The sequence below is a fragment of the Polyodon spathula genome, chromosome 9, assembly GCF_017654505.1.
Source record: "Polyodon spathula isolate WHYD16114869_AA chromosome 9, ASM1765450v1, whole genome shotgun sequence".
NCBI classification, from domain to species: domain Eukaryota; kingdom Metazoa; phylum Chordata; class Actinopteri; order Acipenseriformes; family Polyodontidae; genus Polyodon; species Polyodon spathula.
The window spans coordinates 48,310,759-48,454,937 of record NC_054542.1 but is presented as its reverse complement, the minus strand read 5'-3'; the positions used below and the strand labels follow the sequence as shown (position 1 = coordinate 48,454,937).

The following is a 144,179-nucleotide window of genomic DNA, read 5'->3' as shown; positions in this document are numbered from 1 at the left end:
GATACCTTTGTATCTAGGCATTGTAGCTAGTTAAACTGTTCTTGGCTGATATTGATCTTTGTAGCTAGGCATTGTAGCTAGTTAAACTGTTCTTGGCTGATAATGGTCTTTGTAGCTAGGTATTGTAGCTAGTTAAACTGTTCTTGGCTGATATTGGTCTTTGTAGCTAGGTATTGTAGCTAGTTAAACTGTTCTTAGCTGATATTGGTCTTTGTATCTAGGCATTGTAGCTATTTAAACTGTTTTTGGCTGATATTGGTCTTTGTAGCTAGGTATTGTAGCTAGTTAAACTGTTCTTGGCTGATATTGGTCCTTGTAGCTAGGCATTGTAGCTAGTTAAACTGTTCTTGGCTGGTTTTGGTCTTTGTAGCTAGGCATTGTAGCTAGTTAAACTGTTCTTGGCTGATATTGGTTTATTTAACCACACTTATAAAGATTTTTCTTTTTTACTTTAATCAGTCAAAATCAGACATTCTTTAAAAAGACCCTACAGTTACAATCTCTACAGTTCAGGGGTCAGTTAATCCACTGTGGTGCCTTTGAGGTCCCACTTTGTATGAAAGATGCTTCACGGTCCTTATTCCCAGCTGAAGTGCCATAAGATATAAGGTCCACCGTATAGCACTGCTATGAATCAGAGTAATATGTTACTGCTGCTCATAAGATACACGGTCCACCGTATAGCACTGCTATGAATCAGAGTAATATGTTACTGCTGCTCATAAGATACAAGGTCCACCGTATAGCACTGCTATGAATCAGAGTAATATGTTACTGCTGCTCATAAGATACACGGTCCACCGTATAGCACTGCTATGAATCAGAGTAATATGTTACTGCTGCTCATAAGATACACGGTCCACCGTATAGCACTGCTATGAATCAGAGTAATATGTTACTGCTGCTCATAAGATACACGGTCCACCGTATAGCACTGCTATGAATCAGAGTAATATGTTACTGCTGCTCATAAGATACACGGTCCACCGTATAGCACTGCTACGAATCAGAGTAATATGTTACTGCTGCTCATAAGGCAGAAGGGAATGCTGTTTAACATCTGAAATGACCTTGGATGATCGAACCAGTAGGCTAGGCCTTGGGGGAAGACTGTCTTCATATATAGGTTAAATAAATGAGAGTAGGGACGGAGTAGATCAGCAATATCCCTTAGCTCCCTGGCAAGGCAGACCAACCGGGATCTATCCCCTAATTTGGTGAACCAGTTTCATATATTCTTTTCTACTTAAACGATAGTATCCATCGATGAAGGCTCTACCGTGTGGTAGTTGACAGCAACGGGTGTTATGCATCCCAAGCTGATGAAGAGGGCACTAATGAAAGTCAAGGTCAACCACCACACGGTAAAGCCTTCAACGGGCACTATCGTTATGAGAAAATCGTTTTTCTAATTATTTTCATTAAAACAACACTTTAAAACCTAGATTTAACTTGAAATTGTAATAATGCATTTTTAGTCCTGAAAATGTTCATAAAGGATCACACACAAAATATTGATTGGTTGATTTTGGTGCATAAATAAATACATTTGGACCAATAGTGTCTTTGTTTCATATTTGCTGTCCAATAGATATGAACTGAAGTCGCAAGTGAAAAAGTTGGCACTTGCATGGGTTGATTTTAAATCACAGTTGACACTTTGATGTTCTAGCAGGCATCTACTGTCTGATAGAAGCCAGCTAGAGCTGGAAGCTCATTGGCTAATGGTACTAAATTGTTTTTTAATTAAGCAATAGAATGCTAATTTGAGTGCATTACTGTCTGGTAGTTTATCTTCTTGGGAAGTTATAGAGCTGTAGGACAAGGGCACTAGCGTTCAGACAAGGTCAGCTACCAATGCAATGCTTGGTAATCAACTTGCAGGTGTATTTACCTTTCCAATGTTTTGCCCTCCAATGCAACTTTCTGAATGGTGAATGAAAGTTCAGAGATTTTAATACTGAAATTGACCTTGCCCTGGTAATGTATGTTAAATCACTAATGCATAATGTGGTACACACTGGTTTATTCCCTCTAGTATTGACAATCCTAGCGTATTCAGATTAACCTCATGCTTATAAACCCAATAGAGCCACAGACAAAGAAAAGCAATGTGTATGATTCTGGAGAATGGTATTATGACAATGGCATTAACAGCAGCTTTTTGATCTCTACAAAAAGATATACTCCATAATGCTTAGCTGTGTGCATATTGTTTGTATTATGCATGATTGCCATTAGATCATCCATTGAAATGAATAGGAAGATAATCCTTGCCACATAATTTGCATTTATTGACAGAGTATTTTTTCAGCTTATGCTGGAAGGGCTGAAGGACACGAATGTTCCTTTTCTTGGAGTCTTTTAATTTGGTCGAATCCTAGCAGGTACACTCTTTGGGTGACAGCAAGCAATAACAAAAACAGCAAGAAACTCATATGGGCTTGATCACTAATCCTCCTGAAGCAGTATGAGTCTTTTTTTAATGAAACCTGCTGGCATTCCAGGTATACATCGTGTGAGATGAAATTGAATTCTGTTTCCAAAAGTTAAGCTTAGCTTGTTCCATTAAAAAACGCTGGTAAAAAAATGTAATGTAAAATATGTATACTGTAATAGTGTTGTCTAGTCTATTTTTTAATAAATAATCTATCACATGAGTTTCATGATTGAACTATTGGTACTGTATGTAACAGTGAATGTTCCACATCCTGAAAGATGGATAATGCAGGAAAGGTTAAAGGACATGGTCATATTGACTTTATTTACACAATTCCTCATGCACTTTTGATGTAACCACAGTTTGGTTGACCCTGGCTGTTTCCAAATCCAAATCTTGCACCTAGATGGCCATCAGCACTTTAGTGATAAAGTTATTCTCAATGCTGAATTAATCTGTATCTGCTATACAAGTTATTTCTCTATTTTATCAAGTTTCTCTCTCCTTCTCCTGTGTTCAATCCCCCCTCTTTCTGCTCATATGTGTCCGTGCTGCCTCCTCAATGCTCAAGGTGAAAGTATACTTTTCATTCACAACCTGTCAGTTCCAGTATATCGGTGTCCCACAGCTCCATATATTCATTGAAATAGCTTTTAAAGATTAGGTCAACCAAGAAATCCCAAGCAATTACTTTCTTCTGTTTTCTTTCATGCATCTCTGAAAAGTAATTATATAAATATAACTGGAATATATCAATATTTAAATCAATATTTAAATCTAATCATCTAATGATGATTGTTTTAGGTCAAAGCATTGATTTATTCTGCAGCTCGTCCACATTTCACCCAACTCTTCAAATCAGAATAACACATGGCCATTTTAAAAAATTCAATTAATAGCCAGTAACTCCAATATATCAGCATTTGTTTGTCAAGCTAGCAATGACTGTACTGAGAAATTGTCTTTTTTTTTCCTTTCAACACCATTTCATGGAACACCTGTAAAGACGGAAGGGGAATGGAGTGCTTGTGGGACTTGGCCAACAGAGTGTCTGTGACAAAGTGGAACAGACAGGACAGGTCCCCTACTGCTTGAAATGCCGCTAGCTGCTTAAGCGGTTGTGGTGAGTAGGGGACGACATGGATAGAGGAACCACCCCCCTCGGTGGAGGACCCATCCAGGCAGCTTGCCTGGTGGTAGGGAGACCCGGCTACCCCGGGGACAGAAAGGTACCTGGATCTGGAAAGGAAAAAGTTCTAGACAGGTCTCGTCTGTAGAACCAGCCTCCATTAGACATGAGCCCCGAAGTGAGGGCTGGGCACCTGCTGGATGCCCCTGGGACCTGGAGGAAAATGAGACAGGGTTAAGAGAAAAGTGTATAGATTACAGCCTCACTGAGGCTAAAGCGCATGAGCTGCGAAAGAATAGGTGTGGCCAGGGGTCCCCTCTGACCTACAAGGAATCTGGGCAGCGGAGCCAGGCCCGGCTAGGGGAGTGAGACTCACTTCCCCCCCAGAGGGAGCCCTGTGTAGACAATGCGGTGAAGGAAGAAAAGAAGAAGAGGAGGAGGAGGGAGGAGGAGGACCAACACAAGACAAAAGACAAGAGCAGGAAATAGTGCACAACTTAAATAGGGAAGAACGAGAGATTGACAGATGGTACAGCCAGAGGGGATCCCAGCGCTGCACAAACCCCACCAGAAACCGGAGAGAGCACAGTGCCAGTTATTGAGAGCAGCTGGGGGGACAGAGCCTGAGTCATCCCCCGCCCGAAAGCGGATATACCGAAAATGCGTCCGCTTCTCTTCCCCATGCCGCATATCATCAGTAAGGACAGGATGGTGTGGCTTCGGGTTAACTGGCTGAGAAAGAGAGAGAGGAAAGCAGGTGAGGGCCTTTTACAGCGTCTCCCGAACTACCCCATAAGGCTACATAAAATGTATGGAAACCACACTGATATTCCATTGGATATTTGTATTCACTTTATTTGGCAAACACCGCTATTTCTCTGATTACAGAACCGGTTTATGAGTTTCTTATTCTTTTCTTCCTGACTCTGTAAGGTCATCTTCATAATATAATATAATGAGCTAGCAGGATTTTGGATTGTCCAAGGAAGGGACACGATGTCTCAAACTGTGGATGCCATTTCTAAGGTGAAGGTAATGATCGCACAACCCACTTTTTGCTTAAAATCCTCACAACATTATAAATGTTCCAGTTCTGGCTAAACTGTGACTTTGAAGTCAATTTCGCTGTAAAACCATCCTGTTGATCGTGACTAGTCTTCCCAAGCTATAACTGTTTTTTGATTTTGTGGTTTCGGGAACTGGAATTAATAGCACAATCTATCCATGGCACACCTCCTTCAATCTTGTGACAGGTGTTATGAGATTGTAACTTGTGTCAAGCTGTCTGAAGTGAAGGACAACACCTCTAGCAGATCAGCCCCCCCCCCCCCCCCCCCCCCCCCCCCACCCCGCCCCATCATACACACCATGTCGAGGTGTTAATAGATTACATCTGTCATCATAATTCACCTGACTGTAACCTTCTGGCTTGGAGTGGGATGAGTGTGCTTCCTAATGAAACACCAACACTAGAAATAGATATTCATAAAACACTGGAATGTGTATACTTGTATAGTACTATACAGCAATGTTTTCTAGGAAATGTACACCATCTACATGCCAGGAGCCACAGAATCGATATATCTGGTTTCTTTTGAAAGGGCTGGCTAAACCATGTGCATTTGTATGGTCTATCATATTCATTGTGTTTAATCTCTTTCTGTGTGTTTTGTATCATTCTCTTGCTGTATCATTCTACTGTCATTCCACCCCTCTGCTCATACATTTAAAATCAGTGGATTTGTAATGGGAGTACATAAATTAGCCACCTGGAGTGAAACAATGCTGGCACTAGGATTTGCTGGCCCTGGTGCAAGATTGTGAAGTAGACAATCTGTAAGCTCTGATTCACGTTCTCATTGACAGTCCACCAATACTACCTTGCTACGGTTTATTTTTCAAATCCCAGTAGAAAAGTTAGCGCCAGGGCTCATAAACAAAAGAGAAAAAAGCAATGGACTCTCAGGGCTGGGGCCCCTTATTGAAAACCAACACTGATACGGAAAAGCACTTTATAACAAGCTGGCTTTATGGAGCTTAAGAGATGGAAGTTCAAGATGTCTGAGGAGCACATTGTCCCACAACACCACACTGATTCCTAATTGGCACTACAATTATCAGTTAGCCTTAGAGATAGCAACCAGACTGGGAATTTGAACAGTAATAAAGTAGGGTTGATACTGCCCGGAATGGGCTGTATTTGACAGAAAGCAAGCCATTAAAGAACTGAGAAAATGTGGTTTGAAAAGTAGCCCCAAGTGTTGCAATATATATGCCATCTTAGACCTGGGTTAAGAAATTGTTATGTGCTACTGTTACTCCAAGACCTCTACAGTAAAATAAAGGGTATGAACACAGCAGACACAAAAATCATTATGATACATATTATCTTTTGTTTCTTCAACAGTGATTTGTTTACTTTGTCCTGTGAGTTAGCACACAGCTGTTGTCTGATTAACACACCAGAACACAGTCATTTATTAATTAAAAATGTGCCAGCACTGCCCCCAGTAGTGTCCTGAAATGTGCCAGCATTAAAAAAAAAACATATAAAAAGAGTAACCTTAGCACAGCACGACTTCTCTCTGTGTCTGACTATTAAACCATCCATTAGTGAACACATTAATCAAGTTTAATTAGAAAATTAAATGTCTAAATCAATATATGCTGTAGACATAGTTGGGTGCTGCATCAGCATGCAAGCTTCAGAAGGAATGAAAATCAGTCATGTTAAAATAAATTGCTTTGTGATGGTGTTCCACTATGAAAGGTGCTATATAAAATAAAGATTGATTGAAAATAATAATAAAAAAGGATGACCATTATAAAGATGTGGTGCCTACCCATCTAAGGGCTGCCAAAAAGGGACAGCCAAATTTAACAAACACAGTCTGGGTTACTTGGCCCCCCACTTTAGGAAACTAATTTACCAGCACTTCTACACTGACTTGGGTCTGAATTGTATGTCTGTTAACATATCACTTGAAGGCGTCACATGAAACATTGCTCGATATGTGTTCTATACTGTATATGTTATACTTAAGTTTCTGTTGAGCTGTGGATTCATTTTCTTCTCTAATCGTACTCTGTGCCCTCAGTATGGACCCTATAGTTAGGCTTCAATGACCCAGTGCTTCAGCAGGCTTCTGCTTTTTGCTTTCTTTATGTTTCAGATAATAATGAGCATAATTATTAAATAAAACCTTGATTCTACTCGGTATTGCAACACAAACGGATAATGACAGTGCTTTGGCTGTCTTAGATAGAAATACCAAGGTCAAGATGACAGGTGAACCCAGGATTCCACTTTTTCATATTTCAAAAAACCACAGAACAAAACTCTACAGAGGCCACCAACACAGTGACAGGTACACTTTCTTAGCAATCATCTCCATTGTTATAGCTGGGATATAAAATACAACATTCTGGTAACCTGGGGGGACCAAGAGAAAATTGCATTGCAACTTTTAAAAACTACTGTGATTCTGTGTGTTAACTCTTGGAGTCCCCAGCCTGGATTAAATCTAAATTCTGCTGACGCCATAGCCATCAAGACTTCAGCTATGATTTGAGTTAACTCAGGCCCTAACTGTTACAAAATAACTAGCAATGTAGCAGAAAAAAAAATCTTCAACCAGAATTCTTTAACAAGGAGAGCCAACTACTCAGGTTTGCTTGAGGACTGTGTCATGTTAAATTACACTGCCTCAATGGGGAATAAACTAGTATTTACTTGGCCAACAGTTATGGAAACTCGTTTGCAAACAAATCTTCACTGACAAGTACAGATTAAATTCTAACAAGTATTTTTTATTCCTAACAACCAGGTTAAAGAATTTGCTGTCAAGCTTATGTCTTCTCTGTGTCTTACCACATTAAAAGTACATGTTGCAAGTTAAACATGTCTTTACAATACCTCTATATTCCTCAGATATCCCCACATGAATTTCCTCACAGTATAATCCTTAATTGGCCCATTACTTTGCATTTGTCATTCTGCTGTTTGTTTTACAATTCTTTCTGAATCCTGGCTGCCTGACAAACAGTCAGTAGCCACACCCCCCGCTGTGAAACACATGGCACACACCTAATGAATATTAATATTCTGCTGTACAAAGGTTCTTCAGGGACTCTGCTGACTGCCGATCATTTCTCCAGATGGTGAAGTTGTGAAAGGTTAGCTCTTGTCTTCCCCTGCAGCACTGGCACAGAGAAAGTAAGTGCAATGCAAAAGTAATGGTTTCATGGATTTATGGCTGGTTTCACAGACCCCAATTAGGAGTAATCTTGGACTACTCAATGTTAATTTAAGAAAGGTAATCCAAGATTAGAGCCAACCAGGGTCTGTGAAACTAGTTGATAGAGTGTCTGTTAATGTCAGTTTTTATTTCATTAACTATAGTGGAACGTCTCAAACCTCTTAAAGAAAAATGATTACAAGGAAGTAGTACAGCTACAGTAGTACAAATTGTCTATTGGTTGTTTTATTTCTCTCACATTGTCCTGTATAAAATATTTACACATTATAATAAACATGAATATTGTGTTGTAATGGTAGGACTATGTATTTGTGGTATAGTTTTTAAAGCTATTATTGTATATAATTTATAAGTCACGCCTTGATGATATTTCACTGATACCCTTGCGGCACAGCTGTTCACGTCTCTTAAACACATGAAGAACCTAAGTAGCCAAGCAAGGATTTCCAAAGAGTCACATGTTTGCAATATCCACGTCATGTGACCTCTGAAAGTGTCAGTCAGATATCTTCAGAAATCCATCAAGAATGTTTGTTCATTGGAAAAAATACCAGTAAAAAATCCAATACATGTTTACCACAATGTCTCTTTATAATAAAAATGTCAGATCTATCAAGTAATTGTTTTATTGTCATTATAAATAAATTAAAGTCTAATCATGGTTCTTCTTCCACACAGGTTGATTCTAATCGAGGCTTTTCTTGTTGGTTTTGTTTTCACTGTTTTTTCCTCCATTCAGCAGCTTCTTTGTCCTTGTTTCCATCCTGGGCTTTGACAGAGTGAAGAAGGCACCAGTGCTGTTTTTGGAAACGCATTCCTGCAATCTGTACTGAGCTCCGTGCCCTGTGTTAGCATTAGTGCAGGCCTTGCAGCCATGCTGCAAGCTCACAGTGAGGGCCTGGGACTGACTCCCTGCAGTGGAGAGCTCTAATTACCCATGGTGAAGATCTCAGGATGGACAGTCTGTCTAAAAAGAGCCCTCTGCTCTCCATTGCAGTCTGTGTTTTTATTTATATATGGGAATAATAAGTGTATTTGGGCACAATCCTGAAAACACAAAGTCTGCTATCTATCAAAGCTTTAAAAAATTTAAAAAAATTAAAAAAGCTTGTAATATTATAAAACTGGTGAGAAATGACTGCAGTAAAGTTAATGTAAGTTCACTTACGTCAGTGTTTCTCAGCCTGGGGTCTGTGAACAGCTCAGGAAAAAAAAAAAAAAAAAAACCTGAGACAGAGTGAACACATTTGGCCTTGAACAGCCCCATTTTTTTTTTTTTTTTTTTTGCTTTTGGTCCCTTTTGTATATATGGACATAATTCCTTTATTTATTATCCAATGTGTTCACATTGTTTTCCATGTTCCCTATGTGTTGAAGTTTCATCGTACACTGTCAGATTTGAGATGTCCTTGCTAAAATATTTTTTACAAACAATAAATAATGTTTTTTCTTTCTAAAATGCATCTCTCTTTTTCTGTGGTTTTGGTTACCTGTATTGAACAGGGTGAGTTTCAAGCTGTTTCACTCTTTCTGTATGTATGAAATGTACCTGTAACCTTTATAGTTAAAGAATTATAACCACAATCAAACAACAGTAAAAGAAAGAGGTGAAAATGACCCGGACCCTACAGGGTTCCATGTGATGCATAACTTGGCCATTGAGTGAATATTTATTTATTTATTTATTTATTTACTGGAAGGTATTTTGGCATCTATCTTGCATTCATTCAAATGCAATATCATAATGAACAGGTGAATTGCATTGTTCTTAATGACACTGCGCTGATTTAATTAACATCCAGACACTCCTTCCTTACACAGCAAGTACTCAATACATATTCCTTATACTTATTACATTATATTCAGTACTTCATACAAGTGTAATAATACAAACAACAACAACAGGTATATAAGTATAGTAGAGAGTCAATTATCCTATCAACCGTACTGTCCAATTAACCGAACGCACCTGTAATCATGTGATGAATTACGTATGGTGTGTTATGCACACACAGCTTCTGCTGCTGAAATGACTACGAGATTTAGCTGCCAAAAAAGGACTAGTAGACTGAGGCGAATGAAAGTTAGAGAATTATTCAGACCACCAAAACCTAAGATGTGCTTTATGTGCTTTAAATTGTTTCAGTTAAGTAAATTAAAACAGTAGCCTCTTTCTTGATTTTTCTTCTATTTCATTAAGGGCTGGAGATCTTGTCTATGTTATTGAGCAGTTAAGAACATTTTACTGAATTCTACTGATTCCTAAAGCTCTCTAATGTGTCAAAGTTGTACTGAATTTCATTCTTTGATGATTTTCAAAGTTTGGTTTATGGTACATTTAATTACAGTATTTCATTACCTATACTGTAGGTGTTAAGGTTTTACTGAGTTGCATTAATTTAATGATTTGTAAAGCATTGTCATTTTGTATGCTTAATGTGATAGAATAGGTTACTAGCTATATATCATCAGAAGTACTGTGTATGTTAACATTATTCTATACATTAAAGGCACAGTAATTGTTATTAATACCTGTTGGATTATCCATACAAATCGATTATGCAAACTAGTATAGGTCCCAATTCGGATAATTGACTCTCTACTGTACTTTACATTTTACAGAAATTAAACAATACAACTGCAGCAAAAAAGGAATCAGCTGCCAATAACTGTAGTGTGTATCAGGACTACTCATTCACTGCAAGTATAATACAAGTATTTTAAGGCTTGATTGCAAACAAAAAACCTATACTGTACAGGTGTTTCTATTAAACTCTGACTAGGGCAGCATTATCATCAACAGAGGGACACTAATATGAACAGCAGGTTGAACACATAATTATATCACACATACCATGACTATTTCATATTTCAAATTTTAATACAGAGCAAAAAACATGTGTTATTCCTATGTTATTGTACTGCAATGAATGTAATTTAAAATTGTAACTTATATTACAAACTAGATCTGCAGAGAGAAACCCAGCCACAGCGAAGAGAACAGCCTTTCAAAAACACAAACCTTTATTTATCTAGCTTTTTTATACTTGCAGTTTCCTGAGGAAAAGCAATTTATTCTCCCTTCTGTTTCCTTTAGGATTAACCTTTACTTTCAAAGAGGAAGAACTCCTGCCAAGAAAGGACTTGTTAAGATCTGTAAGTTAAGCAATCCTTTATAGACAGACACCAAACCTCCCATCAGCTCATCGCAAGGTCCTAGCAAAAGAAGCTGTGATACCAACTCTATTCTGTGTGTTTGCAGATTTAACCCATTTAATCTTTTAACTTTTACAATACACATAGAGTGGATATACAAAACACAAGTCTGCAATTAATATGTAGTTAGGAATTGGCATAGTACTGAGCCTTGAGGAAAAACCATACGCCAAGTCCCACACAGTATAAACACTGCCAACAAATTTTCATTCAGGGCTGTAACTTACATAGTGTTAACAAAATAATAGGAAACAACAGATTAAACACACACACACACGCACACACACACACGCGCACACACACTATAGTAAATATGTAATTGCTTTTTCAAAGGTATTTTTCTAAAATTACTGAAAATAAATTTACTGATCATGCATTATTCTTCAAATGAAGGAACATAGACACACTGAGAGTATGTGAGTCGTTGGTAATGCTGTGCTTGGTTAGAGCCAAGTTTTTACAGATTTTACAGTTTTTATAGATTTTACAAGAATTCAAACTTCTTTTAGCTCTCCTCAGAAAACGATTTCAGTTTTTCCAGGGACTCATTTTTTTCTTTGTTTCTTCCACTGTCATAAGCAATTGTACCATGTTCGGTTTCCTATCTATGTATCTATTTTATAATGCATGTATGTTTAGTTTGTTTTAAGTTATGGCAGGGAACTTCTCGAACTCTGTAGAGTTCACACAAACTGTTTTACAAACCCTAAAAATACCATACAAAATTCTTCACTGCAGGGGAGATACAGAAATGATCATACACAATGAGTACAAAAAAAGGGTTTCCCTTTGTTGGCTGTAGAACTGAATGGTCATGTAAAATATAAATCCAATAAATCTGCTATCAATTAGGAATAAAATGAGCTATTTACTTTGGGCTGACATCTGCATATGAATGTGACACCTTTGTGTTTCCGCATGGATGACCACTATATCTCCTGATTACTGATAGTAAATGCAATTTTTAACTTCCTTTAGAATCCAGAAGTGCCTTTTAAAAACTCCTCTGAAGTGTAATGCCAGACTACAGTGTTTTACATCAACTCATTTTTCAAAATGCAATACAATTCACACAATAAATTGCAGACGTAATGAATATTTCGCACAGGGTTTCACCCTAAAGCTGTTAGAAATCTGTATGAAAGTGAGAAGAGATGAATAATGCATTGCAAGTTTCCGTGGATGAAAAGAAGTGTTTATAAATAGCGGAGCAATGCTGGTAAATAATGCTAATTTGCAAAAAGTGAATTATTCGTTCAAAGTATACATTTTATTTTCAGAACAGTGTATGCATGAAAATGTGTCACCTGTTTGTTTATTGTATAATAACTCCCCATATTGGTCCATCTCTTGTAAAAACTAAAAAGTAAAACAAATATTTAGCACATCCCATCGCTTAAACATGTTTCTTTCCCAAGCAGATTACGCTTGTATCAGATTGTTTGGAGGTAAGGTAACTATTCAGCACACAGTGTCTGGAGACTGGAGTTCAAATCCAGGTACAGTACAACATGCACCTTTTATAAAGAACCTTCACAACAGACTACTGTGCACAACACGCCTGCAAGCTTGTTAGCTAACATAACAAAGAGAGACAACTCTAACTTGAACTTAACTGAAATTATATCATGTATTGCAGAGTTCAGTAGTAAGTACAGGGTTAATTAAAAAATAGTAAATGCACAAGCAAAATGACAGATGTCTTGCTATGGGGATGATGATGTGTTTCAACAGCTTTGATTGTGAAATTGAGAAGAACTGGATAGTGTTAAATCTTTGGACTCTTGAAGCAGACACATTACCGAAGTCATTAATCACCAAGGATCAGGAATTTCCTTCCCAAGCTGTAGTGGATGGAAGTTATAACCCCTGACAGCGCTGCAGAACTGGCTGGAATTCTGAACCCTTCTAAATGTTTGTGACAGGAATCCTGCACACCACGAGGGCAATGATAGGGGCTTGTAGCTGAATGACAAATTTTTAAATTAACAATCAGCATGACACAGGATTCATCTTTCCAAGCTCTGTCTGATTCACCATCTTCCACTGTAAACATTTTACCATACTGCCATATACATGTTTGGCTAGCTTTTAATGAAAATGAATAGGGATGTGGTTCAAAAAAGAATGTGATCTAAATAGAAATCCAAGTAAAGATAGTCTGTAACATTCTCTTTAACAGTAACAACTGGACAACAAAAGCACAAATATACATGTGTGTGAGGGGCAATGTCTTTACAAATTCTAAAGTTCTAGAGCCGTGACTGCAGTGTGCAGTATGACTTTTGCATAGTAGTTAAGGCACTTGCCTGCAGTGTGGGTGTCATCCTGTTACACGTGCAAGCTTCAAATACAAACACATAAAATAAAATAAAGTAGACTTTACCATATGTTTAAAAACAATAAAACATAAATGTACTCAAACTGTCGTCACTCAATAAACAGTTTTTACCAGCTGTTGAAAAATCTAATTTGAGGTGTTTTTTTAAGAGTATAAGTCTAATAAAACAGCTTTATATATAGAATGGGAATAAACTTAACACTGTCTCTTAGAAACATCTGCAATCTCACAAGTGAGATAGGTACCAGCCTGTTGTGGTTATTGCACATTATCATGTTTTAAAGTGAGAACGCCTCGTCTTGTGTTGTAGGTCTGTATGCAGTTTCTTTTTTGAAACTACAGGGGAATCAGTTTCAACAGAAAGGAACTTGGTAATGCATTGAAAACAGAGACCACCAAAATCATTACAGCTTCACAATTTTTTGCATTGTATTCGTGGTGACCCCTTAGAGGCAATATTGATTGCTGTAGCATCCGACCAGACAGTCTAGCAAGATATTCTTTTTTAACTTAACTGGTACATATTAATTTTTTTCTCATCGTTGTCTGAGATTCACAGAACTGTGTCAGAATGCCTGGCACACACATAAAGCCACAATATCAGGCAGTACAAAGGGCCCCATACCATGCTGAGAAGAATAGATCAGAACCTTTGAACTTAACTCTGATGGCAGCAGTCTCTGTAAAGGGTGTATTTAGAATGCAGTGGTAACACGCGGATGGTCAGCTGTGTACACTGTATCATTAATCTTACCAGTTTGAGAACCACAGGGGTGTTTTTAAATGAGAGTGGACCAGAGATTTTACTTTCAACCAAAATAAAGTAGATGTTACCATATGTTTAAAAACAGTGACAGGAGACTTGAAGAGCCAGTATCACGTCTGTTTAAGATTTGACTTGGCTTTTGTTTTCCTGTGTTCCCGGTTCACTAGCAACTGTCCATACTTTTTCAGAGTTATGTGTAGCTGTTGATATCTCAGGAAGCATGGAGCTCATATTTAGATTTTTCCTGCAATACTGTTATTTGTGTTGTTTTTTTTTCAAAAAGTTTAGGATATTGTAATCTCTGGCTACAGTTTATCACAGAGGTGACAAATTGGTTTAAAGCAACTGCTGCTGTTTATATTGTTGCTATTGGTTATATGTGCACAGATAAAGTCATTTAAAATTGCATTTACTTGCTAGTATTTTTGTCTCCCTCTACAAACTCTGATCATTGTAAAATTCCACTTTTAAGAAATGTAGTAAACTGCTGCCTTCCTCTTCTATTGTGTGTTTGTGTGTGTGTGTACTGTCACACGTGTGTTCTAACCACCTGACCCAAGTATTATAATTCAAGAGGACTTTGACCTCTAGGTTAAAAACAGGGTTATGTAGTTGACTACATTTATAAATAATGATTACTCTTGCTAGGCTGTGACCTCCTGTCTTTAGGGAAGCCAGCGTAGTTAAAGCCATCCTTTTAAGGTCATACCTTCAGCTTTTATTTGGTCGAGCAAGGAATTTCTTTCCTTAATAGTCTTCATTGCCAGTAGTTGTAACATGGAGTGTGGGTGCTTCTTTGAATTGCATTTTGTTTAACTGTTTGATTTATTGTTGTTTAAAAAAAACTGTTAAAAAAATATAAGTAAGCAGAAAGCACTCAACTGTAATCTCCAGCCTCCTGCGCCTGCTATTCCCGTTGCTACCAAAGCTACCCTTCCACAGGGTGTGAATCATCATACTCTAAACCCCATCAGCTGCTGTAAAACCCAACATCTGGAGCAATAACTCAGTCATTAAAGCCTGTAAACACGAACATGTCTACACATGCAGGCTATATTGCCCCATCTAGTGTTAGCAGATCATTTTTAACATGGTGCATCCCTGGAAGAACAATTGCATTTATTGATCTACAGAAACGTTTCCAAATGAAAATGAAGCAGTGGTTTATTGTCACAGTTAGAGATGCCCTGGGGACATCCTCAAGAGCATCTACACATAAACTTTACACCAGTGAGGGGGTCGGCCCAATACCTTTACCTTTCAGCTTTACATTCGTTGTTGCTGTAAATCTGTGACCTGTGCAGGGGATAACATCCTGGCTTTCCAGTGCGTATAACTTTTTTTTTTTAAAACAGTAATACGTTTTTATATTTCCTTTTTAATTCTAATTACTCTTGTTTCTTTTTATTTAATCAGTTAAAACAGCAAGACTGAGATTTTAAGTCTAATTTGCTCAACTACATATATTCCCCTTTTTTTCTAATGAAATCCAGAATGATTATTTTATTTGTTTTGATATATTGTCTAATGTATCATTCAAATAAATAGAAACAAGTCTCACAATGTTGTGAAGGTTGTTCACGAGAGCTAGCAAAATGCAACGTACGTAATTATTTGTCAAATTCTAGCTTAATATTCAACTAAACCTTTGCTTATATGCAGCATACAAGGGCAGGGATTTCATAGTTGACAGCTTTTATTAAAATGCATATTCAACTTGGTAGTGGATATCTATCAGAGATTGTTTACACAACGCAGATAGTATTTTTAACTGATTTAGGCATGAATATGGTTTCGCAAGAAGAAAAACACTGTGTTAGAATACTCACAGCAAGCAGTGCTGTAATATATTCTTAGCAGGTTTTCAAGTTGTTTGTGCAATAGTAAAAAAAATTATAATAATAATATGCAAACCACACAGACAGACTTCATTTTGTATTTCATTAATGCAACAAAAAGTAGCAAATACAATTCTTCAGACACACAAGTCAATGATGGACAATGGAGCTGAAAGACAAGATGCACTTCATAATAGACACATTCAGCCCAGGAGATACTGTTTTTAACTGAACTCTCGGAGTGAGAATGCTCAATAATAGATAAGTGAAGCTTGCAAGCCAGAATAAAAGGCAGTGCTAAAAACAATGGAGCCATTCAAGAAATGATTAGGCTTCCCTTGGGTGTCGTAGAGCTGGGCGATGTGTTAAAGAACAATGCTGCCATTTTTAAGTCTGTACCAATCTCATTTGGCCTCATTTGTTAAACACAACAGGCCATAGCTAGACAAGTTTGGAAGGATATATGTCAGCATGTAAACCATGGATGTTTTTCAGCATCAATTTCAATGTGTCATGGCATAAAGTAGTGGTCATTGTTGATAATAACAATAATATAACAATATGAGAATCAGAAATAAAAGTTCAGCACATAAACCACGAGGGAGTCTAACATGTACATCACAGAAACCATGGGGGAGTATAACAGGTACAGCACAGAAACCACGAGGGAGTCTAACAGGTATAGCACAGAAACCATGGGGGAGTCTAAAAGGTTCCCCTAAAGGGCAAGACCCTAATGCACCCTGTTACTAAGGGCATGTTAGGGCACCTTCATCTTCTTTTCTCCACATATACAGTAGAACCTGCTTAGATTAGTGCATTTTTATGTCATTCGTTTAGTACAGTTGGCCCAGTACACAGTGCCACAAGTTCAAATGCCAGGGGGGCCCTCAAAAACTTGTTGGGAATGAAAGTTTCTTGATTCCTGCCAGATCAGTTCCTCAAACGGGGCGTGCGGAAGCTCCTTGGGATGTCTGAGCTGACTTTTTTAGCTAAACTGAGGAGATGGCTTTGCTGGGGATTATGTATGTATTTTTATTTTTTTGTACACAATTTCTCAAAGATTGAGAAAATTAGTCTGTAGGAAAAATTAAAAAAAAAAACATACATAATAAACTCCAACAGAAGACAAGCCAGTGATTGGGTCTGTTTATTTTTTTTTATTTTGTAAAGCATATGCAAATATTCCTACAATACTGAATTACTAATGATCTACATGTGATTAAGAGACTGCCTCCATACATAGATGAACCCTGGAAATGCAATATACCTGACACCATGTCATTAACCAGATGCCTGCTCCCTTGACCCTCATTGCTTAATAATTCAATAAGGTATTGTCACCGCAACTGGACTTTGAAAATGAGCTACTAGTAGCTTTTCTGTTTATGCTTCCTTTATAACAACTTGTTAAGTGAAAAGTTCATTTTTATTACGGGTGCTGATTGAGTCATCCAAAGGTGCAGGCCAGTCAAGTTTACATGTTTTGTGTACCATTGTGTTTTATTGCTTTTCCACCAACCCTTGCTGTTCTGAATCTCAGTTGCTATAATAATGAACCATTCCTACCAAATGTGACGTGTACATCTGTGTGCACTCCTGATCCTCTCTGAAAGATTCAGAAAGCTATCCCAGTCTAGTTTTCTTTCATGCAAATCAGCTTTACATTACCAGAGTGCATGCAAAAACAGAAACAATGGCGAGACTGTCTTCCGTCCTTTCTACACACAACCCAATCGCATGCTGTTTACACTGCTCTGATCATTACATGCCTGTTTCTGACCACAGAATAAAACAAAACAGAGACACACTGAGAGGTCATTATGGCTGTAACCAGATGTAAATGGCCTATATCCCCTTGTCGTTATAAATAGACTGTGGGAGTCAGCCCTGTAAATGTACCCTGACTTGAAACCCCTCACTGATGAAGCAGCAGAACTGAGTGGGCTTCCTCCAGGGAAGTCATTATCTCTGTTTATTGACAGGATCAACACAACAAAAAGAAGATCAGGCTTAGCTGTCTAACCCGGCACGATCACACTCAGTCGTTCCCAATTAAAACAATTTGTGTCAGGGAGGACTGTGTCATTGAGTAATATGTCAATGCCTTAGATGTGTAGCTTCAACAACAACTTCAACACAGTCACTGCGTGATGCCTTGTCCCAGACAGAATCAACCTTGCCTTTGTATATGTCAGTGGTGAAGAAATGTATTTACAGAGTAGTTTCCGGACACAGTGGTTGTGTCTTGATCTACCCTGCTGTGATTAATTAAAAAATAAAAGACAAATACATACAATTTCTACAATTGCTAGAGTCTTGTGCTTTATAGTCCTGTGGAGATGATGTTTTAGTGGAATTTAAACATTTTATAATAAAACCTGTATAGCCATAGACACAAATTGCAATGTTATTATGCATAGTTAATATACTTAATGTGTATATCTTTCAGCACAATATATACACAATATCATAAAAGGATTAGGTTAGGTTTAGAGTTAGGGTTAGGGTGGGGGTAGGGTTATATTATACAAAAACATGTACACATGTTAGGGTTAGGGTATATTATGCATAATAACATTGTGATTATGTGTAAGTACACATGTATTTATTAAGTAACTACCATGTAAATACACAGTAATTAAAGACAATGTAAAGTGTTACCTGTGATTGCTGGTCTGTAATTGTAGCTACAGCATTTGTGGAAGACAGTTCCCATCCAAACGTTCACTGGTTGACATTCATGGGTCAAGACTTTGAGAGAAGGAGGAAGCCTATGTGCCTGCAGCTGAAACTACTTTATGGAATATATACAAAGACGTAGACTGCACAAATGGATACACGATGAACTGGACAAGAGCAGTATAGCTCAGTGTTATAAGAATATACGGAAAAGCAATGCTTGAAAGTACACAGCACATATAGGTTTTTGTTCGTCGTGCCATTAATTGTTGAACAAGTCGATTTTGTTTATTGCTTTGTATTGGTAGCATGCAACATGTTCATTGGTCGATTTTGTTTATTGCTTTGTATTGGTAGCATGCAACATGTTCATTGGTCGATTTTGTTTATTGCTTTGTATTGGTAGCATGCAACATGTTCATTGGTCGATTTTGTTTATTGCTTTGTATTGGTAGCATGCAACATGTTCATTGGTCGATTTTGTTTATTGCTTTGTATTGGTAGCATGCAACATGTTCATTGGTCGATTTTGTTTATTGCTTTGTATTGGTAGCATGCAACATGTTCATTGGTATTGGGATCAAAAAGATGTGCTCTCAGGCTGATGCTGTTTATTTTGTTAAAACATTTACATGACAACAACACTCACTGAGTGGCATTTCCAGGCGCACAAATTGTTTTGAAAATTGGGGCTAAACTGTTTTGAAAGTTTAGCACCAGAGAGCCTACTGGTGCTTAATTATCAACCCAACCATCAGTAATTAGAGACACTTAATGTAAACATGTCTACTGGTTCCAGAATTTGATGTTGCTGGCACTGTATGAGGTACCCTGGGCTTACAATCTAGTGCCATAGCGCCAAATTTGCACTCCTGGTTTCATTATACTGTGCTTCGGCCTTTCAGCTAAACCATTCAATTTATTAACAGAATATTACTTAAAAGGTATTATCAAGGACACGTTTCAGAGCAGCTGTTTTCAGTTCTACAGCAGCAAATAGATACCTCATGTTTTTATTCAGCTGTTTGTATAGCTTCTTATAATCTCATGTGTTTACTGCAAAACAGACATTGAAATAATTTGGGCTTTTGAAGTTTGTGGCCTCCTGTGAATGGTTTTACCATGGAATGTGGATAAGCTAAACAGTCAGATTGTGACCCGTGACTCATTTTCCATCAATATTGAGATGGGACGCTGGTTCTTCCCACTGTCTTGCTTCACGGTTCAGGCAGTTATTGCTCTACAGTCTAAAATATACCATTTTACTTGAAATAGCTTTGAACCAAGAACCTCACACGTGCAAACTCAAAAAATCAACTAAGTACTGTTTTATTTTTCAGTCTGCAATAACCATGCGCCATATGGTTAAGGCACAATTACTGGTCCTATGAAAATACAGCAATCCATTGAGTTGTGGTGCTGCTGCTGCTTTGTACAGTATAGTGTTTAAAAAGGTCAGATAACTGAAGGAAGTAGGGTAAGGCTGTTAAGTTTGTCTAATTTTGCAGGTCTTTGTTCTGCTCCACTAATTAAGAACAAAGACATAAGGTTAACAATAATGGAACAGTGGATGGAGATAGTCGAACCACAATTAGAACTAGGCTCTCTTAATTGTTCCTAAAGTGTTTGTTGGTTTCCAGGAAGCATATTAAAGTTACAATGAATGAACTGCAGGGTCCTACTTTTTAAATAAAGGATTTACACTGATGAGCCCTTTATTATGTGTATTCTATTAGAGATTGCATACTGTTTGAGATTATATTAGTCACTTTCTTCTTGTTTCTTTTCAATTGGTTCACAGGTCCCTGTCTCTGCACCACATTGAGCAAAAAGCTGTACCCCCCCACCTCCCACACCCTTGGGAACCTGACCAATGTGTGGCTTGGAATCAACATCTGATACTCCGAAATTGAACAGAACATGTATTGAGCTTTGTCTTCAGCATTTGGTGTTTTTAAGGACACCAGAATTACACATACTGCCGATGCTGCGACTTGGTTCCATGATTAATACTCTCAGTTTATCTTTGTTCTGGTGCCATGTGTACAGAAGAGACCAATAATGTTTACACTAACCTTTTTTTCCTTTGCTGTACAACTGCACTGTAGCTTTGAATTAATGTCTAATTATAGAGCGGCAGGGCTGATTTTCATTCCTGAGGTACAATACAAGGGTTTCCTTATTGTGTAATCTGTACAGTGCTTACAGCTGTTTATTTATTTCTGTCTCCCTAAATTATATGTAAGCAAATAAAGTGACAGCCTTGGATAATATAATGCCTGACATATCATATTGTGCGATTGCTAGATTAGTACAGCTGCAACCCAAAGTTAAAGCATGTCTGTCTCCTAGCTTCCGCCAAGCTTTTTTCAAAAAATATCTTATAACTAGTTTGTATTACATTAAATGGTTACCAAAACTCATGATTACTAATAGTATATATATATATATATATATTATATATATATATATATATATATATATATATATATATATATTATATAACCTTCCACAACAGAAAATAGACCCTATGAACTAAAAATAATATTCAGGTAAAAAGTGTATATTTTTTTTTTTTTTGTTTCAGTAAATACAATTACATTTTTTTCTACATAACTATAAACTCTTGCTTAGATTTGTTTCAATTCATTTTGTATGTTGTATATCTGTGAAGTGCATGTCTTCCTGTATATTCTAGGTAACATTGTTGCTAAGTAACTCACTCCCATTGGCTCTAGCATATATCAAACAGTGCAAGAGTTTAAAGTGCTTTGTTGGGATGAAGATTATTAATTATTAACTAATAAATTAAAATCAAATTGTATATATTTTTTCAGAAAGCCAGTAATTTAAACATTTAACAGCCTAATGCGTTTGTTTTGTGGTATTCATTTCATTTTCATTTTTTTCTAGCGCGTCAATGTTACATGGTTGTACCTGTAAAGCAAGTGAGTGCGTGATAGTAAAGGAGAAGCAAGACAGTGAAGAAAGGAAAGTCGGATGGTTATGACATCACGGATAGGATTTTCAAACACCAGTGGAATAGTAACGAGAGCTTTAGTAGCAAGTGATTTTCAAACGAAATGTGTTAATTAAATCAATCCGTTAATGCTTTGAAATTGAGTCAGTGAGGTCGTTAATGAATGCATTTCTTGTTAAAAAGATGAATTGTCGTAGGTCACCTACATCACTTCCTGTCTCAACGACTAGATAAGGGAACTTGTTAATCATGTTAACGAGATCAAGAAAAATGAAAGAAAGCATAATTCTCTGTTATGGAAATCTACGAGCGTACAGGGAGGCAGCTGTCCCACCAGCAAGCAGCAGCCAAATGGAAATTAAAAATAATGGGAATATCTAAGTTGTCTATAATTTTTAAACTTCATTTAAAAGTATGCATTTTGCCATGCAGAATGTACATTTATTTAGAACACTTCACATATAAAATGGTGATTATCTGGTGTGTGGGTAAAAATAAAACGGCACTGATTTAAACTAAAATACATAAATAAATAACAGTTAAACCCCACTAGTCATTTACTCTCCTTCAGGGGGAAAAGAAAACATGAAGTATGTTTAGACAAATTCCATGTCAGTGATCTCAATCACATTCCTAGTGGATCTGCATGTTCTTGTACGCCTCTTATTTGTTCTTATGTGGATAAGACACAGGTGTGTAAAGCCAAGGATGCATGCAAATCTAATGAAACTTTATTGTAATATGTAATATGCTGTTTTATACACCACGATTTCAGTTGTATAATTCAAATAAAATCTACAGTAGAGGTCAGCTGTAATATAATGTATGTATGAGAATTTAAATAGGCTACCATTACATTGATAATTTCTTGGTAGTAACATTACACTTTGTGCAAATAAAGGTATATCATTTTAACAATGCAACAAAAGTTCTGTAAGGTTACAAAATGGTTAAAACAAGTGAATAAATCTCATTCATAACCACAAGTATAGAAAAGGCTAAAATATTTTCATAATTACAAATATTGAATTATCTAGGCTGTCTGCAAGGAATTAACTGCACACAGGAATCCTGCACACTCTCTCTCTGCATTGTCATCTGGAGTCACTAAAACCCTCCTTTTCCAAGTTAACTCCTGATAAATTATGATAATTAACATGGATTTGCTTTTGCACTGCTCATTAAGATATTAACATTATTTTGTAAATCATAACTAATAAATTAACATTATTTCGTAAATTTTGAAAATGGCAAAATCCAAATACATACCGATTTCTTGATTAACACTGGATATATCATTTACGAACTTTTGAAAATCCTGCCCAGTGTAGTAATGCTGTAGAAAAATGTAAAAATATCCACAGCTAAAAATGAAGAAAAAATGACAGCTGATACCAACTAAAAGAAGAGAAATAAAACTGAATATCTGACAACTGGATCTGACCAAAGTATGTACTACAAGTTAAATATCAAAACAGCGTCTTGTTTAAAATAGCAAACTGAGTAATAGTGCAAATTAGTACAAAGTGGAAGCTATGAAAAGACACCTTGATGTCTTCAGTATCTTCCATGACAGCAGGTATTTTGACAGGTGTTTTCTTTGCTTTTGCGTGGTGCAGTGATACGTGGTTAAGCACAGGTGCAGTGATTTGACTTTGTTCCCAGGTTTATTGTACAGGTAGATAGGTGCACATGTGCAGGTCTGCTTCCTCAAGCCCCTATCCAGGTTAACAGATTGCATGGTATTTGTGTCTATAGTTGTGAAATCGAATTCCAAATGTAGTACCTGTTTATTTGCAAGTTACAGCTTTGGAAATAATGAGTTTAGAAATAAAATGAGAAATAAGTTTCAATTTTGTTTTGATATCTAACAAGGAAAGAACCCTTTGAGATCTGCAGCTCAGTGACAATGAATCAAGGACATTCTACCTCACAGGGAGAAATGACTATCCAGCCAGTGTTCTCTTTTTAAAGGTGAATGACTCTCTGCAAGCTTTACAATGCTGGCCACCACTGGGTCAGACTGTCACTCATTGCTGCTGAAATAAGATCAACACAAATGGCTGTTTTGTTAACACTTAATTGTAGCTGACGTTCATCGCTGCTAATGAGAAGTGGCATCTTCTGTCACACAGGAAATTCGGATTTGGAAATGCCAGCTACCGCTCAGACTCTGGGTCTCAAGTTCTCCTGCAAATTCACTGAAGTGATTAGTGTGGACTGTCAGCTAACACTCGCTGTCAGTCAACATTATGCCTCTTGTCAAAAGGTACCATCTAATGTTCTAATGTTTCATTGCAAAATGCAAGATGTAAGGTAAGATGCAAGGTCTTCAAGCATTCTTTAATTACCCATTATAAAAAGTCTCTTGTGTCATAAATATTGAACAATAAATTATAAGGCTGATCCACAGATTAAAGTACACATTTTTAAAGGGCAGCCCTGGATTTTACTGGGCTGTAGAATCTATGAACTCTAATGGGTCATATCATTTCAACCTATATAATTAAGCATACGTCAGTTGCCTTAATTTGTTATCGAAGAAGTGCTGATTAAGTTTCCAAGCTAATTAATTGTGTGGAAGCATTCATGAATTTGGAAAAACCCAGTTGACAGTGACTTCCAAATTATTTTCAGTCCCATTACATTAGGTACAACTCCAACAGGTTTCTCACCACCAGAGACAAACCCTACCATAGAGAATATTGAATACTTTCAAGCTCCCCAAGGATGAAGATACGAGCAGTTTCATATTCAACACATTATGTTATGTTGTCTATGTTTCTATTACAATTATGCTACAGGTCCTGTAGCTGACTCTGTCACTGAATGCTACCCTAAAACTACCTCAACAGCTTGCATTTTGATCTTTACATGTGAAGTTTATCATTTGTCACCTCTTAATTACTGACCTAGAAGAACATGCTCAAATGTATACAATTGGCAATAAACATATTAATTTTTCCCCTTGTGGTTTTGCTGTTGAGCTCGAAGCATTGCTGAATACATTAGCAGGATGCTGGCAGGTTTCTTATTATGCAGGTGTGAAGTTCTTGGTGGTGTTGCCTGCCTTGGTATCACTTTTCTTTATATTCTCAGATCCTTATCCTCATTTGTGTGCTGTCAGGAAACAGCACCTGTCGGAAATAACTAATTTTAATATATGCAGAATTTAGAGAACACTTTGCATGCATTGAATATATGCTATATATGTATCTGCACCACTGAGGGCGAGACCTATGACTCAATTGAAGATGAGCCTCAAGTTTGTTATACAAGGTTGTACCCTTTAGAATGGGAGTGAATGTATAGTATACTGCCCTCAAAGAAGTATAGGGGTTGAGGGTGCCCCAATCCTGAGGATCGGGTGTGTGGGGGAGGCACTCATATGGTCCACTCTACATAGCAGTTTGGCTGTAGTTAGTTTCCATCTGGGAGCTGAGCTAACCTGGCTGTTCGGCACTGAGTTCAGCACTGAAACACTTTGCCATGTTGCTAATCACTGGGGGAGGTTCCCCTACTAGACTGAGTCCATTCCTTGTGTTCTGTCATTGGAGTAATGGTAACTCTTAACATGAATTGTCTCTAAGTGTTGTTTACATACATTCTAATTATATAGTAAATACATGTGTACTTATGCATAGTTACAATGTACTTAACATGTAAACATTTTTGCACAATATATGTAAGTACACACTTGTATCAGAATAGGATTAGGTTTAGAGTTAAGGTGAAGGTATCTGGGTTATGTTTTGATTTAGGATTAGGGGGTGAAGGTTAGGTTTAGAGTTAAGGTGAGGGTGTCTGGGTTATGTTTTGATTTAGGATTATGGGGTGAAGGTTAGGTTTAGAGTTAAGGTGAAGGTTTCTGGGTTATGTTTTGATTTAGGATTAGGGGGTGAAGGTTAGGTTTAGAGTTAAGGTGAAGGTTTCTGGGTTATGTTTTGATTTAGGATTAGGGGGTGAAGGTTAGGTTTAGTGTTAAGGTGAAGGTGTCTGGGTTCTGTTTTGATTTAGGATTAGGGGGTGAAGGTTAGGTTTAGAGTTAAGGTGAGGGTGTCTGGGTTCTGTTTTGATTTAGGATTAGGGGGTGAAGGTTAGGTTTAGAGTTAAGGTGAAGGTTTCTGGGTTATGTTTTGATTTAGGATTATGGGGTGAAGGTTAGGTTTAGAGTTAAGGTGAGGGTTTCTGGGTTCTGTTTTGATTTAGGATTAGGGGGTGAAGGTTAGGTTTAGAGTTAAGGTGAGGGTTTCTGGGTTATGTTTTGATTTAGGATTAGAGGGTGAAGGTTAGGTTTAGAGTTAAGGTGAGGGTGTCTGGGTTATGTTTTGATTTAGGATTAGGGGGTGAAGGTTAGGTTTAGAGTTAAGGTGAAGGTGTCTGGGTTATGTTTTGATTTAGGATTAGAGGGTGAAGGTTAGGTTTAGAGTTAAGGTGAGGGTGTCTGGGTTCTGTTTTGATTTAGGATTAGAGGGTGAAGGTGAAGGTTAAGGTGGTTTAGTTTTGTTAAGGTGAAGGTTAGGTTTAGGTTAAGGTGAAGGTTTCTGGGTTCTGTTTTGATTTAGGATTATGGGGTGAAGGTTAGGTTTAGAGTTAAGGTGAAGGTTTCTGGGTTATGTTTTGATTTAGGATTAGGGGGGTGAAGGTTAGGTTTAGAGTTAAGGTGAGGGTTTCTGAAGGTTAGGTTTAGAGTTAAGGTGAGGGTGTCTGGGTTATGTTTTGATTTAGGATTATGGGGTGAAGGTTAGGTTTAGAGTTAAGGTGAGGGTGTCTGGGTTCTGTTTTGATTTAGGATTAGGGGGTGAAGGTTAGGTTTAGAGTTAAGGTGAGGGTGTCTGGGTTCTGTTTTGATTTAGGATTAGGGGGTGAAGGTTAGGTTTAGAGTTAAGGTGAGGGTGTCTGGGTTCTGTTTTGATTTAGGATTATAGGGTGAAGGTTAGGTTTAGAGTTAAGGTGAGGGTGCCTGGGTTCTGTTTTGATTTAGGATTAGAGGGTGAAGGTTAGGTTTAGATTAAGGTGAGGGTGTCTGGGTTCTGTTTTGATTTAGGATTAGGGGTGAAGGTTAGGTTTAGAGTTAAGGTGAGGGTGTCTGGGTTCTGTTTTGATTTAGGATTAGAGGGTGAAGGTTAGGTTTAGAGTTAAGGTGAGGGTGTCTGGGTTATGTTTTGATTTAGGATTAGGGGGTGAAGGTTAGGTTTAGAGTTAAGGTGAGGGTGTCTGGGTTCTGTTTTGATTTAGGATTAGGGGGTGAAGGTTAGGTTTAGAGTTAAGGTGAGGGGTTAAGGTTATGTTTTGATTTAGGATTAGAGGGTGAAGGTTAGGTTTAGTATTAAGGTGAGGGTGTCTGGGTTATGTTTTGATTTAGGATTATGGGGTGAAGGTTAGGTTTAGAGTTAAGGTGAGGATGTCTGGGTTATGTTTTGATTTAGGATTATGGGGTGAAGGTTAGGTTTAGAGTTAAGGTGAAGGTTTCTGGGTTATGTTTTGATTTAGGATTATGGGGTGAAGGTTAGGTTTAGTATTAAGGTGAGGGTCTGGGTTATGTTTTGATTTAGGATTATAGGGTGAAGGTTAGGTTTAGAGTTAAGGTGAGGGTGTCTGGGTTCTGTTTTGATTTAGGATTATAGGGTGAAGGTTAGGTTTAGTGTTAAGGTGAGGGTGTCTGGGTTCTGTTTTGATTTAGGATTTGTGGGTGAAGGTTAGGGTTAGAGTTAAGGTGAGGGTGCCTGGGTTATGTTTTGATTTCGAATTAAGGTTAAGGGGTTAAGGTTAGGTTTAGAGTGTTAGGGTTTGGGGGGGGGGGGGTGGGGTAGTTAGGGTTAGGATTAGGGTTACATCATGCAAAACTATGTACACCTTAATTACATTGTAACTATATATAATGACATTGGAGACACACTATAAAATATTACTGGGGTCTCTTCGTAAGCACTGCCACAGGCAGTAGAACCATTCTGCGAATCTGTATGTCAACAGGCACTAGCTAACCCTATGAATGTGTTTAGGCTTTCTTCCCAAACTGTAAAAGACAGAAAGGCATTGCATTTGTTCTTTATGGTCAATTTCCTTTTCTTATGACAACTGGTTTAAGATTAATTAAAAGCATACTTGTTTCGAGCCAACATGATCTGTGGGTCTCAGTACTGGCGTTCTTTAACTCTAGTTTGGAGCAATAACAATGCTATGTGTCAATGGATGATATAATGAACCTGCTACTTAGCCCCATACACATCCAGGGCAACATGGGTGTAGTCTATGTTACGCCCATGATCTTCAGGGAACAAGCTGATTAAAACAATGTACTGTAGCATAAAAACTCAGCTGTGTAACATTAAAGCTAGTGGAGTGTATGCAAGAGTGAAAATCATTCCAGTGCAAGGAAAACAAACACCACACAATAGTTTCCAGATCGTTTTAGAAATCACGTTAGACCAACAAGAAATATTTACCCACTAAAGTGGCTTTAGTGGGGTCATTTTCATATAGCTCCTAATGTGCCCTATAGGAGAATATTTAATAAAAAGGGTGTAACAGGGTGTTACCTAGAAGAAAATCAGTGTTGAAAAACACACTGTCTGTGTATGGCCGTGTGGGGTCTAGTTCTCTCTCATCAGGAACTTCAACTCTTGTGAGATGATAAAGCCCATCTGGTTTATTGGAGGCAGGTTTAAAACAGAAATTACAACCTTTTTTATGTAAATGTTTAAAAGACACATTTAAAATCATTTTTCTGTAATCTGTTGTACATAGAAGCGATCTATATATACAGTGCCTTGCAAAAGTATTCAGACCCCTGACCAATTTTCTCATATTACTGAATTACAAATAGTACATTGAAATTTCGTTCTGTTCGATATTTTATTTAAAACACTTAAACTCAAATTCAGTTATTGTAAGGTGGCATTGGTTTTATGTTGGGAAATATTTTTAAGAAAAATAAAAAACTGAAATATCATGCTTGCATAAGTATTCAACCCCCACACATTAATATTTGGTAGAGCCACCTTTCGCTGCAATAACAGCTTTAAGTCTTTTGGGGTAAGTATGTACCAGCTTTGCACACAGTGTCGGAGTGATTTTGGCCCATTCTTCTTGGCAGATTTGCCAGGTTGTTCAGGTTGGTTGGACGATGCTTGTGGACCGCAATTTTCAAATAGTGCCACAGATTCTCAATGGGATTGAGATCAGGACTTTGACTGGGCCATTGTAGGACATTCACATTTTTGTTCTTGAGCCACTCCAATGTTGTTTTGGCCTTGTGTTTGGGATCATTGTCCTGCTGAAAGGTGAATTTCCTCCCAAGCTTCAGTTTTTTAGCGGACTGAAGCAGATTCTCTTGCAGTATTTTCCTGTATTGTGCTCCATCCATTCTTTCTTCAATTGTAACAAGATGTCCAGTCCGTGCTGATGAGAAGCATCCCCACAGCATGATGCTGCCACCACCATACTTCACTGTAGGGATGGTGTGTCTTCATGCATGGGCAGTGTTAGGTTTGTGCCACACATAGCGCTTGAGTTTTGGCATAAAAGCTCTATCTTGGTCTCATCTGACCACAAAACCTTTTCCCACATCGCAGCTGGGTCACTCTCATGCTTTCTGGCAAACTCCAGACATGCTTTCAGATGGTACTTTTGAGTAATGGCTTCTTTCTTCCCACCCTCCCATACAGGCCAGTGTTATGCAGAGCTCTTGATATGGTTGACTGGTGCACCATTACTCCACTCCCAGCCACTCAACTCTGTAGCGCCTTCAAAGTGATTGTTGGCCTCTCTGTGGCTTCTCTCATAAGTCTCTTTCTTGTTTGAGCGCTGAGTTTTGAGGGACGGCCTTTTCTTGGCAGTGCCTGGTTGGGTGTGATGCAGCTTCCACTTCTTGATTATTGATCCAGATGTGCTCACTGGGATATCCAAACACTTGGATATTATTTTGTACCCTTTCCCTAATCTATGCATTTGCATTACTTTATCTCTAACTTCTGTAGAATGCTCTTTGGTCTTTATTTTCCTTCAGATTCACAGCCTTACCAATGATCCTTCAACAGTGGTGTTTTTATCCAGAAAATGTGACAGCAACTTCAATGGTTCACAGGTTGAGGCCAATGGTAAGGTAATTGTGTCCTCGTTAGGGCAATTTCTTCCATCGGTGCCAACTGGGAGCTTCCACAGCACAGGGGTTGAATACTTATGCAAGCAAGATATTTCAGTTTTTTATTTTTCTTAAAAATATTTCCCAACATAAAACCAATGTCACCTTACAATAATTGATTTTGAGTTTAAGCATTTTAAAATAAAATATCAAACAGAATGAAATTTCAATGTACCATTTATAATTCAGTAATATGAAAGAATTGGTCAGGGGTATGAATTCTTTTGCAAGGCACTGTATATCTAATATTAGCCTTTTTTATTAGCCTTTGCACCTTCTCCTCCCCTCAAGCATGAGAACAGCGAGCGTCCTTAAATTATTCACACCTTGTTTTACAGTTTTCAGTAAATAGAAATAGAAGCAAGAAACACAAACAGAATTTATCAAAATAAAAAATGAATCATATCTAAATTTTTAAAAGAGGGTGATCTTCGGAGACACTTTCTTCATGGTTCATAAGATCATGTGCTGTAAGACAAGGACTAAAAGCATGGTAGGAACAAAGGACTGGACAATAGGACAAAAGCCCCCTTGAAGATCTGTTTGAACAGGGTCTAAAGTTAAATACCCAATGACACGATCATTGTTTAACGTTAGACATGGCCATATATAACAAGACAAGTTACACTCATACGCATTAGAGTTAAGCATGATTAATGCTCGAGCCACATTACCAAAATAATGCCTGCTACACACGGTTGCCATGTATTTTATTCACAGTTGTGCATTATTTATATGTAGTTTCTGTAAATAGGCTATCAAATCGATTTAAAAAAAAAATATCCCCTGAAACACCCTTTTACCCAGATGTTTCTAAATCTTAAAAATAGCCAAAATGTGACTGTGCTCTGAGAAACCTGACCTAGATTTAAGAAATTTGATTATACTTTGGTTAGCTGCTTCTAATTATAAAGCGTAGGTGCATGCAAAGATAAATGTGCTCTATAAATAGCAGATACAAAATAACCACAGGTTTTAAGCACAGCTAAAATAAATAAATAAATAAATAAATAAATAATAATAATAATAGCTCCATATTTTTTCATGATAACAAGCTGTGTGAATCTCTAATATGGAGCTATTGTCTTGGCTGTACAAAATGAAAAAAGTAGGATGGGATAATACAGCATGTTTTGTTCTATAAATAAACTAGGCTCCCAGGTTATTTGAATGGATAGCATTATAAAGGCATATTTGTATATGTAATGGGCTAGGCTAGAATAATTCACTCCTGCAATGAATCCCTTTAGCAATGAACTCATCTATTGCTGAAATCTTCAGTGTGTTGGTGCAGCTCACTGTCTCATTTAAAACCGCTGTAACTAATGCATAGTCATATTGCAATGCAAAAGATAGATAATAATGTGTAAGTTTTGCGTAAGGCTTTAGTTCTATACCTACAATTATGTCAAACACATAAGTGAAGTTTAAGGGGTTAAAAAAGAAAAAAACAGGGCAATTCTTTGTCATAGAAAATGAAGGCTTAGGGAATATAACAGTGTCCCTTTCAGACACCCCCTGATGTGAAAACTTTTGATGTGAATATACTGACTCTTTTAACTGTGCTTGGCAATCAACCGCGATTTTAAAGGAATCACTACCAGAATAGAAATGTTCAGTAGTTGTAAATGTCAGAGTAAATGAACAGAGGAATACATAGCATTACCTTATGAGCAGAGTGTAACTAAGACATGGTGGAAAAGCATTTCTGACTTGCAGTCTCAGGAGGAGAGAGAGGGGGGCTCTATGTAACTCCATTGTCCAATTAAAAGGGGAGGAATGCAATAACATTTAATCCTGGGAATAGATTTAATTTAAAGTGGATATATTGCATCTAATTGCGCATTCATTGGAGAATACAGACAGCATTTACAAGAAACACAAACCAATATAATTGATTTCTAAACCGTTTAATCATAGCTGACTGAAGTAATATTCACTGCCGTCAGTCTCCACGTGCTTTACTGGTAACACTTTACATGAAGTGTCTCTAATGAATGTGCATTTACATAGTAGTTCATTAGTTACATGTATACTTACACATAATTACTAGGAGTGGGCAACTACATGGAAATTGTGTATCGATAGCCTGCTCGTATTTCAAGTCTTCCAAAACACAGACAAATATAATAACACAATTGCAATCTGAAACATATAGACATATATAGACATTGACAGATATTTACATGTGAAAAGCAATAACTTACTTTAACTTAGTGGTGCTTTGCTTCACAATATCCCTGGAGAAAAACAAGGTCTTGTTATATTATTTTACTATTTCATCATCAGCCACCTTAAAACCAAACTATTTCTATACTTCACTGCACAAAGATTTTACTAGCCAATCTGGAAGTAATTGAATCTTTAGCTGCTGCATGCAGATACTGGCTCACAACACTTCTAAAAGTATTAAGTACAGTGTCATGCTGAATTTTGCATTATGTTGAGATGTGTTTTGATGTTTTAAAAGTACATCTCATTTACAATACCAAAAGTTCACATTTAAAAAAAAAAAAAACATTAATAATGGGGTAAGTAATCACACAGACAAAATGCAATGAACCGCTGATGCACGCTCACGTCTCAAAATAATACCAATAGTACTTAATGCAGCATGCAAGTAACGTTTGGTACCTAAATGCCAATCAGTGGAATACAATGGTTAAGTAATACTAATAGTGTGTGCTGTTTGCCTATGAGACTGACCAGGATTGGTGTGTATAGGGTTTGTTTTATCTTAATATAAAATAAGCTTGATTATACTGTGTTTGTATTGTTAGCAGTATTAACAATAAAAAACATGTCTCTGTAAACATGTGATTTTTTTTTTTTTTTTAAACCCACGATATTGATATATAGAAATTATATATTGCTATCAAACACTATCGCTATCATATCAAAATATCAATATTGGTGCCCACCCCTAATAATTACAAGGTTATTACACATAGTTACAATGTACTTCATGTGTAAATGATTTTGCACCACATATGTAAGTGCACAAAATGTATCAGAAAAGGGTTATATTGTGCAAATAAATTTACACATAAGGTACGTTATAACTAAGCATGATAACATTGTTATTATATGTAAGTACATGTGTATTTACTAAGTAACTGCTATGTAAATACAAGGTAATTAGAGACACTTAATGGACTAGACCAAAGAAAAAAATATGTGTAGGGTTACTTAAGTAGTTTTAATCCAACCTGTTTTACAATAATATCAACAACAATCTTCAGTTTAGATAATGCCTGTTACAACCATAGCCATCTGAAGATCAGGAACACGTTAACTGATGGATGATGCTTAAAAATACACCTGAAACAATGCTTGTTGTATTGTTAACCTTAAAAGCTTAGTTCAACTTGGAGCAAGAAGAAATAATATTATGAGTAATATAAGTATAATGCACTAAAATTATAAGAGCAATGGCAATATATATGAATTGAAAAAACTTTTGAAAAACTTTCCTAAATTAATATTTGCAAGTCCGCAGGATGGTTGCTGGAGGGTTGAGTCCCAGGGTGAAAACTAAGAACAGGACAATATATAGCAATGTCTTTATTGGAATATTATTTGACACTAGTGTTTTCCAAATTCAGTTATAGAATATATATACCAACCTGATCAGATTCTGTTTACCACTGTGTTTGAAATAGTTAAATACAATCCTGGTGACTGCGATCAAGTAGACCGCACGGTGCCTGTGTTTTATAAGTGAGTGATGGCAGATTCACGTATCCCGGAGGAAGGTTGTTTCATTGAAGGGTTTTCTTGAGGGCTTACTGCACAGCGTGTTGCTTCCAGGTGGATCTTAAATCTCTTTGTCTCATCTCCGGTGGAATTCCCAGAGTCTGTGTTCATCTCCGCCCCACTGGCCTCCAGATGTTCCGGACTAAATGTGACTCCACCATCATTTATTTACATGGGCAGTAGTGTAAAGCTCTGTGTCAGTTTCTAAACTAATAAGAAGTGTTTCTTGTAAATGGCTTAGATATTTGTTCTTATAGTACTGTATTGCTATAGGATGGTATTATTAGTATGTAACATGTATATAACAAATGAGAAGATACAATTAGTGTAAATTGGGGGTTTATGAAACCATCCAATAGGGTCCTATATTCAGACATGTTACTCCAGTATGTAATCTACTTATTTATTTTGAGAAAGAGGAAAAAATTGTTACAAAATGCAAAAGAAACAACATGAGAGCACTTGAGATTGTTAAAGGAAACTTCTTTGAAACAGCTTACAGACAGAAAAGTAACCACATAAGAGGCTGCCGTAGGTTTCTTGTACAGCTGTTAGATGTCCTAACTTCAATTTAAATAATCTGTCATAAGGCTAGGGTCAACTAGGTTACTGCAGTTATTGGTTGTGAGTTTGCATTATTAAGCAAAGCTTCTCTTTTGACAAACGGTTTCCATAGCATGGTTTACGCTCCTTATCCCTGAATCTGTCACAGTGGATTTGTTGGTAATGAATGTGATGCTTATTGGATGCTAATGGAGACATGGGACCTGAAGCTCACTTTGAGCTTTGTTGGTGTTGCATAACATCAGGATTCAAATTGTTTTAAACCTCAAGCATGGATCTTGCAAGTGGAACCAGTAATTGCATGGCAGCAGAGGGGTGGAATCACTGGTCCTTGCTGATGACTGGGGTACAGATTCTCTAAACAGGGGCATCACAAATGTAACTCATCGTTTGCTCTCAAATCCAAGCCATCTTGACAAGCTGAAGAGCACATTCATTTGTAATTACTGGTTCAGTGTCTCTTCCTGATGTATTAGGCTTTGGGTTTGTGTGCATTGGTATTTATCCATTCACTGGAACAGCAGAATGTTTATACTAAAATGCTAATGGCTACTTTCACTTGCTATTTAAATGATTATCTTGTACATATTAAAATGACTACACTGGGTTCTTCCACCATCCACATGTTATATAGAAAAATGTAAATCATATAGCTGTAACTTTAAATTCTATATTTGTGAAATTTAAAGGCTGTATTGAGAACCAACAATATATCATATACTATTCTGAAGGTGGAGCAGGAACAAATTGAAACAGAGTGATTCCAGTGATTCTCTTTCCCTTCATTCTTTACCATCTAAACTTCATTTGCTAGAAGGAGACAAAAAAGAACAGCATGTTGAATCTTTCAGCCTCACTTCCAACTTGAAGTGATGCACGTTTTTTCCAAGCCCATCAAAGATTGGCTCCCAGGTCAAAATCCCAGCTCTGTGGAGACTTCAGATGCTCAGTGCAGCTCCACAGTCTACTGACTCCCTTCAATTGCTTGCATTCCTTTTCAGTCCAACAGAGTATTTGTTAAAGAACACAGTGACAATAAGTCATTACAATTGCAAAGAGAAGAATAGAAACGTTTTGCTTTGCCCATTTACTTGACAAAGAACACAAGTGTTCGTCTGTGTGGTCTCTGGAACCAGCCAGATTCTTTTTCACTGATGTGTTGCTGTGAGAATATTCCGAATGAACTATTCTAGATTTGTTTAATTATGCTTGTGAACAGACATTGCTTTCACTGGTGTGTCAGTTTTCAGTAAATTATCGATATCTATCTAGCTATCTATCCATCTATCTATCTATCTATCTATCTATCTACCTTACCATTGTTTTCAGGGAAGCCTTGTTGAAAACACACACTCTGCAGTTATATATTATATTTTACTATTAAAATGCAGTGTAAGTAGTTCATTGTACCCAAAACATATATGTATTTTTATATTCATATTACGTACTATTAAAGTTTCTGGACAGGTTGTCCAATGCCCCTGTTAATATTAAATATGGAGGATAATGGAGCCCCCATCTGATCAGGGATCCTTGCTTGACCCATAACCCGGCTGTGCTGTTTTTTATTGGAAGCAGGAGACTCGTTACGCAGGCAACCCCTTCCCTAGCCAAATAACTTAACAACATATATTACTGTATGGAATATTTCTGTTTTTTTTTTAATTAATATGTGTTATGTGTGTTTTTTTAAGGTATTGCTTGTGTTAGCTTGTAAGATGGGATTTTAAGAATACTAACTAGCGTATCTAAGAATACGCTACACAGAATATCAAGATAATCCTGTATACAATGCAGTGGCTCTACTCATTGTATTATTTGTATGTTCAAATGGTTACTTTCTGTGTAAAACTGTTGTCCCAGCTATTCAATCGGCAGCACTTTAGATTATAGTGCATACACAGCCATTTAATGACCTTGCAATAATGAAATAATTACCCATTGTTCCTGCTCTTACACAGTACATGCTATGTAATTGGAGAACACCATCCTGTTAGCATGGAATTACACTTGCAGTATTTCATATGCAGTTTCCATGTATGATTAGAGACCCTACTAGTAGTGACCCAGTTATTACCATTGTATTACATGGTTATGCATGCCCCAAAATTAGGGCTTCTGTTTTTCGGTTTTCATTAATTTTATTTTCGAGTTTTATGCAAATGGTTGTTTTTTCGCTTTTTATATACTGTGTGAAATTATTGTTTTCGGTTTCTTTCCAAAATGCTCGGGCATTTGTTTTCTGTCACATTATTTACAGTAGCTCGACATTACTTGCACGCTTAGTTGTACCTTCTTTCCTTTCTGTTTTCCACAATGAATATGGTCACGGGCACATTCTTTTGGGGTTTCTGCGTGTCTAGACATTTTTTACATTTCGCCACATCTTGAAATTCTGTTTCACATTCTCCCTATCTAACTTGAATGTAGCTTTAAATCCCGCAAACAAGCCTTCCAATTGTAATCTCATTTTAAATCTCGCAAGCGGAGTCTCCAATAGAAATTTAGCAATTTACTGTCGCTTAGTGGTTGGGGTGGGTTTAAAGTATTCAGAACGAATCAATGATAGATACAAGTCAGGAAGGAGGGACATTGCCTAGCAGCACTGGAAAAAGTATTTTGTTTTTTAATGGGGAGGAGTGAAGTCGACATGAATTGAGTAACCATTTCCAGTGTTTTTTTGGTGTTAAATTTCATTTTTTTTTTTTTTGTATCAGGGGTGCTTTATTGTTTTTTATCAGTTAAAACTGAAAATCAGAAGCCCTAATAATATAAAGTGATAATATGAGTAGTATATATTTATATATATATATAGAATATATATATATATATATATATATATATATATATATATATATATACATACATACATACACACACACACACACACACACTGAGTGCTGAAGAAGTAATACATTATTAATCAATACAAATCAATCAGCTACTTAAAGCATAACACTGCAAAATCTGCAGATTAAATGTGATCCCTTTCTGCACAGACTGGAAGAAGGCCATAATACTGGTGCTTGATCTGCCAACATACCTTCCATTATAGCTATGCAAAGCAGCCTGCAAACACAGCACTGTGCTGATCTGCAGCTGTAACAGCCGGATATTCTAAAGGGGTGTGTGGGAGGGGCTTCCAAGTGTTTGTATAGTATTTCTGGTATTAGGTCCCTATGCAATGGTTCTGTTTCTGGGAATCACAGTTTTATTCCATATATTATGTGTTTTCTAAACTTTGTGTTAATGTTTTACAGCAATGTTGAAAAGTAAGTTCCTGTATCCTATGCTCTGAAGCAGCAGTGTTTAGGTCTGCGGCAGATCTTTCTGTCTAGTGTTGATCCCCTAAAAAGAATACCTTCGACCTCTCTGCTGGTCACACTGCAGCTTATAATATATGCTCCAAAGATAATGTTTAGTTAAGTACATGTGGGTTGGGATTGCTGTGGTGATTGTTGCCACCAGTGACTTCACTCGCTACTATCACTGACATAAACATAAACTGTTGGTTGCATTTAATTTGAAATTCCCTTATGCAGTAGGTTATTTATATACACTCTAGCAGTCTTTAGCATGTCATACTAGTTGTATTACCTGCATTTCAGCTGAATTGCATCATCTTTTTGTAGCTGCGGGTGTTCCTTCTTCAGTCTTGCACATTACTACTCAGTCTAGAGCCCTGCACGTGTGAGTTATGGTTGTCTTTTCAGTTCCATACTCAAATTAGCACACATGCCATCATTTCTTGAGCACCCACGTCATATGGATTCAGCCATTATCTCTTCCTTTCACATGTGATACTTAACCCCCAAGTTGCTTTTTCTCGTGGCCTCTGCAGAATAACCCATCATTAACTTCTAGTGTTCCTGACACATCCATTACTCGCCATGCCTTGGCTGTGTCTAAACATACCTCAGCACTCCAGAGCTATCGACCTTGCGCTGTGCCCTTCCTATCATCCCAGTGCTCCCCCCCCCCCCCCCCCCCCCCCAACACTTTCTCTAAAGTAGTGTGCGACTGACTGAATTGAAAGGTTTCGATGTTTTTTGCTCCACACAGTGCAGTGGTAATCAAACAAGAAGATTAGAAAAATACATTTTCTCAGCATGTACATTCTGTAAAAAATACCTTCATTATGTTTATTATAAAAATATAAATGTTTCCACTACAAATCCTTTTACATTAGTAGCAGTCCATCTACATTTGCACACAAAAACTAAATTAGGGGAAAACAGTATTGTATTAAAAAACAAAACAGAAATACCAACGAAACAAACTTACACAATAAAAGGCAAATACACACCATCAACAGAAATCCCATACACTGTCATAGTTTACTGTATGCTACAAGCAACAACTCTGCACTGGATATGCTAACAGAAATAAATAATAGATGGAAATTAGAATTGATTTTTAAGGTACTGAATAGATAATATGGTACATTTTTTAAAAAATATGTTGCCCTAAGCAAGCTTTTTTAATATAAGTTCTGTACAAGAGATAGCCACAGAAATGACAGTACCACTAATGTCACTGTTACTAATATTACAATATCATGTTTCCATATATACAGGATAACACTGTGGGGAAGAGTATTTATTCACATGTATAATGAGAGAGGGTTAGAGTTAGGGTTAGAGAAATCACTCTAAGATACTGTGTCGATGAGAACTGTAACAGGAGTGCAGTCTCTCCCACTAAGAGTCCATTCACTGGAATGCTCCATGAAGCCGGGGGGAGGGACGCAATGAAGCAGAGCTCAGGACAGTGTTTACTCTGATAGCAACTGATTTCTGCTCATTTCTTCCCCTTCACGATATATTTCTCAATATATGTTATTATTCTTTCTCTCATATCTTTGTAGGTTAAAGATGCATCATTCAGCTGACATCAGGATTACCCATCCAGTTTTCCACTGAGCGTCCTGCTTCACTTCAGACGAGACATTGCAGCACACCAAAAGATCACTTCTATTTTTTTTTTTTTTGTATTCAAAATTATAAAAATGGTTCTCAGTTTTATAGAAATCATGGCAACTGTTACCACTGACAAGTAATGCCAGTTCCAATCTGACTAAATGTTATCTACCCAGATTACTTCCTCTTTAGAACCCGCACTGGGCAGCTGCATGGCATTACAATAGTGACTGCTGGCTGGGGCAAAGGCAACAAGAGGGCACAGCAATGGGACTAGCCCTTGAGTAAAGGACATGCTGCTGATCTGGGGCTTAAAACACACTCATTCTGGAGACGAGTCTTCCATCTCGTCTGTAAGTCAGCAATCTCATGCAAATATTGAATTGGACTTTCTCCACATTCAAAATAGTGTCTCCATTACAATATAATCCCATTTGAAATCAATGGTAATTCCTAACCCAACATAAAAAAAAGGATTCATAATGTATTCCAATGTACATTACACCATATTCTGCATATTAGTCTGTGTGGGAAAACTAGCATCTGTCAATGACTATTGAGAGAAATAGTTATTATACTGAAAACTGCTTTCTTATCTGATCTAAGACCTATAATTATAGACTCTGAATCTACACATTGTGGTTTGTGTGTTAACTCTGGGGTTCAAATACACCACAAAATGTTCCCTAAAGCAAAGTAACTTGCTGTTTGGCACTTTCATTACATTACATGAACAGGGCTGTCATTCTGAGGACCGCGTTACTGTTAAACAGTGTATACCAGCTATTTTAATCAGAGCCTTACCATGAATTATGATCGGTGTATTGCACTTGAGAAAAACAAACATGTTAAGTATGATTTCACTGCAAAACTCCACAGAACAACACCCAATACTGAACTTACCATTTCTGTGGTCAGAAGTCTTAATGTTTTTTGATCTGTCTGTTTGACATCCATCCCTGACCCTGCTGAAGCCTGTGTGTGTGCAATGATTGATAGAATGATTAGTGTGTTAAACCTCTGGGTAGGAGTCAGGGTGTTCTGAACTGGTTTTATTGCATTGCTTAGCTCAAGACAACAATAGTTCCTGCAATCAAAATCTAGTCTCCAGCAGTAGTTGGGTTATTTTACCTATTTATTTGTGTTTATTCCTTTTTAGCAACATTACTAAAGCCGTTCCCCGTTACTAATTCATTTGAAACATGTTAACAGCAAACACCATTCTTACCACTTCCACTTGATCAATTATTAGTCTCAAAGCTAGCCATGCTTTTTGATGTAGCCTTGTGAATAAATGTTCTCACATCCTGGGTACATGGTACAAGACAGCTTGATTGGAGTACTTTAAGTTTTTCTTCCTCTTGTGTTTTTTTTTTTTTTTTTTTTTTTTTTTTTTTTTTTAATTAAGGCAACTCTAACTCGTATCACTGGCAAGTCTTTATGTATCCTGGGACTAATATCCATCTGGACTCTGAGCACTGTCAAACTCTTCCCGAGATCCCTGGATCCCCCTGTGCCTTTGCCACTGTTCCATCAATTTGCTGTCCATTGCGTTGTTTTCCCACATTGTTTTTATTTTTCTGACCCAAAGCAGCGAAGGGTCTGTCTTACACCGAAACCGGGCCGTTCTTTGTGTGTGTTTCAAGTGCTTTAATGCTGCTTACAATCTTCTTCTGAGGTCCTACAACAGTTACGCCTATCTTCTTCAAGTCCCTGTGTGACAAAAAAGAGAAACCTGTTATAATGGACAGCGAGTGCATGTGGTCCTGCCCTCCCAGTTCTTTTATTTACAGCAGAGGTCAGCTGAGCCATCAGGACATGCAAGAAGGAATCCACACTGAAACTCATTGCAGGCTTTTTTCAGTTCACTGACTTTAATCAAATAAACTTTTGCACATTAATTGGGTTTTCTTGAAAACTATTATAGTGACGTGCTGTTGCCCACATCTTGCTGTAGTTAGCCCATGCATATCGGGAGATTAGTACATAAAGCAATGCCACTAAATAAGTATTCCTCAAATAAAATCTGGAAGCTCGATTGCAGCTTTAATAAAGCAATTAGTTAAAAGGATGGATATCACCGTACGTACAAACCAGCACGTGGATTGTAGCTGTTTAGTATGGAGCATTCTGCAAAAGTGCAATAGGCAATCACAATGAGCACACAGCAGGCAGAGGCATTTTGGTGCACTAAAATGTTAGCAAAGGTTTGAGAGTAGACAGCGTAAGGAGCGCTCGTATTCTCAACGGACCCACCATCTGGGGTTGCTGTAGTTAGAGTGTGGAAATCCCCAGGGGAGGTTCAAACTCAGGTAAGGAGGCTGCTGGCTTAACATCACTCAGGCATATTCTACAAACAAAGTAGAGCTTTAGAATGAGACTGGAGCAATCATACACTGTGACAGCTTCAGCAGCTCAGCCAGCAACTCAATAAACAGTGTAGTGGGCATATTACAAAAATTTGTAGTGCATTGATGCAGATCTGATATTTAATAATGACTGGCACAACCCCATTGTAATTCTGATGATGCCACTGTCCCTCTCTAGGGGAAGTACAAATTGTATTTACAGCCATGTGTTGACTGCAGGCATGGTTTGGTACAGAGCTATATCCTCCATGAGACACATTCATTTGTCCCAGAGTGCACAGTGCTGAGGAAGAGGCAGAAGTCAGCATAAGAAAAATCGTTCATTTCTTGTTTATTTCAGAGTTTCACAGTTGCAGGGCATGCCCATGTGGACTTCATGTATGTTTTCCTGAGTGAAAGTCTCTGTGAAGTTGTTGAATCAGACCATTTGAAATACTCAGATATGCCTACACCAACTCTCCAGTCCAGACTACCATAACTGTCCACAGTGGCGAAGACTGTCACACTGTCCCAGAATGGGTGCACCTTGTCACCTGAGGTGCTCCCCTTTGTATAAAACAAAACCATCAATACGTCTCCCATTGCACTTCCTTCAGAAGAGCACCATTATCAAACTAGAACAATACATGTGCACAGTATGTCAATCGAGTGGTAACGGTGAATGCATACATACTGTAGTACAGAAACCATACTCATTATACATTGCAAATTGCTGAGGGCAGGGGGAATGACCCAAGTTCTATTGCATATCCCAGTGCAGAGACATAAAAATGTTCTTACAAGAGGATGTTTTTATCTGGTTGAATATCAATATATTTTTAAGTAAAAAAAAAACAGAACTGAAGTAAACACTTGAGTGGATAGAGCATTTGATGACTCTGCTCTCTCTTTTCTTATTTCTAATAAACTATTGTAGGATGTCGACTGCTGGGCTGGTGACCCATAACTAAAAAAAAACCAAAAACAAAGCATTTTAAATGTCTTTCTCCACAACTTTGGGAGGCCCCAAAACTAAATACCAGGCTACAGTGCCTCACTCAGGAAAGCAAATAAAAAAAGGAATCTTACTCTACTGATGTCTTTGCTAGCGTGTTGCAGGAGCTGTAGCTGACCCCAGTGTAGTGGTCCCTGCTGGGCAGAGTCCGGACGCTCTCCAGCCAGTCGCCCATTGAGCAGAAGGCAGCGATGTCTGTGCTGTTCCGGTCCAGTAGCAGGTTTGATGGCCTGTGTGGGATTCAGAAACACAGGCGAGCGTGAGATGAGCGTTCAGTTATACCATGTGTAAGCCTAACCGCTGACAGCGGGAGCTCCCAGGCTCCATGCGGCTCTCTGCTCAGCTGTTGAATTTATCTCTCACCAAGGCCCTATATGTCTAAAGCTGGCAGCTCTAATCGGCAGGCCTACCACGGTGTTATCATGGTGTTCTACAGGAAGAGAAATAATAACAGAAAAATAAACTTCACACCTGCGTTTCACATCAGGATTGTCACATTTATTATTAACAAGACAAGCTCATAAAAACGCAGGCTGCAAAGAAAAAATAAAACATGTATAAAAAGAAATCTGTGCTGCGCTGGGAGGCTTCTGTCAGGAAATACCTGTGGAGCACTTGGAATTATGATTTTTTTCTTTTTTCTTTTCAACTCTTTCTAGGTATTTCCTGAAAGGAACTTTCAGTAAAAATCTTTTTTATTCGTATTCAGTTTACAAGGAATCACTGCTAATAATCTTGAAATGGAACTGTTTTTGACAGCAGTGTGAGGTAGTGTGAAGCAGGGTTAGAGGGGTGTTCTCGTTGGATCACATTGATGACCAATAATGTGTCTTGAATTTTCATGTGTCTGGAAGAACAGTTTGTTCCAAGCTCCAGTCTAATAACTAGTATTGCAAGTGCATCTCTTGATATTAATGCTGCTGATAGCAATTCAAAAAGAATAAAGCTTTGGCTTTGAATCCTGACAAAGCCCATTTGGTATGGTGGGCATGCACATGCTAAACACACGCCTGTACAGTAATTTGGCCCAGGAACAAACAGCTAAGAAGTTACTTCACTTCTTTGATTCGCAGCCAGTCTAGCCTTTTTCCCTGTCTTCTGAAGTGGCTGCATCAAAGTCTATACAATTAGGATGATTAGAAAATAACAAAATAATAATTGTTCTTATAAAAATATTTTACTTGGCTCATATTAAACTTCCATTTGTTCCATAAGGAGTCAATTTTTTGCAAATCAAAGGTTTCCAGTATGTAAAGGGTCTAGGACCGTGTCTACAGCTGTTCTTGAAGTGCCTGCTTGCAGATATGGGTTGATACAGCTAACTAACAGGAAATACCACAGAGATATTTTATTTTCCACGTAAAACATCTACAAACGAGCACTACAGATGTTCAAATAATAACCAAGCCCATATATATATATACACTGATAACCCCTGCCCTGTTTTCCACTTACTGGGTGACCTCTAAAGAAGCACTGCTGTGCAGTATCATGTTTTTAAAGCTCTCCGAGAAGCATGGAGGGGGGAACTGGCTCGCTTCCTCTTTGGAGGAGACATCTGGGCAGTTTAGTCGTGGACAGGAATGTGTCTCTCACTGTGAAGAGTGCTGAGATGCCTTCACAAACGTGCTGAGGGAACACTGGGTTATTTCAGCGTCTGCACGCATCTGCCTGTGACCCCTCGGCTTCCAGACAGTGGCCTGACTAGGACATTTATTGGCCCGGTGTTTTGTGAAATTGTACAGTTGTAGACAAATTAGGTGTGCTTGACTCTGAGCAGCTGTAGCTGGTGTCCTGCAGTGCTCCACCACGTCTTTTACTGCTTTTCATAAATCACAACTCCCAGCTCCCAGGCCGTGTGCGTTAAAAACCAATCAGGAAAATTACAAGCTAAGCTCCCAGGGACCCTTTTTCACTTTTTGAAAAGTCATTAGTCATTGTTATGCACTTCATCGTTTCCATAATGTTAAGGCAGTCTGCTAAAATGCTATTGCTGATACTATACAAGAACACTATGGTTTGACTCCCACAAAGATTCAGGTCAATTCAAAGTCAATTGTATTATAGTGGGCTGCTCGTTTAAACCACACAGAAGGGGAGTACTAAACCAAGGGCAGCGTGTAGGGTTGGTTTAAAAGGAAGTTATCTGCTTCTCCGTGGGCGCTGCTGAGATTGCTGGGAATGTCTGTAAACATTCCCAAAATCAGTTGACAACTGAGTTTGAATGCAAACAGGAAAAGGAAAAGTTATTTCAGGGGAACAAAGTGGATCAGTAATTAACTGCATTACGTTGCAATACATTGCTTGAAGGAAATTTCTTATTATATGTTATAAGAGATGTCATCTGGTGCAGTTTGGGCAAAAGAACCCCAAAGCGAAGCTGAATGGTGCTGGTTTTTCAAACTGAGCCAAATGTATTTTTGTTGTAATATGTAATTTATACACAGGGTAAGAAATAGTGGAATTCTGACACATTCTTAATATTGATTGTTTTTATCATACATGATTTATAATATTAGATGCATTATTTGATCCAAGAAGCCATGTTTGTAGGAATAATTAGCGGGCCCTAATCACAATGAGGAATTAGTGTATGTTGGCCCAGCAATTGCTACATTCATCAGCAAATCGTCTGTGAACCATCCTTGAAAATGATTCCTTTAAAGAAGAGATTCTGGCTTGCTCCTCAGGCTCCAGATCAATGTGACAGGGATAATATATTACCTGGAAGCGGTGTTGGCAATGATCTTGAGGCTGCTTGGGTTGCGGATGAGCTTGTCCAGAATGCTGACAATCTGCTCGAACTTGGGCCTGTTGTTCCTATCCTTCTGCCAGCAGTCTAGCATCAGCTGGTACAGGGCAGCTGGGCAGTCCATGGGAGGAGGCAGCCGGTAGCCTTCATCCACTGCTTTAATTACCTGGGTGACAAAACAGGGGCAGCATTCCTTACTGAATCAAGAGGTACCGGTAATACTTTAGAACATGAACACCAAGTTATTACATGGCAATAGCCAATAATTCCTGCTCTTACACAGTATAAAGCCTTTGAGAACAACATTGTCATACATGATGTAATTACATGGTAATAGCAAGGTAGGGGCCATTTGTAAATAATCACCATGTATATTATTGTGTGTTATTATATGGGTATTCATGGGCTCTGATCTCAAGTGCTGCCTGTGAACCTTCTCCAGCATAACCCAACCTCAATGGAACTCAATGCATGTATTACCACTCTAATTCATTGTAGAAAATGTTCTATACCTTGCGTATATATTATTACATACCACAGCCTCCTCTACATTATTCTGGCACAAGAATGTTTACAAGGCAAATAGGCTTTAATTGATTAATTCCTTGGGAAGAAATGAGGGATAAAATAACCCAATACAGATTTTTTTTTTTACCTTAGCACAAGCAACATTATCACTAATTCTCTAATCTTTATGATGAATATATTTTTTGTTCTTTGCTCATTTTCTTTTTTTACTCTTGATGTGTCTACCCTAAATATGCATGAAATACATACAAAAGATCTTTGCACTGCTGTGTTTGCCCGAGGTCAGGATCGTTTCCCAAAGCAGCAGGCATTTCTCTCTTGGCCCCATGCTCTGTGATTTAGCTGCCATTCAGCACATTCCTATTACTGCACAGCTCTCTTCTGCTATGCCATGGATGGACTCACGATTGCTGCACAGTTAGGGCATTTATCTGGAACAGCAGTTGGGGAATTCCCATAATGACACATGTTGATCCTTTTAGAAAGTGACAACGTGAAGCCTTTAAATTGCATGCTTTCCACCCCAGGGAATCAATAAATGTGCAGAAGCTCCAAAAATATCTGGAAAGTACTACAAGGTGATTTGATGTATGTTTGAATGAGGATTTCTGGCAATAGGTGTATTGTATCACCCCTCCAAAATTGTAAGGGGGCACATTTTCCATTAACTGAAAAAAACATACCCCTGATATGTCACTTCAACCCAAATGCAAACTGTATTGCCCAACATACACTGTGCACAAACTTAGACTGTTCCAAAACTATTTTTATCACCCAGTTGCAAAGTTATTTGAATTGGTCATTTTATTTTATTTCCTTTTATTTGTTTGTTCTGAAATTCATACATCCGCAGATACAGCATATTACAAACTGTTACTAGTACCCATTACAGGTATTCACCCCACATTGACACTGCTCCCTCCCTCTGCATTGCTCATAATGACACATTCTACCAGCCACCTGGCTTTGTGATGCCTTAGCTCCTCTCACATCTTGAGTTATCCCTGAGACCATCACTCACAGCACTCTACTTACATCCTGATTGGACATCTCCCAGTAAGGCCTTTCTCCATATGCCATCACCTCCCACAGCACAATGCCGTAGCTCCACATATCGCTGGCAGAGGTGAACTTGCGGTAGGCGATGGCTTCTGGTGCAGTCCACCGGATCGGGATCTTGCCGCCCTGCTCAGGCAGGCACAAGAAAGAAGGCTTAATAAAGGGCAAAAAAGGTATGGTTGCACTATGCACATGATTCATTCAAAAGAATCATGTCTTTATTATATCTGTTTATTGATTTATTCAATTTATATTTGGTACACAGACACATAGCCCCAAAGCACTCCATCATACAGTAGGAATGAAGTGCTGTGTTCACAATCTCAATTATATTTAATATATTTTCAGCGTAGAAGCAGCTAATTATTTTTATTTCTATTAGTGCGACTACAGCATCCATGTGATTATTCAGAGCAATCTTTTTTTTATTTTTTTAAATCAATCAAGTGCACGCTGCCAGAAGAAGAAGAAAAAATGCACCACAGCAGAAAATAAAAATAATGAAGATCATTTTGGAAAGATCTTAATCCTTTGTGGTCCATTTATTCAGCGTCTGTCAGGTGCGTCCGGTCTCCTTTATTTTTACATGTTCAAATCTTCTAAAGCCTCTGCTAACCTGGCTGAGGTCAGAATCTGGAAGTGAAATCCATCCGCACCACATGGGGATAAAAAAATTAATTGTACCCCCTGCAAACGCTCAAACAAAATGCATATTACTTCTATTTATCCACAGAAATGTGCTATTATAATGGAATAATTGTGGATGACTGGAATTGCCATGTTCTTTGGCTCACGGCCCTGGCTCTGTTCATTTGTCTGAGTTCTGCATTATTCCTTAACATTCAGATCAGTATTTGACTTCAAAATCATCTTTAAATGAAACATTGCAGAGGGGCATTCAGAGTGCAGTTGCTATAAAATCAATTAAAAAACACAGGACAATTAAGTATATAACTGCTTTAGTTATCTAGGTTTTTAAAAGAAGGTGATCCTTTAAGAATTCATAATAAACAAGCTTCTTCATCTATTTGTAATCAGTCTTGTGGGCAGGACTGGACTCAGCTGGAATGCACTTGAGTGCTCAGTGTAGCGAGTCTCCAGGTAGATAGGGTGGAGGATGCCAAAGTAACTTCAACCCCAGCCAAATCATGCAATTCTGCACTCATCTTTCCAAACAGAATCTCTATAAAATAAATACACTCATCTGCTTCATTTCCCCTGCAAGCTCACACACACATGACAGGAACAGGAATATTGCTTGCAATTAATCTGAAGGGCAAAACCTGCTCAAAGAATCAAGAAGACACAGGGATGCTGTCGGAAATGCTGTACGATAAACTGTAAAATAAGAACCGGCCTGCTGTTACTTTGAAGGTCCGCGCTAAGTACTGTCAGCTAACATTTGTTTACAGAACTGTTCCTTTACCTCAAGAAACTTCTCAGTTATAAAGTTAAATGTTTTGACATGGCCAGGAAGTGATTTTTAATATCAGTCCAAAGCCAACACAACCCTCTTCAGACATCAATGTGGGAACTCAGCAGTCCACCCTCTATAGTGAATGAACACCTACCCGCGTCGTGTAGGCAGCCTCAGGGTCGTCCTCCAGCACACGTGACAGCCCGAAGTCTGACACCTTACACACCAGGTTGCTGTTGACCAGGATGTTGCGAGCCGCCAGGTCTCTGTGAACGTAGCCCATATCAGAGAGATACTTCATCCCAGAGGCAATGCCGCGCAGCATGCCCACCAGCTGGATCACAGTGAACTGGGCGTCGTGATTCTGAAAGGGAGGGAATTAGAAATGTATGATTGCAATAAGAGCATTTGTATTTATTACTTCAGAGCCACCTCTTGGGGTTCACGGGTGCTATAGGGCTACTTTAAATGAATCATTCTTTGTGACCACTTAAAGGGATTTTCCATTCTGTGATTATTATATTACTATTATATATATATATATATATATATATATATATATATATATATATATATATATATATATATATATATAACAATATATGACATTCGCCTGTGAGGGCATGGCCCGGACTGGGAGTGTCAGAGATGACTAGTCTGCTGATTGTTGAAGCAGAACATCTCATTCTCCGGGCAACTTCTCTTATAGACAGGCCACCTTCAATCATGCCGATAGCACACAGGTGATCTTCTTTACTCAAGCGGGGCATGGTCGTGCCTTTCACTGTTCTTGCATCAATTAAAATCATGTCTTTTTGAATGGTTATTTATACAGATACTTAATCAACTCATTTTGGCAATTTTAATTAAATTCCAAACACTGAGCACCTGACATTTTTATGAAATCGCATGACTTGAGCTCAGTATTTTGTTATCCCAAGAAACAATACTACTCAAACAATCAGCAAACCTATCTGCTCACTTATTTAAAATGTAAATAACATTATGTATGTGTCCAATGAGCTATTGATGTCAAAGTTAGACTGTTGCGTTTTCATTGTGCATCAGTGGAAGCAAAAACAACAATGACAGATAAAACAGAATATTAAACAGGTAAGACATTCAATATTATGAGCATGCAGATGTTATAATATATCCCTTTATCCTACAGTATGTACATTGCATACTATAGGTCAAAACTCTTCTGAGTCCAAATAACACTGGTATAAAATATACTTTGATTTGTGTTGTGATGCAGCCCATACTGAATGTTTAGAATTATATGAATACCTGGTAAATGTGCCTTTGTGACAGCTGGTGAACGTGTGTTTGTGTGGGTGTGTGCATTTATGTGGGTGTAGGGGGTGGGGGGGTTCACCCCAGGACCACCTGGAAGTGAATTTAAAAGGAAAGCTAATAATAGTAAGGTGAACAGCGGCAGGGAAATTGAACCAGATGAAGGTGACAGGTTTCTTTGATGAAGTGCAGGCTTCAAAAAAGAGCAGGCAGGAAATTGCTGTATAACTTTTCAACTGCTCTGGAACCATTTTCTCAAAGACACTGTACAGGCACACATGGGATACAGCTCACATGGTTCCTGTGAACAAAAATTCTAGTTGGGTCTTGTTTACTTCATTTTATGGGTTGATGAATTTCAGTAAAACAATCTGTGTTACAAACAATCTGTGTTGAATAATCTGTGGTTACAATCGAGGGTTACGTTCTGACATGAAATCCTGGGTCAAATCAACCAAATTTCAGATTGCAAAAGCACTTTTACCAGGTGTTTATCATGCATTGCTCCTTCATAGCGTACTTGACTTACACTTTAGTTTTGCAATGCATGAATAACAGAGCTACTTCTTCTTGTAAACATAAAATACCTCCCTGTAAGTAATCTTTGCAATCACAATATCAAGTAAAATACCATTAGCAGTTATGTCATTGAAGCAAAGATTAAATATTTGTCATATAGCCAGAGATGTCAACAAGTTTAAAGATATCATACTCACTCGTAGAAAACTGTCTAAAGAGCCATTTTCCATGTATTCTGTGACAATCATCACTGGTTTACCTAGAAGAAAATGAACTATAATGCGTTACATTCACACACTGCAATACAACTTCCCAGAATTCCATGAGTGGCACAAAACAGTGATGAAGCCCTGTCTTTATTGAGTACTATGCCAAAGTGTTTTAGAACACTGCTCTGAATTTATGGTTTATAAAAAGAAATGAACATATGGTTCCTATAAAGTGAGCAGTGGTTTAACAGCTGTGGCTTGCTATCTTTCAAATAGATCCACTGTATTTCAGACCAGTGAGCGGGACCTTGTCCTTTGAAAGAGTCTAGGATATCATCTACAAATCTCCAGGCAACCCTCGGCCAATTCCTGTTATTCATGTGTTCCTACAGCAGGTCAGGAATCGTAACAGTGATTTACTGGAGCATACAACTCAAACTGGTTTCCTACAGGATGAAAAGAAAAGGTGCAGAAGAATGTATAGGACTCTGGAGTCAACTTATAGGCTGTTGACACATTTATTAGACCTGCACCAGGGCGTATTGCTTACCCTCTCCTCAACACTGCTTCATTTCACAAGATGGCAAACTGTAATGACAATGTGTGACAACCAGGAGCTCGCTACATGTCACTTGAGTAGGGATAGCTTGGCATTGGGTTTTGCTATGTGCAGTGTGTTTGTAAAACAGGGTAGTGGCTGGACATGTGCTCTAAAAACATCCAGCTGCTGATTATTTTACACATCAAGCTGTAACAAGTAAACAGCCACCAGGTGTAAACACAGCAGACACCACTGTCCAGTTGGCAGTGTACAGGTATGTGATAATGTCATTGCCAGCAAGGGTGTTATAGGTGTCAGGTTGTTGTATGAGTTTAGATTCAGCACTTACACCCCTCATTAAATAACTAACCACTGCCAACCAGGTCAGTTATTAGGAAAAGCATGTGGTAGATTAATGATATGAAATGCGTTGAAGGGGTGTGGAATGGTTAGATAGTGTAAGATTACCTTAGTTAAGGTATGCCAGTGGGCTTTTTTTTAAACTAGTATGGTACAAGGTATAATTTGTTAAATTGAAAGGGCATGGTTTCTGTAACAGGTGTTTCTTTCAAAACTGCACAAGAGACCTACTTAGAAAACATGATTGCATGGCAAGAAATATTTATACAGCTATTATGTTAGTTATAGCAACTTTAGTACTACCAAAAAAAGAAAAAAAAAAACCTTATAGTAACTTTATGCTGTGGTAAATGATGCAGTCAAGTGTGTTAACATCCTGATATTATAGCCATCTATTATCATTAAAAAAAAACAAAAAAAACCTTTTGATGTTAGAACCAGCCCCCCCCCCCCCCCAATCAACACTGTGTGTGAAAGAATAATTGCACTTCCACAAGGATCTCGCTAAATAAGAAGCCAAATATAGCTGGTTAAATGAAGTGTGAAAGTCTTTGGATTATTAAGAATTAACAGAGGCTAAGCCAATAAATCACTCTGCATCAGCAGCTCTGCAAGCTGCATGTCAAGCAGATAAAAACAAAGTTGTTCTCTATCTGCTTTCAATCACAAGCATATGCTCAGTCTGCAAAGTCCTTCTGTTGCTAGGAAGAGCAAAAGAACAGCAATCTGCTCTCATTTACAACAACGGCACACATTATTTATAGAAACAACTTGGTGGGCTTGTGATACCAGATATATTAGGCAAACAGTTTTCAGTTTATGACCCATTATTTATACAAAACTGAAAGCGGGAGCTTCCTCTCTTGAACACATTCAGGTAGGAGTGGGTTTCAAAATGCTTTAGTGCTGTAACAATAGGAAATTCAAGCTGTGCTTTGTAGTGCAGCCAATAAATGTGATCGTGGGTTGATCCCTAATAAACCAAAATTAGCTGGGTCAAAAATAAGGAGACACAGTTGAATGCTACCAAAATCTTGTTGGCTTAAAAAATATGGTTTAAATGTTAATTAACTTTATTTGCAAACTGGTCTTAAAGGCATGCAAAAAGAACATAATGTGGAATCAGTTACTTTAACAATTGTTCTCTACTTATGCTAGTATTCCTTCAGGTGTGTGTTTTAGAGTCAGAAGCACTCTGGTGCTGGCACTTACTTCTGGTGACCACGCCCTCCAGCCGGATGATGTTGGGGTGCTCAAACTGCCCCATGATGCTGGCCTCACTCAGGAAGTCCCGCCTCTGGTTCTCAGTGTAGCCTGCTTTCAGGGTTTTGATTGCCACAGAGATCTCTCTCTTAGAGGGCAGCTTCAGCCGGCCACTACACACTTCTCCAAATTCACCTTGAGGGGGAAAAGCACAATGTTATACACACTGTATAAACTGCAGTACCAGATTTCTCAGGGACTTGAGCACAGCCTGTTTCAAACTGTAAATATTACAAAACTAGTTACCAAATAACACTTCTGAGTTTGAATTTGCTATTTTGCTATCTGTACAAATTGCCCAAATAACACTTAAAAGATGTATTAGTGACTCTGTTTCCAACAAAGACAGTAGCACAGTATGATTGTAGCATTATTATTCCTGAAAAAATCCATTCGACCTTGACCATTTTTTACCAGAATTCGGGTAAAACCTCAAAGTGCTGTGCCAGTGAGTGTCATTTTACTGTAATTAATGTGGGACTATGCTAATATTTTTGATGTCATGCATCATCAAAAGTATCCTATTAATCAAACACACATTGCTTTAAAAAGGTGTTTACAATGGCCTTATAAGATTTCGGAATGGCATTATAGAAACATTCCGATTTTGCTAATCGTGACAAATGAAACTGCAGCGCTGTTACTTATCTGTCATCCTTGATTTTGATCTGTCCCTGAGGATGGTTAAATGCAATTATTCATTACATGAATCCCCTATATTCCCATTCTGGGTTCTACAAGTAGTTGTATACATAGTCAATGCCACTCACTCAATGCCACGAGGCGTCCCACATAATCAGTCTGACCCATCTCCTGCAGGGTATAGAACAGGTTTCTAGTAGAGATCAGTGAAGTTCATCTCAATGACGTCAACTGGATTGTGATAGCTAAGATAACTTCACTCAGTGTACAGGTTGAGAGTTATATATGAGGCAAGCCAACGGTGATGTACCAAAGGTGATGTACAAGCGAGCCCATTATATAAGGGGTGTGATTCAAGAACAGCTCAGTCATGCATGTTATACGCAGGGCGAATACGATCCGCAGATTGCGCAGTATATATCATTCTATTGTTGGTAGCGGCAGCAATGTGTCACTTCTTTCTTGACGGTGTCAATAACAGTGCCCTCTCCATAGACCCAGTGGGTTTTGAAAGGCACAGCGGGAGACTTTGCATGACTCAACATGTCTAGTGGCTTGATCTCAATCCAGCTGGGGTCCAGTGGATTGACATGGCCTCTGTTTAGTAAATATGCTGAGCTCAGCAAAAACACTTTAGTTTGAAGTGGGGCCCTGTGTGTATTTTTAACAAACAAATTACAGCAAAAGTAGAACACAGAAAACAATGTTTAATGACAGTTTAAAAAATGGTATTCAGAGTAATCGTTTGCTAAAGATCAACACAGTTATTGATTTAAGGCTTTCTTAGGGCAAATAATTTTCAAATGGTAATAGTTAAGTCAATGAAGGAAGAGAAAATCAAAATGATATTGAAGGCTAATTGTTTTGATGGGAGATAATCTGGCTGTAACAGTACTGCTTGAGTGATTGAAAGAATGTTGTTTGTAATTATAAAACTGCTAAATATTTTTTGCACTTTAAATAATAATTGAAGTTGAATATAGTTTACACTAGTTAAGAGTCACAATGATAATCTAATTTCCAGGAATTTCCAGGCTCTATTTACTGGAGTTAGAGGAACTAAAGACTTCATTTCATATTTCATTAGAACCTAGCGTATCATATGCTAACGCTGACATTGTAACACGCCGCAGGGATTATGAATCTGAGCACTGATTAGAGAACAGGTGGGTTACAATTGCCTCATTAAAGTGAGCCAAGCAGCCTATTACTTAAACCCCTGGGGTAGTCTCGAGTGCAGGTGTGTATCCTCATACTCATTGCAGTCCAAATGCAAGTCTAGTTCAAAAGAAATGAGTAAATATGTTTTTTATGGGATTGTGATAGGTTGGGAGTGCAGACAATGAAGTAAGGTTCAAAGTATCCCGTGTATGATTTTGTACTGCCTGCACAGGGGTAATTATTTTGAGGTTTGGATTTTAAGTAAAGAAACAAAGCAATATCCAGAGAGGAGAGCTGGGCAAAACGAAGCTGCAGCTGACTAAACAAGAGTCTCTCTCCCATGGGCCCCCCTACCTGTTTTATATCCCTGACATGACCTAAAGCCTCCTAAAGCCCATTGTTATAACCTGCTAGAACAGAGCCCAGAACTCAGACCTTTTAATGGGAATTTCACAAACTGTACCATGACACTGCATCCAAAACATTGTAGGGCAAACTACATTCCTTTTTCAATCTCAGATACCAATCTGATGTTTTCATTTTTGACTGGGGCTAGTTTAATTGTTTTAGTGAGATTGGTATTTCACCTGCTCCAACCACTTTATCGATGGATATGCAAGATGAGTTCAATTCCTTAGCAAATTCATGGATAGCCTGATTGGGGTCCTCATAAGTGTGTGGATCCACATATGTCCTTAGTCCTGGGAGTTTTACTGTAAAAATAAAAAAAACAGGATGCAATCAAAAAAGGGCTGTTTAAATCTCTCTTTAAAATGTAGCAAAGAAACGCATGCCACTAATCAGAATCAGAAGGGAGCAATGAGAATCATTCATTAAACAGTGCTTTCATGTACAGTCAATATCCTACCTGTACCCAAACTCTCAATGAAACGCTAATTACACACACATACCATAAAAAAGTGGTAAAGGGGTGACATCACTTACCTAAAGGTTGTTTTTTTGTAATATAAATATACAGGATGGGCGTACATGTATTCACTTTCATTCTTTTTAAACTAGGATCTCTTCACAAAGTTAGCAAACATACAATGTTTAATGCAGCTGATCAAAATTTGAAAGCTACCACATTTCCTGTCAATGCTCTCTGAAACTTGTTGCTCAACAAACAGACTCACAATATTTCAATCAAGAACCTAAGTCAGCTTTCAAACAAAAGGGCAGGCACTCATCAGAAATAATCACTGAAAAGCCATTTTCACACAGAATCTGTCCTCAATCTTTTTTTTTCAGATGCAATTATGGAACGATGTTCTTTATTTTATTTTTTAGCATCGCAGTTCTGGAACTGTCCTCTTCGTTCATTCATCAAGATGGAATGACATGCTGCAGATGTTCTATAGCAATTTTTTTTTTTTTTTTCGAAATTGACGGAACTTGGATGAATCATTTCCTTAAAAAAAAAAAAAGTAAATCCAGTTCATTCAAGAATCATGAGCGTACCTGGACTGGAGTGTTTGAAAGTGGAAACAACAACCACCACTTCAGCACACTGTAAACTGGTGGTCACTGCTGGGAGTGTGACGATTGTGCATAGGGCTTGAAGGCTGGACAATAATTCTGCTTCACAGTAAAATTCAGGAAAGTCACAAAAAGCGTATTTTACATCTCTTTATAAATAATATCATGGCTATGTCGGTAATTCAGACAATTAAAAGTAATCATTTCCTGACTTCCATATTCTTGGGAAAGCATTGTCTCTTCTAGTCCCTTATTATCTCTCCAGTTAGAAAGATCGGTGTGGTGCAGTGGTGTCACGGTCAAGACTGGCCAGAGGCAGAAACAGCAAACACAGACTGAAAATTGCAATTCAACTCTTTAGCGCAATGTTATTTGTTAATAAACAAAGAGTTTAAATGACTATCCATATCCAAAACCCATCCAAAATCCAAACAAAACCAATCAATCTTGGTGCTTCGATAAGGAGCACAACCTGTTGTGACCTTAATTAAAACCATGTGGCTGTGCAAAGGGTGGCCATCTCCTGAAATCCCCCACTGCTGATCCAAGGTGGCCGGCAGACACAAAAACACATGTTTTAATGTGCAGAGCCTCTGCCCTGTCACAATCAGTTTCTTTCTTAACTGAACCAGGACTATGTTTCACTAAATGACTACAGATTTCAACACTGGATAGGTCATTTTTAAAGTCACACTGCGCCATTATACAACAAAAAAAGAAATTTTCAATATTGGAGGGATTATTTTCATGAACAATTTTCTCTGCTGTCTGTAATTTTGAAAATAAGTACTTTAGGCTTTCTTTCTAATATACAGGAGTGACTGTATTGACAAAGTTCAGAGCTTTCTGTTACAGTTAATTTTTAGTAGTTTCCATTTAATTGATGGTGTTGCAAATATATCTTATTAAATGCTTGTTAGCTTCAGCTCTTCAATATCCACAGCACCCCTCACTGACTGTTAGTGTCAGCCCTATCGCTGCAGCCTGTCAACCGCTGTGTGCACAAGGAATGTCAGGTAAAGCATGACATTCAGAGGATGAGGAGTCAGAGGATAGTAATAGATTGACAGACACATTCCTGGATAATTGCCATTTTTAAAAGAAACGTACAAAGATCATTTCCAAACTGAAACCTCTTTTCATCAGTGTGTTTCGACTTGTTATGCCCACAGAATCTGCAAGAAACCAAACACAATAGTTCATTAAGTATCAACTCCAAATATTGACTTCTTATTTATAGAAATCAGTACAAATGATTAAAGCTGGGTACTCCAGGGTCACATCAACTCATGGGACTCACCTGCTAATCAGGACGTACCCCACCACAGTCAGCAGGATGATGGCTATAGCAGCTGAGATGGCAATCATCACCACCTGGCTGTTCTCACTGGAGATGGAGAAAGCTGCAGGAAGAACACAGCAACATATCAGTACCAGGTGATTACTGCTCCAGCTTGTCTCACTAACGCATATCCACACGTGTAGGGCTAATTTCTTCAGTAAGCACCAGTAGGTTTAATATACAAATTTTGCACAACTGTCATCTAGCTAATGTTTGAGGTTTTAACATTAATGTTTTTTTTTTTTTTTTTTTTTGTTGATTGTGTTTTAATGGAAAGCCCAGAGGCCAGAATATAAATTGAATGCCAAAAATGAAAATCTTTCACATGACAAATCAGGTAATCTTGATATCTGAAACGGGTTGTCTGATTGCAAAGTATTACATTAACATCCCATCTCTCCACTGAAAGTAATGGTCTTGGGTGTGTCTTCAGCAGACTGTAGAGGAAAACGACTACTTTACAGTCATATTGTTGAGGCTCTTGAATCATCATATACTTTAGTGAGGTTTCTTTTAATTCATAATTATGTGCACTGTGCTTGCTGCACATTCAATGATGGACATTGCAGACCCTCTAAAATTCCTCAATTAGCATTGTCAGGAATTTTGATAGTTGACACTGAACTGAAATACAACCACTATAACGTTGGATTCAAATGATGTTGTAATCCTTTTCTTAAATGATTAGAGTACTAATCTATTAAAATATTATGTTGGCATTGTTGTATTGGCAACATTGTTTGAGACACAACTGCTTCCACTGAAAACAGGAAAGAACAAAACAACAGTTTTGAAGCACAGGAGGGGCACAGTGGTGTTAATGTACAGCGTATCTATAATGCAAGATGCAGAAACATTTCTCTACTTGACTTGTCTTATAGTCTTACCCACACTTTACTCACAATCTTTTGTAAATTCCACAAAAGTAAAGCTAATTTATTTCAAGTAAGTCATTCATGCCACATTCCAGCATAAGACGCTTCAGCACAATTTACACATTATGTACATTGTAACTATGTATAATAACATTGTAATTATACACATGTATTCACTGTACAACCACAATGTAAATATACAGTAATGAGAGACACTCAATGTAAAGAGTAACCTTTACGAGTGAGAGTTTAAAATGAGTGTAACACAGCTCAGATGGATCCAGTACTTACAATCCGGACTGGTTTCAAATCCAAACTTGCGGCTACTGCCCCCGTACCCTGCGGCAGTGCGCGCTCGGATCTGAAACAGGTACGTGGTGTCAGGTTTCAGCCCATTGATCGTTACATTGGTGCCTTTTGATCTCAGGATAGTGTAACTTGTCTCTTGTTCCTGCTTTATGGAAAACAAAACAAAGCCAAGGCAAGCATATTAAAACGCAATAGAAGAAGATAGGATTACAGGCCTGGTGCCAGTCAAGGGGCTGCTTAATGGAAAATCAAGTTGCGCGCATGTGGGGCTGGATGACTCTGCACAGCAATGCGTATATCTAATCAGGTGCACCCAGGAGAAATGCCTAGTCCAGATGATCAATTGCCAACTTTAATTTTCCATGTCTTTGCTAAAGAGCTGTGCTGTACACTGATTCTTTCTACCAGTAAAGTGATTTATTGTCCTACTGTTCTTTCAAGCCATTGTTTCCAGATGTGTACTGCAGAACTAAAACAGGTACACTACACTGGAAAGAAAAATCTGTTTGACAGATAATGAAGTCGTTTTGTTAAAGCCGTATCCAAATACCTGTAAACGCTTCCTGGGAATGACAAATCTTTTCATTTCCATACACTTCGTCATCAATTAAACATACGGCTTCCCAGCTGCGCTGGCCAGGTGTGTCATGGGTTTTGTGTAACAGTATGTGTAATCACTTCCCAGGCACTTCCTGAGATCTTGATCATTAGTTTTATGGTGTAAGCTGTGATAATGTAAACATTCAGTAGGTGGTGATGGTGTATATACTTAAATGTTAAAGGTATGTGTTGACACACTTTCCTGGCTTTTAATCAACTCCACCTGAAATATGAAGCACTGGGTCTTGAACAGTTAAGACTGTAGTGAATGCGCTTTTCAGTCCATGCCTCACATTTGTTTGCATCTAACCTGCAAACCTGTTTCAACTGCTTGTAACAATCATGAGTAATGAGATTCCTTTATCCAAGCACAAGTACAGTCGACTAAAATGAACACCTGCTTACTAGATTACAGGATTTTCATTTTATTGTTATTATCAGCTTAGTGTTGCGCTACATAAATAACCACCCCTAAATAAATAATAGTGATGTAAGTGCCTATTTCACTAAACACCTTGCAATGTAAAAGAGAAGTTATGATTTAAGGACTGTTTCAATGTGTCCCTGACTGTGTAGGTATTGAGGATATGGTGCAGGGCCTCTGGAAATGAAAGTTGCCTCTCAGACTTGTTTGAACATACTCAGTGTTTGAAATTTGTAATCAGATCTGTTTTTCTGTTTTTCAGTACCTAAGCATTGCTGGTTTGGTAAACTACCTGTGCCTATGCGAACACACCAGGGAATGACGATGTAATTTAGCAGTCAGGATATAATAAAGGAACATTCCTGATTCAAACTTGAAATATGAGAACAAAACCTAAACCCAGAGCAAATGATGGTTTCACGCTGTTTATATTTCCAAGTTCTGTGCTATACATCTTTTCCCTATGCAATCTGCAGGCACCCACATGTTTACTTTTTAAAGAGTAAAGTTTATCTTAATTAGTTTAGCTCAATTTTCACATAATGACGGTCACTACATGGTTTCAAAATCCAGTGTATAGATTCTGTACTGGTACAATAAAATAAATCCCTCACTGTTTCATTCGCTTACATTTTAATTTCTTGGATATTATCTGCAAATATAGTTACAGCCTACGAGGATAAAATTATAGATTTAATATCTCTGAAACAATTCCAAAATCAATAATCCACTGACTGGAATGTGCTCATGTTTTCATTAAGTTAAATAAATTTTTTAATTTTTTTTTTTAAAAATCAAATAAAAATTTGCTGCATTCATATGAAACATGTTTTATTAAAACCTTTAACAACTTTTACTTGAAAGTACCAAATGTGATTATTTTTGAGCCAGGCTCATCTGCATTCGTAGTTTTAGAGCTTTTAACCTCATCTCATCACAGCGACAGGGGACAGGTCAGAATCGATAACAGCAGTGTATCACATAACCCTGCCCTTTATGCAATCAACACTAGCACTTCCTTTTGATTGGGAGGTTCTGGTTTAGTTGCTGTCTTGTTTGAGGCGAGGTGGGGCTGCTTGTAGTTCTCTATAAGAGCTGAACCTGTGTCTCTGTGAACGTGTTCTTGTTCACCTCCAGGATGTGGTTCAAACTCAAATTGAGTGCATAGTATCTTTTCCAGCTTCACTTCACTGCACCATTGTATTTTTTTATTTTATGTTATTGTATTGCTGTTCTTGCTGTTTGCCCATTAATACAGCTTCCCTTTCTCCAACGTCATGTTCGAGACCAGAAGTTGAATAGTTGTCTACTTCAGTTAACTTATTTCTACTTTTCTCTAGTATGGGTACCTTATTATTATTTGTTTTACGCAATAACATTTTCCAAGATTATATCTAGTATATACAATGCTTCATGTGTTGTATTCTTTGCAAACACAGTGATGTGCTTTGAGTGTGTCATCCTTATATGCATTACTGTATTTTTTGATTGAATCAAAACTTGTTTCTTAAACTCATATAAAGGGCCATGTGCTTAACGCTTATTGCTCTGGGATGAATGAAAGAGGAAAAAGTGGAAAACAATAAAATGATTTTTGGATCACACTGTATATCAAATAAGAAGAATCAGAGTAACCTTTTCAGAACTGCATGAGAACTCACGGGCATGCACTGAGATTCTCTGCAGCCCAGCGGTTAATGAAGGTGGTTCAAAGTGAAAATGCTGCTGGGCTTCCCCACCTTCTCATAGTATTTGACCTCATAGTCCAGGATGATCCCGTTGGGGCGCTCTGGCTCCTGCCAGGAGAGGGTGATGCTGTTCCGGGCCGTGCGGTCCTTCCTAATCACAGTGACTGGTGATGGAGCTGAAATTAGAAACAAGAGGACAAGGCAAATTCACTTTATCGGTTTTCAGAATCTGTCCCCTAATGTTTCCAGGTGTGCTGCTCCTGAGTGTAGCGCTGGTTCACTGACACCCTCCCAGCAGCTGCAGAGGAGGGCTGGAAGCACATGCTTAGAGGAGCCTCGGCTCTCGAAGCATAATTAAACGTTCTATTGCTCAGCTGTCTCGCTGATCACATATTTTCAACCTTTTACTATAAATCACATCAGGACTCAATAATTTCTTTTTTTTCTTCTTTTTTTTAGTTTTACTGCTTTGAAAATTGCAAAGCACTAAAACTGTAAAGACATCTGACTGGCCTATGTTTCAATTTATTAGACCACAGGAAAAAATATGTTGTTCTTTGAAATGTTCAAGTTTCGCTTGATTGTGATTTTATTGCCTTTAAAAAAAAACGGGCACATGAAGTGCACATGGACGGACTATTTAAATTGAGACTTACAATTATGCATCCATTACTGTAATTCAAAATCCATGTAAATATAAAAAAGGAGACACTTCTTACTCTTAATGTAAAACAAAAACACACAAAAAAAGTTATATTCCAATTTTACCATTAGTTGATTAATGGGATAACATCTTCATTTTCTCAATATTTAAATCCTTCCCTTTATTATCTCTTTATATTAACACAAACTGATGCTGTCTCAAAGGTTTCAGCACTGCTTGAAACCATGTGTTTTATTCAATAGTCTCTTGTGTCATACTAAATATTGCTTTCCACCTTTGCTTTCAAAGCCTCACACACACACAACTCTGGCATTCAAGTCTGTTAATGTGTCATAACTAGGAGGGTAAATAAGCACTCTATTAATTTAAGTATGAAAATAGTTCATTATTAATAAAATAACTTATCACAACGAATCAGCCAAACTCGCCTGAAAAAGGGTTAACAGAATGCATCATTTAGTAATGATGTTTCCTGAGAATACTGCCAATGAAGCAGGGCAGGATTAGCTAGTTGTTTAAGATAGGCTCTCCTGGCTCTGACTTACGTAATATTAGAATTATACATGACACACTGAAATTGAAGGAATTTACTTGGCATGAGAAAGACAAAAAAAATCCTAATAATAAAAAAATCTGAATATTCCCTTGATAACAGCTTGATTATTTTAAAAAGGTGACTCCCACAATCCGGTCAGAATAACCCAATTAAAACTCAGTCTGCGGTCTCCAGCATTCCAACACTGAGTTATAACATTCTTATTTAGCATGAACTCCCACAGCTGCTCTGAACAACTATGAGCTTTTTATAACTGCTGCAAATGCTTTCTCCGGTCTGCTGCTCGTGGAAAGCAGATACTAATACTGGTACTGTGAATTGTACTGTTGGATGAATACTTGACAGCTGGTCTTAAATATAGTTTTTCATTTTTTCATCTATTAAAGTGACTTTAATACATTATTCGTATAAATATTTTGTTGGACTAGAGATTTTTCAAATACCGCAGAAAATATAGGACCTGAAACATGCATAACTTACTATATTACATTGATTAAGCAGGGGTACTTTAACTATTTTTCTAAAAAGAATCTTTAAAACTACATATTATATTAAGTGTGTAGTTCACAGAAGATGTTTAAGACAGGATTAGAAGCTCATTTTGTTTTAGCTCTGTGTAACACATGAGAATGCAAACACACTTAAAAAAAGAGTATTCCTTACAACAGTCCTTAAAGTGTTGTGAATTGGGCCTGTTGTTAGATTTTAGTAGTAATTGATTAATTCCAGCATGAGAGCTATTTCTCAAGCCTCCAATTTGATGGATAAAACGTAACTTGGATGCACAGTTTGATGTGTGGGAATGGGTAAAGGAAGTAATTCAATTGCTCACAGACATCCATGTAATTTGTTCTTTAGTCTAGTGCTGTTATTGTATTCTATGACTAATTAATTTGTTTAACAAGCCCTCGTCAGAATAATCCATGTGGTTTAGATCAGGTACACTGCGAAGACATTTAACAATATCTGTGTGTTTTCACATTGTGGTTTACTGGTATATGTCTCAAAGACATGTAAGAGATGTGACACATTTAAGATCTTTTTAGTATATAGCAGTTCCTGTCTCTGGAGAACTCAGCAAATAGATGAAGTAATTATGTTATTCTCAATATAAACAACAACATGAAAGCAACCATATACTGGATGTGGAGTCACCTGTGCTCACCCTGTAATTGTAAGCCCCTCTGCAAATAAACCCAAAGCTCTAACCTTTCCGGAATAGTGCAAGCCAGACTGTACATATAAATCCATACATTATTGTGTAAGCATCCTCTTATAAACATCCTGTTTTGATGCTGTAACCGGATTTGTATTTATGTGCTTTAATATACAAATAGCATATTGCTCTGCCCCTTGACCCGTGTAGCACTGCATTTCCCGTTCTGAATGAAAGCAAGGCAGGGACAGTGTTCACTGTGTACCCTAGATGTAAAGGTAAGGATTTGCTAAAGCTTTCAACTTTTTTTCTTATAATGAGATTGAGATGTTGCATCTCAGTGGGCCTCCCTACATAAAAAAAAAAAAAAAAAAAAAAATTGGCATCATAAAATATCATTGACATAATAGCCAAACGATTTGTACAATATTGAATAATCTCTATCACATGGCTTTGAGGTTAGCACACGTGCCTTTGTGGAAGGGGGCTCTATAATCATAAGCTGGGCTTGGGTCTGTCAGAAATGTGCCTTTAGCGCAGGGTGGGGAGGTCAAGGCGGCACATGGTTTAATGCAGTCATCTACCTCAGGAAAGCCAGGGTTTGAATCTGGTCACAAGAGAAAAGAGTTCTGGGGTCTCTGTAGGCAGCCATCTTCATTACAAAACCACTGCAGATAGTAAAATAACAAATAAACAGTCATTTTAACAAATGAATAATCATTTGAAATATAAGTAATGGGATAGCTTTGGGGACAATTCCTCTTCTCCAAACCCCAAAAAATTTATTTTGCAACTCTTTTACCCGTTAACAGCCCTGACAGCACAGCCCCCACCCCCCCCCACCCCTTGTTCCTCACACACACCATCCTGGGGATGTTTCCAGGTTCCTCACTGTCCCTAAACTAGTGCTTATATCTGGTTCCTTCTTCCCTGGAGGTGAGGAGAGCTCTCCAATTTATCTGGCAACACCTCCTTAGGATAAGGGATAATTTAGGCTTCTCAGAAAAGTCTAATAAAACATTCCAGTGTATGGTATGACATTACCAGATGTAATAATACCAGGAATTGGGTGCAGTTAAAAAGATTCCCTCTGATTAATATATATATACTATCCCTTTCCCGGGAGGAGGGAGCTGCGTCTTAGCTGGTGTTTGATGTCGTGTCTTGAGACAAGAACGGGATACTGACAACTTCGAGGGCCTCTCGTAAAACCGCACTGACAGAAAGTCCAGCTGCAGCACTTAGAGAACGGATTGTAGCTTCACACATCCATCTCCTCGTTCCAGCTGCATTTTATAAGGTCTTAAAGGTATTTTGTTTGTTTGTCCAAGTGCAAGGGAGTTTTGTAATTGCAGAAAAGGTCGTAGCCTCTCACATTTCCTATGTGCAAAGGAGGTCTTTGCAGCGATAATAAAATATCCATTTAGGTCCTGTATTTGTTTACAGAGGAGAAAGGCAGACTTGAAGAGAATAAGTTACAAAAACAGTAATGCATCTTGACGCATTAGAACAAATGTAATCAACGGGGAATGCTGAGAGGAAACATTGTTTTGTTTTGTGGTTTGGCTTCATTGGAAAGCTGCCTTAGGAAAATGCAGTGGTGCATGTTTATTTATTAAAAGGTATCCTTTTCACACGGAAACCCAGCTGCTCTGTTTCCATGGTGGCGGTGGTGCAGACATAAGAGAGAGATGAAGCCTGGACACCAGTTCCTTCTTTAGTGCAAAGTGCTTCAGCAATTGAAGTCGTTCACAGGGTCATGGAGTTTGTGACCCCACGTTATGGAAATCCCAGCGCCGTCCTGTCATTAAGCCTACCCAATTACTTTTGCACAGGGGCGATCCACACACACACAGCTACACATACAATTCCAGCTCCACCTCATCAGTATCCCACCCTTTTGGCTGTTCTCAATGTTTTGTAGCTCCAGAATGACACTCTAGATAGTCAATGGATAGCCTCTCAGAGTTCAATATGATAATTAAAAAAAAGAAATAACAAATTCAATCTCCCTGTCAGGCACAGGACCTTCCTCTTCACTACCTGTGTAGCTAGGACACCAGAAGGAAACTATTAATTTCCTTTTTAACTTTTCTCTTGTTTCTCTATCACTTTTACCCCCCCCCCCCCCCCCCCCCCCCCCCCCCCCCATTCAAGATTCCGATGCAACCAATGAGCATACAATCCTTAATAATGCCCCACACCAAGAGTGTGAAAATCAGCTTGCTGTGGTCCGAACCTTCTTTTTACCACTTTGAAAAAACACTGTATCATTTTGTGGTTGATAAGCAGTAAATAATTGGTGTTTGCACCTTTCATTCTAAAAAACAACCCCCCTTTCAAGCTAATTCAAACCAGCAAGGGAATGTAAACAGTATCAGCAACTGGTGACAAAATACAAAGAGCAAGCTCTGATCATAGTGACAGCAGGGAAATGGGTTTTGAAAATCTTGCTTCCCAGATTATAACATGTTAAATTCTGTATGCATGACTAAATCCATATATACTGGGTGCCAAAAAAATACTTTGATATTCCAAATGCATTAAAGCACATAAATTAGCTGAAATTACCATTTAGCAAAGGCATTTTCTCATTGCAGTGTTTTTGGCTAAAAGAGACAATATTCATTCCAAACTGAATCAAAGTTTAAAGAGAGACCATTGATGATGACTTTTCTATCAACAATACATAAAGAAAGAACGTTATCTTCCTTTTATTTATTTAGTTTTAGTGTTGGAAGAAAACCACGTGCTACCCAGCCCTTCAGTGATTCAGAATGTAAATCCCCAGTCAATAGAGAATGGCAACTAGAGGCAAGTAACTGTTCATTGATAAAACACACATGTATTACACAGAGATGACTGATCATTCCCATGGCTTTTAGACCCCCTGCCCCATTTTAGACTCCTTAAATCACCTTAAACCCTTAACCTATCAAATCTGGACAACAGAGAACCAGACAGCAGCCTATAAAGCAGTCAGGAACAGACAAAGGAATGGAGACCTTAAGGGAACTGAACACCAATCAGTAGCAGATGCATCTGACAACCAAGAGACGGTCGTTCAGACAGAGTGGAGACTGAGGTTCATCCTGATGATACAGACATGAGATCAACAGCTGTAATTTCAATAATATAATGAGTTTCTGTCCAGAATTTTTTCTTGGTTTAGACACACCTTTCTGAGTGATCAGGAAGGCAGCTGCTATCTCAAAAGGACAAAATCACGAGTTCCATGCTCGCAGGAACAGGATGGAGGGCCCATCACTAAAAATGCTAGACTGGAAACACTATACACACTCATAGCTTTCCCACTGAACCCATCCTACTAATTGTATTCTCTCCACTGTAAAGAACCAAGAACCACACTGGAACAAGACCTCTGTGACTAAAATCCTCTGTATTGATCCAAAGAGCACATTTCTACATTGGTCTCGCAAACACGCCTCAAGGCTGCCCTGGAGTGATCTGTTAGGGCAAGGGAGCAATTCAGTTCACGTAGAACTGTGTAGTGGGGTTTAGTGATGTGCTCCAGCAATGCTCTAACTTAACAAATCATATACCCGTTCCATCCATCACTATTATGAGAGCTGACCCCATGAAGAAATGGTGCTGCTCCAAATAAGCACCAAATAACTAAAACAATACCTGTCTGAAACTGCATGGAATGAAAAAGAAACATCAGTTCTATTTATTATAGTTGCTGTCTATGTTATTATGTTGGTACTATTCAACAGCTACTATAAGGATAGCATCACCACAATGCCAATTGAATCCCTGTGTAAAGCATGGGAAAGTCACTCCGTGAATGCATGGAGAGAAGTATTGAAAAGAAGATCCACCCTTACCAGCTTGGTTGGTGGTAATGGTGACGGCTGCACTCTGCTTGAGTGCGGAGCCCTGCTCAGAGACGCCGTTTAGGGCCTCGATCTCGAAGGTGTAGGTGGTGTGAGCCAGCAGGTCGGCAACGGTCACTGTAGTGTTGGCGAGGCCGACACGGCGCGGCAGGAAGCGCACAGCCCCGCGGCACGGCTCACACTGCTGAGCGCTGGCACCACATTTCTTACACACCACACTGAACGTCACGTCCTTCCGGCCCCCTGTGTCTGCAGGCCAGGTCCAGTCCAGGATGACCGAAGTCTCGTTGATGTTTGAAATGATGTTCCTTGGGGCGGAGGGAGGTCCTGCAATTACAACACACAGGGATTTCAAATTTAGAACAGACAGGAAACAAAGCCTCAGCTGATAGTGTGATGGCTTGAGAAGATTCTCCTACAAGATCCACGTGTGTTTTTGTTTTTGTTTATAAAAATATATTGAGTGATACAAAACTTCAAATGAAAAGTATTTTACCTACATTTTATAATTTACATTTTGTTTTACCTTTACTGTAAACCTGAAATAGTTCCATTGAAACTAACAAGATTGTTAGTGTACAAAATACATGTCGGAAATAATGAAAATTAATAAAGCACAATATTTTATCAAGAAGGGTGTTTTCAAGGCACACAACCAGTTTTCTCAGATTAGAGAATGATGTCTGAGGTATCACATGACAATCCATGCTCCTTGTGTACTGCAATAAGGCAGCTTAAACAAGAAACTTGCAGAATAGACAGCCTGCTGGCTTCCCAATGACTTTACATTGCAGACCATTTAGTTTGACATAAAACTGAAATGTTTTCATTTATTTATTTAGTTTAATGTTGAACATGAGCAACATAATGACTATAACTACATTACTAGTATTGCTTTAGGAAAAAAAGATTAGGATTACATGACAAAAGTGCAAATAGTCATGTTTGCCAAGAGCCTCATTAATGCTGGCCCCTTATCCTCTGCCGGGCAAAAAATATTATGGCACTGACTATTCATGATACACAATGACACAGTGAGAAACAGAAGAAGAGATTCAGCATTATGAACCATATAATCTACTGCTCTACCCAGAGGGTAAGTTTCCTAACTCTCTTCCATCTAATACACACTCACTGTTGCCAGGAGCAAGACATTTTTGTGGATGCTTTGGATTGCAATGCTTGTAAAAAACAAACAAACAAACAAACAACTGAAACATGCATGCACCCTATAATGCTGAATAATATTCCACTGCAGTGGGACAAACTAAATGTTACACAGGCTCTGTGCAGTCGGCTTGTGTTTATGAATTAAAGTAAACCTGGATATAACCTGCTATAAGGATGAGACCAAACCCTGTTTCAAATTTGACCTGTTTATTATTTCCAAATATCCACATGACATTCTATATTGAATGTTATTGTGTAGACACAATAAATGCCACTAGTATTAACAGAAACAGGCAACTGATCAAGTTACCTTAACCCCTGGAGAGAGCGTCAGAGCGATACATCGATGGTCCACGATGATCTTGGAGGTATTGGTAGCTTCTCCCTCTGTGTTTGCCTCTATGCCTGGTATTTATACCATAGTAGGCTCAGACATAAGTGACTACAGTCTGTTTCTGTTACTAATTATAATAGTAATGAGCTATTCAGCTGTTACTCCATTCAAGTGCAACCAACCACTAATTTTACAAGGTTAATTTTGAGCAAATGTCCCTTTATCGTACATTTCTGCACATGTTTTATCTCTCCTATAATTTTAAACCAATGATTACCAATACAATTTATTTCATGTGATTGCCAATACACTTCCACTCTATACTTGCAGGTGTCCTAAAGGTAATCTGCAGAGACAATACAGTCCTTGCATCCTTGTAGTGCAGCAAAGCCCTTTCTGTCACAGAGATCCAAAGGGAAAGTATTTCATTCTAGTATACTTACAATAATGGGATTGCAAATCAAGAGGGAGAAACATTATTCATCAACATACAAAGAAAGATTTAAAGCTAGGGTTCTTTAGCAGGGTTTTTGGATTGTTTTCTAGTATTAAAAAGGATCTCTTTATGCACAGATTATCCCCTGAACCTTTAATATTAAAACCAGCATCATGGAGTTGGTCACACATGCAGAGACATTAAACTGAACAGAGAGGCCTGCAGAATGTATTGCTTTTGATGTATGGCACTGTGACAGAGACAGAATGAATCTTGATGATAATCTCTCTCCTGACCTGTGAGGGTGCTGTATAAAGGGAACAGAGTGCCCTAGACTGGATGGCCACACAATTCATTCCCAGAGTTAGAAGGAAGTCGGATAGTTAGAAAAGGGGCGGAGCTGCGATACACTAAAGTATCGACCTAGAAGGGAAACAGTGTGGCAGCCGTGGATTGGAGGAGCAGTTTTAGTAGTTAACCAAAGGGTCATGATTGATGGTACAAAAGGGGGCGTTAATAAATATAATAAATATACTGTTTGTTGTTATTTAGAAGGCTAATATGATCCGGAGCTGTCGCCAAAGGCCAGCACTAAACCTGGACAAAACTGCACGGTAAACTGTATTTGCATCAAGAGCACTAGAGCACGCACTGTGGAGTTGTGTTTGTGTTTGTGTTACATGTGGGTGTAAAAAGATTGGGACTATTGGGAGTGAGATTATTTCAGGACCAATTAGTGGATTAAAACAAAGCAATACATTGTTATTATTTACTGTCTTTGGGTCATCAGACCAATTGTATTACGAAATAAAATATCATTGCACCAGGACTATCGTTGTCTGTCTGTTCATTAATCACTACTGCATTCCTGCACCTGCATACAGTTAAGCACTTTGCCACAGGCACTGAGAATATGAATCTGGTAGGCCGGTTTGCAGTTTGTTATACAGATGCACCGTCAGTACATTGTGACCTGCTTCACCTTGTGGGAAATGAGATTTCATTGACATTTCTAGCAGCGTAAAGAGAGTTGTCAGTAAGTACTGTAATAATAGAATACACTTCACAGTGTAACAGAGTTGGAACAAATACAGCATCGCTGCCCGAAGCAAGAAGAAATACGTATAGGCTGCACAATAATGGCACATGTCTGCAGTTTTTGACACCTCAATCTAAATACATTACTCTACTACTATGAAGCTCATTGTTACCAATACTGTACAGGAAACCCAGTAAGAATATACCTCAGAAGAGTTACTTGAATAGCTGACAGAATTTTAAAAAAAAAGCTTCTGCACAGAAACCAGATGGTCGAGACAAGATCATTTCACAGTTTGAAATGATGGGTGAAAGGAGTGATGGGCAATGCGTGATAAGAACATATTTGGGATGAGCTTATACTTGTGTTCTCTCACTCTCACAACAGGCTAGAGAGCTTCTTGGAAGCCGAGGCCAGTGCCACTAGGTAAAGCATGTCTAGTTTTCAGTATATACTGTACATGCATTTCGAATAGTTTAATGGTCTTGAGATGAAGACCTGTTGAGTTAGCACAGACACTTGCAGACATAGGCTATCTTATACAGGGCATGTTCACATATATTCATAAAGTATTCTAATTCACTTATAGCAATGACAGCTATGATAGATACCATAACATTTTTTGGTTCACTATTAAATCACATACACACAAACATACCCCAATAACTCTATACCTAGTGTCTAGTGACTACAACCCTATTAGGTGTGCAATTCATATCCAACTATAAGGACGCGTTCCCATTTTCATCTCAGCAGGACCAATGAAAGGGACAGTGATTAACGTGTTCCTCCATGAGGCATGCAAGCGCTATATTCACTGTCCTGCTGATGAGATTTGATACAGGGCTTATTGGATAGAGCCAGTATGAATGGCTTCAGGAGCAGCGAAAGGGAGCAGCATCCTCTGGCATTTATAACAGATGACTGCCACAGTCCATTATGCAATACTCACTGGTGCAGGCCATGGAGACTGGGTCCTTCTCTGCGCGGAAGTAGTTTTTCTCGCAGCTGCAGTGCACAGATCCCTCCTGCTGGGTGTAGCTGTGTGGAGGACACTTTGCACACTTTGCGTTCCCAGGGAGAGATTTGTAGAACCCTGGTCTGCAGTCTGAAAAATAACAAGCACAAAAGGGCTGGGTGAGGGATAGAGTTTTGGTTGATTGAGTACATTTTATAACCACATGCACAAGGGAACCATCATCAATTCTCAAAGAATAATGTAAGCAAAGCAGATTTATTTTGTTATAGCACCAAAATATGTAATCTTGTGTAACAAATGTAACATTCTAGCCATGGACCATGGCCAAGAAAGTATGTACTGCAGTAACATAAATAGGTGATCTGTCTCTTTGTATATTTTATGTCCAATGCTACGTCATTGCCCTTCTTCTTCGACCAGGGGGTGAACTATGCACCAACAGCTGCTGCAGAGTCACTTCCAATAAGACCTTGGTTTTACGACTCATTCGGAGGACTGCTTAACGCAAGTAGGATTTAAAAACCCTTGAGACACACTACCCATGAATACTTGAGTCAAATCTACATTTTGGCTTTGAAGCAAAACCTACAGTTAGCCTCAAATCCACAATCTACCAAAGTTCAAGAATACTTGCCCTTCAACCTTCTGTTACTGCTTGCATGTCTTTAATTATGAAAGCTGTATTTTTCCTAAGAGAATGTAATACACAAGTGGATCAAAGACTTGTGGGTGCTGGTATCCAGTGGATATCTACAATACAATAATGGGAAATTAGGTTTCAATTAGCATAGCATCTCAGGAGGCCCTGCTCTGGGACAGTAACAAATGTAGCTCACACATACTAGCTGCTGGTATTACTGTACACTCCAGAGCATCAGATGCAGCTCTCCATTTCCTTGTCAAAATCACTAACACTGTGTTAACACAAAACACATGATACAGTGGGCAAAACCTCAGTGGTGCTGTCAAAGGGTGTCTTTCCCTTAAAATGTATTAAAGTTTCCTTTACAGTATATATATATATATATATATATATATATATATATATATATATATATATATATATATATATATATATATATATATAGATATTAGAATTCTTAAAATCAAACGCTTTTTGCAAAAAACATTTTAAAAATCATTGCTTTTAGTACATTTCTATTTAAACACAGATAAAAGTAATTAAACATGTACTGAATGACTGAACATTTAAAGATAGTGGACTTGAACTAGTGGTTTCACCACAGAGTGTATCGGAAGGTCTGAGATACTCTATGGGAACTTGCAAGTTCTGAACTTTTAAAATTTACGAATTTAATGTCAGACTTGAAGTAATAATAATAATAATAATAATAATAATAATAATAATAATAATAATAATAATAATAATAATAATAATTTTATCATTTACTGTTAACCAAACTGCCCAGATCCTAAGATTATGACTTTTGTATTCAAATCCATTGCCTGGGAAGGTATTGGAATGTTCACCTGTCATAATAATCTCTCCAGAGTTTTATTGTAGAGTGCAGATCAATCTCTTTCAAAGGGAGTCACGATATACAATAAAATACCAATGATCTCAGTGTTTGATACACAGACCTAAATAAAATGAATAATTCACCCTACCCTGTTCAGGGGAAACACAAAGTTCAGATCATGTAATAATCAATAAGCCAGGGTGAAAGTGCTATAACCCATGCTTTGTGCTGCAAAACAGCAACCAAATTAAAAGCTTTCATTACTGCCATTCATACTGCTCTATCACAAAATACCCTCATTCATAATTCAAGTGTCTGCACCTCCTCTTCAATGAGATGATAATGCCCCAAATTGAAATATGCACGTTGTTTAGTCCCACAAACAATGCATACATCTAAAGGTTCATCCAAAAGGCTTTTCTGGTTGCTTCCATATCAAACAGAAAAATAATAATAACCAACAAATGGATTATATAAACTGTTAAATACTTTGCAGCCACTATCTTGCAAAACAAAATCTTTGTTTGCTCTCATTCTTATGCCAGACAACAAATAGCTAACTGTTCTAGACCACCTACAGGGCACAGTTCGCATAGTACTTGTCACATGGTTTCAGCTCTTTTGTAAACGAAGCCATTTGATGTCTACACTTTATTTTCTAAAAAAGTGACTGCATCCTGTTCAGATTCCACATTCCCGTCATACTAACAGTATTTGTCAGTAGAGCTGCTATGCAATCACATTCTATTGAAATCAATTTCAATGAAAGAGTCAAAGATTATACAGTCTTTATATACAGTTTATATATATATATATATATATATATATATATATATATATATATATATATATATATATATATATATATATACACACACACACACACACACACACACACACACACACACAGTGGCTTGCAAAAGTATTCAGACCCCTGACCAATTCTCTTATATTACTGAATTACAAATGGTACATTGAAATTTCGTTCTGTTCGATATTTTATTTTAAAACACTTAAACTCAAAATCAATTATTGTAAGGTGACATTGGTTTTATGTTGGAAAATATTTTTAAGAAAAATAAAAAACGGAAATATCATGCTTGCATAAGTATTCAACCCCCATACATTAATATTTGGTAGAGCTGCTTTAAGTCTTTTGGGGTAAGTATGTACCAGCTTTGCACACAGAGTCGGAGTGATTTTGGCCCATTCTTCTTGACAGATTTGCCCCAGGTTATTCAGGTTGGTTGGACAACGCTTGTGGACCGCAATTTTCAAATAGTGCCACAGATTCTCAATGGGATTGAGATCAGGACTTTGACTGGGCCACTGTAGGACATTCACCTTTTTGTTCTTGAGCCACTCCAGTGTTGCTTTGGCCTTGTGCTTGGGATCATTGTCCTGCTGAAAGGTGAGTTTCCTCCCAAGCTTCAGTTTTTTAGCAGACTGAAGCAGATTCTCTTGCAGTATTTTCCTGTATTTTGCTCCATACATTCTTCCTTCAATTGTAACAAGATGCCCAGTCCCTGCTGATGAGTAGCATCCCCACAACATGATGCTGCCACCACCATACTTCACTGTAGGGATGGTGTGTCTTGAGGCATGGGCAGTGTTAGGTTTGCGCCACACATAGCGCTTTGAGTTTTGGCCAAAAAGCTCTATCTTGTCTCATCTGAGCACAAAACCTTTTCCCACATCACAGCTGGGTCACTCTCATGCTTTCTGGTAAACTGCAGACGTGCTTTCAGATGGTACTTTTTGAGAAACGGCTTCTTTCTTGCCACCCTCCCATACAGGCCCGTGTTATGCAGAGCTCTTGATATGGTTGACTGGTGCACCATTACTCCACTCCCAGTTCCTGAACTCTGTAGCTCCTTCAAAGTGATTGTTGGCCTCTCTGTGACTTCTCTCACAAGTCTCCTTCTTGTTTGAGCGTTGAGTTTTGAGGGACGGCCTTTTTTTGGCAGTGCCTGGGTGGTGTGATGCAGCTTCCACTTCCTATTGATCCAACTGTGCTCACTGGGATAAAAAAACACTTGGATATTATTTTGTACCCTTTCCCTAATCTATGCATTTGTATTACTTTATCTCTAACTTCTGTAGAATGCTCTTTGGTCTTCATTTTCCTTCAGATTCACAGCCTTACCAATGATCCTTCAACAGTGGGGTTTTTATCCAGAAAATGTGACAGCAACTTTAATGGTTCACAGGTGGAGGCCAATGGTAAGGTAATTGTGTCCTCGTTAGGGCAATTTCTTTCATCAGTGCAAACTGGGAGCTTCCACAGCAAAGGGGTTGAATACTTATGCAAGCAAGATATTTCAGTTTTTCATTTTTCTTAAAAATATTTCCCAACATAAAACCAATGTCACCTTACAATAATTGATTCTGAGTTTCAGTGTTTAAAAAAAAAAAAAATCAAACAGAAAGAAATTTCAATGTTCCATTTGTAATTCAGTAATATGAGAGAATTGGTCAGGGGTCTGAATACTTTTGAAAGCCACTGTATATAAAATAATTTAATGCACTTACCTTACTAATAGATCACAGGTTGTTAAACATGCAAATCTGAAGTCAAATCCTGTTTGGTTAAATAAGGGTGTTCCTCAAGGATCAATTCTTGATCCGTTATTGTTTATTCTATATATTAACAATTAATAATATCAGTGACAACATAAAATACTGTAAGTAACATCCCTATGCATACGATACCATGTTATATTCATGTAATCCCTCTCCTTCTTTGGCAATTAAAATGTGCAATCTCATTTTAATAAATTTAAAGCTTCTTTTAAACTCTACTAAGTCAAAAGCTATGATAGTCTCTGCTACAAGGACAAATACCACTGTTGATTCAGCTTTGGTTACTTTAGATAACAAAGCCATTGAATTAGCTGACAATTATAAGTATCTGGGTATTTGGCTGGATAGTAATCTTCATTTCAAGGCCCACATTGACCATCTTAAAAAAAAAACTTGAAATTCATGATTCATTGTTTTATACAAGGCTACCTCCATATTTAAATGAATACTTTACAGTTGCTGGCAGTAACTACAGTCTTAGATCACGCTCATTTTTGTATTTTACAGTCCTTAAAGTGAGCACTGAGGCTGCTAAAAGATCATTTGCTTATTTTGCTCCTTGGTCTTGGAATGACTTACAGTCTAAACTTAAGTTGCAGTCCCAAACAGCTTTAGTACAACTCAAGAGTAAGCTGCATGATTATCTAATTGAGAGTTGTGCTTATTTTAAGTAGTTGATTACACCTGCCACTGATTGTCACTAACTGATTGTTCATTGTGTTGAGTATGACTTGACTGTGTTTTAAATGTATTTTACTTCTGTATTTGTATTGTAATATGTTTTATTGTACTGCTGCTACCTTTCTCGGCTAGGTCTCACTTGTAAAGAGGTTTTAATCTCAATGTGATTTCCTAGTAAAATAAAGATTTAATAATAATAATAACTTACCCGTCAAAAGCGATTGTCACCAGTCATCTCTTCAACATTTATTTGAATATCTGTCACAGCCTGTGTTTTTTTTTTTTTTTTTTTTTTTTTTTTTTTTCTGGCATGCCAAATGAATGTGTCTCTACGGTGCAGTTACACAGGGCTTCCTCCAATTTCACATGACAGAAATACGGCAGAAACAAAGCGAACGAGACAAGCTACGGTAATGTAAAAGTTAATTAGAAACTATTATGCATTTCTTTTTTTTTTTAATATGTGATCTTTAGTTGCTTTTGTGCATTTTCATTTGCAAGTTAACTGTGACACTAGGGCCTTATGAAGCACTATATTCTGCCATTTTGAATACTGACTTTGGATACTGTTTTAATTTTGAAAACTTGTGTTGTTTTTTTAATATTTTGCTAAATTTCATTGCCTTTTACGTTTTAAGAAGTTCTGTGCACGGGTAACATTTTGATTTAATTTTACTGTTGGGTTTTTAATGGGGAATTTTACATACTACAGTCATCTCTTTCGGGAAGAGATATTTTCAGATTCATATCTCTCTGAATTAAAATACTTATTTTGTTGGAAATATAGTACTGTACCAACAAAACCAACTACCGTACATATAAATGGAAGCTTGCTTATTTTAAAACATCGTCCTTTCAGCGATGGATCTTTACATTGTACATTTTACTTTTTTGTGTTCCCTAAAAAAATGGGCAAGGGTTGTAATGAGCCAAAATGAAATAATCATCACACCCGTTTAACCGTCACTGAAGTAAAAATCTTATAGACATGTGAGTGCTGACTGTACACAATATATTTACTCAATTCAAGGGCACAAGATTATGTACAATAGATGTTGAATTATATTGTTTGTATGCTTATTCCTGGAAACTTTCTTTCTGTTACAGTACATATAAAGAGTTAAAAAGATCCATAAACCGCAATGCATATCTGTGTGGGTTACTATCATTAAAGACTGCATACCCAGTGATGAATATCTAGCTTCTGTCTGGCCTTTTACCAAAATAGCAAACCAGACCATTTCAAATGACAGATCCTCAATCCAGATGTGACTTGCACAGCTTTCCTAGAACATCTTGCATAGTTTAATGCTGGATTAGCATCCAAACAAACGTTTCAATTTAGCTTATACTGTTAATAAAAACTGGTGCTAATAAGCATGGATAGCACAGGAACTATACATGGTGTTCCAGAGGGTACCCTTCAACATCTGTTTCAACTTGAAATCCTATTCAAAACCCTATCAAGCACAGAAGACGTGCCAGTGTTGTTTTGAATCATAACAAACCTTCTCTCCAATACCAATACTCCAATAATAACGGCTCAATGGAAACACCACAGGGTCAGGAAGCAGAGCAATCCCTCTGCATTTTTCATTAAATGTGCTCGGTAACCAAGCGATTGGGTTTAAACTGTCAATTATAAGTCTGGAACAAACCTCTTGCAGCTCAGCTAATGGGAGAGCAGAGTTGGGTTGCCTTAAAAACTCCTCCATGTTATACTGACAGCTAAAGCCAATGCTTTCTGAATTAAAATACATTTGAATATACAGAACAAATCAACAGCTCTGGAAAACTAGATTTTTGTCTCCAAATACTGAACCGTTCCTGGAATCCAGACCAGGTGGCAACCCACCAGTGCAATTAATTAACAAGCCAATAGGACAGTCTAGACGGTCTTAATCTGTGTCATTTCAAGCAAACAAGTCTCTTCTAATCTATGAATGCACTTGTGTGTCAGAGAGGAAATCAGTCCTGATTGGAGTGTTATCTGTCTAATTTCAATGGGAATTCAGTCTAAATGTAAAAACAAACATTTCAGAGGAAAAGGACCTTTTAGAACAGAAGCATGCTGCTCCTACGCAATACTGCCTGGCCCCTGCAGTAAACACAAACTAATGGCCCGCTGGATCAGCCAGTGTCTTGACTAAACAGATTGTTTCCTTGTCTTGTGCTATTCGAGGGCCCAGCACAGCCCTGTTCTCTCCTACAAGGCCAGGGAGGCTTCATTTTTTATTGCCCTGACTCAGAATGCAATGAGATTTGCCTGCTCCAGGAGGGACACCCATTCCACACTGTTATGCATGGATCACAGAGCTGTGAGCCAGAACCCCTGTTGGAGTAGAACAGATGGGAAATGGACATTAGCACTGTAACAGGCTGGATGCACTGGAGGCTATTGTCTATCCTGCAGCACACAATGAAGCTACTGCAGGGCTGTGTGTGTGTGCACACCATTAGCCGCTTTTACATTCAAATCAATGCATTATCAGATATCGTAATTAGTCTTTTTGGCTTTACTGTGCCAGTGCTAAGAAGTTGTTGTGCTATTTCAGCTTGTGTGGGATATACAATATAGTATTAAGAGCAGTGCATCTGAATTGCATTTTAGGTGCACTACAACTATATAACTATACTGTACTTTTGTATTAAAAAGATTACAAAAAGATTACAAGGCAAACGTATTCAAAGGCACTGGACCATGTTGTGTGTCATGCAGTTCATTGAATAGTATATACTATACAGTAAAAGGCACCACTTGTCAGCAAGCATCACTGTGTGTTATGCAAGCATAAAATTAGAAGGTTAATACATACTGTTAAATTGCATCATCTTGCTGCTAATAACAGAAGGATGTAAAATATTGAGCTCAAAATATCTATTTGCGTGTGTTTTTCAGTAATATGAAAGCACTCATATAATACCCTAAGTACAGAATTCTGACAAAATTAATGAATATGTTTCATAGTTAGTTGGCAGTTGTATTGCATTTGCCAGATGTCCATGGTTTTGCTCCTCTCCCTCACTATGACCTCTGTTTCAATAACATTCGTTATAATTAGCTGCAGTCACAATTCCATCCACTCAAGAGAAACAGCTCCTGTCATTTGTTTAATGACCGTAACCTGCATGCATCACGATTATCTGTACACAGGAGTTCTGTCCTGGAGGAATCCCAGAGCTGATTTCAACTGTGCCCTATCTGCTTCCATCTGTCCTTGAGAAAAAGGGATACAGCATACAAAAGAAAAGGTGCATAACAAGCAGAAAGTGTCTGCTGCTGTCTAGAAGAGTTAGGTTGTGGATGTGGTTTGATTTCAGGACCTGAGTAGAGGTGGGTCTTGTCAGATCTAGGGTGGTAGACCTCATAGAAAGGCTAAGTGCTACAGGAGAGTCATTGCAACAGTCATTACAGTCGCGCCAGTAGGGGGCGATCTAGCCCCAGAAGTGGTGGTGAAACTGACAGCCTTGCAATGTCATGTAAATGTTCCAGGGGTGGATTCAACACAAAATGCACTGCATTAATGGCTTTCAATATTTCCCTTTTCAAAGCTGGAATTCAATCACATTCACCTGAGGGGTAGAAGCATGTGGTTTCAATTAAGAATGTACTGAATGGTAACATAACATGTTTGCAATAGCAGGAGAATTTAGAAGCAGTTAGTTAAGCGATTTTCAGTGAAAAACTAAATTCTAAGCTTCTACTTTTCCTAATTCTAGACTGTGGTGTTGTGAACTTTGTGCTAAACAGTGCTTGCTCATGACGTATAGCCCCTGAGAATTAATCTTTTATAGCATGCAGGAGTTTTAATGTAAGGATTAAAATAGCATTCATATGTAATATTTATTCTATATTTATTATTCTTATACTGAAACTAACTTACTTACTGAGCTTAACATGGGGACGTGTATAGTATTATAGATTAGTAGGGTCTAATCTTAATGACAATATCAAGCTAGACAAAGCTGCACTAGTTTTATCAAAACTATGTTAATATTCTTTCCTCCCCTTAACTGGAAAAGTTCCCACATCATACATAAACCCAATGGCAAATTCTGACTATCAACTGCAGCTGCATCATTGGGCAGTATCATCACAAGAAGTATTAGAATGAGTTTAGAATTAGTATTGTATGGTATGTGCCTTAGTGGACTGTACTAGCACAAGGGGTGCTGATGCTCTCTCTCTCTCTCTCTCTCTCTCTCTCTCTCTCTCTCTCTCTCTCTCTCTCTCTCTCTCTCTCTCTCTCTCTCTCTCTCTCTCTCTCTCTCTCTCTCTCTCTCTCTCTCTCTCTCTCTCTCTCTCTCTCTCTCTCTAAGATACCTTAGAAACTGTGCAAGCAAAACCTAATAGTAACCCTAATAGCCTGGTTATTCCAACCTAAACCCCAGAGAAGTGAGCAGTGGGTATGAAGATGTTTGCAGTGATTGCTTCTGAGTCTGTTCTCCCTCTTGAAGGCTGACAGAGAGCCACTTCCCCAAGTCTCTCAGTTCATTTGCCATTACCATTCCGTTTCCTTCTCACCAAGCAGCACTTGAAAATGAAACACCTTGGCTGTCTTTGGGGAACGCAGCAAGCCACCCCTTCCTCAATCACAGCCTCAGCTGTCGACAAGAGACACTGAAGGGCTAACAGCAAATATAATAACTTTACTGAGGGGGCCGACAGGTTTGGATACACTACGCATTTACAGGACTGTGTGTGGCACCAGACAATCAACACTAACCCCAGTGTTGCTACTCATCATATAATGTACTTCTGCATATAATGCAACGTGCTGCTAAAAATATGGTGGCAACAGGGCTTAATCTGATGTCCCGAAATAGGCTCATCAATCCTTTCCAGTAAATGCAGGGTGTTTCACACGTCCCAGAACAGCAGTGGTTCTGGTCACGCATCCAACACACTATATCAGTGTCTTAAAACCTGATCATTCATTAGAGCAACTAAAATCCAGCACAGTGCTTCTGACAGGTCAAGTCATGCAAGTGAACGAATAGAATACAATGTTTTCTACACACAGCTTGGTGCTGAGCGCAGAGTTTCAGCACCCGACTGAGCTGAACAATAGAAAACTCTGGGTCACGACTGTCACAACTGTCCTTACTAAGGACAACTCAACGTTGCCGCTAATGAAACCTGTTTCACTTGTGAGCGCAGTGAGGTATTCTATCGCACCACAGTCAAGATCCTTGTCTTCCACAGGTTAGGCTCTAACATAATTATACTTAAACGACATGTTTCACCTTCCCTCACAAAAAAAAAAAAAAAAAAAAAAAAAAAATTAAAAATATTCAGTGCAGAGATATGACTTATAATACAGTAACTACCAATCATAGGTCTTTAATACAGTAACAACCATCATAGGTCTTTAATACAGTAAACACCCATCATAGGTCTTTAATACAATAAACACCCACCATAGGTCTTTGTACTGCATTCAAAATGAGCTTTTACAATAAGAAGAATTAGTAGTAAAATGGGCACCACCCACCTTATGCATTTATTCTACTCCAATACCAAGGTTCAATTTTAACAAGACATCTATAAAGTAAATAATTTGTGTCAGTGTTCCCAGTGACTCTATCAAAGTAATATCTGTTGCTAGTCTGTCGACTCTGTGGTGTAATACAGCTTCTCCTATCTTTTAAAGCAGCTGCCCCTCAAAGTTACAGCTATAAAACACAGAAGAGATTTCTACCATACCAAGTCCAAACAGCTGAGAATCCCTGCAGCTGCCAGCTGTGCTCGACACCTTGCACTACCCCTCTTCTAGAAAGCTGATCACCTTCAAGTGCCACCCCCTGGTTATCATTCTTACTTGGCTGTCGTACATACATGCCACTGACAGTTCTCGACTGCATGTGTGTTTTCAACATTGGCTCTCAGCACATGTTTAAAGGGCTGCCAGCACAGAACGGCATATGCATGATAGTAAGAAAAAGTTCTGGGAAAATATTTGCACACACTGAAGCGATTACTTGATTTTGAAATAACACAAGTGATTTTTTACTCTCAAAGAGGCAATGCACCCTCTGAAAATGTCACCATATGTGCTTTTTATCAAATTATTTTCTCAAAATCTACATTTAAATGATATGAGTTATTGTAACTGTATTAACAGCAAACCATATTGTTGTCCGTGTCAGAGATACAGTACCTTTTACTGTCAGTTATGACACAGCATTGCTTTTTATCCCAGTTTTTACTTCCCTTTGCTTATAGTGGAATTTATGTGAACAGTAGTTTAAACAAATCAAGTGTCAGAAAGTCAAGCTGAACACAGACTGTACACACTTAATGACCATCAAGCTTTCTGCTGCCATACTGCTTGCACACACACATTTCATGGTATGGTACTGCGCAGCATCAACTCATTACAAACTGCAGCCTAACAATGAGTGGCTGAGTTTGGCCACCATCTAGTCCCCAATCCTGCCATTTTTTATAGCCTTGTTTTATCTGCTCCTTTCTCTGCTTTTCTCACTGCTTTGTTCAAATGATGGGGGTGGACCACACGTAATTTGTTGCCGCTGATAAATCTTAGCCAATGACAAAGAAAGGAAGAGGTCAGCCAAGGGTTTCGGAATTGTTTTGTCCACTGTAATTTAGGCATATTGTGAGGCTTGAGCCTGACTGATAAGCCTTGGTTTATTTTCAATGAGAAACACAGAGAAACACCACCAGTAAACGCTGTACAATACTGATGACCCGTTTCTGACTATTGTGAAAGCGGTGTGACCTCAGCTGCATAGTTCACCTGTGATTGTGGCACAGACCAGGTGCTGGAGGGGGTTTCCCCCCTTTGTACTTTAATGAAAATGTGTCATTGTAAAACCACAGGGTACCATGGCTACCAAAGGCTGCTGTTATGTAGCAATCAAGGTTATTTATGGTCTATATGATGTATTGTACAACTTACACTAAAAAACAGTTCAAACATTTTAAACAGTTCAGATGCTTAAGTGCAGATTTCAAGATGTAAAATAAGTTTGATATCATTGTTAGATGACACTTCTCCGGATCGACTAAATTTACCAAATAGCCATATGGTCCCACCAATACTCAGATCATTTCTGCATCCACATTCCTAATCCCTCACTTTCTAATTATTGAATGTTCTGTGATCATCAAAAACTCTTAAAGCTTTGTGAATGGGGTTCTTTGTTGTATAAATCTCGACAACTGTGTTTAAATTGATAAAACGCATCCACCACTAGCTGTAGGGTAGGTGCATTCCTCTTTACAATATCTTACGTGCCCTTGAGGAATCCAGTCAAATACCCATTTGTTTTCAGCTGGTTTGCACAGAAATGAGTGCATTAGTTCTCCTGGCAACAGCATAGCCTGCAACTCCAGGGGCAACTCAAGGTCAGGTCACAGACAAAGCCTTTTCTAGGGCTCCATACTTTTCAGCAATAACTAGAGTAGGCACTTGGGTAAAAACAAACCTGATTTAAACTCTGCTAAAATAGGTCATTGCTTGAATTTACGTTGGGCAGCATCCCAAATACTGGGGGGTCTGTAGCTCTCCCTACTAACTCTGTTTCCTTCCATTAGAAATGTTTGCCACTTCAAAACCCATCTGGTATAAAAGGCAACCTCTGATGTTTCTGCTGTTATCAGTAAGAGGAACTTTCTTCACCTCTATAGTTTCCACTTCTCATCAGAAGAAAATAACTTTGTGTTTTCAAAAGCTAGTGTATTAAATATACATATACAGCTGAATCCAAAATATTTGAGCCCTTTTTAATGTTGGCGTTTCATTGTATTATTCACAGTCAAACAATATTATTGGACGTGCCTTCCTTTGAAATGCACAGCCAACACAACAAAACAAACCAATAGAACGTGTGACTATAAACACACAGCACATAAGTGGCATCTCCCACTGACAGCCTCCTGTGCATTACTGATGAGTAACGGATTCTGAGCAGCGCAGTTTTTATTTGGTGCAGTAACTTTCTTAGTTTTGAGGAAAGTCAGGGGGGTGGGAGGGTGGATTTAAATTCGCTGAGCAGTGCTGCCGCAGCAACACTGGTGATCGCAGTGGGACTGTGAAAATCAATCAAAGCTAGCGGGGCATGGCTCAGTTGGGATATCAGCCCATTTGTTAAGGTTTGGCTGCCAGCTATCTCACATTCATCTCCAGTGACTGAGCATTTTTAGGCTGTCATGAAGAGCTGCCTAAACTCTCTAAGAATACATGAAACCCAAGGAGGGAGCAGTTCAGTTTGAGTGTGCAGCCATTTTTATACATCATGCCAAGCAGGTACGCCACAAAAATCAGGGGACAGTTCCACTGACGCGAGTCAGAAGGTTTTCTATCTTTTCTGGCAGTGAGCGAGTAGCCTGTACAGTGCTGCAAATGATCATTGAACACCAGCTTGTGTAATATTGCACTTCAAGCATCTTGTTTTACCTCTGGAATAGCTCCTTACGTAGCACAGTCACTTATTCCGCGTGAAGCGCATCTTTAATTCTGAATAGAAATGTCTCCTTCTTAAGAGAAGCTTGGTATGGGTATGAAGTATCAGACTTATTATAATTGATGCATTCCTCTTGATCAGATTCATATTCTATCAGTTTCACTCATCAAATCCAGATGGACTGTTTAAACTCACAAGTTTAAAGCACCCCTGTGGCCGCACTATAACTCCCAGAATCTAACCTCTAGGTACGCATGGTACTGTACACCAGAGTGTAACCACTAACTGCTCCCCCTGAAACACTCTGCTTTTAGTGCATAGAAGGAACACCACCTTTGTTATATGTAATATTTCTCCGTGATGTGCTTCTCTTATCCACTAGTGTTATAGGAGGAGAGATTCAGCTGAGGTGGATCTGAATCCAGGCACCCAGAGGTGAAAGGGATGAGTGTCTATTAAATAAACTTGCAGCGCCATATCCCTTAAACATGTTCTCGTAGTAAACGCATAGCAAAGTGTAATGAAGCACAGTGAAAGCATGGTAAAGCATAGGTAAGCATTGTAAAGCATAGAGAGGTATTATAAACATGTCAAACTATGGTGAACTACGATACAGTGTAACAACAGAAAACAAACGAGAAAACTGCTACATTACTGTACAAAATAATTGTGGTAAACTTTTAGACGAGATAGCCTCTGCATACAGTCTACCGCTTCATGTATACTGCTGCTTCAATTTAGTTTCTGGAAATCCAACAGCCAGATAGCTGTGTGTTTCTATGTTCAAATGTACTGTATAACAAGTATGTTCATCAAACAGGGAATAAATACATAAATAATATGAATAAAATAAAATAAATTGCAGATTAATTAATAAAGACTCAGTGCAATTAAACCATTTTTTTTTTATCTCCCCTTGCTTTAATATTCCAATAGATGACCAAAGACGTAGCAGAAACAGATGCATGTCATATGTTTACTAGAAACAGATACATGTCATATATTTACATTTAACTTCAAAAAAAAAGTCAATCCTATCTCTAAACATTTTCAGCTTGACATGAAAAAAAATAAAAAATAAAAAAGTGTCTTCATCCAACAGGGAATGACAAGGTCCAGACCTGATCATCAGCCACTTGTAACAGGCTTCAGACCCAATTATTCACCTTAAAGGTCAGGTGCGAAGCTGCAGTGGTGATCCTTTAAGTTGTATTGATTAGCACAAGGTTTTAAGTGAAGCACTGCCTGCCTGCCCTTGTTACTGAACTTGTCAGATCAGAGTCTCACAGTGCATGATCAGCACCCAGCTACAGTAAGCCCAAGTCCTTAACCTCTATTGACTATGCTGTCAAAGTCTGAGGCAGCCCTCTTGAAATTACAGTGATCAGAAACACAGAAAAAGTTGTTGCATCCCAGCCGGCGTTGTCTGAAAATCTTTGAGATATTTAAGAATCTTCTCTTTCCCACAATCTTCCAAGAAAAAACATCATCCGATACAGTCTGATTTAGTTTTCCAATCTGCTTTTCATGATTGAGCACCTCAAACCCGCAGCCATGCTGTACTGCACTTGGAGTCAGCTCTAGATGCAGCCATGCTGTACTGGACTTGAAGTCGGCTCTGGATGCAGCCATGCTGTACTGGACTTGCAGTCGGCTCTAGATGCAGCCATGCTAGATGCAGCCACTTGCAGTCGGCTATAGATGCAGCCATGCCGTACTGCACTTGGAGTTGGCACTAGATGGAACTGTACTGTACTGGATGTGGAGTCGGCTCTAGATGCAGCCATGCTGTACTGCATCTGGAGTTGGCTATAGATGCAGCCATGCCGTACTGCACTTGGAGTCGGCTCTAGATGCAGCCATGCTGTACTGCACTTGGAGTCAGCTCTAGATAGCTATCATTAGCTACAGTGCAGTAGGGGGCTGGTCTGTTTAACTCACAATGGACAAGAAAGCTGATTATATCAGACAGACTTTGATAAAAGGCTTCAAAGCTTAAAAGTGCTACTATATCCAAGACTTTACTCCAAAGAGTCTGAAAGAATGAGAGACAGTAATCAGTGAGGACAGAACCCAGACCCTCCCCTTTACCATGCTCTAACTCCTGTATCACTGATACTGATGGTCCTTGTAATACATCTGAATCCCGCACACGAGCACACGACTCTATGAAAAACAACCGCCCTGCCCCCCTCCAGGCTTCCCTCTGCCAGACTGATCCACAGGAATAGAAACATCACTTGTCAGTGCCGGAATGCTTTGATTTGCAGGGAGTGTAGAACAGACAGGATACAAGCTGGCAGTGAACACACACCCCCAGCCCTGCTCCCCATCGATCTGCTGTGCTGCCCAAGCAGCCATGCTGCCTGCACCACTGTCAGTGAGATATAGACAGGCTGTCTATCCCAGTGCTCTGTCCCCAGACGCTGCCAAGGGCTCCCACTGACATGGCTCCTTGGGGTTGTGGGGGGGAAGGAGAGGAAGATCTGAGCATCATCAGCATACAAATGGTATGAGAAAGAAGAGAGAAGAGAGAGAACAGGAGATGACCCAGGACTGATCCTTGGGAGACTACAGTTGAGAGAGGGTGAGGTGTGGAGGTTGAGCCACGGCGTGGTTACCTGGTAGGTGCGGACGGAGAGGTAGGAGGTAAAAGTGCAGTCAGCCGGCCCAACACCAGACCTGTTTGGTTTCAGGTGTTACATTTCACTTACACAGGGGTGCTAGGTCACACATAATTCATTATTTTCTCATTATGTCTTTCACCTGTGGAGGCCTAGGTTAAAATACAGCTCAAATTACAAGTAAAATGAGTTTCATGGTCTTAACCTTTTGCTATGTTGGCTATTAGCTGATAATAATAATAATAATAATAATAATAATAATAATAATAATAATAATAATAATAATAATAATAATACTAAATACATATTAATAGCAATAATAACTATCCCTCATGCTTTTACAAGGGAATACAGCAACAAACTTGCACACAGTTATACAAATCTACTAGCAGAATTCTACTGAAATGTGTCGTCTCTTAAAACCAATAAAAGAGGGAGTTATCGCCAGAAATTTGTATTTCTTTAACAGTCCATTGACATTTATTTATAGTGGACGATGTTTTAGTTGAATCAAGACAAATAGTAATCCACTCCAGCACTGTTAATTAAACACAGATATCCTTTGCCATTGAGTTAAATGAAACAGCCCCTGCTGTTTGCAGATTTTGCAGAAATGTGTTACTGGCATATTTTAGTTTTACAGTCCAGAACATATGTGGCTAAAAATACTTCCCTTTAAGATGTTATTGTTACATTTGAATGGGCTTTTTACAAGCCTACCATAAAAGGAAAGTCAGATAAAATATTTCTGAATACAAATGTGTTACACTTAAGATATTTTGTACTTTAACTATAACTATAAAACACTAAATAGTGGTAAATGTAGACACTGTATGTATTCTTTTGCCAGTTTTGGCTATTCTTTCTACAAAATACAATTTAGATATTCTAAAAGAAAGAAAGATAGATAGAGAGAGAGAGGGAGATACAGACAGCCTTCTACAGGGAGACCTCTTAATGATAAACAGTGTGTTGTACCAGTAACAATCATAATTTCTAAACTGTACATGCACAGCTGGATGACAAAAGAGGCTAAGTATACTTAACACAGAGCAAACTGAGCCTTCCCAAATTGATTATCATCCTAATTGAAGCTTGGTGTTTGTAACATGCGGCAGCTCTTTTAATGGTAACAGCAGATACAGAAAGCTGCTAAAATGAATTCGTCAAGTGAAGCTTATTACTTTTTGGTTTTACAAACTTCAATATACCCACATGATTTCCCTGAGCTTTAGTGAAGTAAGTGGTTTACACTACACTACTGCAATAGGGCTGTGAAGCAGGGGAACAGGGTTGTGACATCAGAGCCATCAGTATGATGTAACAATGATTGGACTGGTCAACTGAAGAAGTGTCAGTACTTCTGATTAAGAATTGTCTTTACTAAAATGATTATTCTTGATATTTATTTTGAACTAATGGAAACCAATCATGTAGTTGAAAGTGTTTTATTAAGTAGCCTGGTATCTGTAAAGACAGCTAAAGGAACGACTGAGTAACTGAAACTACTGGATGGCAATACTTCAGGGCACCACAGTAGAATGAGAATCATTTAACACTGTGTAAGTAAACCCCACTGTATTCCCTGCATGTTTTCCACTCTCTGGACATTATTTTAAAGTGTGTTATGCTGCAATCATTTAAGAAAAGTTCAAACTCATTATTTGAAAACATGTATACACAATCCTTGAAAGTGAAGACGCAGTTTGATTTATGTTAACATTCAGGAAGAATGAGGTGCTCTCTTTTTAATTCGCAAGGTTACCCCACTTATAGAAATCAAATTGTTTTTGTGAACTTCTTGCACCTCCTTTACTTTTGCAACAGGGAACAAAGTGTGCAGAATTATTTTTGGGCAGACCTAAAAATGTACCTTTTTGAATAAAGAACACAGATTTAATTCTCAACCATAAACTGGAAACACAGACATTGTGTCTTACTGTATTGGTTTGTGATTAAACTCCTACATCCAAGTTTTGTTCTGCTGTCTTTCTTTCTTAAGAACAGGGTATTACATACTTCGAGACCTTGCTCAAAGAGCTCAAAAACAAAACCACTGCTTATACCATGACAATCCAATTTATTTTAAATGTGACCCTCGTGACTTCATAAAGTTCAAGAAACGTGCAACTTTTGCATTGCCGTCACTGCAGAAACATTTTTTTTTTTGTTGTAAAAATCAAGCTGTCCAATAATGATCCCACTTGGAGTGCCAACATATCCACAGGCAACAAATGCCACACCTACTTAAGCACCACAAACCAGTAGGGCAATGAGATCCTAATATTCATAACGGTACTGTTTACGGGCTCTTAATCGTAATAAAACCCTGACTGCCATGCATCACCTTGTGTGTAGGTAGCGCCTTCCATTACCTTCCCAACACTGAACTACCTCATGCAACCCTCTCTAATCAGGGTCCTGGTGCTCACGCAGACTGGATTTCATACTTCACTTACTGTATGACATGACATATAAAACCGGGTGACAGGGACAATTACTTCACACGGGTTTGTGGAGTGCCTCATCATTAATTAAGAAATTGCTAACTATTTATTTTTAAGCTAATGTGATTTGTACTTGAATTGCCTTATGAACGTATGCCCTGTGATTTATTTTTTTCTGACTAGCTTGTCAATAAATAAAAATAAATAAATAAATGAAATTGATATATTTTCTGTCAAACATTGTGATAGTCCAGTATTTTAATAACAAGGCTGACCTCTTAAATGTACCTACACTCAAAAGTAGACTGTGCTGTAGACTTGGGAAAGTAATGAATGGGGGATGCTAGGGTAACATACAAAAGGCTTTCCTTTTTTAAAATGTGTTACATACTGGAGCTGTTCCATGCTAATAGCATATTCTCAAGGAGTTCCATTTGAAGACAGTGTGATCACAGAGTGGCCTGTTACAAGGAAATTACAGAGCTGCACGACTGCCCCCCCTGCTGATCTTCCACATGGTATTCCGCTCAGCGCTTCAAAAACCAAATTGTTCTACTGGAGGGGACAATGAGTCAGGGGACCCCAGCACTGCACAAGTTGTCATTTAAGAAACTGGTCAGTCTAATCACTGTACCATTTCTCAGACTGACAAGCTGATTTACACCACCTGGAATGGCAAGACTCAGCTCTCCAACCCAATCCTCCATCGCGCCCTGTGCAAAAATTACAAATGCAGGTTTTCAAAATAACCTTGACATGCCTAGGAAAGCTGCTGCTGTGCCTTGTACACTCCTGATGGAAATACAGCTGCCTTTCATTGACTTAAACCCTGTTTATCCAAAACCCTGCTTTATCCAACAAGCCCATGCAGTGAAAGCATATTGAACAGGTAGTGACCCCTAAACAAGAAAGTTCTACACTGGATTCAAAATGTGATTTTAATTGTCAGAAAAACAAAGCTTTTATTTGAAACGTCAGTGGTAATTCAGTGACATTATAAAAACTGAGGGTGGTTTGGTAATGACTGATCTGTGAAGGTTTTTGGAAGCATGAGTCAGTGAGTGTAGCGCTGGATGCTGCTCCTGGGTCGCAGTCTGCACTCAGTTTCATGCTGGCAGTGATGGGGAGGGAGGCAAGCTTCCTCCGCTGAGCTCCTATGAAACTTAAGTACTCTGGGTTCAAATACAAAACAGGTCACTACTGACAAAGCTTCCACAGTCCCGCTCTCTTTCCCCAATTCCCAGCTCTCTGTTTCTAGTCAGGTAAGAGTTTGCCTCGGCAGCCAAACACACAGCACAGCCCTAACCTTAAAGTGGTCTGGCACAATTAATTTTCTTAGCAAGAACAGAGGGGCTATACTTTTTATTTTGCTTTCAGCTGAAAGAGTGGGTGCTTCAAGTGTTTTCTAAATGAAAACAGCTGGCTTTTTATCTTTTGTAAAGAGTATAAAATAATAAAGCAAACAATGTTAATGGTATTCAATTGTGAAGAAATTTTTGATTAAATGGGAAGTATTTTACAATAGCAGCAAGTCGAAAATATTTTTGGTTAGGAAGTATTCAGTATTTTATTTTAAAGTTACTGAAAATGTAACGCTGATTAAGAACGGCTGTTCCTATACAGCCTGATTTAAATCATAGGATGTAGTTAAAAACGAATACCTGTATACAGTCATTTAAAAACTAACATTCATACTTTCTGACACCTTTCAGGACAATATTTATCAAAATAAAAAGACACATATATGTTTCATCTATTTACATTATTTATTACAACATTTATTAGGCTTCCAAGCCAAAGGCTGGGAAGCCTATTGTTATTGTTAAAGTTTTTTTTTTTTTGTTTGTTTTTATAATTTTTTTTCTTCCCAAAACTTTAAACTGCTGCTGCTTCGAAGCTGTGTGACTGATCAAGTTCCGACTTGGCAGCTAACAAGCTGGATACTTTGGCTGTCAGATGCTGAAAAAATTGTGCCGCTGCATCCTTGCAATTGGCGCCGTGACGCATTTTTCGATAAAACCTTTCGAAATCTTCTTCCGAGGAATGATTGATCTGACACTTGGCATACCATCAGCATCCAAACCCGCATCAAGTTTGTGCAGCAGAAGTTTCTGTGATAAATTTGAATGTCAAAATGGCTGCCACAAATCTTATTGAAATGCGTCTTTAACAGCAAACTGCTGCTATGTGAACACTGTTTGACCAACAAACTCCACACATGGTAGTTACTGTCCCAGTAACAATGGAATACAAATATGTCAAAATGGTTATGTTTTATAGAACAAAATGGCCGCCAGGTGTACGTTTACTTCTGAAAATTAAAACTGCCTCAGTTGACAAATTGCTTACTTGACTAACTCAAAACTTCACAAGCATCATCCTTGACACTGTAGCAATACAACTGACCTAAGAAACTCACGCTAAACAAGATGGTTGTCTGACGCATTTTTGAAAAAAAAAAACTTTCAAAATCTTCTTCTGTGGAACTGTTGAAGTTGTTGATTTTAAACTTGGCACACTGAGAACTAAACACGCTGAGACAGGTACTGATACTGGGGCTTGGGAGCCGTAAAACTGCCTGGCAGTTCTAGTTATTATTTGAATTTATTTGCATTTTTTTGTATGTTTTCTCTCATACATCTACCCTTTAAGTGTAAGTTCAGTTTATTTTCACAGTAACTACTGTAATGTTAATTACACTTAACCTTTTCAGATCTATTTAAATGCAAATCAATGTGCTAATCAGTGTACTCTCAATGCAGACACCACCACAAATCAGTCGATGCCAACCGCTGTGATTATAATGTCACTGAACTAAGTAGCTCTGGTATAATTGCCTTCCAACAAAGCAAACGTCTCACACCCACTCACACTGCCTCACAGAGTTAACTGTCCAAAGCAAGCGTCTCACACCCACTCACACTGCCTCACAGAGTTAACTGTCCAAAACAAGCGTCTCACACCCACTCACACTGCCTTACAGAGTTAACTGTCCAAACCAGAATCAACGCCTATGAAAGCTCACACATTACCAACACTTTCTAACATTCCAGAAATCCAATTATATATAGTACTGATGGGCAATGGTTTACAGAATTGTGATCATATTGATGGTAATATTTCACTGTGTTACTAGTCTCCTAATGGCCTATACCACTGTAGCTGCCTTTGTGCTTCCAAATTCCATTGCTCCCTAGTACAGAACTATTGCACTGCAATTGCAGAACCACTGCATGCATTACCATTTGCAATCCTTCAGTCAGGGAAATCAACAGAGCCAACTGTCATTACAAAGTGAATACAAGTCATGTTGCATTTTTGTTCCTTCAAAAAGACTTCAATATGACTTCCAGCCACAGTAAATACAGTATTGTGTCCTACCCTCTTTTTGGTTGAAAGCAACAACACTTTCGTGTGGACCTTCTTTGTGGAGGCTTGCTCTGTAAATTGCAAATGTTTCAACAGAATAATGTTTTCAGCTGCTTAAACAAAACGTAATACTTTACAATACTGAAACAAAACCCAAAGCCTGCAGTATCAAAGCCCTGGCGGTGGTTTTTGTTGTCTCCAACTAAAATCGCTGAAAGAAAAGGAGCCTGCGGTCATAATTATTAGTGGCAGCAGTTTAAAAATGAGATGAAGACTGCATTGAAACTGGACAGAACAAAACAAGTTTTTGGTGTTAATACCTTCTCTGAACTACTAAATCAGCAAGCGATACAGTTTGATGGTGATGTGTTGTCAAGGGTAGTTTTATAAATGGCTCATTAATGGTTGTCAAAGAGTATCAGACAATTGGTATCCAAAAATGTAAGTGTGACATATTATACAGATGTGTGGATATATGTACAGACATGCCCAGACATCCCCAGAATCTAATTCTCAATATGTTATGCATTATACAGATGTGTGGATATATGTACAGACATGCCCAGATATCCCCAGAATCTAATACTCAATATGTTATGCATTATACAGATGTGTGGATATATGTACAGACACGCCCAGACATCCCCAGAATCTAATACTCAATATGCTATGCTAAATAATGTTCATACCAAGTTTCATCACAATTGAATTAATGAATTTCCAGCTGAACCCCATTTACCAGGCACTTGAGGAATGGGGAAAAAAGCAAGACCAGACAGTAATTTTGCATTGACAGGAGCTAAAACAAATATTAATTCATCACCAGCATTGATGTACCAATTGATAAAGTATCTCAACTATGTAAAGTCTGCCCTGGCAGTTGTGTAAATCAGTGTGTGTTTTTATAAAACTCTTTCCAGTCAATGTCTTTCTTAAAGGTCAGTGTTCATCTCTGAAGGTTTCACCGACCTTTAAAGGTTGACTGTGGTACCAGCGCCAGTGCTCAACAAATCAAAACCCTGGCATTCAGATGTGTGAGGCTTTCTGCACTGATAGATTACAAGGTCAGATTTGCAGGAGCTCTCCCACGACTTATTCCGAGCTGCTACTGTGCGCTCTGCAGCATTACACATGAATTGGCATTTCATTTAGTACAGTTATTGGTAGTGCATGGTGCCCATTAAAGATCACTGTACTTTAGTTGTGTCTTGCATATAAAAAATATGGATTTACGAAGAATTACTCATCAGTATGCGCATATTTATAGGCTTAATTTTGTGTGTATGACAAGCAATCGTTGCAGTGATATTCAGGATTATTCCAAGTAATATTTGCCATTTGTATATACAGTTTAATATGATAGGGATTGCTAGAATAATTACAGTTGTCAGTACCATTTACAACATATAGTATAGAATATAAACAAACGCTACACCTGTTAATCAAATTGGGAAACGTGGTTCCCAAGATATACACATGGTCATTCAGTTGTAATAATGTGAAGTAATGAAGAGTTGAAGAGTTTCATAAAATTCAGGAATGGGGTTATATTGTATTAGGCAAATCAATCTGAAGAAAGAACTCATGCATAAGTATTGACACCCTGACCCATATAGTGCCGAGAAAAATGTGTGAACCCCCATGATAATTATGGAAATTCCATAGTTTTAACATGATAGCCCTCTTGAATAAAAACCAGTCTTTTCTTAAATATCCAATACGGCTTATATTAACCAATTCCATGACTTTTGAAACAAAATGATGTATGAATTAGACAAATATGAATTAGACAATGAGTAATTAAGATTCAGGGTATGTGAAAAAATAAGTGAACTCCTGGTTTTATCAGCTCAATTAAGGGGATAATTAGAATAAGGTGTTTAAATAATTAGGTAGATCTTCAGGGGTGAGTTTGGTTGAGTTTACCCTATCTACATAAAGATCAGAAACTTTGTGAGTCTTCACCATACAGGTGTGTGGAAACACGTCATGCCATGACCAAAATAAATCTCTGAGGACCTCAGAAAAACAGTTATTGATGCTCATCAGTCTAGAAAGGGTTACAAAACCATTTCTAAGGATTTGGGGCTCCACCAATCCATTGTCAGACAGATAGACTACAAATAGAGAAAGTTCAAGACCGCAGTCACCGTACCCAGGACCAGTCGTCCTATTAAAATCTCTCCAAGAACAAACCGGAAAATCATCAAGGAAGTCACAAAGAACCACAGAGTAACATTCAAGGATCTGCAGGCCACTATCGCCCCGGCTAATGTGAGTGTTCATGACTCAACTATCAGAAAAAGACTGAACAAGAATGATATTCATGGAAGGATAGCCAGGAGGAAACCACTGCTCTCTAAAAAGAACATTGCTGCCCATCTGAATTTCGCCAAACAGCACATAGATGATCCATAAGACTTCTGGAACAATGTTCTCTGGACAGATGAGTCAAATGTAGAACTTTTTGGCCTCAATGAGAAACATTATGTTTGGCGAAAATTAAACAGTGCGTTCAAACAGAAGAACCTCATTCCAACCATCAAGCATGGTGGTGGGAGTGTGATGGTTTGGGGCTGCTTTGCTGCCTCAGGACCTGGACGGCTTGCCATCATTGACACAACCATGAATTCTGCATTGTATAAGAAGATTCTAGAGGAAAATGTCAGGCCATTCGTCCGTGAGCTGAAGCTGAACTGAAAGTGGGTCATGCAGAAAGACAATGATCCTAAACATAAAAGCAGATCTACAAAAGAATGGCTACAGAAGAAGAAATTCCGCGTTCTAGAATGGCCCAGTCAAAGTCCGGACCTAATCCCCATAAAAATGTTGTGGTAGGATCTGAAGCGAGCTGTCCATGCAAGGAAGCCCTCAAATGTCACAGAGTTAAAGCAGTTCTGTAAGGAGGAATGGGCCAAAATTCCTCAAAACCAATGTGAGAGACTGACCAACAATTACAGGAAACGTTTAGTTGAAGTTATTGCTGCTCAAGGGGGTGCCTTGAGTCTACAGATCTAAAAGTCTAAATCTAAAGGTTCACATACTTTTTCACACATGGCTATTGAAAGTTGAATAATTTGTGGAAAAGTACCATGTTTTTGTGTCATTTCTCTCGGCACTATATATATATATATATATATATATATATATATATATATATATATATATATATATATATATATATATATATATATATATATATTGTTTTACAAGATGTAACAAAGAAAGGTGTGTCCCTGTACTGTACACATTGACTGAAATTGCTGATTCTGATGTGGTCTTGGCCTTTAACTTAACACTGTTTGAACTTTTTACTGACTAGGCTTTGTTTTTTGTTTTTGTTTTTGTTTTTTTTAAACAAAACCCATTATTTACCGTTGAGTGTTGAGCTGTACATATTACTGCAATACCTTTTTTTTTTTCTCGACAGTTGCAATTCTGTTAATTTTCTTATTCACATATTCCAAATTAAACTATGTAGGATTTTTTCACATAACAGTTAAAAATTAGACCATTAAACATTGACAGGCTCACAATTTGTCCTTCATTTCAGACAAATGAAATGTTGTGTGAGTGACTAACAATTATTATTTGGGTAAAATGCCAAGAAAAACATACAAATAAAAACTATTCTATATTTAGCTTGATTGGCATACTGTACTAACCAGCTCCTATGAATTACTTAAAAGAACATTTTATTCGAAAAGCCACACAGCAGCATTTAACTGGTATTATCAATGCCTATACCAAACCACCATGAGAAATGGCACTTTATTTTGGACAGTGACAAGAAGTATTCACGGGAAGACTTGCCAGATCTAAAACTAAAATAACTTTTCAAAACTGATTAATGATCAAAGGTGTGAAAAAAAACATAAACAATTGTGATTATGTAGAAAAAGCAACTACAGGGATACACACAAGACAGCAGGTAGCAATGATAAGTAATGTTTTGTACCTATAGGGTTACACATAGACAGCAGGTAGCAATGGTAAGTAATGTGCTTTGTTGTCAACAATAACCCTTTAACACTGTGCTGCCCACCAGCATCTGACTTGTAAATGGTGGCCCACTGATGTAACTGCAACAAGGATCTTGAAGGAACTAAAGGCCGAAACAAGACCACTAATACCTTCCCTATCAATGATATCCATGTCGCAGGAGAAAATAATAAATTGCGTAGCAAAGAAGAATGATTCTGTCTTTTCACCAAAAGGAGATAAAACTACTGACTCCTCCTCCTGACTGAGTCCCATCGCCGTCCTGACTGTGCCACAGCTGTGCTGTTTTAGGGCATCCGCGACAAGCGACAGACTACAACCTATTAACAGATCTATAGCTCAGCCCACTCCACCTGATTACAAATTCCTCCAGATAATTAAAGTGTAATTGTGTGCCCTTTCAGAGGTTATAAATCAGGTTAGCATGCTTTGCATGGAACACTGTCGTTGAAACATTAAATCGTGTGTGTCTGGCTCTGCTTAAACGATATGTCACTTAGGGGATCTCGACAAACAGGCAAATTATTGTCCCGGGCACAAATTAACACCACCTTACAATGAAATATTACCACAATTAATCCAGCTGTTCCAAGAGAGGTCACAATGAAAACAAGAGAAGCAATCTGTGTAAAATTGCTTCTCTTTGTTGCCTCCGTCAATTAGAATACAGCAGCTTTCTAAGCCTTGAAATATCTTTGAACAAAAATACGCTTGTGTTTCTAATTGTATCTTTATCCGAAACTCCTGGCTAATGTTCTACACTTCTATTTTCATTACACACAAAGTTCCCATCGTAAAGACCTCTGGTCTGTCTTCGGTGTAACAACACACCATCCTTGTTTTAGTTATTGTGCACTATCTAGAAGAGCTTACAATCAATTATTTGCAAGTGTATTTACTGTAAATAGTTGTCCGTAGTTGGCTGCAACTGGTAAGTGCAACACAACTACCTGTCTTCTTTAATCAAGGGCAAAGCAAAGTTTGAATTAAAACACAGTGTGTGGCTGTCATGAAATGTGGGTGGACTGCTGTCTGCTATTTACTAAGCTGAGAGACCTAAAAACTCATTTCATGACACAACGTGACAATGAGCCCAGAGTTCCGGAGATGAACGCTTAGTGTAACCTAGCCTTCTCCAAATTCCAGAGGGATTTTTTTTCCTTTATCACTTTTCTATTTCAAGTTTCTTAAAAAATTAAAATAAAATATAAAACAAAAGATGAAAGTACTTTGCCCAGTCCCTTTCATTTCATCATGCTTGGTTATTTATGTCCATGGCTATAAGAGAGACTGAATGCATATATACTCTCCAAGCTGTGTTCAAAGTTAAAGTGATTCAGACCCCTACTCACAAAACTTTAAGAGTTATTCAAAGTCTACTCGATGAATTCAAGTAAAGTTTTGTAGACATGCAACACTTGTATACTGTTAATAAAGAATGTTGCACAAATGCAGAATAGTTGTGTTAATCTCTCACTTTCCTTAATTTATTAAAATGGTAAATAACTTAACTTTTTCTCCATTGTATTACATATAAACTCAGAATGTTAATGTTAAAACAAATCTATGGTTCATTAAAGGGACGCTTGGGTTCTTACTAGATTTGTATAACAAAAACAATCACATTTAAAAACCCAGAAGAATATCAAATCCTGTAGTAATATGTTTTTCTGCGCATAGCTTCAATCCACAGGGCAACCATTTCCCTTTTTATAGCCCCAAAGACATCTGCCATGTGTTTGATGTCTCAGAGCTCTTAAAGCACTGCAGTCATTGTGAGTGAGGCAGCAGTGGAACCCCTGTGGGTTCAAGGAGCTGGGCTCAGACCTCGGCCTTGTCCTGCTGTCAGGTCTGAGCTGCAGTCATCTATCACCATCACACCCCCTGCCGCCTTGCGCCCAAACCATCCCCGCGTGTCCGCTGGCGCTCAATACCTCACCAGCAGCAGCCTCCCAGAAACACAAGGAGCTTGGATTACATTCTTCAGTGTTAAGCTCTGCACTTAAAAGTGAAAACACCACACAGGCCCGGGAAAGAGAAGGGCCCTACAGGTCTTTCTATTATAGTAGCTAAATGATAGAGAAGCTGTTGCTAAAGCAAAACAAAGAAAGGCTGCTTTGATATCGTGAATAGATTCTGGTTATGAGACAGGGGATGTGTCTCAGAACAAAAGATTTTCTTTCCTTTCTTTTTCTCTTTTTTTTTTATACCAATTAGGCAGTCAGTTGTACCCAGTCATGGGATCAGTACATTTCCATTATATTTCTGAGTAAACACTGAGGCTGTAACTGGTTTCCCAAGCGACTTCCCACAGTTTATTCTACTGTGCTACAGCTTGACTGCTTCATGCTTTTCTCTGGCCCTGACAGTATATCCCTATTACTTTTAAGTCCGGCTGGCCAACTTTTTAAAGTTATTTTATATTGTATTTTTATTTAAATTTTTTAGCCACAGGTTAACATAATATCAAGTCCAGTCACTTGCTATACCATTTTTGTTGCTATACACTAGGTGGCGACAGAGATTTTTTATTAGTTATCTTAAGATAGAGGATAATTAAATTTTAATAAAAACGCTAATTTTGTTTCAACTTTAGTACTAAAAACACTTAATAAAATGAGATAAATGTCTTGGACTAGACGTCTTTGTCAAATACATTTTAGATTAATTATTTTATATGAGCACTTCTGAGAAGTTTTTCACTAAAAATGAGTCAAGTAGAGAATCATTTCAAAGCGTGCCTTCATCTACTTGACTTTCCTACAGCACATGTTGTACCTTCAATTTCTGATTTTAAGTTATGAAAGAAGTTTTTCATGATTACAGAAACGTCTTCCATTATTACCTGCAAAAAGACCCCTTTTTTCAGTCATGAATTTAATATCTGAAAGATTGTATTGAAACCTAAACACTAGACAAAATGGAACAGAAGCCTCCCTGCACACCAATCCTTGGTCCATCTGAGTGAATTTCAATATACCTGCCAAGCAATTACTATCAAACCTGACTGCAGTGAAGCCACCTGTCCCCCAAGCTGCTTGTATCACACAGAGCCCTATCACATCGAGAGGACTTCTATTTGAATTCAGAACTGGAGTGGGACTGAAACAGCCCATGAGAGGTGGAAGGACATATCTCATTGCCTATAATCCACAGCCACAGAGCCCCTTCAGTGCTTGATTGAAGCTAATCACTGGCGTGCATTTCTGTTTTGCCAGCTATCTCGATGGCAAGTCAATTCTTAAATGGAGTTGACAGTAACGCAAGCTAAAAAGATTACTGAGAAATACAAAAAGCACATTTCTAGATTGTGCGGCAGAAAAAGTTCTGTATCTTGACCGGTTTTCGGCAGCCTACACTTACTGGGTCAGACAGATTGTCGAAAGGAATAACTGTACGGAAGAGAATTACACCACACTTAGGGCCTCATTCACTAAACAGAAGTAAATTACCAGAATTACCACATTATTCACTAAGCTAATGATATACACAAATAAAGCGTGCTAAATGATTAATTTGCAAGTTGTCACAATGCATGGAATTGCATGGAATTCAGTTGCTATTGAAACTATCTTTAAAAATGAAACAAACTTCTGCTGGAAACAGTCATTTACAATGGTCTACTTGAACGTGTTTCTCCACTGTCTGTGCTCTTTTTAAACAATTCTGTGATTGTTCTGTAATTGTTTAGCCTGAACTTCAAGTTTGATGTTCCTGTGTTTGTGCACTGTGCTGTGAAGATGCTTGTCCATAGTACTTTTTCTTAGATGATCAAGACACATTACAAGTTGAGCAAAACAGAATCCCACCATCTGCATGCAACATCCCATTTTTGCAGCTCTGAACACGGTCTTCTGTTGAAATTCTAAACAACCATTTTAAACTTCCCGCCTCTGACTCGCATGTTACGTCATTGTACAGTATTCACCAATCATGAAGCCGGTATTTGGTTGACCCCTTTGCCGTAGTAACCAAATTGACGCCAGACTGTGTACAGCTACTGTAGCACTGCTTCTGCTTAATGAAAGTAGAGGTGAAGAGTAATGTAAAATTGTAAGGAAAATAAAATGCATATTTTTCACGGTCGTCAAATACACGATTTCTGTGAAATTCGTGCTATCGTGAATTTTCCCTGGCCCTAGTTTTAAGGCTAGTATTATCTGTGCTCAGTCTGTATCTAGTTATTACATCCTCCTCCCCTCAGCCCTAGTAATGACTGCCTGGTCTGAAATACTCTCTCCTTCTCGCTCTCCTGTGCAGCTCTTCTGCTGGGTCTGTGACACCGCCTGGTTTCAAAAATGGTACTTTTAACACACGTTGAGGCAACTAGTAAAGTTAGCGCCCTTAAGTGAATATGGTTTGCATATCAAATACCTCCCTTGCTGTATTTTGTGATGTAATTTGCATATGTTTCCACAAATTAACATTATTCATTGTATTTAAATGACTCGAACGCAGTACTTTTTCCACACGCTTTTTTTCCACATGCTTTTTTCCATGAGCTAGGTTGTCTGCCACTGGTTAGTGAATACAGCAGGTGTACAAAGCAACAAAGCATGCAGTAAAGGGGCTCACTGCGTGCAACACACATTATCACTGTTTAGTGAATGAGGCCCTTGATGTTTGTTTAAAGTTTCCTGAATTTCTGCTACATAATCCTTCACTTGAAGACCCTTCTGTTGGAGACAGCATGTAAAACAGAAATCCACAAGCACTGGCTTCCACAATTTAATTTGAAATAGCTCCACTGAGTAGCAGTCAGTCCTGTAAGAAACATTGCAATCTACAGTGACGGCCAAAGTTCGCATCACCCTATAGCAATAACACATTTAACCTTATCATTTTTTTTTTTTTTTAAATGGAATCCTCGCTGCATTCTCTTCCTAAAGACCAACCCCTGAGATACCTCTTCAGGGAGTTCTCACCTTTAAAAATGTGGAATTGTAATGACATGAATTAGCTTTCCTGCTCCTCTGCTTCTCTAAAAAGCTGCCTTTATCTATCAGACAAACCCAGTGAAGCAGAAAAAGTACAAAACGGAATCTTCAAAGGTTCGAAGGTTCGTTCACTAGCCAGGCATTCGAAAGCAGTTCTAACACTTCGAAGGTTTGTCAGGTGGCACTCACGTTTTTGTTTTTTTTTCCTATGTCAGCAGAAAACGTCTGACAATGTGTGAATATTATAAATCACACATTAAATGTCATTCTCATGCAAAATTCAATCTTTGGATTTGTATAATGTATATTACTAAAACAGAACTTTTTGTATTAAAATCCAAGCTGTTACACATAACAAATCTATATGGCACCGCTGCCATGTATTGGAGCAGAGTACATTATGCCAAAGCATTGGGGTGGAGGGGCAGGGGGTGCCTATAGCGATTGTATTGGTTCAGTAAAATATGTACTGAATATCTAGAGTACAAGACACTGTAAGAGAAGTGCTATGGTAGAATAAGTATGAAACACTAAATAATTTTAAAAAATGTTGTTAAATGTCCAGGCGACCTAAATAAAGTTGTATGCAAATTGTGCAAATGACTGTTAATGTATCATGGAGGCACAACAAATCTCTGGGGTCACTTGACAAATGTAAATTCATTATTATTATTATTATTATTATTATTATTATTATTATTATTATTATTATTATTATTAGAAGTATTATTGAAGTAGTAAAATGTACCTGCCTGGAACTGTGACTGTTAAATAAAGCTTTGTTTTGTCTAAATCAGTTGTGGTTCTTTCAATTGGCTGCAATAATGTGCTTCTGCATTGCAAACTTCCTGTATATATTGCAAGCAGCATCAATTACATGTACATATATAATGTGCATTTTTATTTTGTTTTAAGCGATAAAAACATGATTACTGTTCTATATAACAGATTTTAACTACATTCCATTTATGTGGATTAGCTGAAAGGTAATCAGATTTTCAATCAAATATAAACTAGAAGCCTTGGTGACGTCATCAGCAAATTATGCAAATTAGTATCATCGAAGGTTCAAACCTTCATTTGGTAATGTGTTCCCGAACCATCGAAAGTCAAAATGCACTCTTCGTTACAGCCCTACTATCATAATTCTTTAGGTAATCAAGTAAACCTACTTTTTAAAACTACATTGGCACAGTTTGAAAAGACAATGTATTGTACTTTATCGTTCAACAGACTAGAATTATAAGAATAAACAAGAATCAAGAATGAAATAGTTACTTGGACATGGAAGTCAAAAAGCAGGAACAAACTTTGATTGGAGTGACAGACATTTCGACAGATGTATGAATGCTTTTACTCCAAAGTGAAATGAAAATAACTGGACAAGACTATCAAATAAATTTAACTACATTAACTAAACAAACTACAAAAATATTTCAAACAGTTTGGAAATGATACAGATGGTTGTCTCTAAAGTGAAAATATTCAAATACATTCAGGTTTAAAAAATGGATTAGCACCTAAAATCTCTTTCCCAATAAGAATATATCTTTCAGACATTTTCCAAAAATGTAGATGATGTCCCATCTATTGTGCATGAGTGTAATATGAGACAATATTGGCTTCCACTCTGAACCCTTTCTCACAGCTACGCGGGTAGGATCTGACTTGTTAAAATATTCAATTGCACTTTCTTCATCTCATTAATAAGATCTAATTACAAAACAGGGGTAGCGACTGGCAGGATTGTATTTCCTGCCAAATCCTGAAAGAATCTAATTTCACAACTCAAAGGGAAGAGGAGGCAGCTGCAAACACAATGGAGGCTTGACGAGCTGCAGCATGGGGCCAAATATCTAGTACGGTTTTAAAGCAGATCCTTTCACCAAAGCAGGGTGGATGGGATCATTCAGAGAATGTGAGCCTAATCAGCCATCTCTGCTGCTTATTTAAAAGAAGACATCGTGGTGCCCTCCTGGGAAACCTCCACAATAAATAAAGGACGTGTCTGTGTGTTCCTGTAGCTTATACGCAATTACACAGAATGGGACGTGTCTTTATAAGACGGTTAATGGCAAAGGAGAGAAAAAAATACTCTCTTCTGTACCATGAATGTTGAGATTCTCTATGAAATGATAAAATCCCACAATGAATTAATGGACAGCAGAACAAGTGACAGTCCTGTTGATATCCACTGGACTCCTGGCCAGTAGGGGCCGCTGTAGCAGTCCTTGCCGATTTTGCCTCCCCACCCCATGGGATCTTCAGCCAAGATTGGCAACTTGACACAGCCAGGACACAAACCTGACTCATAATCCAGGTGAGCCACTCGGGGATCTGTTTATTTGATATTTTTTCTAAAAGGGTGCAGTGTCAGTGTGCTGATGCTAATAAGGTGTGTGTATAGTTCCACCTTTAATTGATTTTCCTTGTTTCTTAAATTAGCACAGTGTATAAATTAGCATCTGTTAACACTGTCCTTCAAGGTCTAACTGTTTAGAAGTTCATATTTTCTTTGTTTTGTTTAAAATGCAGTTTGTATGTATATGTTTAAAGGTAATTTGACATGTGCAAGAGAGGAATCTTTTTAAATAGGTTGTGTATCTGTTTTAATAAGTTATTTTAACCTCTTCCCATGGGCTGTACCAGCCACGGAAATTCCCACATAGAAACACAGCTGAACCCTATTTCTGGGGATTTGGAGAGGTTTGTTTTCAAATTAGACTCAGCTTGCAATATTTAATGTAACTCAGTATCTAATAATCATAGTTGAGCTGAATAAACATTCATGTCCTATTTAACTAAAAAAAAAAAAAAAAAACACTGGTTGTGAAGGTCAGGCGCCAGCGATCAGGTGAAAAGGCAGGAAAACAGGCCACCATTGAAATAGTGATGCTGCTGGCACGTTTATTTATCAAAAATAAAGAAAAATAAATTATTTTTAAACAAATAATAACAATATACTGCCACAAGTCTGGCTACTTTTCTGGTGCTTCTTCCTATGCCCCTGCCTCTACAAGACTGAGCATACAGTCCAGGTGCAGCCTGTTATACACATTTTTAAACTACACTGAATAATTCATACACTGGACCTCCAATCATAGCGTTCTGTTTTCTCCATTGTATCCACATCCCCACATGGACATGTGAGTATTTTAAACAAGGCGCGCAATTAACCCTTTCCTGGGTCCAGTTAAACATTTATACCAAAAAAAATAAGTAGGCAAATGAAAATAAGGTAATAGTGTTGTTGATGCAGAGGGAGGAATTCTGCACATGTATACTGTAGAATATGAGTGATGGAAAACAAGTGCTGGTACAAGATAACAAAATAAATGACACAAGTAATACCTATTTACAAGTGAGGGGTTTCAGCCCTGCACACTGCTGGATACGAATATAGAAATGGACTAAAATGTAATTGTATTCTATTCCGCTATGGTTGTCATAAATTGTATCCATGTAAATGCATTGCTTCTGTTGATTCAATTGGCGAATGTGGGGAAGATTGATTTGGTAAGGTTTGACTGGGCCCTTCTCCTGGTATATAGGGGAGACTTGAGAGCTCAATGCAGACATAGTGAGAGGCATACTCTGGGATTTAAACAGAAAGACTGATTAATGTGGGAACTAATGTGGAAAAATATGTCTTCGGATTGACCTAACCCTAACCCTAAGCCATTTTCACTCTTTTACTAATATGCATGGGTTACATTTTTTACTGCTTGTACATTGTTTCTGGTCTATTAACTACAGCAGCAATGAAGTCGTATTATGAGCTTTTAATCTATTTAGTCACAAGGCATTGCCTTGCTGTCGTGGAATGGGATTAATATGTTGTATTTTTTTTTTTTTAATTCAGCACACATACCAGTCTATTTATTATTTCAAGAAAGAACAGGAAGTCCATGAGTCTGCAGTGTAAGCAACCATGTGAGGTGACAGAAATACTTCCTTATCATTCGCCTCCCTTTATCATATATGCTCCAAGTAAATCATTCTGTTTCTGCATAATTGTTTCATGTACAGAAAACTCCACTTAAGGTTAAAACTTAACCCTCTCATGTTGTGCTTGTCCTTCATACCTATAAACATAGCTTTAGGCAATGAATTCGACTGAGCTGGCTGTATAGGCCCACTATATGTCAGATATGTGCAACGTTCAGCCTTTCTTGTGGAAAGGTAAACTAGAAAGAAGACATTTTGAATACAAGGTATGTGCACTGCCCGAATGTTCAGATATTGACTGGAATTTGTACTGCCCTGTTTCCACTTTATTTCTGGAGTTTATGTTATAAATGCAAAGCTGTAATTCCAGAGCAAATGACAGCTTTAGTAGAATCTATTTTAAACATCTCAATGGGTGGATGAAAATACTAACAACTTTAAAATATGAGTGCATTTTTCTCTTTAGGATATATGAACACATTCCCTTATGCAGTTAAAACTTAAATCTATCACTCATTAGATTATAAAAAATACAATTAGTGCATGATTTATAAACTTTGTTCAATAGAAAAATAGAATTGTACAGAATGTATTTGCACCTTCCTTCAGAACAGCTGCTGTGAGCATGATTTTAGTAACAGGCACCCATAAGTAAAGCAGTATTTGTTTCACAGTCATTCACAATCAGTCATGATTTCAGTGAAATGTACCCACTGCCGTGTAATATGTAGTTCCCCGTGAAAATTCCCAAAGAATAGTGCAATAAGCAATTGTTTTACCATGATAAAAAATACAGCCCTAAACATAAGTTATCAACAAAACATGTTCTTTCTTTCTTTCTTTCTTTCTTTCTTTCTTTCTTTCTTTCTTTCTTAATTTGGGCACTTTATTTAGTAAGTATGAACTGTCATAATAAGACAAAGTAATATTGTCTGGAAAAACTGTCACTGAGCATTTCAACTACAAAGATACATTTTTAGTGTGGTCAATGTAGAAAAAAAAAATGTGCATTAAAAAATTAATCAGTTGTGTACCTAGACAATTAGGAATTGCAGTGTGTTGTGTATAGTAGGTATTTTTTAATCCTTTTAAAAATAACAGTTCATGTTGTGACTACTCTTGGATTTTAATAGTAAATTGGTCCTTAACACCTAACCCTTTTGAGATCTCCCTCGCACACTTCTCCTGCTACAAAGAGGGATTTATTATAGAGCTGCAGCTGCCATGCTTTGGTAATATAAACCCTTATTAGCCTCCATTAGCCACGCTCTGGAACTAATAAGAGATTGTCAAATATATCAAAACATTCTCACAAGCACTCCAGAGTATGAGAGGCATGGAGCTCTCACTACGCAGTGATCACTGTCTCAGTGTTTTTCTGGACCTCTCACACAGATCCCAGTAGCACTTCCCTTAGTCTCAATGGGTTCATCCTGCTAGAGGTGCCTATCATAGCTCTGACAGAGGCACCAGCACGGAGAGGCTAAGGCAGGTAGTTTTTAACCAAGCAGGATTATTCTGGTCTCTGAACAGGCAGCCAGCCTGTCCCAGAATCACTCCTTAGAAGTTAAGAAGTTTTCAAAGCCTGGTATTCCTGATGAAGAACCCTTGCAGTGAAGGTACAGTGAACTAGGTGCAGTGGCATGGACTGCAGTTCACTAGTCTAACTGAACTGTAACGGCTGTTTAGTAGGAATCTGTACTAGTAACTTCAGCAATGTATTATATAGACATAGCCTAGCAGATTCATTACCAGGTACAGCATTACCAGCAATGGCAATATAATACAATGGATTTGGAAGAAACATTAAACAGTGGTAATTGTAATGCAGTAGCATTACCATTGTGATACAGTCACAATCTGAAGATGTTACCTCTGTGCGTACTCATAGAATTGTAGTTGCCCTTATGCTAGCATTGTCAATTTGTATTACTGCACTTGTAATGCAGTTTGACTTTGGCACTAAATTAACTTTATTGTTTTGAATCTCTCATCGGAGGATCGTGGAACACTGCGGCCCAGCTTTCAGTATTATTATTATTATTATTATTATTATTATTATTATTATTATTATTATTATTATTATTATTATTATTATTATTATTTGTTTATTTGCAGACGCCTTTATCCAAGGCGACTTACAGAGACTGGGGTGTGCATAAGATGACAAAAAGGTTTAACTGGAAGCAGCTGCTTTTTCCTAATATTTATAGTGCATTGACTGCCGTTGAGTGGCAGCTATTACGCAAGAATCAGCATCACTCAGCCACATACAGCTGTGCAATTTACACGTGGCAGGTTGAGGGTGTTTTACCTCTATCTCTATCAAAAACCCAAGAATGCCTTAACAATACAGATGACTATTTGTCTACTTGACTTGACTAACCCCACTATCCCAACACCTCTGTTAAACAGCCTTGGCTAAAATGCAGCTTCTGCAAGCCCTACTCCTCCTTGTTTCCAGCCTAACCTTGGCAGCCTGGTTGTAAAACATGCTCAGGATTCAATCCCAGAATTCCCACCTGCCTGCCCTGTGGCTGCACGTGGGCATGAAATGCATGAGCTGTGCTTGGTAAGTGCCTGTCTCTCCATGGCCCATGTTCCAAACACCAAATTAGGCCCTGATGAAGTGTTATACAAAAAGCTTTTCATAACTGTAACTGATTCAAGATGCTTTCAGCGAAGGACTGTGTCACCAAGAGCCCATATTTTAAACAGCAAAGCCTTCCTCTGTTTGAGCTGGGAGATACAAGGTGTTCATGTCAGTGGTAGGGGTATCAGTATGACAACATCCTGCAACATTGTAAGATGATTAAAGGCCTTGGTAGCACATGTTAAATATCACTGTCTTAATGAAATCATACAACACTCACATAGACATTTACTTAAACAACGTGGCTTATCTTGACAAAACTGAACCACTTTTAGGTTAGTTGAAAATACTTTCTAAGAGATCCTCCATGTGATCACCTTTCAACGATGGCTATGGAACCATTGAGTATCTGCAGCTGGGTTAAAGATCATTTGAATTCAGTTAGATACACTATATCTTGAACTTTCTTGTTGTAGAGTAGTTCAAGCTACTATAAAGTCAGTACTTTATCAGTTCTCCCCTTTGAAGAAATATATTTGTTTTAAAGAACTGCTGTCTCTATTGGCATAACAACAATGAGCAGCTAGACTATATCTGTTGGCTTGTGGCTTCCTGAGCAACACTACCTTCTCTTGGCTATATAACTGTATTTATAATACTACCTTCTCTTGGCTATATAACTGTATTTCTAAATCGATTATAAATCGATAAATTTTACAATTGACTGCCAATACCTTTACCCTGAAAACACATAGTAAAGCCAAGCGTAAAGGTGCAAGTTACCTTGGCAGGAGTTCCCCCTCTCCTCATACCCGATGTTGCACAAGCATTTCCCGATGGGCACCAGCCACTCCCCCTCCGTGCTGCAGTACATCCTGGGAGGCTCCTCCTCTTTGGAGTGATTGACACAGGAGCCCTGCACCTCCACCAATGACTGGGAGTCCATGGGCACTGTGTCTGAGAACATGGCCAGGTTCTTCACAGTGTACGGGCACTTCTTGAAGTAGACCCGCACAGAGACCAGTGCCACGCAGGCCCCCACATCCTGGAAAGCCAGGTAGAACCCTTTCCTGCTCACAGGCCCCACCTCCCGCACCTCAGTGTTGAGCTTGAGGATGCGGTCGCCCAGGTCCATCTGAGTGAAGCTCTCGTCGGCTGCGATAGTGTCGATCTTTGTGTAGTGGTGCTCCTGGAACTTGACCCCTTGGTCCTCGTCTGACTCCATGCAGTACAGGTTGAAGGTCTCCTTGCAGGTGCCTAGCACCAGGGGGATGCTGTTGCAGTCTCTCAGGGTGAACTTGAGCTCCACGTAAATCTTCTGGGCTGAGTTCCGTGGGATCCAGTTGGTCCTTAGCCAGTTGTTCTGGTTGTACTCCATCACGTTGCAGACTTGGTAGGTGCGGATCGGGGTGTAGTGCTCATCCACCCCACTGATCTCTTCCCACTGGAGACACAAGATAAATAACAACAGTTAAATAGGAAGCGACAGAGAAGGCACTTGTTTATTTAATATTACAGAAATGGTAACCTAAGTTTGAGATAGACCCAATCACTTCTGGTGAGAAAACATTTTACAACAGTGCAAATCGTGATCCACTTTTTGCTTAGTGGAATACTGCTAATGTTTCAGAACTATACATCTTTCAAATGTTAAAGGGGAAGTCTCAATGTAAGATTAATTATAAATATAAAACATTTGTTATCACTAAAAAAGATCTGCTTGCCTTGCCTTGCTAAAGCCATCCGCATGGTGGGACTGCTGTGCAGCAGGACCCCGGCACGTTGGGAAGCTGCACTTTCACACTGCATGCAACAGGAACCCAGAAGCCTCCATTGACAAGCCAGCAGCAAGATTTTTATTTTGTTCTTAAAACTTGTGTGGACTCTTGAACTGTGATCAAAACACCACGTTTCATCTAACTTATGAAATCAGAACATACTTTACAATATAGTTTCTTGCTTTGGTTTATTGTTACAAGGGTTGTATTCTGCCTTGGCTACTGTATTAAAATAGCGCCATTTCAATTCAATTTTTTTTTTTTTTAGAAACCTCAGTCTATACTTGGGCAATAAGTAAAATGTTTGCTGTTGATATTATGTGCCTGCATAATATGGCAACAAACTAACTGTGGGCTGAATGTTGGATTTGCATTGATATTGCAGCAGAAGGAAACATAATACTTGTAATAAGAGTTCCTGACAGCAAACATTGGGTGGATACTGTATCCTTTTGACAAATTTAGCAAATGACTTTTTTTGGGCAGCCGCCAAAGAATGGACCCTGGGATCAGGTTGGAACCCAAGCCTGTTCCCTGAAGTGCATAGCGGCCCTTTGCACTTGCCAGTTTGACATCCTCTAAGTACAGTAATTGCAGGAAACCTTACCTCATAATTATGCAACCAAATGTCTGTATTAAGGAGACCTTTTGTAAGGACCACTGTACTTTCCTAGTATCACTTTACTGCAATGAGTACCCGATAGATGGAAATGCGAAAAGCATTTCCAGTTGATACGTTTGGTGTGGCATGCGTCCAGTCTAGCATCTCCTTTATATACACTGTGGAGTTATGCCAAATGTTAAATATTTATAGCTAATAGATCTGCTGGCACTGGATGTGCGATTACAAGTAATCCTGTTTCAGGAAAAAATGTAATAAAATTATAATCCTGTTCTAGCTTCGTATTACGAGAGAAAGTAATACTTTATTACTGTTAAAAAAAACACACACAATGAGCAATCTGACCATCTGTAGGGTTTCGTATGCTGGCTGTGTGCGTACCTTCATTTGGTACAACGACAACAATGATGACTCTATTGAGCAGTTCATTAGTACAGTAGTATTACTTTCACTATTTTTGTAGCCACTGAGACCTTGACTGAGTTATCAATTTAGGCTGGAATAAAGTGTCTAGAATGCATATGTTCAAGCAATAATCAGAGAAAAATTCTGAAGTAATATGTATTCAGATTTGATTAAATCCAAAATGCATATCGTTGTTTTTATATAAATATATATGCCCTTTTCCATTGACCAATAGGATATCTATAACCACAGTAAAAACTTTTTTTTAGCCTTTTTGTAGAAGTTTTTTAATTAGCCTGCTATCATGGGAATAATCAAGTAGACAATACACTATACCAGTGAATTATTACATATTACAATCTAAGGTATTGGGATAGAAAGAAGCAGGCATTAGCAGCCTCTGCTTTTATAATAGCTGTGCAGCCTCCCCTGTAATTTGAATCAAATGAGGAAGATAGGTGGCACCCCCTTGCAGAGCTCTCGAAGTGCAGAATGCTTCTGAAATAATTAATATGTCAGAGGCATCACGGTTTCTCTGGAGAAGTTAATGAAGCTTGCTGAGGACATATGCCACCCTTTTACGGTGGAGCAGTGTCTGGGAGGCCCTGTGCAGCTGAGGGTGGTGAACATGACTCATGAGCTGCAAGCCAGTTGGTGGCACCTGTCCGCCCCCTGTCCGCCCCACTCTTATTCAGAGATAAGAGAAATACAGGCTGGGGTCTCCACGGACACATGTAGCATGCAGGCCCCAAACTCCAAAGGGAAAGTGTATTTGAAATGATATAAGAAAGCCTGTTTTTGTTTTGTTTTTTAACATACTGCAATTCACAAAAATTCAATACTTCAAATACAACGTGAAATACACACGTAATTGGAATGTCATGTAATAAGATGCATTAAACACACATGAGAGGTAGCAAAAAGAATTCTGCATCACAGCAAAGTCAACCCGTGTAAACCAAACACTAATACGAGGTTGTCAGCTGAAATGGGTTATCAGCTGTTAACAGTTGTATGTCCTGAGGTGGAGGAGGATTTCTAGATTCATAAACCACCATCTCGGGGATGCTTGATAACTATACCGAGAGAGAAACATGAGATGAAATTAACACAGGTGTGTTTTATTTACTCTACAGGCGAAAGTGCTTCCGCTGTACATTTTCAAAATCCTACATTTGATAACAAGTGCCAAGGCAGCTTAAATTTCCTTACAGGCACAAATGGACAACTGTGGCAGATCAGTCAACTGCTTTTCATCACAGGTTTCCTGAGTGGAAAGGCATAACACACAGTAATGCCCCCACTCACTCTGAAGTCACAACAATACATGCTAATCCCTGTTTACAGGTTTGGGGTTTCTAGATTTGTTCAGCTGGATATCCATCAGCTCATATTCTGAAGAATTTCCTGTAACTTACAGCCCACTACATATGTTAGGATTACAAATCCTAATAGGTTTGTTCATCAATATTGTATCACTCTAACAGATACACATTAGTCTTATAGTTAGGGAGGATGTGGCAGGGTGAAAGCCCCGCCGGGGCAGTGAGTGTGTGTGTGTGTGCGTGCGTGCGTGTCTGAGTGTTTGTGTGTGTGAGTGTGTGTGGGTGTGGGTGTGGGTGGGGGGGGGGGGGTTAAAATCCTCCCTGCCAGAACACGTGGGAATGTGGCTGGAGCTTTACATTGAATAAATGATTAATGATTAATTAGGCTACAGCCACAGATGTATAAAAAGAGTGATCGCAGGTGTTTAATTAGTGTTGGTGTTAGACCTTTTGTTTTGGCCCTTGTGCCTTTTATTTTGTTAAGTGTGTTTTTGTCTGTACTGTTTAGTACTGTCTTTGTTATTAAACATGCCAGTTAGTGCTTAAACTTGCGGCTTCTGTCTCTGGGTCTCTTTCATGACATTCACCAGCCTGGGCTGTGACGCTATCTTTACCATGAGGTAAAACATTTTAAAACAAAACAACTTTTAAACTAAAGCCTGTTTTTCATTTTTTGTTTGCTTACTGAAACTTAGTTTAATTTTACTGAAGAGTTGTGTGTCTGTTAAAGGGATACAGTCTACAGTACATCTTTTCTATTTCATTCATCACCTCAAACACTAAGTCAAGCTGACAAACATTTTAGCTAAGGCCCTCCTCAACATTGTCAATGATAAATTGCCTTAGCCAAAATGTTCTGGTTGGTTACCCTTGTCTAGATGCTTGCACAAATGAAATAAATACATACAAAAAACAAAACAAAACATAGCAGTCATTTAATGTACAGCACTGTGGGATTGTGTGTTTCTGTGTGCTTTAAGAAAATGAATAATCTATTAGAGTTGCCTGTGGATCCTGCACCCCAGATGAAAGCCTTGATGAGATTTCCAGAGGCTGCAGTAAACAGGATTGCATGTTTAAAGAGCTGTCTACACAATCCAGATTAATACTTACTGCAGCTACTTGTGCAGGCTGTAAAGTGAGTGCCCAATGGCTCAGCACTTCATCTGCTTTAACCATTAGGGTTTGTGCTTACACATGCAGAAGAGGGCCAGTGAATCCATCAATGGCAGTGCTAAAGCAGCAAATTATTTGAAATGAGTTCTAAGAGCTGAGCCTTCAGGGTGAAATGCTTATCAGTTCAAATGAGGTAGTCATGAGTAATTACACTTAATTCACCTTGAGGCTCACTTCACAGTAGCCCAGAGTAAACACTGATGAGTGCATATCTTGAAGTTTATAACTGTAATCTGTTTAGGATTTAATAAGTTTTGAATGATGAAAATATACTTTTTTTTCCTGGGCTGATATTCTAGTTCAAATGATATGCATGCTGTTTCATAAATAATACACTGGTAAACAAGAGTATAGCAAAGCAGTACATTATATATTAAACTTTTCATGATTGTGGGATACTGTAGCTTAATATGTGTACTTGATAAATTTCATCAAACCCAAGACCCAGAGATTATGTGTGCATGACTGTCAGGATATAGCCACACATCTTGGAAGTGTGTGTGATTGCATTTAAAATATTCCTGCATCATCTCCTGGGGAGATAATAATATTAGCTGCATTAATAGTCATATCAGTGCTATTGTCAGCAGCTCTTTGGGATCAGAAAGTCTTGAACTGAATTCCAGAGAATGGAGGTTGTCTGTTGATCTTCATTCCTTCTGATGAGTTAGTGATTTGCAGCAGTGAGATGACTGAGCATTTTAAATTGAGTGAGATGAATTGAGCGTTTTCAACTGAGTACAAAAAACAGAAGTCCAAAGAAAAACAAAACAAGCACGTCTTATCACTTGGAACTGATTTTTTCTGATCATTCATTCATTCATCCTCTTCGTGCCAGATGGCACATAAGGCTCACAGTTTCCTGCCACCCTCTTCTGTCCTGCATTGATTTGGCAGCTGTCCACCCGGTTAGGTGCGCAGCAGAGAGTTCTGCTTCAATGGTTCGTCTCCATGTAGTTTTGGGGCGGCTTCTTCTTCACTTTCCCTCCGGAGTCCATCGGAGTGCTGTCTAGGCTGGGATAAAATCTGGCAGACGGAAAACATGACCAAGCCATGTCCATCCCCTGCATTTGAGGATGTTGGTGATGTCCTCTTGGCCTGTTAGGAGGTGCAGTCTGGCATTAGAGATGGTATCAGGCCAGTGTATGCTAAATAACTTTCTTAGGCACATGATGTGGAAGCTTGAAAGTTTCTGGACATCTTGCTTTGTTGTTCGCCAGCACTCTGCATCATAGAGAAGAACAGAAAGAATGTTGCTGGTGCAGAGCCTGAGCTTGGTTTTTCTGCCATACGTTGAGGACTTCCACACAGGGCACAGCTTTGCAAAGGCAATTCTAGCTTGTTATCCCGGACCTTATGTCTTTCTCTGTCCCTTCACGTAGGTTGATGATACTTCCGAGTTAATTTCTGTACCTTGGTCTTTTGGGCATTGATCTTTAACCCAATGGATTCTGCATGGCTGTAGAGTCGGTTGGCTTTGCTCTCTCATGTGTGAGATCATTTTCTGATCAGCCAGTTTCAAATCAATCAACAGCTGATTAAAACAGCAAGCATTATGATTTAATACTGAGCAAATGGACAGCAACTAAAAACACAAAATAGCCGCTCCTCAAATATCACATTAGGAAATTTCAGATGCAAAAAATTATTGTGCTTTGACATATTGTAGCACTTTACAGCAGTGGAGTAGTTCCTGCTATGTATCCACAAGTGTAATAATATGTAAAACTATCTTATAGCAGCTGTAACATTACATTACTGTGCAGGAACTAATGCCCTTTAATGGGAACATTCCCCAAAATAATGTGGCACCACTAGCATTTGTTTTTCTAAATGTTTTTTGCAATCATTCAGAGTGATTCCTATTGCACTGTGTGTGTGTGTGTGTGTGTGTGTGTGTGTGTGTGTGTGTGTGTATATATATATATATATATATATATATATATATATATATATATATATATAGAGAGAGAGAGAGAGAGAGAGAGAGAGAGAGAGAGAGAGAGAGAGAGAGAGAGAGAGAGAGAGAGAGAGAGAGAGAGACAGAGAGAGAAGAAGTGCTTTGGTCTCAGTTCAGAAGTTGCTCCTCAGTTATATTTTAGGTCTCAGCCATAGACGTATGTATCTTAGACAAAATCAACCAAAGTATTTTTATGTTAATAAGCACCGGTGCCTACATTGGATCAGGTTTCTTTTTTGCACCGCTAGGAATTCAGAGTACGCGTTTAATAGATGACGCTGGTGCTTGCTTACATAAATACACTTTGAGAGATCCAGTCAGTGTTACCTGTGTCTATAGCTGACAACTTGAACTGAAGACAAAATCTGAGGCATTACAAAAATAACTAGTCATAATGCAGGGGTGAGTCATGCAAGGCCAGGCAGTGACTAACTGGGCACTTTGTTGCTTACGTGCGGCAGGTGAAGAGACGATTGCCCTGACAGTGTGATTGGAGGTTCCTTGATCATCAGCCCTCCTGACTGATAAGCGGGTTACAGCGGTGAAGCAGCTTTCGAATTAGGCCTTTTCAATTGGGTAGTAAAACTGGTATATGAATTGAACACTATTGAACGGTCAATATATCCAAACAGATTCAACATGTAACTGATGGGGGGATGGAACAGCCACAGACGACTGTGAATGCAGTATGTAGTAGTCATTATAAGAGCAAAAGGGATGCAAATAATGGAAAAGACAGCTACTCCAAGCTTTATGATGAGCTCAATTAGACACCACTGTGCATTTGACCTCTCTAATTTGTCAAAGCAACTCGTACTGTAGTTGAAACTGCTATGCAGTGAACATCTCATTGCAATCCCTGTTATATTTACACAGCAATTTCTTTCCCATTTTGTACATATTTAATCTTGTCATGCTTTGAGAGCTTAGCTCTTTTACTAAAAGCACAAATGCCAACACATAATTAGAGGCTGTCCAGGGTCCAGCAGCTCCAATTTATCAAAACTCCCAAAGTAAAGTTATTTTGGTCGAAAGAAAATGCAGTAAACATATTGCACATCATTTTCCCTGCTTTTGGTGCATAGAACGGCAATGTAATCATTTTGCCGTGTACCTGCTTTAATTCTGTTACTTCCACTGCAGCAGTATCAGACATACATAGATACAGTATAATGCAACTCACGTTCTATCGATATGAAACTTGACTTCAGAATGAGCTGTGCTGTGATACAGGTCAGAATCACTAAGGATGCAATCCAATTACATGCGCATCTAGGGCTCTATTTTATAGCATGTTATTCTCTTCAATAAAAACAACATCCACATCCCTGTCACAAGTACCCATTCCAGATTTACTTCTTTCAGAAGATTGGAATAAGGTTGTCTAAACAAATCAGTATAGTTCATGTTTTGCCAAATAAGTTAAATCCTGTTCAAATACATTTAACATGCTACTTGACTGCAGCCTGCCACACAGTTTCAGTCGCAGAAAAGATGCAAATGTGGGAAAAACCGAACTGTAATATTTACACTAAACCGAAACCTGACATTCTGACACCAAAAGAGCATTTCAACATTGAAGCACCCACGTATTTATTTCGGGTGAAAAGCAACATTAAATCATATTTTGCAAAGAACTATAAAAGGGTTGGCATTCATTAAGAGATATGCAAAAACATGTATAAGAAAAAAAAAAGTCTGATATTTGTGCATAGTGACACCTGGTGGGCGGTTATTATATTGTGCTTTTAGTTCTCGCTTTATAACTGGAACTTAGGCCCGAAAACACCAAGATAGAAGTGTCTCTCTGAACCAAGCAAGAATGTTAAATAGTCCAATGCAATCTATGAAGTGTTAGTCTTTAGGGCCACAGTGCACCTTTTTTGTTCAAGGGTACGTAATGAATGAGTCCTTTTCTATAAACACAGCTTAATTACGGCGTGATAAAGAATGTCCTTCACCAGCCAGCAGTGTACTGCTGCGCTAAGTCCATCCTGTACCCAGGAACAAATGTCTGTTGATAGTAATTTGTTTGGGAAAGTGGATACCGTCTATATAGTCATGCATGCGAAAGATCCAACAAGCTGTCTTCATCACCATTTACAAACACGCCAAGGAATGCCAAAGCCAGATGCCAGAGATCCTGTGGAGCATGTTGCGTAAATCTGTAGAGAACAAGCTGCGCGGTGCATGAGGGTCTTACAGTACACATAAATAACACAGCAATCACTTTGTATACAGGGGGCAAAACTACTCTATAAATATACAAACTCTGAATAAATGCATGGATACATCTGCTCACATCCAGTTGGAATTTAATATTCCATTGCCATGGCGTGTTTGTGTAATGGCATGAAGCCCTGGGAAAAGGGTTCAGACTGCAGAGCAGAGGGCTTGAACACACCAGAGCTCAGGCACTCTAGCTGTGGACTCTTGAAACCTGTTTTAATACTTTAAATAGTATACCTGCTGCACAAATTTAGTATGCTTGTTTTTTATTGACAAATTACATAAAAAGCATGACCATTTGAAGTTGCCTTCCCCTTAATAACTAAAATGCAAAAGAAAAAGTTTCATAGGAAAAAGAAATGTAGTCAATTCCAAAATATATTTAAAATATGTTACAGTATAGCATTGCAACATGGCACATATATATATATAAACTATATTGCGATTTGCTTTCTAGTAGGATGTGTCTTGCTACATCTCAGTCAAACTTACCCCATGTGATGGATAAGAGATCCAGCCCAGCTCCCCTTGACTCGCCTTCGAATCCAGCAGATTAACTACAGAACAAAAGGAAAAGAGATATAAGCTGCATTCCTTCTTTCTCATTTAGCTCAATTATTCCTCCATCAAAAGAGGTATTTATCCAGTCATCTTAATAAGCATACGGCTTGCTCAGCTGCCAGGTCAGCATGATTCAATGAAACTAAATACACAAACGCACTGCGGAACCCCTTTCTTTTCTTCCAGCATTCGTATCCCACTACAGCAGGATCACAAGTATTTATTTAAAATAGGAAGTAAAGCACACAGTTACTTGTACTGAAGCAGTGAGTGGTGACCCGCAGGGAGCTCGCTTATGAGCTGCTTGCTGTCACTACTGTGTATTTTGTTGACTGGAGCTGTTCGCAGACCCCCCGAGGTCGGCGGCAGGTTTTACATCCTAATCTGTCTCTTGTATTCTTATGTGTTTGTTATTTTTCAGAGAGAAAAGGAAATGCTCTTTCACATTTCTGTTTCCTGGACAAATGTATGTGTAACATATAACATAGCTTGTGTAGAGGAGTTTAATCATGGTCAATAATGCAAGATGACCCATAGATCATCAGGGCCTTTTTCGCTATCATTTATAACAATGCAGCGTATTGGCTTAGGGACATGTTCTATAAGTGATGAAATGATGATACCCATTTACAGGGGCAATTAAAGTTTGAAATCTGAAATGCCGGCCCTGGCAATTCACCTCCTTCTTCCTGCAATCAAGTGCTGCTATGTTCTTCTATGCTGTTGCAATTGTTGTACTACTCTCAGAAAACTGACTTAACACTTGCTTCAAAATAGGGTACATACTGTCTTCAGCAGCTGTACTGACTATAGCACCTGAAGTGGGAGATCTGTAACCCCAGTTCTGTACAGTAGATCTGGGTAACCACTTTCTTTTATGTGATTCCCTGCCTTTGTGGTTAACTTTTTTTTTTACATTTTATTTAGTAGTCGCCAATTATTTTTCATTATTTTCTCCTAATTTAGAGTATCCAATTATTATTTAGGCTCAGCTCACCACTCCCACCCCTGCGCTGACTCGGGAGTGGAGAAGATGAACACACGCCGTCCTCCGAAATGTGTGTCGTCAGCCGACCGCTTCTTTTCACTCTGCAGACTCACCATGCAGCCACCTCAGAGCTACAGCGCCGGAGGACAACGCAGCTCTGCGAAGCTTACAGGCAAGCCCACAGGCACCCAGCCAGACTACAGGGGTCAGTAGTGCGCACTGAGCTGAGGACACCCTGGCCGACCTAAGCCCTCCCCCCAACTGGGCGGCACTCAGCCAATTGTGTGCCGTCCCCTGGGAACTCCCGTCCACGGCAATGGAACAGCCTGCCTTTGTGGTTAATTTAATACATGACCCATGCATCACACCATGAGAAAAAAAAAAAATCCTGGACAAGAAATGGCTGTTGCTAGCAATATTAGTGCTGGAAAGTGGCAGTGGATATTTTGAAATGTCTGTTTCTCTGTTTCAGTTGCGTGTGTGCAGCGTTCCAGGCTACATGGCCTTGTTACCATTGCTTTTTTTCAACTTTCCTTTACTTTGTTTAACACTGCTGGAACCCCTTGATGAAACACAATGATCAGCGCCACACACATGGATACAGAACACATTAGGTGATAACAGCACAGAAGATAACCGTCCCATAAACAAACAGCAGCAGCATTATTATGACAGAAACCAATTGTAGGACTTGGCACTGGCTGAGTGATTTCCTGCCAGGACATTTGTCTGAAGGAAAGTAAGACGTGCCACCTGTGCTTCATTTCCTCAGCCAAACGAGGAGACTTGGAGGGCCAGATTTCAACCAAAAGGAATTTGTGTTGAAAAACAGTAAAAGCAAAGGTCAGACAATATTAACATTAGTTTAAAGAGTGTGTAGCGGGGTTCCGAAAAATATAACGTTACACATGTTGCTACAACTGTTTAAATAACGTACCTGTAATTTATCTTTTCATTGTTAACATCCTGACAACTTTTTCCACTTAGAACTTTAAAGTCTATTTCAAATCCCTTTTCAAAATGTCTGCTCTAGTGCACTGATAGTGTAAGAATTAATGCCCGCACTGTCAAACAGGTAACACAGCAATAACGATCCATGATGTGGTACAAAACAGAAAAGCACTTATTGTTATGTTTTTAGTTGTTGTTTTTTTTTTTTCAGTCGCTCTTTCAGCAGTTATTAGAGGACAAATCTCAAACCCCAGTGCACTAGAGCGGCCATTTTGAAAAGAGCTTTGAAACAGACTTTAACGCTAATGTAAAAACTTGTCAGGATGTTAACAATGAAAAGACAAATTGTAGGTACATTATTTAAATAGTTGTAGCAGCACATGGAGACGTGTAAAGTTATATTTTCGGAATCCCGCCACTTACTATTTAATGTATTTAAAGCCATATTTCTGTTTTCTTTTCTTTTTGCGAGGCCCAGTTTAGGTAAGTGGCACTGAACACACCTCCCCAGCATCTCTTTACATCTCTTCATCGTTGTCTACAGGAAGAGAGAGGGGCAAAACATCTCAGTAGCAAAGGAGTTGATCCCTTTTAGCTTTAGATAACTGCCTCAAATTATATTATAGATAACCATTTTGATGTACCATCAAGATTAAACATGTGCTGCTAATATCACAAGGATGATTATTGTTCCCACCCTATTTAAAAACAAGGGTCTGTTCATGATGCATATACATAAGCAGTAAATGCATGATGATATGTGTTTTTACTTCAGATAAATGCATCTATAAACATGAGTGCAAAGTTTAACCCTAGCCTTTGCCCATATTCCACAATATGAAACCTACCCTCATAGGACAGGCAATGATAGTTGTGGTTACAGCTCCATTGGTTTCTGTTTGAAAGCCTCAGTGAGAAGATGCAGATTGAATTGACCCAAGACCTTTTAAAATGTGACTATGGCATCTCTTGAGCTCAAAATAAAGAAGAGATATCCACTAGCAGTGGAGGAATCACATTATGCTCTCCTGTTACTCTTCACAATCCCATCCCTCATACAGACTGAAATTATCAATAGATATCTGACCACTCATCCCTGCAAACTATTTTAATAACATGAGCCAGAACAGGTGAATCAATACATGCAAGACATAATAATATGGGCTCATAACCACAGGCTGTCTGCAGGCATCAATCACTCTGATAAATGATCACAGCCAGTCCTGCAATTGTTTCCTTTCATCAGTTCTGCTCAATATAGAAAATATGGGTTTGACATCTGGATTAAGTTGTTTAAGTCAAAAATATATTGGTCAGATAGCTAATAAAAGTCTGCTTTGGGGTACTACGGTAAAAGTAGAGCAGTTTATAGTTTTAAAGTAACAGGGTAAAGTATATGCAGTAAGCACAGTAAAGCACAGAAAAATAAGATAAAGCACAATAAAAAAATGGTAAACTAATGCAATGGTATCAGTCTCATAGATCCTGTTGAGCATGCTTAGAGCCATTAAAACCCAAGCAGCTAAATTGACACTGACCCACGCATGACAAAAAGGTTCAATAAGCTTTTTAATGAAAGTTACCAGCACATATTCAAAATGAAAACTTGAACACAAGCATCTTCTTGTCTTGGTGCAATCTCCAGCAGCTGTTGTTTTAAGAGCTGGAGTCAATTAAAAAATACAGTGTTCATGTCATCTGCCTCTTCTGTCGTGCAGCAGAAATGTGTCTTCAACTGAAGGCTTATCGAAAGTTACTGCATTATCTTTGTAGCTTACACGTTTCCTCGTACACCAATGCAGTGCTGTGTTAGGGATGTTCCCTCTTACACTAATGCAGTGCTGTGTTAGGGATGTGCCCTCTTACACTAATGCAGTGCTGTGTTAGGGATGTTTCCTCTTACCCTAATGCAGTGCTGTGTTGGGGATGTTTCCTCTTACACTAATGCAGTGCTGTGTTGGGGATGTTTCCTCTTACACTAATGCAGTGCTGTGTTGGGGATGTGCCCTCTTACACCAATGCAGTGCTGTGTTATGGATGTTTCCTCTTACACCAATGCAGTGCTGTGTTAGGGACATTTCCTCTTACACTAATGCAGTGCTGTGTTAGGGATGTTTCCTCTTACACTAATGCAGTGCTGTGTTGGGGATGTGCCCTCTTACACCAATGCAGTGCTGTGTTATGGATGTTTCCTCTTACACCAATGCAGTGCTGTGTTAGGGATGTTTCCTCTTACACTAATGCAGTGCTGTGTTAGGGATGTTTCCTCTTACACTAATGCAGTGCTGTGTTAGGGATGTTTCCTCTTACACTAATGCAGTGCTGTGTTAGGGATGTTTCCTCTTACACTAATGCAGTGCTGTGTTGGGGATGTTCCCTCTTACACTAATGCAGTGCTGTGTTAGGGATGTTTCCTCTTACACTAATGCAGTGCTGTGTTAGGGATGTTTCCTCTTACACTAATGCAGTGCTGTGTTAGGGATGTTTCCTCTTACACTAATGCAGTGCTGTGTTAGGGATGTTTCCTCTTACACTAATGCAGTGCTGTGTTGGGGATGTTTCCTCTTACACTAATGCAGTGCTGTGTTAGGGATGTTTCCTCTTACACTAATGCAGTGCTATGTTAGGGATGTTTCCTCTTACACTAATGCAGTGCTGTGTTGGGGATGTTCCCTCTTACACTAATGCAGTGCTATGTTAGGGATGTTTCCTCTTACACTAATGCAGTGCTATGTTAGGGATGTTTCCTCTTACACTAATGTAGCTCAAGCTAATTCTTTCTATCAAACCCATGAGTAGGGAAGCCTAATAAGAGCTCTTGTCTGCAATGTAATAAAAATATGATCCCCACATCAAAGATTAACACAGGAGTAAAAGAGTGTTTACGCTAGGCACTGCTAATCCTGCACTCCACTTAATAACAGGTTCCTGGAATCAGAAAGTCAGCCAGGTTACTGAATATGAAATTTAAGGGGGCCAATTAATGCTGATGTTGCTGCTGTAAAGTCTAACGTGGATTTCAGTCCTGAGTTAAAGCCTAAAGCAGCTGACAAAGATCAAGATTCAGGAAAACAACATAGATTCATTATTGAATTTCAGTCAGAAGAAACAGCATTATCTGCATCTCATTGAATTTTCCTCTCACTGGAAACTGAAGTCACACAGTGGCATGCAAAAAATATGCCAGCAAATTTACTTAATGCCAGTAAGACACCCTTATGTTAAACTTACATTTCAACACGTAGATAGTGGAGACTTGAAAAAAAAATTACCATTTTATTAGGGTCTGGAGGGGAAAAAAAACAATCCAGTCTTGAGTATAATATCAGAAAACATCAACATGCTAAAAAGAAATCACATTCTATTGATTCTAATACAAGTGATCTAAGCTACAACAGCAACAACAAACTTGAAAACTTGAAAAAGATCAAAGTCAAAACAAAGCACTTTTTACACAATTAAAAGAGACAGAGTCTGCAGTATGTGGCCGATGAGTCTGAAACTATAACCACAGATAATAACCAGTGAAAAGCTTACTCCAAGAGTAATGTGCTGGACTGTAGACATGTGCAGAAGAGGGTCCCAGATTTGTATTTGGATGGAATAAAGACAAACGGTACAGATCTACAATGTCTGCCAAACTGTTTTAGCCATTTGGAAAATTGAAAGAAGACATATAATGAGAATGTTTGTCTTTCATTTCAGTTTGATAAATGTTTAGTCACTTATCGTTAGTTTTATTAAGTTGTTCCCAGACATCCTCTATGATGCATGTTCAGCATTTGTTTTCTATGATATACCACAGAATAGGCACAAATCCTGTCATACTTACAATATGTCACCAGTTATGTGACCTACTGTTTTTTGTTTTGTTTTTTTAACTTTGTATTTTGTGTTTTTTCATTTGACAGTTTTCAAAATGGTGTTCCAGTGCACACCACTGACTTTACAGCCAGGATTACTTTTTGTAAATCTCAGAGGGAATTATCCCTTAAACAGTACAGTACATGTAATGAGCCCCCTAAAAACTACTACAGCTACTGTGTTACAGTCTCACAAATACCCAGACCTTTCCTCAAGATCTCTCAGAGGAGGAGATGCTCCATTCAGAGCATGACAATTAACCCTTACCAAGCCGATTACTTCATCACTCAATTGACAGGCTCCCAAAGCCACTCAAAGCTGTGTGTCAGCCAATCTCCGTTGTGGAATACCCATTGGTTTCAATTAGAATGTCAAGCCAGTAAAAAGCCATTTAAGTCAGTCCAGGCGCTTCAAGTCTGGAAATGGGCAGATATAATCAGTGTTAACTGCTGGGGTCAACAGCTAATGGTTCAGCACCAGCTCTCAGTCCTATTGGAACATGCTCACATGCTTTAAAACAACCAGTTTTGTCTCATCTATTTGTTGATAAGAGCAAGCACTGTTAAACTAGTTCCTCGCGGCCAGTCACTCTCTGAGGCAGGCAATGCTCTGCTCTTTAACCATTTAACTTCCAACTGCGTACAGAAGAATTGGTTTATTTCTAGTTTTGTAACACTTTGGAGTAAAAGGCTTTGTGAATTCCTCCTATGGAACATTATCAGTCAGTGCCAATGAAAGGACTGCACTGAACACACTGACTCCAAATCCAAAGCCATTCGTGACCTCAGGTGAGAAGACAGCTGCAGTCAAAGTGCAGTTAGAAAGGTATATTATATAACGAAATGCAGCTGCTAGTAGTTACATTGCACCTCAGTATTATCTGCACTGTCTACATCTGCAACTTGAGATCATCATTTCTACAATAACACATTAACTGCAGTTCTACATTAGTACACACACACCCCCTCCCAACGGAAGCAAATGTAAAATTTGAGTGCTTACCAGCATGTAAAACCAAAAAGCAGCCCATTGCTTGCATGATGCACATAATGGCGGGAGGTTATAGTATTCTGCAGTACTTACAATATTTAAAAATGTACAGCATTTATAATACTTAATATACCCAGCAGTATGCTGCAATAAATGAGAATGTAACTGAATGTAATGTTTAGTTTTTTTTTTTAATAGTGCAATAAACTATATTAATCAAAGTAAATAATGCAGAATAATATAATCACCTTGCACTGCTTACAGCTGGACATGCTTTTAAGATCCACTGGTAATTTAAAGAAGATATAAGAGCAATACCCTTCAATATGAAATAAATACACATGAAATCTACAGTGGGCAGTGTGGTTAATACAGTACTTCAACAATAACGGTGGTTCTATACAGGTAGTTAATGGCATGAAAGTCAAGGGCTCTCTTCACTCCTGGTCATTCAGTCCAGTGAATAACTGACAGAGTCCATCTCTGGTGTTAGCCAAATACCTAGTATTACTAGAGTTTAAGAGACCCCATTCTAGTTCTGATATGTTACACTGCTTTTAATTTAGTTTTCATTTCTCGTTTAATAATTTTTAATGAACTTGTCTGCTTCTGTCTGTCTCTGATCCCCATCCCCAGCCGCCGCTAACGAATTTGTGATAACGGACACCTTTCTGTTCTGCAATGCCTATGGCAATATATATCGTTAATACTACAGCGGTTTAGTGGCTGTTAAAAAGATAAGTAGAAATTATTAATTAATTCAAATTAAGAATTCTAGAAAATCATTCAGAGGTCTGTTTCCCAATAGCTATTTTAACCAAACCAACTTGAAAAACATTTTTTTGCTAAATGCAAGGTTTCTCAAATGTGGTTCCAAATGTTCTTGGGGGTTCTACACTTGAGAGTGGAATACTAAAACATTTTGTAAGTTTATCTTGCTATCTTATAGAGCCTCTTTGAGTCTTATAAAAGGTCACTGCCTCCATGTCAACCAGCCTTTAAATAGGCTACCTTGTGCAGAATTAAAGATACTGTTCAGCCCCCAGAAGATATCATTTACCAGCACATTGCTATTTTTGAAGCAGAGCTGTATCTAAGCACATGTTCAGTGCCCCAGGCAGGTACCCCCACTCACATGATGCACCTCTTCTCAGCAGGTGCAGATGCTTTGGGGAATATTTGCACAGTGACAGTGGCTAAAAAAACAGAAGCCAGCATAAGTTCTAGGGGTCAAGACAGTATAACTGGACTGGGGTAATATTCTTTATTCACCCAAAGCTGTTTGCAGTTTTTAAAGCGTTTTCCCCAGTCTCTAATTTACTAAATGCATGAATTAAATTCCTGACGAGAGCAAATTATTTGACAAAATCAGGCCAAGTCACACAGACTGAGCTTTAAACTTCAGGTATTATTTACTGTGACGATGAACGTCACACAGACTGATCTTTAAACTTCAGGTATTATTTACTGTGACGATGAACGTCACACAGACTGATCTTTAAACTTCAGGTATTATTTACTGTGACGATGAACATCACACAGACTGATCTTTAAACTTCAGGTATTATTTACTGTGACGATGAACGTCACACAGACTGAGCTTTAAACTTCAGGTATTATTTACTGTGACGATGAACGTCACACAGACTGATCTTTAAACTTCAGGTATTATTTACTGTGACGATGAACGTCACACAGACTGAGCTTTAAACTTCAGGTATTATTTACTGTGACGATGAACGTCACACAGACTGATCTTTAAACTTCAGGTATTATTTACTGTGACGATGAACGTCACACAGACTGAGCTTTAAACTTCAGGTATTATTACTGTGACGATGAACGTCACACAGACTGAGCTTTAAACTTCAGGTATTATTTACTGTGACGATGAACGTCATACAGACTGATCTTTAAACTTCAGGTATTATTTACGCTTTTTGTAAATTAGCAGATAAGTGATACTGCTTCCTTAATACATGAACCTGACATTTAAATGCAGCAATCTAGTAAAGTAACAAAATAAATAAACACCATAGTCACTAAGGTATCAGTGGATTAGAAACTTTGTGGTTAAGCGTGTACTTGTTGGGATGTTTAAAAAATAAAAGTTTTCTGTTTAGAAGCATTTCAGTAAACTTTCCCCTGGCAAACAATGTAGGGATTTCTTTATTTTATTTCAATTTTAGTGTTGCTAACCTAGTTTGCCATTTATCATAATACATTTAAAAGCTATATTAAAATATATATATATATATATATATGTTTTTACTAGATTTGAACAGAAGCGTTATTAGTTATTTATTGGACGTGCACAATCCATTGATTTATGAAACTATTAAAACATGAAGATTGACAAATGTTTATAATGACAGAAATTAAATGCTTACATATGAGATTATCTGTGCAATATTTTAATGTTTTAAAATAAAGACTGTAAATCTCATGGCAATGTGTTTATGTAATCACTACTTGATTGATTGTGTTCATGGTTAAATAAAACCAAAATCCTACAAGTTATATTCTACTTTTTTGTGTGTTTTGTGTGTGATGGGGAGGGGACAAGTAGATTTTTAAGAAGGACAAGTGGATTTTTCTAGAATTCTGTAGCTTGGTCAATAATTTTTTTTTCAAAAATTGCACACCCCTACAGTAAATAATTTTAAATTTGTGAAACTGTTGTAGAATGTTCTTGGCTTCATTGCTGTTCAAAAATGTTTTCACAAACACTATTAAAAAATACTTTTTTTTTTTTTTAACTCCTGGGTTTAGGCTTTGCGAATAAGACCTTTTGGCCGATATTTTCAAAGCGTTTACTCCAGTCTTAATGAAGTCCTTTTTTTTTGAAAGACGACAATTGAACAGTAATGTGCAAAATCAAGAAACAAAAAACTTGAGACAGTTTGAGAAACCTCCAATCACATGCCCTAGATGTTTGATACTAGTTTAGTGAAGTCAATAGGGGTTGTTCTACTTTAAAAGATGTAGTTAATTAAAGACTGGAGAAAACTCTTTGAAAATATGGCACTGCATTTTTTATGGTTAGCCTTCGATATTTAGCAGAGTGCCTTAATTCAATATTTACAGAACTCTGACAGAGCAATTCACATTAGATTCATATTGCCTGGTATTGTAGCAGTATTTCACATACTGTGATGAAGGCACCATTTAATTACAGCAGAATTACTGTGCAACCAAAGTGAGACATTACTGAGCTGAAACGGTGAATTTCGTAGTCAACAAAGTTTGCCCAAGACCATTTAACCTTATGTAAGTGACACTAAACATATAATCAATGTGCTCTTCATTTAAAACATGTCTGTTTCACTGTGCTAGTTGACCACATTTAAAAGCTGAAATGAAGTTAAAGCATTTTCCCATGGTATTGTTTATGCACTTCCATGCTCTATGTATTGTTGCTCAGGGAAAGTATGTATCTTTGCAGGGAAAAGGCATTTTAGTCTTACTGTTTAGCAATCAAGCTTTGAAAAGGGAAATCACATCCCATGTAATTTACAAAGTGTACAGCAAAATGAAAACTGAGTTTTGTGAAATGTGTCATTAGTCCTATTTTTATATTTGTCTGCCACATGCATTAGCATTCAGTAATGCTGAGGTCCCTTTCTTAGCTGTACTAAGATGATTTATTACTTTGCATTTGCTATCTAATTACAGTAAGATGTTCAGGAGCAAGAAGTGCAAAAATTGCTAAATTGGTTACAAATGGTCCTTAGTTATTACTGTTAGCAGCAATATCTAAAACAGCAGTTTGGTTTCACAGTAATAACCACATAGAGAACAATGAGCATCCTCTAAATGCAATCAACACCAATGAAAGGACTGCACTGAACACACTGACTCCAAATCCAAAGCCATTCGTGACCTCAGATGAGAAGACAGCTGCAGTCAAAGTGCAGTTAGAAAGGTATATTATATAACGAAATGCAGCTGCTAGTAGTTACATTGCACCTCAGTATTATCTGCACTGTCTACATCTAATGCAACTGCAACTTGAGATCTTCATTTCTGTAATAACGCGTTAACTGCAGTTCTAGTACACATACTCTCCCAATTCTAGAACATTTCAAAATGATAGTTATCAGTAGCTTGAGAAAGTTGATAACCAAAATGCAGTTCGCTACTTCTGTGCTGTAAATACTGCAGAAAGATCACACTGTTCTGCAGTGTTTACTGCGGTTAACATAGTTTACAACAGCATTTAAAAAATACAGCAGTAAACGGGTATACGGCAGTAAAAACTGCAGTACTGCAATAAAAGGGTACTGATAGTGATGTATTAAGCAAGAAACATACTGCAGAATGCAATAATCACCTTGCAGCATTTGCAGCTGGAAATGCTTCAAGCTAAAGTGGAAAGGGGTTATACTACATTTAAAACAATAATGACTATGAAGACGGTCCTTACCAGGCAGTTAATGACCTGAAAGCCACAGGCGTTCTTCCCACTGTTGATCATTAAGACCAGAGAATAAGTGACAGAGTTCATTAGTGCTGTCTGAGCCAGATTGCCTTGGTATTTTCTGGGCTCATACATTCTCTCTGGATCACTCGTAGCCTGATCCCTTGGGTTTAATGGATCCCACACTCAATTCTGTTTTTCTTCTTACAGTTGTGGTTTTCTTGCTATTTAGTTCAGACACTGCTGTATTACTTAAATTAGTACTGTGTAATAATGTTGAATACGCACAAAAAACTTAGCTGTGTATCCTAAATTAGTATAGAGACAAACAACTCAAGAATACTCCTGTATTTGTTTTTATTTGCAATGCATCCTTTTTATAATCATGCAATATTACTGACACCATCTGATACCAAATTCAAATAAAAAAATAAACAAAAATCATGATGCTATTACATTTTTGTCAGTGGTGTTTCGGGGTCCAATGATGTTTGGCAAGATTTTGCGTCTACTAATGATAACTAATTACTGACTGGAAAACAGTAATAGCTACAGGCTGTGATAATAAAGCATTGCCTGCAATTGACGAGAGGTTTAAGCTGTGCGGTAAATAGAACCCGAGCTCTGATTTGAAAGCAATGCCTCCTCTGATCTGATTCTCCAACACTAGCTTGGACTTCATTTGGTCCAGAACTGGAAACTTGCTGAAGACTGTGAAAAAAAGGACATCAGCTTGAGGCAAATCTCTTTTCTGATTAACAAAAAATAGATACAATGAGAAGACTGTGGAAGTCTTTATAAACATTCTCTTAGGTTAAACAGTGCTTTTAAAAATGAGAATAAACTGTTTTTAAAAAAAAAACTAAAATAAAAAACAGAAAAAAAAAGCATTCCTGAAAACAATTTTGTGAATATGGGCCCGTGTTACTGTTGAGATAAATATATCAATAGCAGGATTTATATAAAAAAATTACATTTAAACAGACAATGATGAACTGTGTCAGTCTTTACCTGACTATAAAGAAAATTGTTTATTTCTAGTATTGCAACATTGACAGTTCTTGATTTGACAAGAAAAAATCTGAGCATTTCCAAAAACAGAATTCTTGAATACAACAGCATTATATATATATATATATATATATATATATATATATATATATATATATATATATATATATATATATATATATATATATATATTCCTTCTGCTGACCTCATATTTTATATGATATCAACTTTGACGTTAATTCTACTGTATATGTTAGACTGAAAGTACAAAAAGTCTCTATTCTTTGTATATTGAAAACATCAATATACAATCCATGCTGTAATCGTATTGGAGTTCCTGGACAGAAACTTTGCATTGTACTTGAGACTGCCTGCTGTCCAGAACACAAACGGCTAGCAGTCTGTTCACTCCTGAGAATAACACAGCGGCTGCTTCCCTAGAAACGACGTGTTAATGCAAGGCTGTGTTAATACTGATATCAATCACCCACAACAGCTGCAGCATGGGAGCGACTGGAGGGGCAAGGGGGCATTAGGGAGAGGTTATTCCGTGGAACTCAGACTGTGCTGCAAGGTTCTCTCGTCACTCGACACATTGTCAAAACCCCTCACAGTCTAACAAGCAGCTTCATCATCACTGAACGCTGATTTGCTGTTTAATTGTTTTTAGTCCATTTGCACATATTTACCTTTTTTAATACAGTAACACTGCTATTTCAGATTAGGAAGAAAAAATGATAAATACAGATATATATATATATATATATATATATATATATATATATATATATATATATATATATATATATATATATACATAAAAAATATTTTAAAACAATGAACAGACTAGAAATGCTTAAAAACGTTTTTGCAGTTTGAAAACTGCATTAACGTACTGTGTGATATTTTAAATTATAAAAATTTTTACAATGTAACTAATCCTACCATGCTACGACGATGCTGACTGTACTATAATAATAATAATAATAATAATAATAATAATAATAATAATAATAATAATAATAATAATAAATGCATGTGTGTATTTGAAATACAATGATTGTATGGTTATGGTCAGATGGTTACACAGATTTAATTTTAGGACATTTACATTTGAGTCGTATGAAATGGAGATTAAAACAGTTTGTAGACCTTAATAAAATCCGAGAAACCAATACACACACCTACCTAAATCCTTCCTGAAAGCCAACTCTATCGCTGTCTAATACCTTCAGGAGGAGATACACAAATAACGCAGTCCGGAGCTGAATTGATCTGGAAGCAGCTGGTGAGCCTGTGAGCAGCATTAGAGGCTATTGGTTCATAGTGTTATCACACGAAGCGCTATAAATCAGAGTTTCATTGCTGTAAACGGACATCATGGGCTAAGCCAACGCATTGACAATGCAAAGAAAAATGGCTTTTAATTTGGGAACAACGCAGAACCACAACTAAGCGGATTGAAGATTGTTAATGCGTTTAGTTTAAAACAGTTCTTAATAATAATAATTACATAAATAAATAAATAAACTCTAAATTAAGTGTGTAAAAGATATATAAATGCTAAATTGGATCAATGCCGCTAGTGTTTAAGGGTTGGTCCTACGGTATATGCCCGTACTACCGCCGCACACCCGATGCTTTCGCATTCGACCTGGCTTCTCATTTTCTCTTTTCATCCCCCAGATGCGTGCACAGTAGTAAACAGCGGATTTGTTTGAATGTCAAAGTGTAAATGTGCATGTTTTTTTTTTTTTTTTTTTTTTTTTTTCAGTGTTAAATCAGCCATTATATTTATTTTAGTGGAAGAGCTGCAAACCATGTGCCAAAGATACACCTTAGCATTGCGTATGAATCTATCTTTACAAATGAGCCTTACCATTATTTCTGAAAAGACGTGAGACTGTGAAACACACACGTTTGTTTGTGTATGTGCGTGGTCTTATAAAAAAAGAAAAGCAGCTTTCGTTTTTTCGCAAAACTTTCCTCTTATTTATTTATGTATTTATTCTTGTTTGGTTTGCATGTTTTGGTTGTGTCCTCTTTTGTCTGTGGACATTTAAATAAATTGTTTGGTCTTATTCTAAAATAAAATAAGAAATAAACAAAAAACAAATAACCAAAAAAATACATAAAGTTGTATGTTATTAACATATTGTATTGTATTTAAGAGTAGCATATCTCATTTCTTACACGCATCTAGGAAATGTTAATTTCCTGAACATCTCTAAATCCTGTTTTCTGTTTGAAGCGCTGCGTGCTGCCACGCTCACTGTAACCAAGCGCCCGTATTTATTGAAGTTCATCAACGGCAGCTCTACAGTGACACTCGCAGGCAGACAGCTCACTGCGGAACAGACCCCCAACGCTTGGGACTATACGCCTGCTTTTAAACTTTTCAACACGCACCCGATCGCGGCTCAAGCACCACTGCACAAAAGGTGGAATATATTGAAAGTGAAGAGGCGAGGCAGCTGGAAAGTTCAGCTTCGAACCTTATCACATAAACGGGGGTCTCCGTTGCTTTTACAGGGTGTTCCATAACAACATAAAGAAATAAATAAAAACGGTTCAATTTACAAATAAATAAAATAAATGTCATATAGTGTTTGATAGTTTAAAGAGAAAAAAAATGGCATTAGGTTTAACTTCACAGTACTATCTTTCTATCTATCTATCTATGTGTGTGTCTCCCATACCGTTTTGTAGATTGTATATAGGTCATACCTTTACATTGTGTAGCTGTGGAATACATACTGGATGGCGAAACCATATTTTGCCTATGCTCTAAATAATTAACTAATTAATGTACATTGCAGTAACAATGAATTCAAAAAAGGTGTACAAACTCTGTACTGCGGCAAAAGACCTAGTAAATTGCATTATCGTTACCCTACTTATAGAAAGCTCAGAAAAAGTTAATTATTTAAACAACGGACTGGCTACATTTGTGTCAACTTTCCTATTGTCACATATATATATTTCCACCTGCCAGCTACAAATAGTAATTGAGTGTGTTTTTACTATACTGCCCTACCATATTGATGTGTCTTTGTCTACTGTATTCCAATGCCCTTTAACTAATGAGAGGATGCATGCATCTGTGTGCCAGAGACAATATAAAAATACATCATATATTTAAAAATGGCAGAACCCAAAATGTGAACGTATACATATGGCACACACATGGCTGTCAAAATGTAATATATTGTTGATAATAATATTCTCTTCAGAAAGTATATAGGATCACTGGTAGCAGCTGCAATTACAGTGGTTCCATTGCAGTACAATGCCATATCAAATTCCAATGTGAACGCATACAATGACATGTATAACATAACCATATATATGTAGAAAAAAAAGGTGAGAATCAATTACTGTTATCATCACCATAGAATAATTATTTAATAGAAAACGCTACTCCAGTTCTATTTGAATATTCAATGAGCAGGGTACTGAAAAAAGGGCTTGGCATTTTTCTTTTTTTCAGTTGTGCCCTTGTAATATAAGCCCCAAGTTCATATTGATCTCTGATATTATCTGAAATACTTTTTGGTATTTTCAGGTGCCTAAAGGCGTTCCTGCCAATGCAATCAAACTGTTATTAAAGCAATTCAGGCAGTGCATAAAACCTAAAACAAATTGTGCTGTTAGCTGCCTTTAGTGACTCAGGTCAAGTGTTAACTTGTGAGATTTATTAGATAGTAAAATGAAGTCTCTCCAGACTCCTCTACAGAAAGAGTATAGGTATTATTTATTATTGCACAAGAATGAAGGTCGGCAGAAGTATTCTCCCATTCCCATACACACCACAGATGATATGAAACACTCTCCCGCTTTCAATCCACTGGAATTGAATCTAAAATGTAGCACAACAGTGGAATTAAACTATGGCTTCCAGCAAGGCAACGCAATAAAAATAAACAAAATAATATCAAGTGATATGTAACACATACTGCCAGGCTGAGTTCAAAAATATAAACTGGAAATGTGCAATAAGGAACTATCACAATAAATATCATTTTGTTTTTCTATCTATTTCCATGGAAACAAGCTCCAAATTCCAATACAGTCCATTTAGCATTTATTATATCGCTGTACCATGGTATCTTAGTTGCTTCCCTGTTCAAGTCAATCACCACCTACTCTCCACATAACACTAAACCCAATCAATAGTAAAAGCGAATGCAGTTATCATGTCTGTTTCAAAAATGCATTTTAAAGGCAATGTTACATGTTTATTGATAAGATGCATGTTTAAATGGAGTCCTTTTCTTTTCAGATCACTCCCATTAGCGCAATGAATAAGACTCATAAGCTGTTGCTTGTTATGGCAATAGGCTGTCAGGTATGTGACTGTAATGTGTCTCTGCCCCTCTGCACAGACAGCAGTAGATCTGTTCTTGTATCTCAATTTCCTGACAAGAAGTAAAAGTACCCTTTGTACTACAGCTGTATTAAATACTGTAATCACTCCACACATTTTGGTACATTTGCATAATCATTTTACAAAATCCATATTTGATTATCTGCAACAAACTTTTTAATTGTTTAATTTTTAAATGTTAGGTTTTATATTGAGGCTTTAATTATCAACACAAAAAAATAAGCAAGACGGGAAATGATAAAACACGGCATTATAGATGCTAGTGGGACATTTTATTCTCCAAAACCAGTCGGTCCTTCTGTTTAACATTTTATCTGGATATTAGAATTATAAGTCACATATTGTAGTAAAGATTATATTTTAAACAGAGCAGAACTCGTAACAAAAGCCTGGGTTCATGAACTACTAATGCTTTTAAAAATAACCAGAACAGAGTTTTCTAAAAAAAATAAAACAGAAATAAACAGTATAAACCAGAAAAGACAATATAAGGTATATTTTTATAGTTTAACATGTAACTGGTTTCGGTCCAATCTAACAGATCAATGGTATGTTGTACATTACTTCATATGTTTATAAAGCATCCCTACAACTACATATTACAGATTCAAAACAAAGCACAGGATTCAAACAAAGCACAAAATGCAGCTTTATATTCACATTTCCTTCTGTATGCTATCTGTTCACCTACCTTTAAAAACATGACATAAAATAACACATTTTCAATTGATTATTTTAGCTAATAACAAATTCATTGTTTTAAACAAGACCTTTGTTCTTACTGGCAAGTTTGTACCCTTCTAATATCCATGTGGGAAGGTTTTATATACTGACTGAACTACAGCATGTGGCAATACATTTATTACTGTTAGCTCAGTTTGTTAATAACAGTCTGCACAGTTATGAGACAGAATAACTATGTAAAAATGAAATATGAACAAGCTAATAAAATATATTTCTGTTTATAACAGTATGTATGTCTCATGAATAGGTAGCTGAATGCTGTCAAAATTATGACTTCATCTTTGGCAATTATCATGCGCTGCATAGAGGTCTGTGTGTCAGTAATTCACTGCAGAAATGTTACTTTAACAGATTGAAACTTATTAAGAATTAACCAAGCTGAGGAAATAACACACGCATCTATCTATCTGTGAGATTAAGATCATTGCATTGGTTTGATATACATTTAAGAGTAGATTACTGTGTAGGTATGAAATGTGCGCCCCTGCTTCCACTAATTACCAAGTAATTACAATAGGCGTTCAGATTTACAGAACGTGAATTCCCCCTGCAGTGTACATATGCCGTTCGTGCTTATCCATATTAAACAGTGAAAATGGACATGTAGAATATAAAACTTTGTACACACATTACTAAGAAGGTAGACAGTTTTGCAACAAAAAAAGAGAAAATAAAATAAAATGAAAATAAAACATACATCCAGACTTATTCAAGTCCTGTAAACATTATTATTTATAAGTATATTTGCGTATTCTACCAAGTAATACGGAGTAACCTGGTTTATATAATGTCTTCTTCCTATGTGTAATACGGTAATAAAACACCAGCAGATGAGTTATAATCACTTCTTCCAAGCGTGTACCTCGCTGCCGACGCCTAAAACACAGGTCTGAAGCAAACGGCGTTTCTTCCTGGACCACCTTAAAGAAGCGATGGAACACCTACCAAGCAGAACCACCTAGCGCCACACCATCCTGGAAACACTCGTGCAAAATCACCACTCGCCTCTCTTAGTGAACATTTCCTACCTTCGTTAGAGGGGTGGTTAGTGAGTTGTCCCAGGCAGATCAATGAAGAGAGGATCAGAAAAAGAACAGGGGGTTTGCAATCCATGTTGGAGGTTGAGAGGGCAATGAGAGGTACATATCTCCATGAAGCATGCCACTGATATGAGCGCGCTGACTCCAAGACGAGTTACCATTCTCAGCGCAAAGCCTGATGTCAAGTTTGACACCGGAGATGAGGAGGAGTCTGCTGACCCTCGATCGGCAGGCAAGGGAGCAGGCAAATGGGTTTTCCTCTGGGTCCTAGTGTCCACTACGATAAAAAGTTACCAACTTAAGTATCAGCGCTTAAATTCACAAGTAAGCAACATTCTTTACCGTGTTTACCAGCAAGTATTATTTAAATATTCATACTATCAAAACTATAGCGTGGCGTACACAAACATCAAATGCTGTTTCCGTCTCTCACGTGGAATAACAGTATACAGTAACACGGGCTGGAAATAGCTTTTTTAAGTCAGATGTTAAATATGTCAAAACCTTCTATGCCTATATTTTTACAGTTTCTAAGCCATAATTAGTTGCAATGTTTGTGTGCTGCATATTTCAGTCGACTTCTTTATTATTGTTCTTGTATCTTTATTACCCATCTAAAGCCATATGCTTTTGATACAGTTTCATCCAATAGCTTAATTACCAATACACAAAATAACATGTCACACATGGCTGAACAAAGTGCGAGTCAGTGTGATCACAAGCCCTTGTAGAGTTAATAAATTCGGTATAAGCATAGCTTTTGAGTTTAAGGAACTGGTCTAGTCTGTGTCTGGAACACACAAGCAGCCACAGATTAAAATCTAGCTGCAAAAATCACCTAAATCTGATTTAGCACAGACTCCTTTCCACCATTCCATTATTATTATTATTATTATTATTATTATTATTATTATTATTATTATTATTATTATTATTATTATTATTATGATGATGATGATGATGATTATTATACTATTACATAGTAACAGGCAGCACAGCACTGATCTACACAGTAGAGGACAGACCCAGAGCAGAGCTCCCTGCAGTTTAATGATAAGGGGATGGATAAACTGCCACCAGCTTTCACATTGACAGGTAATCCATGGAATAGGATACTCCTAATCATGATATATCCTAATCAATGTGGCCTGTGTTGTGTACAATGTATGTTTTATTCACCAAAATACTATAATGTAATCACATTACTCTGCTAGTATGGAACTCCAAACCACTCCTGTTTTAAAAGGTGCACTCTCTTCTGTTTCTATGCTGCATAGCCTGGACCAGCAAATTGATTGCTTTGTCCCACAAGTGCCAATCTTTTAAAAAGAGCACAGGATCAACTATCTGCCTCTCTACCTTTCTGTACAGCTGTGCAGTTTGTACATGGCACTGCATACAACAACAACAACAACAACAACAACAACAACAACAACAATAATAATAATAATAATAATAATAATAATAATAATAATAATAATAATAATAATAATAATAATGCTCTCATGTTGGAAATCAGTATAACAAAAACAACATTTTAAAGAAAGTTCTTCCCGTATGTGATTTTTATTGGATAGTGATTTATATTTATACACCCCCCCAAGCTGTGGAAGGTCCATTGCCTCTATACTGTAAAATGGGCAGCAAGGTTTTAAGGACTGTTGTGTTCCTTCAGCTTAAACGTCCTTTTGGAAATGCAAACAAACTGCTGGCAGATAAGCAAAATGTCTAAACTATGGAATCGTGTGGTCAACCCAAACCAAAGAAGGATACAAGGATTGGGACTGGATATAGACTTTGTACCAAAAATAACAGTTAATGACTTCCCAGTATTTACTACTGACAATAGGTTATTCAGATCAGACTAGGACCCAAAGAAAGAAGGATTTATATTCAGACTGGTTTGGATTCTTTTATACATTAAAACAATCTGTTAAAGTTTTATGAATAGAGGCCCTAGCTGAGTGCAACAGGCAGGTCCCTTTTTTGGTGATTTAATTTAATGAAGCACATGATCTGAATGTAGCAATTTTAACTACTGTATACAGTTTTGTGCCAACGTCAATATTCTTGGTTACCTTCATGCTAAATGTGCTGTGCATACTTTAAAGATAAAGGGCACTCTTAACCATATGCAGAAATTTAATCACAGTCAAAAACACTAAATCATGTGGCACAAAAACTCTAGTCCTACTCCCTTTTCCAGACTAAGATGAATGCTGCTACTTCATGCATAATCAATGAATGCAAATTTATTATAGGTATTGCTTAAAATCTGCCACTGCACAAAATAAATGAACTTTTATATCTTAATCTTTTGAATATTATACTTTTGAAAAGATTGATCATTTTATTACATTTCTTACTCATAAAATCCCTTTTAAAAGCCTGACCTATGCATGAACGTTACTTCTCAAAATGCATGTTTGAATTAGGCCTATCTAACAAGTAAAATTACTTTCCCTTTATTTACTCATAACTGCACCAATAATAACACGCTTTAAAACAACATTATTAATGGAATATATTATTATTTACTTTAAATGTATTGTTGTTGTTGTTTTTTGTTTTACTTTTATTACATTTATCTGTACATTTAGTATTCTATGCATGTAAAAAATGTTTGAAGCAATTAAATGCACATTATTTTATGTATATTGTTTATTATATTATAAATTTTACTTTTATTATTATTATTATTTATAATAATAATAATAATAATAATAATAATAATAATAATAATAATAATAATAATAATAATAATAATACACTTAAATGAGATGGATGCAGTAATTGTATCAATTAAATATGTGCTTAAAACCAAGATTAACTGATATAAATTTTAAGATTAATTGCAATTAATTTTTTTAATCACTTGAGAGCCCTACTAGGAACTTTATTATGTAGAAGGCCAGTGGAGAATTAGAATCTGGTTATTTTGATTCTTGATACCAGAACAAAGCTCAACAAAATCAGATAGTCAAATCAAACCTGAGCTGAAAGAAGAGGTCGTATTGTTCCTTCTGATATCCTGTCTGAATAAACTGTGGTGGTAAACTGTTAGCAGTGTCACTGACGACAGATTTCAACAACTAAATACGCCAATTAAAACAGTTCTTCAGCACGAGAAGAAAGCCAGTGTAGGCCTCATACATAAAACCGTGATGTACTGAGTAGCCATAAGCTGCATCGGTGTGTTTAATAAGCTCCAGGTTTGTATAACAGTTTTAGAAGCTACTGTAAAAATCGGTCCGTAAGTCGCACATGTGTATAAGTTCTACTTTTTTTTTTTTTTTTTTTTTTACCATTTTTGGGTTCTGGTTTTAAATTACATTTTATAATATATAATAACTATTTCTAAGACAAAGGTAGGGGTATCTTGTAGGTTTAATGTCTGTCTCTCACCAAGCGACCAACTTAGAATTTCAATCAGTTTCCAGACACCAAACCAAACCCCTTTAGGAGAAATAGATTTCTAAAGATCGGCTTGTGAAAATGCATTCAATAAGTTGACGTGTTTTGATATCTTCTAATGAAAATGTATTCAATAATGCTTTGTCAAGTTTTGATTCATGGTATCCAGGGACTACTGCATTGTAGAACGCAGGAACATTTCAGAGAGGGTTGGAAAGTGCTGTCTATGGCAACTTAGAGCACCTTTGAAGTAGTAACTCAGCACGCCAATAAGAAAAAAAGAAAGAAAGAAATCCTTGACTCATTTTTCATATGGCTGAACTGAGAAAGCTGTAATCATGTTGTTGATAGGTGGTCCCTCCTGGTCTCTATGTATGGGATAATTTTCAATTCAGTGAGTTGATAACAGTCAGCTCACCAGTTCATTTCACACAGGTACGAGGAATACAGTACCACTACATTACAGAAAATAACCCACAGCTGTCAGTCTGACGAGCTAAAGTGGAAAGCATTAATTAACCAGCTAACCCTAACCCTAAATCAACTACAGTCATGACTGTGTGATGTTGTCACCCGAATACATGATGAAACAGCAAAAGCAGTGTAAAAATAAGCGTTCATATTACAACATGACTTTTTTTTTTTTTAACTTAAATCTTGTATTTTTTACCCAGATTCATAAAAGTTGTAAAAATATTTTTTAAAATGTGTACGTTCAGATATCATTTAGCTAAATATTATACTAAATCTTAAATCTCTTAACTAGATTTAACATTTAGCTAAATATTTACCTGGCAGCTAAATCTCTTAACAATATTTAACATTAACATTTAGCTAAATATTTACCTGGCCAGCTAAATCTCTTAACAATATTTAACATTAACATTTAGCTAACATTTAGCTAAATATTTACCTGGCAGCTAAATCTCTTAACAATATTTAACATTAACATTTAGCTAAATATTTACCTGGCAGCTAAATCTCTTAACAATATTTAACATTAACATTTAGCTAAATATTTACCTGGCCAGCTAAATCTCTTAACAATATTTAACATTAACATTTAGCTAAATATTTACCTGGCAGCTAAATCTCTTAACAATATTTAACATTAACATTTAGCTAAATATTTAACTAAATCTGGAGTTTGTATGCAAATGAGCTCCGCCCACTTTGTGCTTTCGTGCAATTTGATTGGCTCTTGTAATACTGAAATGTGCATATTTTCCAATTAGCATTACAAGAGCCAATCAAATCATATGAAATCACAAAGAAGGCAAGGCTCATCTGCATACAAACTCCAGATATTTTAAATATTAACACTATTTTTTTTTACACATTGCACCCCATACTCGTAATATTCAGAGAGTATTATATATAATACAGTATCTAAAAAATGAATAAGTAGTGTGTGACTATATGGATCGGAACAGGACTGTTTTACCAAGTCGTATGCCGTTGGAGGAACAGGGACTGGCTGCTCATATGACTTGACCTGCGATCCAGTCACGTGCCACTTTTGTCAGGTGTGCTGCGGCGCGAACGTGACGCAGATCAGAACCTGTAAATGTCTGACAAAGCAGCACCTAGGAAGTATGAGAGCGGCGCTGAAAAGCAGAAACACAAAAACCACAATGACATCACAAGGGAGATATGTTAAACAAAACACCAACACTGGCATGCTATTTTAATACAGTATCAAAAAGTGTATGTGAAGGTACCAGTACTTCGGAAAATACACTGTAGAAAAATCAACAGGAGGAAACGACCTAGGCTTATATGGATTACAGTGGGCAATCTCCAGGGAAAAATAAAAATGTCTCACCTTTTTCTCACTCTATTTTGGTAGTAGTTTTGGGTTGTGTCTGTTTCCACGTAGTTTCCAGTTTGGCCTTGTGAGACTTACTGATATCGTACAGCTTTCTTAAACCGGGCGTCCATGAAGTTTTTAGATTGTGTTAAAACACAGCCTGCCTTGTTTGATCCCCAAAAGAACAAACAATAAAACATTTTTTTAAAATCTGTCATTCCTGAGTGTGCAGCTCTGCTGATTCTGCTGCCACAAATAATAATGAAACAACAACATTCCATAAGAAAGTATACTATCCTTGTATTACTTGCTAAACATTTTTTGGCTGTATATATATTTATTATAATCCTGTTATACATGTGCCTATTCGTAAGAGATAAGACAACACATTTCCAGATAACTTGCTATTACAACAAAAGAGTCCGCAGTCTGCATTTCCCATTTTGTATTTGAAACTGCCTGTAACTAACGCGGTGGCCAATGCTCCTTTTCAAAACTGTAGCTAATGCAAACATCAATTCAGCTCAAATATGGATCAGCTAAGACTGAATAATTTGACATTAATATTAATCGAGTGTGGTGGTAGTAAAACAGTAAAACTAAGCAAATGAATATGCAAAGATGGGCCCCCAAAACGAGAACAGTCCCAGGCCAACGTTAAACTTAATTTGGCCCTCGGTACGGCCGATTTAACAATGCATTTCCTGAAAAGTACGGCAAACAGGTTGTAAGGAAAACCGCCATGGCTTGTGCATGTAAACGCCGCCACTGAGCCAATGCAAAAACCACGCACTTTTACTATTTCATTGACTTTGTTGCCCACTTCATTAATCTTGCTTTTTAATTAAATCTTGATGTCAAGTTTAAAATGATGAGGGCAAAAATATAGCTTGAAAAAAAGCCTTTAGGGATCTGGAGGGAGTTGTAATCTAAGCCAGTCTGCATGGCAGAAACAAAGCAATCATGCGAAAGAAGGTTAATAACCCGTTAATAACTTTTGTGTTTGGCTGAATCTTTTACAGCCTCCTATGCACAGAATGCTGTTTTAATGAAAACAATTAAAATAATGCTATTCACAAATCTTCACTAGACTGATGTTAAAGAAGCAACAACAAGGGTGTGGCCTGGTAAAGGCATGAGTGCATGGTGTGCAGGGGGAGTCATACAGTAAGGGGAGTGCAGGTTTGCATCCTGGCTGTGCAAAGGTGCAGATCTTTGCTGGGCATTAGGACACATACATCTGTTGCAGAGATCCTGGGTAATTGGATTGGTTGTGGGCTGGGAGGATGCCCCCAGACCGTCGGTTCTTAATTGGTGAAAAAGGCAGATCGCTTTGCTGCCCAGTGTCCAGTATATTTGACATTGAGAAAATAGGCATTTAATAGGTATGGGAACATATCCTGGGCAGTAAAGGGATTTCAAATAATCTTCATTTAACTCCTGACTTAAAGATCTGAGAATTGAACAATAGGAGCTAACAGATGTCCGTATATTTAACTAAAGGCAATTAGATCAGTATTACAGTATAAATTTCTGCCCTACTCAGACAGCTTCAAGCTGGAACTTTCCAGAAGTAAATTATAAAGAAAATATAAACCTCTTGGAAGGAATGTGTTATTTCCACTACAGTTTAAAAGTCAAGTGTCATTTCCCATTATTAGGCAACTTGGCCAAAAATGTAGGAAAAATTACTGGCCAGGCACTATTTTTTTTAAAACACACTTTGGAAAACCGTACAGCTATGACCAAAGGTTTTGCATCACCCTATAGAATTACAACATTTGCTTCATGAAGTCAAATGAAACCTGCTGAATAATGTTACATTAACATATTGAATTACATACCGCTCTGTAGTTTTCCATATACTTAATGACAAAATTGAAAAATGACAAAATTTGAAAAATGTGGCATTTTGAAATCTAATATGAAGTACCGTACTACTATTATGGCCTCCAGCACACTTTTGCATTACCATTTTGTAGTTTCTTTGATTGCATGATGTTAAATAAAACATCTAAATTTTGTTCATGTATTATTTATTTATTTATTTTAAAATTATGTCTCAATCCTAAAATTCTAGGTAATACAAAACTTTTAGCCATAGCTGTAGATTAATAGTGATTGAAAAGTTTATACCCACATCTGCTCCCACTACATGAATATGGTTCTGTGACACTGTGATACAGCGCAAACTTGAAGGAAAAAAGACATTCAAGCTGCTGTAAAAAAACAGCTCATAAGCTTCAAAAAGAAGCTTTGTATTTTGTCCTACAGCAAACAAAAAAATGACTGTCAATGTCGTTCTTATCCATACATTTTAAAGTTAATGGTAGTGCTTGTACAACCAACAAACCT

General features: G+C 37.9%; 1 protein-coding gene across 4 annotated transcripts; it reads right to left on the bottom strand.

Annotated features, from left to right (window-relative positions):
• Window positions 1–38,253: 38,253 nt before the first annotated feature.
• LOC121320975 (ephrin type-A receptor 3-like) lies at window positions 38,254–136,791 on the bottom strand. Of its 4 annotated transcripts, XM_041259837.1 has the most exons (18): window positions 136,589–136,791; window positions 118,137–118,201; window positions 108,933–109,593; window positions 71,028–71,183; window positions 67,088–67,423; window positions 60,915–61,039; window positions 58,134–58,296; window positions 56,926–57,028; window positions 56,736–56,800; window positions 54,734–54,859; window positions 52,293–52,478; window positions 50,168–50,229; window positions 48,310–48,519; window positions 46,715–46,864; window positions 45,124–45,317; window positions 42,474–42,629; window positions 41,293–41,386; window positions 40,662–40,749 (listed from the first exon to the last, which is right to left on the bottom strand). In XM_041259837.1, exons 1-17 carry the CDS (start codon window positions 136,671–136,673, stop codon window positions 41,311–41,313), a joined length of 2,919 nt encoding a protein of 972 aa, XP_041115771.1. In that variant the 5' UTR covers window positions 136,674–136,791; the 3' UTR covers window positions 40,662–40,749; window positions 41,293–41,310. The 4 variants fall into 4 exon arrangements, with proteins under 4 accessions (XP_041115768.1, XP_041115770.1, XP_041115771.1 ...); XM_041259834.1 differs by lacking the exon at window positions 41,293–41,386 and having other exon boundaries at window positions 38,254–40,749; XM_041259836.1 differs by lacking the exon at window positions 41,293–41,386 and having other exon boundaries at window positions 38,254–40,749; window positions 58,134–58,293.
• Between the last annotated feature and the right edge of the window lie 7,388 nt (window positions 136,792–144,179).

Coding starts and splice junctions, on each gene's coding strand:
- LOC121320975 (XM_041259834.1), bottom strand. CDS start 136,673: ATGGATTGCAAACCCCCTGTTCTTTTTCTGATCCTCTCTTCATTGATC. Junction 48,520..50,167: donor CTTTAGACAGTTTTCTACGA/GTGAGTATGATA, acceptor CCTCCCTTTCAG/AATCACGACGCCCAGTTCAC. Junction 40,750..42,473: donor CTAGCAAAGACATCAGTAGA/GTAAGATTCCTT, acceptor TTTGTCACACAG/GGACTTGAAGAAGATAGGCG.